This window comes from Oryza sativa, chromosome 3, assembly GCF_034140825.1.
Source record: "Oryza sativa Japonica Group chromosome 3, ASM3414082v1".
Taxonomy (NCBI): Eukaryota; Viridiplantae; Streptophyta; class Magnoliopsida; order Poales; family Poaceae; genus Oryza; species Oryza sativa.
Window position 1 is genome coordinate 23,431,463 of NC_089037.1, and position 121,118 is coordinate 23,552,580.

General features: G+C 41.8%; 10 protein-coding genes, 2 long non-coding RNA genes and 1 other non-coding gene across 13 annotated transcripts in view; 9 read left to right on the plus strand and 4 right to left on the minus strand.

Annotated features, from left to right (window-relative positions):
- The window catches only part of LOC4333404 (cytochrome P450 78A5), a 6,573-nt gene extending 4,711 nt beyond the window's left edge, over positions 1–1,862 (minus strand). Inside the window, exon 1 of the mRNA XM_015773673.3 lies at positions 851–1,862. Within this exon, the coding sequence (XP_015629159.1) occupies positions 851–1,792 (942 nt within the window). The 5' untranslated portion in view covers positions 1,793–1,862. The remainder of the gene's footprint in view (positions 1–850) is intronic.
- Positions 1,863–23,719: 21,857 nt separating this feature from the next.
- LOC4333405 (transcription initiation factor TFIID subunit 8) lies at positions 23,720–31,859 on the minus strand. Its single transcript, XM_015777716.3, has 2 exons — positions 30,247–31,859; positions 23,720–24,402 (listed from the first exon to the last, which is right to left on the minus strand). Exon 1 carries the CDS (start codon positions 31,558–31,560, stop codon positions 30,355–30,357), a length of 1,206 nt encoding a protein of 401 aa, XP_015633202.1. The 5' UTR covers positions 31,561–31,859; the 3' UTR covers positions 23,720–24,402; positions 30,247–30,354.
- Positions 31,860–36,389: 4,530 nt separating this feature from the next.
- TRNAR-ACG (transfer RNA arginine (anticodon ACG)) lies at positions 36,390–36,462 on the plus strand. Its single transcript has one exon. It is a non-coding gene; the product is annotated as a tRNA-Arg (tRNA).
- A 3,747-nt stretch (positions 36,463–40,209) lies between these two features.
- LOC112938312 (mitochondrial import receptor subunit TOM5 homolog) lies at positions 40,210–42,097 on the plus strand. The gene is made up of 2 exons (XM_026024328.2): positions 40,210–40,412; positions 41,757–42,097. Exons 1-2 carry the CDS (start codon positions 40,332–40,334, stop codon positions 41,832–41,834), a joined length of 159 nt encoding a protein of 52 aa, XP_025880113.1. The 5' UTR covers positions 40,210–40,331; the 3' UTR covers positions 41,835–42,097.
- A 1,632-nt stretch (positions 42,098–43,729) lies between these two features.
- LOC4333407 (glycerophosphodiester phosphodiesterase GDPD6) lies at positions 43,730–47,229 on the plus strand. The gene is made up of 8 exons (XM_015772504.3): positions 43,730–43,844; positions 44,309–44,490; positions 44,816–44,999; positions 45,092–45,166; positions 45,332–45,441; positions 46,262–46,480; positions 46,564–46,719; positions 46,847–47,229. The coding sequence occupies exons 1-8, from the start codon at positions 43,832–43,834 to the stop codon at positions 47,081–47,083; spliced, it is 1,176 nt and encodes a 391-aa protein (XP_015627990.1). The 5' UTR covers positions 43,730–43,831; the 3' UTR covers positions 47,084–47,229.
- A 4,365-nt stretch (positions 47,230–51,594) lies between these two features.
- On the plus strand, positions 51,595–56,308 carry LOC107280481 (pentatricopeptide repeat-containing protein At5g55840). The gene is made up of 2 exons (XM_015777416.3): positions 51,595–52,048; positions 52,893–56,308. The coding sequence occupies exons 1-2, from the start codon at positions 51,889–51,891 to the stop codon at positions 56,180–56,182; spliced, it is 3,450 nt and encodes a 1,149-aa protein (XP_015632902.1). The 5' UTR covers positions 51,595–51,888; the 3' UTR covers positions 56,183–56,308.
- A 218-nt stretch (positions 56,309–56,526) lies between these two features.
- On the plus strand, positions 56,527–58,136 carry LOC9272037 (presenilin-like protein At2g29900). The gene has a single exon (XM_015777419.3). The coding sequence runs from the start codon at positions 56,584–56,586 to the stop codon at positions 57,961–57,963; it is 1,380 nt and encodes a 459-aa protein (XP_015632905.1). The 5' UTR covers positions 56,527–56,583; the 3' UTR covers positions 57,964–58,136.
- Positions 58,137–61,684: 3,548 nt separating this feature from the next.
- Positions 61,685–64,380, plus strand: LOC107280366 (zinc finger protein ZAT9-like). Its single transcript, XM_015774499.3, has 2 exons — positions 61,685–61,923; positions 62,873–64,380. Exons 1-2 carry the CDS (start codon positions 61,878–61,880, stop codon positions 63,934–63,936), a joined length of 1,110 nt encoding a protein of 369 aa, XP_015629985.1. The 5' UTR covers positions 61,685–61,877; the 3' UTR covers positions 63,937–64,380.
- Positions 64,381–69,186: 4,806 nt separating this feature from the next.
- Positions 69,187–84,984, minus strand: LOC4333410 (UDP-glucose 6-dehydrogenase 2-like). Its single transcript, NM_001418362.1, has 2 exons — positions 84,731–84,984; positions 69,187–70,900 (listed from the first exon to the last, which is right to left on the minus strand). The coding sequence occupies exon 2, from the start codon at positions 70,824–70,826 to the stop codon at positions 69,378–69,380; it is 1,449 nt and encodes a 482-aa protein (NP_001405291.1). The 5' UTR covers positions 70,827–70,900; positions 84,731–84,984; the 3' UTR covers positions 69,187–69,377.
- Positions 80,867–84,005, plus strand: LOC136355855 (uncharacterized). Its single transcript, XR_010740379.1, has 3 exons — positions 80,867–81,996; positions 82,566–82,639; positions 83,736–84,005. It is a non-coding gene; the product is annotated as an uncharacterized lncRNA (long non-coding RNA).
- A 10,523-nt stretch (positions 84,985–95,507) lies between the features above and the next one.
- On the plus strand, positions 95,508–96,975 carry LOC9270259 (uncharacterized). Its single transcript, XM_015777052.3, has 3 exons — positions 95,508–95,688; positions 95,975–96,135; positions 96,266–96,975. The coding sequence occupies exons 2-3, from the start codon at positions 96,043–96,045 to the stop codon at positions 96,767–96,769; spliced, it is 597 nt and encodes a 198-aa protein (XP_015632538.1). The 5' UTR covers positions 95,508–95,688; positions 95,975–96,042; the 3' UTR covers positions 96,770–96,975.
- A 1,201-nt stretch (positions 96,976–98,176) lies between these two features.
- LOC4333411 (intracellular protein transport protein USO1) lies at positions 98,177–103,523 on the minus strand. Its single transcript, XM_015777048.3, has 5 exons — positions 103,270–103,523; positions 101,613–101,774; positions 101,218–101,390; positions 98,951–101,120; positions 98,177–98,842 (listed from the first exon to the last, which is right to left on the minus strand). The coding sequence occupies exons 1-5, from the start codon at positions 103,408–103,410 to the stop codon at positions 98,783–98,785; spliced, it is 2,706 nt and encodes a 901-aa protein (XP_015632534.1). The 5' UTR covers positions 103,411–103,523; the 3' UTR covers positions 98,177–98,782.
- Positions 103,524–108,644: 5,121 nt separating this feature from the next.
- LOC107280378 (uncharacterized) lies at positions 108,645–110,668 on the plus strand. Its single transcript, XR_001544399.3, has 3 exons — positions 108,645–109,695; positions 110,062–110,219; positions 110,342–110,668. It is a non-coding gene; the product is annotated as an uncharacterized lncRNA (long non-coding RNA).
- The last annotated feature ends 10,450 nt before the right edge of the window (positions 110,669–121,118 follow it).

The following is a 121,118-nucleotide window of genomic DNA, read 5'->3' on the forward strand; positions in this document are numbered from 1 at the left end:
CAGTGACTCAGGCGCACAAAAAATATTAATAATAAAAAGGATTAATATTCCCGCAAAAAAAAAGGGTTAATATGTGGCCCATCACATCAAGTTCAGAAAAAAAAAAACTATATGGTCTTGCCGATGTGTAGACTACAAGAAGAAAGGTACTATATATGCACGACTATAAGTTGACTACTTGACCAGGCATATTGTTTTATTACTTATATTAAAACGTACGTATGCAGCTTATTTGTGGCTAGCTCATATGCATGTCCTGTGTATATGTGGGTAGCTAGCTCCTAGTCAACTAGGAGTAAAAAAAAGTGATGTTTTGGACATTGGCCCCCTGCGGATTTATTGTAAATTTTTATAACCAACTTGCAGGGTAAAGTATTAACATAACTTAGAAATTATTAATTGATTTCTCTTTTAAATTGGAGATGGATTTTCATCACTTTACAGACGATATCCTTGTTTCTTGTATGTCACCTAAAACTAGTATACATATATTATTTTATTATTTTGTTATAACTTATAGTAGTCGAATTTAAACTTGTATATTTGTGGAATGATATATCTCATATTAATGTATTTTGTAAATTTTTTAATTTTTTTATAACTATTTAGGTGATATCTAGAAATGATGGATGTTTCCTCGAGAGATGAAAACATTTTTTCCATATTATTTTTCCTTACAACATGTCTACATGACAGTAAGAGCTTTTTTTACAAGAAACAAGAAAATCCTAGCAAGAAATTTCTTTGTTTAAATCTAAAATCTTACTAACTGAATCTTATTGGAGTACTAAGCTTTGCTAAAGTACGTGCCATGCATACAAACACATGGTAATTAAATCAGTGTACTTACCCATAGGACGGCGACCATGTCTTCCTCCTCCAGCCTCTCCTCTCCTTCCAGCCCCAACAAGACGTCCACGAAATCGCCGTCGCCGTCGCAGCCGCCGTACTTGGCATCTCTCCTCGTCTTGTGCTCCTCTATGATCTTGGAGACGAACACCTTAACCCTAGACGCCAGCGCCCTGCTCTTCCTCCTGACGCCATGGACGTCGAGGAGGCGCAGCAGAGGCAGGTGGTCGCCCCAGTTGAAGGTGCCGAGCAGCTCGTACCCTTGCCCCACCATCTCCTCCAGCTCCGACACGGCGCCCGCGCCGAGCTCGCCGAGGCCGACCCCGAACACGCTCGCCATGACATTGTCCAGGCTCGCCAGGTGCAGCAGCCGCCTCACGCCGACGGCGCCGTCGCGCGCCATGGCGGCCGCCACGCGCCGCACCGTCTCCTCGCCGATCGCCCTGCGGCGGGCCGCGAGCCTCCCCGGGGCGAGCGCGTGCGCGGACGCCAGGCGGCGCAGCCGGCGCCAGTACCCGCCGTGCGGGGCGAACCCCATGGCGCGGTGGAACATGAGCTCCGCGGCGGCCTCCTTCACGGGGCGGTCGGCGAACGCGGCGCCGGCGAGGATCTCCCGCGCCGTGTCCGGGTGGCTCGCCACCACGAACTGGGTGAGCCCGACGGAGAACGCCATGAGGCGCGTGGCCCCGCGCGTCGACGCGGCGAGGCTGGCCAGCGCGCGGTGCGGGTTCGGGCCGGCGAACGCGAGCAGGACTCCCCGCGGGCCAGGGATGGCGGCGGCGCCGTGGCCGCCGGACGACGACAGCGCCCACGCGACGCCGCCGGGGTGGAAGAAGGCGAGCGCGAGGAAGAGGAGGGCGAGGAGGAGGCAGGCGTGGAGTGGGCTGGCCATGGTGGTGGCGAGGAGAGGCAGGAAGGTGGAGTCGAGGTAGAAGGACACCATTTTTTTTTTACTTCAAAGCAAGTTACTACAAGTGTGTAGGGTTTAGGAATCAGGAGAAGGTGATGACCCGATGAGTACTTTCAAGGAGGGGAGACCTGTTATTTATAGATGTGCTGGAGATAAGAAAAGAACTACCTTTGTTTTTTAATATACTACTCCCTCCATTTCATAATGTAAGTCATGCTAGAATGACTTACATTCTCTCTATATATATATACATATATATATATATATACATATATATATATATATATATATATATATATACATATATACATATATATATAGATTCATTAATATTAATATGAATGTGTGAAATGTTAAAATGATTTACATTATAAAATTATAAAACGGAGGAAGTAGTTATAGGCTCATGCGTTACAAGGAGAGATATAGATCGGACGTCCGATGGTGTAAAAACATCGGACGGTCAAATGTTTCAGTTGACCGTTGGTGCAACATTAAGTTATACATGGTGAAACAGAAATATTAGCCTCTGAAACATTTAGAAATTTTGTGAAACACAATGAGAACACATGGTGAAACATATTGCTATCGCGTATGAAACAATAAATTTGTATTGTTTGAAACATATGTTTTTCTTTTATCAGAATATAATCATTATTGACGGTCGTTATCGATCAGTTTCGACCGTCAATATTACTAAAACAGGAGAGAACTAGTGATGCTTTCAATGCATATATTTGTTAGAATAATAATATTCCACTAGTGTTAGGTTTACTAACCTTTTGCAGAGAATGATCATAAAGTGGAGGAGAATCGACATCAACACCAACGATAAATCAATAAGAGATGTCGAGAACCAGGCTTATGCATGAATGGGCCAAGAACTCAGAATTGACACGACAAACTGGGCCAAAATTCACAAGTCTGCAAAGAGAAGCAACAGAGGAGGCCGCCAGCCGAAATTGGATTGGATCGGGCCGGCCCCAGGTTCGGCCGAACCCTCCTTAGCGCCATCTGATCCAGGGCTTTGCCTAGACGGTGTGGATTAGCCCCCAATGACGGTTGGAGGGCATTTTCGACCATTCCAACCGCCACAACCGTCATTGGGAGGCTATAAAAGGAGTTGCCATTCTCACTTCACTCACACACCTCAAACAATAGCTCTCTCATTTCTCTCAAGTTTAGTTTAGTAGTATCTAGCTGGTGGAATAGAATTAGAATAGGAGTCAGGAGTCCGGAAGCCTTCGGAAGAGTTCGGGTATGGCTCTAGCAGCTTTTCTTTCCTCTTTTGTAAGCTTTGTACTTTTATTAGAATACTCTTCTACATGCATTTATGGTATTGAAATACTCTCCGAGTATATGAGTACCTACTTTACATTATGTTCTTGTTATACTGAATATACGGCTAGCTTATCTGGGTGAAGCTTTGGTGCGGGTATAATGTTTGCTTATGCAATTATTCTATGTCATGACGATGATATTAGAGTTGTATCTGGTAGTTTAGACGTGGTGTCTAGATTACGGGATATCATTATTTGGGGTTATATATTGCGGATGAGAGGTGGGCCGCTGATGGTGACAGCTCAGTACGGGTATTCCTCCGCGCCTATATATAATCCTAAGTTAATTTCCTAGGGAGGGTACTCCTCCGTATTTAGCCCCGATTGTATGGGTCATGACGGGCTGTCGTAAAGAACTCGGTAGTCAGGGGTGGCTTCTCGAAGTACCAGGAGGGCATCGGATAGGGGGTATTAGCTAGTATGTCAGTTAGCTAGAATGTATGTATACTATGTATATTATAAGTATAGGAATAGATTCTCTTTCTCTTTTCTTTCCACTTAGCTTAGATAATATATTATGAGGATGAGTAGTTAAATGCTTGTGTGTCATTCTACTCTTGGATTATCTTAACCCCTTCTTAGAATATGATTATCACAAGTAATATATAAATTATTAGTTGAGTTTTCCCTACATGATCTTCCTACGGGATAAGATAAATACGATACCTTTGGAATACTCTCAGGTGAAATGCTACAATAGTATATCCGTGCGCTTGCGGATGAATTCTGTAACCATAATATACCAGAAGTATTTCTGCGCCATTGCTGGGAATTATATTTCTAGTAATGTCATTAAGAAATACCAATAATCATGTGATATCTTGTTGTAAAAATTTAATTATAAGGAATTCAACGGTGTGATCGAATCATTCATTGGATAAGTAGTTTACAAGAAAAAATATTTTTAAGGTTACTAACACATGCATGCATGGTGAGAGAGCTAATAGAATGGCAGGAGAGAGAGAGTAGGGACATGAGCGTCCCACACTTTTTCGGTCATTAGCGAAACATTGAGTTATACGTGGTGAAACACAAAATTCAGTTATTGAAACATTTAAATTTTTTTATGAAACATAATGAAGACACATGTTGAAATATATTGCTATCACGTCTGAAACATTAAATTTAACGGATTGAAACATATATTTTTTCCTTTATCGGAATTTAACGATGTGATATCTTGTTGTAAAGATTTAATTATAACAAATATAATAGTGTGATCATATCATAGATTGGATACGTAGTTCAGAAGAAAAAATATTTTGAAAATCATATAGTGTGTACCGATGTGTGGTAGACAGGGATGTAAGTAGTAGTTTTCTCATCCAATTTTTCATCTTACGGCAGACGTCCGACACTAAGTATTTTCGCGATTTTATATTTATCAGGAAAAAATAGAAGTTCGTATGCCATCGTGGCCACACAATAAATTAAGGGCTAACCGTTATTATCAGATCCTCCGTCCTCCTGTCATTATTTATAGATGTGCTGGAGATAAGAAAGGAAGCTAAGCTTGATGATTACTACCTTTATTTTTTAATATACTAGTTAATTATAAGCCATTATTTTTATTAAATTTCGTGGAAGGATTTGGATAGGGTGAGCTGTTCGGTTTATTATACCATGGTCTTTTTTTAAGAAATCGGTTTTTCAGGATAGATATTTTTATGGGAAGAGAGAAGTTTTTAGGATAAAGTGTTGGAGGGAGGAAGAAGGGCGACTCCCTCTTTAAGTATTAGATGACATAATTACTAAAGAGTAAAGTGTACGGACAATCCTTAAACTTGTAGCAGTGTGTCATCTATATCTCCAAACTCTCAAAATGCATATGTAGGACCTAGAACTTATCAAAGCGTATCATCTAGGTCCCAAATCGACACATCCCCTCTTGAATCCTATGTGGCGCTGATGTAACCTGCCACATGGACATGACGTGTCCTTTTTTTTTTCTTCTTTTCCTTTTCTTTTCCGTTTTCTTCTCATTCTTCTTTTTTTTTTCCTTTCTTCTGCTCGGGTCACAGAGAAAGGAGAAGAAAGGAAAATACAAGAGAAGAAAAAAAGGAAAAAGAAAATTTTTAAAACGGTCCCATTTGTCAGTCAAAATTATGCCACGTCATATCCGTGGGACATGCCATATCAGCGCCACATAGGATCCTGAAGGGGCTGTGGTGATTTCGGACCTAGATGACACACTATGACAAGTTCTGGGACTTGGATATGCATTTTGAGAGTTTAAGGATCTAGATGATACACCGCTATAAGTTTAAGGACCGCCCGTGCACCTTAATCATTACTAAAAGTGCGTAGCTAGGGTTCAGGAAGAGAAGGTGATGGGTAATTTAAACCTTGAAGAAGAGACCTGGTATTTTTAGAGAGGTGTTGGAGTTAAGAAGAGAATCTATAATTGAGGTTTGATGATTCATATATAATGGTTGGCCCAATTGGCATGGAATTGAGGAAATGGAATAAGATCATATGGATGTTGTGTTCTCGGCTAACATTAGAGCCGGAATAATAAAACTCTAAACTCAATTCAGGTGTCTTATATATCGTAGCCATATCACCTACACAATTCTTCTTAAAAAAAACTTATTTCAATATTCCATCCACATTGTGTGTGTGATGAGGAACTAGGTCCCGATCTTCCGATAGGTACTGATAACTCTCGATTTGGTGGAATCTTGACACACACGATCCGACTTCCGATCAACACGATTTGAACCTTGCAATCGCAGCACCACATCTCCTTTGGTTATCAACCATGCGCTGCCCAATTGACCTTGCCGAGAAGGCTAATCCCTATGTATGCAAATCGAAGAACACAAGCAAGAACAAGGTAGATTGCAACTCAATTTCATATAAATGATTCAGTACTCGAATTTGGAGTTTCACAAACCGAACTAGCGGCGAAACTGCAATAATGGTAGAAATAATCTAAGCAAAAGCCGACTCGAAATTATGACAGATACTGAATAAATTTGATAAGGGATATCCTATGGTTGCCCTAGAACGTACACCCCAATGGGCTTAGCAACGACACAACTAAAAGAACCATGGCACAAATCAGACTCGAATTGGATGAGGTACAAGGCTTGTTTTGAAGATTCCAGACAGCTCGGTAGGAATTTTGACATAGTAATGTTGGAGTAGACTTGGGGAAGGTCTTGGTTTTATCCCCAATCAACTTCTTTCATCATCCATATATTTCTTGCGCTTGGTCTCTTTTCCTTCACCCAAGCAAGTATCTCTGTAAACGAAAACACACAAAACTCATGGTGCAATATCGTTTATTTAAATATAGAACATGTAAATCGTATATAGATGTTAACGACCAAATTTGGTAAATCGTGCATCAGATTTGGAGTTAAGGCCGAAGCGGATTTGGAAGGAAATCAATAATAGAAACAGAGTATAAATCGGCTTCGGGACTGCATCGGCAGATACCGAATCGGACAAGGTAAGCCGATGTAGCCGATTCTGGCAAGGTGAGATTGGAACCATTGTCAGATTGAGTTGACGTGCTTCATGAGGATTGCCACGTGCGGATTGAGTCCGAAGAAGGCAATTGTATCTATTAATTAGAAATAGTTTGTTAATTTCCTTTATCTTTAGGAAAGTGTGTTTAGTGTCCAATAAAGACTTTTTTCTTTTATCTGTAGGAAAGTTTTGTCCTACAAGGACTAGTATCTTCCCATGGGTATAAATATGTACACCCGGGGTCATTGTAAATATCTCTGGATCAATACAACTACTCTTGGCGCATCGCTACCCTCTTTACCGAGGTTTTTACTTATCATCCGGCGGAATTTGGCACCTGACGCGGGGCTGCATCGGTTCAGTTTGATCTCCAGCGAAGGGGTAAGTCCTATGTTCCGCTGGCCCTGGTGAATCTATCGGCTACGTTGGTGTTGTTTAAGGTTGCATTGCTTCGATCTCTTGGATCGCTCTAGTTTGGTTGATCTATTTGCCTACCTGATATCTCAATTCTATCTCTAATTGCATTGTGTTTAGAGACGCATCGGTTTACTTGGGACTATCTCGGTTAGGTCCGATCTTCTGTCTTAGCCGATATATCTCTACATTCACAATATTGTTGTAAATAGATTTGTTATATCCATCACATTAGACAGATCTATCGGCTCATCGAGTATTAGATTATCATATACAATCTCGTGCTGCATTGGTTAGGTTCGACTTATTAGATTGTTGTTGATAATATAAATCTTTATAAGCCGATAGGTTCATGCTAGTGTTTTATCGGGGTGCTAGCCGATAAGTTATCTGGATGTTGCATCGGCTTATAAGGATTGCATATACATATAAGTTGGATTTAGCCGATAACAACAAAGGTTTCATCGATCTATCTAATCTTGTGGATTTTATGATATCGGACCTCCAGCTGATGTATGCTTTAACCTTCGGATCAATCTTGTTGTATTATATTATATTGTTAGCTTATTGGTTTCTACTGGATTATATTGCTATATTATTGTTATTTATCATCATCAGCCGATCGCCTTTATATCATTATCTACATTGGATATATAGCCGATAGCTCAAGACCCTATCGCTATCGACTGGTATCGGCCTCGGCTGAGATTGCTCCATCGGCTTGTCAGCCGATCGGCTCATTGATCTGCTATTTGCATATCTTGTCAGTTATAGGATCAAACTGACTGGCACGCCTGCATCTCATAAAGCTTTGGACCTGCACTGGAGCTAAGCAGATCTCCCAGGCCAGTGTGTGTTTTTCGTGTCAACAATAGAAAGTATGCACCTTTGGTTGTTGATTACATAAGGTATCCATGGTTATATCCGAGTTAGTGATGCCCTCATCAGTGTGGCTCTGGTTGTCTCTTGTTGCTTCGCACCATCATGTCTACTTCATATGTCCTAAAAAAACTATGATACATCGTAGTAATACAAATCTAGTAAGAAAGCTGTACAGATTCTTAGTAGTGGAATGTGTAACGTTCTGGATTAGATTTATTTTTTATGGGACATAGTAGCTCCATAGCATTATTGAAGCGTGTGCTCTCGAAGTCTCTGATTAACCTGTGATCTCTTGCAATACTAGGTATAGGGGAAAATTTTAGGACTTCCCATGGATGGTTTATTAATGGGTGTTTTCCTCTCCTCAATACTGCCTCTGGTTCTTTTCAACTAGACGTCGTTCAGGAAATCAACTGAATCTCTAGTGACATTCTCCCTCTGTTTTTTTAATAGATGACGCTGTTAACTTTCGAACAAATATTTGACCATTTGTCTTATTCAAAAAAAAATTATGTAAATGTATATGATATAAATCATGCTTAAAATACTTTGAGTAATAAAACAACTCACAACAAAATAAATTATAGTTACATAATTTTTTTTAATAAGACGAATGGTCAAAAGCGTGACAAAAAGTCAGCGGCGTCATCTTAGTTTTTTATAAATGCATTTTCTAGTCATACACTTTAAAAAATTATTGAAAATATACTGCATGAAAGTATTGTTGTGGCAAATAAACTAATATCATTTTTTACATGTCAAATCATAATATTTTTCTTATACTACTGTAGTAGTAATTAATATTTTTAAGGTTCGACTGCTGCATCTAAAATGACATCTCAAATGGAGAGAGTATATTCCACTACCACCGAAAAAGGCATCACTGCCGATTTATGAACCGATATATATATATACATCATTGACAGCGGAGTGGTGTCTCGGTTTTTGAAATTTTTAGGAACAAAAGAAGTTCAAGAAAAAATATTTCTAATTTACTATGCATACCAGTCTACCACTACCACTAGCAAATTTCACTAGCCATACAATTTTTGCCCAAGATTCACACATACATGGATGTGAGATTTAAACCCAAGACCTCACATGCACTTCACACACAACCACCTTACCATCCCTACAATATAGATCTTCTTGTTTGAAATTCGCATGCTATTATTTTAAGTTTTGACTATTCGTGTCCACAACTTATAATTCGTAGTTGGCACTAAAAATGAATTCAAATGAGAACAACATTAACAAAGTTGTAGATTTCACGTTGAGATCAACACAAAAATTTCTTATAAAGCTTGTCTTCATCCAGAGTCATTTGCAAATTTTTAAAATTTAGGCATGTAATACAAACAAATATTTGGGCATATAAAAAATTCCAAATGAAACGATATTTTACTAAGATGTTGTAGATCTCATCGAGGTCTATAATTTTTATATAGAACTTCGTTTGAAAAAACAATAAAAGAAATCATTCAAATAGCTGAGAACTTATATATAATGCACATTTAGACATGTAAATGGTTCCAAATAAAACAGTAGTCAACCTTGATGATGTATGATCTCATCAAGATTTACAATTAACATTTGGGCAGAAAACCAACTGTAATGATGAGGCAACAGTTATGACCATTAATTTCTGTGGTAGTGAGTGGATTGCTACTACAAACTGTTAAAATTGTTTGCTTAAGTGCTGCTAAATTCTTTCTATTTTGATATAAGTGAAAGTTCTATAATTGTGTTAGGGAACATATATACCTTAATTAGTATAATAAGTTTTTTCACGAGTTAATGATCTAGACATTTTGATAATTAATAAGAGTAGTTTAAAATGGTTGGACTCTCATGTGTTTGCATGCAGCAGGATTGAGCGCATGTAACCTTTCGATGTTTCTAGAATTCAGTCATCTGAATTCTGAAAGAAGAGAAGTAACATCCAATCTTGTTCGCCCATGAGATAAAGGTGGTTGGAAGCATAATAAGATACCAAAGTGTCTAGTTCTTTGTCCGGTCGTCTGCTACGCATGTGTAGTTGTGTACTACGTACCTATACATCCGTCCATCGATGTATGTTCTCACCGAAAGACCCCCCAAGATATTTTTTGAATGTGGACAGATATCATTTCCTTTTTGTATTCTGTGTACATATCTCGACAGTACGTGATGGATTAGTTGAACCCTTCTACCTTCACGAATATATTATACTCTTCCTCCGTTTTATATTATAAGTCATTTGATTTTTTTTAATATGTTTAAGAAACATCTAAATTAAAAAATTAATTTCATTAAATCTAACATTGAATATATTTATTTTATGTTAAAAATGCTATATTTTTCTAGAAACTTAATCAAACTAATAAAAATTTGACTAGCTAGAAAAAAATCAAACGATTTATAATATAATATGAAATGAAGGGATTACTAACTGATCGATCGAAGTATCACCTTCATTTTCTATTATCTAAAAGAAAATCACCATCATTTTTTTCTGGCTAACTTGCGGGATATAGGTGCTTAAAAGGTGCAACCCAGTTTATCATAAATCTAGCAATAAAGATTTGATGTTACATAAAATACATATTCTAAAACAAGTTACTTTTGGTCAATGTCAACCAAATTTAGACATTGAAATTTCTTCGGGGTAAACACATTTAAGGATTGAGGGAATAAAGTGCATTAATTCATCGTAAGGATCTCACATAGACAATGATAACTCGTGATGGAGTGATTAAGGACATGCACAGACGGTTTAGAGCATTCACAATCTGATGTATATATAGTCAATTGACAATTAATATTCTATTCAGCCACCTAATATCATTATGCAACAAGTCCATATAAAACAATGATAAAAGACACCCATTCGAATGGACTACCATATGAAGTGCACCAAAACATTTTTCTTTATTATCCTTCTTTCTTTCTCCTCACCCTCATATAGCAAAATTAGACTCGGTGTTCTCACCAACAATGTTTTTCTCTTCTCTCCTCTCTCTCTTCTATGTCAAGAAACTCTCTAAGGCTGCGTTCGGATCTGGAGATGAGAACTCATTCCCTCCGCAGGGAAAACGGAGCGGTCCATTAGCGCGTGATTAATTAATTATTAACTTTTTTTCAAAAATGGATCAATATGATTTTTTAAGCAACTTTTGTATAGAAACATTTTACAAAAAACACACCGTTTAGCAGTTTGAAAAGCGTGCGCGCGAAACAATGAGCGAGAGGGGTTGGGAATCCTTTGCAACAAACACAGCCTAAAGGTTTATTCTTCTCTCCACTTTTCTAACTTCTACTCCATCATTTTTCACGTATATATTTCTCAAACTGTTAAAATGTGTGTTTTTAATAAAATTTCTATGATAATGTTTTTTTAAAAAAAATATATTAACTGATTTTAATTTTTTTAATTAGATAATATTTAATTAATCATATATTAATCCGCGTCACTCTTTTTCTCATGTCAGGAGAAAAGGTTCTTAACACTCACCTTAAGCACAGCCCGAGAGTTTGCTTTTTAGTTGCGTTCCACGTACGTCTATAATAGTAAAGTTGACATAACGAGCATCCCTAAATACCGGTGATTTGATCATAACCTACTGCCTGGCGATTGGCAGCCGATAAACATCGACTATTATTTTTCCCTCTAGCCACTGTAGAGTTACTCACTCGTCCCAAAATATAAAATATAGTAATCTAATATCAAATAATAGGACTCATCATAGTACTACGAATCTAAACTCATCCTAAAATATAGTAATCTATTATCAAATAATAAGACTCATCACAGTAATATGAATCTAAACACCTATCCAAATTCATAATAGTAGGATAATTCTATATTGTTATATTATGGGACGAATGAGTATCAACATGCACGTTGGCTAAGCTACTCTACGGGCCACTGGAAAAGTAAACAAGGTGAGTACTACCTCTGTTCTAAATTAGATACCGTTTTAACTTTTTCTTGCAATATTATTTGTCTTATTTAAAAAATTAGTGCAAATATAAAAAAGATAAGTTATACTTAAAGTACTTTTGATAATAAAACAAGTCATAAATAAAATAAATAATAATTTCATAATATTTTGAAGATGAATGATCAAACATTACAGATAAAAACTTAAAACGATGAGTATTTTGGAACGGAGGAAGTATTAATTACTGGTAATGCTAGCTAGTCAAACAAGTTGGTCTCGTCCCTACCAACGGCCGGCGGTCAGGTGATCTGCAGAGTGGTGTCGTGCGTCGACGGCGGGGAGGAGACGAACTGAAAATGCTGCATGTGCATGCACGTCGCCGGTGTTCCGAGTTCAGGGCCCTTTGAATGAAAGCAATTATAAAGAAATTTCATAGGATTAAAATCCTACAGGAAATTTTCCTATATAGCTCTTTGATTTAAATGATTCAAGTTTTCCAAACCCTATAAAATTCCTATGGAATGGCTTGTTGTATATAGGTTTTGGAGAAATCTTAGCAAGAGGTCCAACCTCTTGGTAAAAATCATTTGAGTCTATCTCTCTTATCCGATTCCTGTGTTTTTCCTGTGGTCCAATCAAACGATCATTCCTGTGTTTTACAATTCTCTATTTTACACTTACATTCCTGTCAGAATTCTATGTTTTTTATATTCCTCCGTTTTTTCATTCATATGATTCAAAGGGGCCCTCAGAGTTCAGATCCAGGGGTTTTGATCATTCAGAGGAGGTGACATGTGTAGAGCCACATGAAGAGACCATCACTCCATCAGTCTATCAGTCACTGGCCGGTAGCCTGGTACTGCGAACGATATATTTGATAGATTCGACCGAATAATCGGTCGCATACACACATTCACCGTTAGTGTCATCTCCCCTTTGTATTCTTTTTCTCAAAGGACGATCTAATCATTGGACTTCTTTCTAAGGTAAATTAAGCAGATAGATCTGCAGGCATTATGAAACTATGACCTATTTTGCAGGATGGTGACTGATACTTGTTCATACTCCCTCCGTCAAAAAAAGATAACCTATAGGAAGGGATGTGACCCGTCCTAATACAATAAATCTGGACGGAGTGTTGTCCAGAATTGTTGTACTAGGTTCTAGGTTGTCTTTTTTAGACGGAGGGAGTATATTTTTGCATGTGCCAGAGTTGGTTAGACGTTGTGTTACTCTTTGTTTGCTGCCATCTCTTGCAACGTTCTAACATTTAGAGCCTCTTTATATTATTTATATTATGTGTTGGTATAGGTGCTACGTATATCTTTTCTTGTATCAGTAGAATTGTAATCACATTTTTATTTAATAGACTCAATCCTACTTTGCAAACGAAAAGGAGATGTAACCTGTTTTTCTTGTTCTAATAGTTTCATATAACCCATACAATTGATCCTCACTTAAAGTAGTTATTAGTATTTCTCTCTCACGTAGTGCTTCCATCACCTTAATTATTTTGCGTTGGTCCTTATGGTTATGCAAAAATGATGTGGTTTTTTTTACAACAAAAATATATACTCTCCTTTGCAGGTTATTTCTCCCTTATTGTTCACTGGCTTCATACTTGGGATATTATGCAGAAGTCAAGATTACATGATTTTATTACGATGGTATGTCAGCAATTGGAGCGAGTGATTAGGGAGTGTATTACCCATGAGCACGGGTGGCGGTGTAGTCTTCGGATTGATGGTCCTTAACATTTCTTGTATTCTCTTTTGTTTTGAGAAAAATCTAGTGTGTGGGTGTGCGTTTTGGCTGTGTTTATATTAGTAATGCAGACGCTGGAAGTGTTCTCAGATGGTTGTATTACCTTGATGTAATTGTTTGAATTTAATAAAGCTTTCATCATCTTAACAAAAGATTGGAACTCAACATCCCAAATCACCCTAAAGTCACTTTTTACCATTGGATTCATTTTAGTTGGCTTAGATTTCTTTGAGTGATACACATTTTCATCTATTGCATTTACTCCTCCCATCATGCATATCCATGCATAAATGCATATTTACTCTCAATTGAAACGACATCATAAAACACAATCAATCTTTTAAATATTCCCTTAATTAATTAGGCAAATTAACAATAGTAGGCCACCAATACCATGCATGGATCATATATATATATATATGTGCGCGCGCGCGTGCGCTTAATAAACATATTATATATCCCGTAAATTTGTGGTTGTGTCTCTAAATTATGTTTAAGAAAAATGAAGTATATGTACTGTTATGTTTTCACCATTAGACATTACAATATCTGTATGTCATGTTTTTCTTATAAACTATAATGTTACATATTTCTATATTTTTTCTTAAGCTATAGCTAGCATTTTATATATACTTAATTCCTTTGAAATTTCTTATCATCAAATTTGCATAAGTTTTATACCAATTTGCAAATATATATACGATATCATCTTGTTTTTCGAGAATATGCTCCAGAAGGGAGAATTTAAGAAGACTGATTCTGACATTGATGTTGGTTTTCTGACTATGAAAATTAACTGTTTATATTTCCTCTGTCCCAGAATAAATCCAATCCTAGTGTGTCCATATTTATTTTTAATTAGTAATATTGGATTTATTTTCTCTATGATTGAATTTATTTTGGAACAGAAGGAGTATATAGCTAGCTAGGTAAACGACACTTCGGTCTTCCATCGTCAAGCAGAGGCAAGATATATCAGCCAAGGATCGTGATGAGTAGTGGTCTATGAGAGTTTTGTCACCTCACCACATCTCATCTCATCTTGATTGATCTCATCTCGATCTGGTTCATCGATCATCGCACATCATCCCGGCCTGCGCTACAAGCCGCGGGCTGCATGCATGTATGTGCTGATGCGCTGTGCATGCTTCCACTGTTGCTGCATATAGTTATATGCATGGGTGTCAACAAACTGGAGTAGCTAACAAGGGATAAGATATCTAAGCGTAGCCTACAGTAGAGAATGGCTAGATCAAGAAACCCTGTGCTTGCCGTGACTTCACTTGACTAGCCACGTGCATGAAAGCATGCACCTGTCATTAATATATACTTCCTCTCTTTCACATTGTTAAGTCATTCTAGCATTTTCCATATTTATATTGATAATATGGAAAATACTAGAATGACTTACATTGTGAAAGAGAGGAAGTATAACTTTGGGCCTGTTCACTTTGATACCAAAAAAAACCTTACCAAATTTTGGCATTGCTAAAATTTTGGCATAGTTACCAAAATTTTGATAACTTGCCAAAATTTTGGCAGGATTTCTTATATAGTTACCAAAATTTGGCAGCAAACTAAATGTAGCCACTTTTTTAGCAACTTTACCAAAATTTGGTAAGGTTGAAAATGGCATCAAAGTGAACAGGCCCTTTGTTACAAAATCGTAACAATGTCGGCCGGCACTCGGTAGCCAAAGAAAAACCAACATATATTCATGACACTTTTATTACAGTGCTTCGTTCCAACTTGCATAATTACCGGTTAACCATGTAGTAGGGTATAATATCTACTCAATACTACTGAGTTCGTCACAATTTAAAAATATACCACTGACTTTGTCGACACCCATAATATACCATCGCCTTTCCCTTAATCTCTACACTTTACTATCACCGTCCACGGTCTGTCAGCTATACGCCGTTTATACTGTTATTTTTCCGTAATGACCAAAATACCCTTTGAGTCATCTAACCTTAGCATGAAGTCAGCACGCCCCAATTTCTCCTCTTTGAGCACCACATTCCCAGTGCCGCCACGTCGTATATCCGTCCGCCACCATGCCGCATCTCCGCACGCCATCGCATGCGTGCCCTCGCCGGAGGAGCCTTTGATATGTCTCCCGGACCCCTCCCACTTCCCCCCGGCTGCCCCACTAACCCCCGTGCCGCTGTAACCAATGGCCGCCCCTACTCCATCCGGAGAGCCGTCTCCCTCGCCATTGTCGACGTGACCGCCATCCCCAACGCAGCCCCGACCACCGTCCCCAGTGCCTCCATTCCTTGCACCGGCCCGATGATGAGGAAAATAGGTCCCGATCTTCCAAAAGGTATTGATAACTCTCGATTTGGTGGAAATTTCACACACACGATCCGAACCCTACAATTGCAGCACCACGTCTCCTCTGGTTATCAAACGTGCACTGCCCAGTTGACCTCGCCAAGGAGGCTAATCCCTGCATGCGAATCGACAAATACAAGCAAGAACAAGATAGATTGCAACACAATTGCATATAAATGATTAAGCACTCGAATTTGGGGTTCCACAAACCGATCTAGCGGCAAAACTGCAATGGCAGAAATAATCTAAGCAAAACCCGACTCTAAACAATAACAACTACTGAATATACATGATTAGGGACGTCCTAGGGTTGCCCTAGGGCGCACACCCCCTTGGGCTTAGCCCACAATACAATTACAAAGCCTAAGACCCAAATCAGATTCGGATAGGATAAAGTACGTGGCTTGTTTTACAGATTCCCGACAGCTTGGTGGAAATTTTAACGTGGGACCAAAACCATCTGAAAGTAGACAACATAAGCTTTCCAGCAAGTACTCATGGGCCCCGAGATTCCTTCTAGATTAGCGGCTAGGTCTGTTTGAAGTCAATGCTATTAGGAGGTCCGAATCCGAATCCAAAATGTATAGAAGTTTATCTATTGCCTTCTATGGACCAAAAGTGACATGGTGAGGTAGGAGTAGACTTGGAGAAGGTCTTGGTTTGGTACCCAATCAACTTTTTTGATCATCCATGCGTTCCTTACAGTCGATCTCTTTTCCTTCACCCAAACAAGTACCTCTACAAATGAAAACACACGATATTCATTGTGTAGCAACGTTTGTTCATATAACAAGTCTTTACCTATTATAAAATTGAAGATGATTCCATACTCACCTTAATTTTCATCCGTCATCCGAGTTAAACACGTATAAAACACGGATCGGACCGGGAAAAAAAATCTACTGGCGACCCGGATTCTCAATCGGATGAAAAATTAAAGGAAAAAACAAACGGACATGATACTTTTTGGAAACGTGATATAGAAATAAATATCCATGCATGGTCATAGTGTAGGAAACAGATAATAGTTCTCAGCAACGAAACCATGTGAAACACCTAAGCAGTGTAAAGATATAACAAACCAATCATAATTAGATTCATGCATGGACTTAGCATCCATGTCGGTATTTGTTTATACGTTTCCAAATTGTACATGATTCATCCCATAGCAATAAATAGATACTCCCAGCAACGAAATCAAAACACAAATAACCAACCATAAATTTTCTCGCCATAAATCTATTGATCTAGAGTTTAAAAAAATAGAAATCTTTATATATTATAAAAGTTGAAGATGATTTCATACTCATCTAAATTTGTGTCCGTCATCCGAGTTAAACACTTATAAAATCCGAACTATATATTATGCAAAATTCAGGGATACATGCATGTCTTTGTGGGATTCAGACTCTCGTCTCCTAGGGTACATGCTGCATGCTGTGCTCATCTAGCCACTAGAGCAATGTAGTAGTTGTCGTTTTGTTAGGACAGCTTTCTCTATTTGGCTGGTTTATAACTCGTTCACAGGTTCACATTTCATCGGTCATGTGTCATCTTAGCTTCCTGTGTGTCATTATGAATTATCGCATGCTCATCAAGAGTCTAATTGGGGAAATTTTGTACGTCTTTTTGGAACGCAGTGGAAGGATTCCATGCCCGCATCAGGGTAGAATATGGCTCGGGCAGAGAGGGCTGTAGCAAGTGCTTTATTGGCATATAAAGGCAAAGCATCGTCTAAGTCTGACTCGATAAAGCGACGTGTCGTGTGTGCATGATAATGTGGCCGTTCGAGTCCGACTCGATAAAGTGTCGTGTGTGCACGAGAACGTAGCTGGGTGCGCTTAGGACACCTTTTTTCTCATCCGCATCGCTTACTCACGCAGAAGCACCATATTCAGTCAATCTATACCATTATAATTTGAGCCTGCTATGATGTATCAATCTAACAGTAGAAGTCACTATAATTGGAATAGGTAAATTATTTTTACCCGTTGCAACGCACGGGCATTTTTGCTATAAATCTAATATAGAACATTTACACATTTGGTTGATTAACACATAAGGTAGTCATGGTCATATCTGAGTTAGTTGTGTCCTCATCACCCAACCATCGTCCCCAGCGGCGGCCTGACCACCATCCTCAACGTCGTCGCAACCGATGGGAGACGACACCCCTGTTAAAGAGTCGTTGTCACAACCGATGGGAGATGACGCCCCTTCTGGAGAGCTGCTGCTGATGTTGCCGTTGTCATCAGCGCTGCCGTCGCAACCAAGGGGACATGGCTCCCCTGCAAGAGAGTTGATGCTGTCGTCATCGTCAACGCCATCGTCGCAACCAAGGGGGCACGACTCCCTTGCTAGAGAGCTGCTGTTGTTCCTAGTGCAACCTACGGATGCTTCTCAACAGTCACCAAATCATGCTCTACTCCATGTTGTAGCCTCAAAGGAGGTCGTGCCAATTGCCGTTGTTGCACCCTCCATTGACATCCAAGATGAGTAATTTCTCCTCTCCTAAGCTTGTTTGTTTGTGCATTTCCAGTTGGTTGTTATGTTTGTTTACAATGTGTGGATCCACAAGATGGATCCATATTCCACTTTTATTTTCATAGTGAGAATTATTCGCGCGGGCAATAGATTTGGCTGTGCATGGGTGTTTGACTGGCCAATTGATTCTAACACAACTAATTTTAATGACTTTGTTGGTGACATTTGTGAAAAGTATACATGGGGCATAGATGAAACTGTAATAATGCGGTACCTTGATAGTGCTTTGAATCTGTTTCGCACAATTTCTTTTGATAAAGATTTGATGACAATGTTTAAATGTAATAATACAAGAAAGATTAAATGGCTTGGTTATGTGCTGCATTGAGAAGAATGTCTTGGATAATATTGATCTCGATACCGCATTAATGATTTTGCATCAAGAAATGCCTAAAGGAGTATTTTTTTTATGAGAAGCAAATGGATGTCTGTCATCTTTTGTTTTATCAAGTATTATTAATGAAGTCCCTGAAGCTTGATCCTTAGTCAAGAATTCAAGGTAACCATAGTAATTCCATTTTACTGCTCTTTTGGTATTTTTAGCAACATATATAGAGGATATTATCAATATTTATTTTCAGCATGATTAGCGGATGAATGCTTTAAAAGTATACTTTTAAAAATCCAAAGTGCATATGTGTATATATATAGAGAGAGAGTGTGTGTGTGTATGCCTAAGGGCCCATGTCATGGAGTTGGCCTAGGGCCCTAAAAAATGTAGAGCCGGCCTTGACATCAGTGAGGGGTTTGCATATAGACTTGTTTGTAGATGAATGCTATAGTGTAGCCAAGTTTGTAACTGCATATGCTCCATGTATTCCTGGTCTTACTAACATGCCACAACAGCCAGAGAGTACACATGGCTTCTTTCTTTATCCACCAATTTTAAAGAGGAGTGCAGGGAGACATAGGAATAGAAGGTGTAAGAGTGGAGCTGAAGGGAAAGACACTAGTAAAGGTAGGCCAGGTAGCCAAAAATGCCCTATTTGCCACAACTTTGGTCACAAATGGCAGGCATGTAAGGAGCTGATCTAGATGCTAAGGAAGCATATGCTCTTTTAGCAAAAACAAGGTATTTTTCTTCCTCTATTTGATTTTTCGCATTCATTACATTGCTATAAGAGACTTTTGTTATAATTGTTGCCAAATAAATCGATCTAGGCAAAAGAGGAAGAAAACAACACCATCAAATTCAAGTACATGTGCTGTTAATACATTACTCATTGGCACTTCAACTCCAACTCCAACTTTGGTTGGCCCACCAAGGTAACTACTATAACTTAAATCTGATCACATGGTACTCCTTTGCACTTCAATTTCCTAAATCTGATAACTAGTTTTTCATTTTGGTGCAGCAAAAAGAAGAGGACAGATGCACCAGATAGTTCTAGTTGTAATTTAATTACTTCTGCAAATGCAAATGCTACATCAGTGAGGTATACGTACTTCAAATGTTTTTTATCCATATTCCTTCTTGTGATTGTGTTGTGCCTATTCTAATATATGCATGAACTTCTTTCCTTGTAATTCAAGTGGCCCAAATAAAACACAAAGCCAATGTGCCCTTCTTTGTGTAACAGAAGCGAGCACACCACCACCAAAAGCAAAGGCCAAGGGGAAAAAGAATACTAACCCCATAACAGTACTACCAGATAGCCCATCTATGTCAACTAGAAGCAAGAAGAAATTGCCATCAACTAACCCATCCATGTCAAGTAGAAGCAAGAGGAAATTAATAGATTGATGTTACATGTTGTGGTTTCTATCTTGGGATATGTGCTTGTAACATCTGTGCCACTTAACTTATTTATTTAGCTCTTGTAAGATCGAACTTGGTTATGCCAAACTTGGACATTGGATTTTATGCACCTTTTTGTCAAATTGTGCTATGCACCTTTCATGGATGATTTTTGTTGCAAACCCCTCACTGATACTCTATTTTGTCCTATAATCTTGCTAATATGATGTGAGATCTCATATGATTTAGTTGTACACATTTTATATTGCACACGTGTTGTACATTATTCATACCTAAAATATGTGCTCATTATTATTCTTAATCATGGTGTATAAATAAAGATATTTTTCACATGTGTAGTCATATTGTACATTCTCTCTCAATTGTTATTGCTCTTAGTGCCCTACATGGCATGGTCTCAGTGCTACTGGTCTTCACATATCCTAAGGGCATATTTGTCCTTTCTTCAATGCAATTTTTTTTTTTGAAAGAAGTACTACCAGGCATTGGCCCAGTAGTGTATTTTATAGAAGCCAAAAAGGTATTTACAAGGAAAAAGAAAAATTACAAAAGGCTACAGCCCCCTATGGAAACTATAAAGTTTGTAACCAATCAGAAACCAATTGTCTAAGATCATCATTCATTCTACACATATGTAGAAGAATCTCATGCTTAAAACAATTCCACCAGCTGTCAAAAGAAGGATCTATATTCTGGAAAATCTTTCCATTCCTTTGCTTCCAAATGTGCCAACATGCAATGAAACAAATCTCCAAGAATCCTTTTCTCTGAAATCTCAATCTTGCTAGCACCAGCATCTGAAAGAATTCTAGAGAAGTGTTCCAAGTTATTCCTAGCTTCTGCCAACATTTTCTGCTAAAAGGGCATTGAAAGAATAGGTGAGACAAAGTTTCTCTATGATGCATAGGGCATAAGACACAAGTAAGATCAGCATTTAGGGGGGCGCATTTTCTCCTGTCCAACATGTCTCCCGTGTTCAGCCTATCAGAGAAAAGAAGCCATATGAAAACTTTTATCTTCATCACACATTTGGTCTTCCAGATCCATCGGAAAGGTATGGGGGGTTGCATGGCTGCAAAATTCAACTTGTACAAAGCTTTGGAGGTGTAATTGTTCCTGACCCATATAAAGCTCCAATTATCCCCTTGCTGACTTGCTAAGGACAGAGCATCCAGCTCTCCCTTTAGCTGCAGAAATTCTGTGTAAGCTTCCTGGGTTAGTGGCAACTTAAAGCAGTCCTCAAAAGGTTTAGCACAGGTGACAGCCAAAGATTCATTTCTGACAATTGCATGGCCACAGAGATGTGGGTAAGTGATGCTCCTAATTTGGTCATTCCACATGTCATCCCAAAACAAAACTGTGTTACCTGAGATAACCTCACACTTTGCAATTCCTCTGAAGTAATCTGAAAGATTGATAATGTCCCTCCACCAAAAAGAACCCTTGTTAAAAACTCTGTGAGGAACCTTGGTCTGATAATATGAATTCCAGATTAACTTTACCCAAGGGAGATCAGCCCCTTGATAAAATTTTGCCAAATGCTTGAGAAGGAGAGCGATGTTCTGCAAGGCTAGATTAATGACACCCATGCCTCCTTTTTCCTTCGGTCTACAGACTTTATGCTAGCCCGCTAAGGACTTTCTTTTCGAGCTAGGATCATTCCCTCTCCATAAGCAGTTTTTCATAGCCTTGTCAATTGCTTCAATTACAGTGACTGGTAGTTGAAGGGAGCACATGTAATATGTAAGGATAGCAAATAACACAGAGTTTACAAGGGTTAGTCTCCCTCCATAGGGCAGGAACATAGAGCTGGAGGTGAGCCTTCTCTCAATTCTGTCAACTAGAGGGGCAAAATCAATCACTCTAGGTCTTCAATGCAAATTAACGGTCTGTGGTCATGATGGTAAATTTAGAGGTTAAGGGAAAGGCGATGGTATATTATGGATGTCGACAAAGTCAGATTCATATTGTTGAATTGTGACGAACTCTGTGATACTGAGTAGATTCACTCTATTATCAAGGTAGGAGCAAATTCAGTGTTAAAAGAAAAAAATATCATAATATCACATATTTTCTATTAGGAGAAAATCCAAGAAATGTCATCGACGAGTGCAAGTTCCATAAAATACCATCATACAAGCAATTCAATCCCAGAAATACCATCATCATTAGGGTTTCGCCCATCTTGTGCCGATAAATGCATTGTTCATTCTATAGCACTCAATGAAGGACTGCTAATGGAACCCTAACAATAATGGCATTTTTGGAACAAAGTGGCATGTACGATGGCATTTCATGAAACTCTTACTTGTCAATTGTATTTTTTGGAATTGAGCGCTTGTCAAAGGCATACAATGTGTCGACGAGTGATACTCGTGGACCAGATGAGTTGAGTACTGGGGTACGTTAGAACGAGGGTCTACATAGCACGACATCAAGCAGACAAAAGACGAGGATTATACTGGTTCAGGCCCCTTGTCAGGTAATAGTCCTAGTCTAGTTCATATGAGATTGATGATGGGGAATCACAGATTACAAAGGAAGTAAACGAAACAAACGATATCGACGAGATCGTAGTCGATGAATTCGACGAGATCTCCCAACGACTTGGCTCCACGTACTCCGGCTTCGTGAACTATGGTGGGTGTGTAGGCGGTGAAATTCGATGCCCTGCACCCCTCCCTAGGGGTCCCTTTTATACCGTGGATCATCTTGACTCCTAAGTAAGGCTTGGAGATATTTGATCTGGTACGGTATAACAAAAACTCTATCCCTTCCGAGTAGGACTTTGGAAATCGTTCGACTCATAGAGATATTTTCTGTAATTTAGAAAGAATTCCAAATGGTGAATATGGAAATGATCCGTGTGCGTGAAGGTATACCTTATCGATGTATTCCATAAGTCGTAGGATATAAGGTATGTTTTATCCGTAACCCAGACACAATGATATTTCTTGAAATTTGGGCACTTGTCAATGTTATTTCTTAAATTTATGTTATATTACTCATCCAATTTCAAATGCAAGTAGTTGAAATTCTCAACTCTTTCTTAAATGCAAGTCATTTCTAAAGAATTTCTAATCACTTTTTCAACTATTTTTGTTTGTTTGCCATTGTTAAGTAATCCCTCTGTCCATATTATAAGGGATTTGGGTGGATGTTGACGGTCGTTACCGACAAATTTCGACCGTCAATATAACTAAAATAATAGAGAACTAGCTATGCTTACAATGCCTGCTTATTTCCAAATAATATATTTCCACTTGTACTTGGAGAATAACATGTTGCAGGAATTTATCAAATAAAATAAAGAGAGAGTGGAGAAAACCTCACTCCTAAGCAAGCAAATGGATAAGATGGACACACATGTCAGGTGCAACCATGAACCCACCTATCACAAAGCACACAGAAAGCGTTTACCCAGCTTGCCAACATCCACAAGAAGTCCACACAACTTGGCAGGATCAGGATGCCTGTACCAGGTCGCATCCAGGCAAAACAAATGCACAGCCGAAAGTGCGAGGATAACTGTTCTTCACAACTGTCACTGTTTGCTTTTTACAGTTTACAGAAAAGGTATGATTTGCAATTCAGAAGGGCCGGGATAATCTACAGGGTCACCCAGTACCAAATGAATCATCAATCATATGGTACAAATCTACTACAATGTTGTTGCAACCAAGCAACTAACGCAGCAATTTAACAACAATTAATATATAACTGATGGCCAATAAAGTGGCCATGTAGCTGGAGACTGCCAACCACCACAGAGCATCAGGAGATCTGTCAAACCGCTGACATATATCCACAAAGCAAACTAATGAGACACAATAGTTAACCAATGACCAGAGTACAGCAAAGGCTTGTTACTGCAAGGTTCTTCCGGTATATTTGTGAGCTTTTAGTTAGTAGAGTCAGCCTGGTTGAAGTATGAACATCGCTGCTTGCTAGGAGAAATAGAGTTACAGATGGAGCTGACCAGCACCAGTTCCTTTTGATATGCCATTTCTGTGATCAAGTAAAGCACCGGAGAACAAGAATGGGAATTTTAACTTGTATAAGAAGGTTTGACAAGCAAGATGGTGCCACAGTTTGGACTGGTGTTCATCACAAATCAATCCATCAACACGCCACTCAGAGCAGGTCACTCCAACTGAGAGAAGGTTGCATCATGGATTCATCAGTATAGCAATAGCATATCTGCACAAAGCAACAAATCATCTTTAAATGTCACGTATATTTAGCAAGTGGATATATCAGAATAGTATTAGCAGCATGAATTGACTACTTCAGATTTAAATCCAATAAGCATTACTGCTAAAATCTAGAATATCCCAATGGACAGTTGCCACACAGCCATTTCAAAACTAATAGCTATATGACCATCCAGATGAGGCACACATGAACAAAAGACAAAAAAGCTATCTGGACAAGCTTATCATATTCAAAAATAGGAGTTCACGAATGATGAAGAAACATTTCAGACACGCATGTTCGGTCACACAGTCCTTTTCAACTATTTCATTTGCACTTTTCCTAACTTTATTCACTAGATATTTAGAAGCTATACTCAACTTGAAGCCACCAACCAATCGATTTTTTTGAACAAATTTTCTCAATATATTTTTAACAAATTGTCGCCAATTATATGTCTCTCCATTTATGTAAGAACTTATTGATTAAATAAATCTAAGTTGACTAATTTAATGGCTCAGCAAGAATACAATAAGCCCTACCTTTTGAAACAGGGGAACAAAAGCCTGCTCCACAAAATTTGTTTCACTCAATCATCTTGCACACACTATATACCTCAAACATTATTAGTTCTCATTATTGCACCACACTCTGAATTTAAACACTGGATAGGTAAGATGTAGAGGATCCTTATACAGCACTGAGATGTTCATACCAAGATTTACACTTTAATAAAGTGAACAGTGAACATTGTAGCACAAAAGTCTATGCTCAGTAACCCCAAGGTACCAAGGTACAAAAGGATGTCCAGATTCAGTTTTCTGTTATCGGTATGGTTCGCTTGCAAACCCTTTCAAATAAAAAGGATGTTAAGCCATAGATTATGTCTCATATTAGAGTTCATTAAACATTAAAACCCAATGTCGCATGTCTTGCTTACCACATGGATTGGTTACTAGAACTACAAAATAAAAAGGTTCAGTTACCAGTATTAGTTTTATATAGGCATTTTTCATTGTGCATTTGTGCACTGTACATGGCTAGCAACACACAAGGAAAACCATAAATTCATAACATATGCCATATTATAGTTTGTGTTGACCTTCAATCCAAATCAAAAGGAAGCTCATTGCTAGCAATAGACGAGGAATTATCACAAATTGATACAATTTAGGATTCAACAATATCCATGACACAAAAGGAAAATCAAGTTCAATTTTAGAAAACAGGCTGTACGAGAATGTGACAGGTGGGGGAAAACGGCCTGGTGCATCTCCAATGTACAGGCAGGCAGATTTGGTTTTCCCCACCATACACACACACACACAAAAGTAGATGCTGGTGGTAGGAAGTAAAATATCATACATACACAACTTGAGTGTTGCACAAATTGATTACAATTATAGATGTGCCAGCTTATTGCTGAGAAGTTGAAAATGCAACAAGTACATGCATTACCTTTCAGAAGGAAATGATTAAATGCTATTTATATCAAGCAGGCTTTTACTAGCCATAGGGTTCTCTACAAAAAGAATTAGTAACTCAACAATTATTGTTCTCAGTTGCCATAGAATTTAACTGCAATCAAAATTTTCAGAAACATAACTGTAAAAATCAATCAGAACAGAATCTCAAAAGTCAAAAAGTTCACCTTTTTCAAAGGTGATAAACTATGCCAGAGGATACTAGTAGATTTTATTATAACTATGCCAGAGGATACTAGTAGATTTTATTATGTGTTGCCCAAGATATATAAACAGGAACTTGCAAAATCCATCCCTGGAATCTGCAGCAACATGGTGGGACAGAAAATTTGACCAACCACAGATGGCACTATCAATCCAATGCTTTGATTCATTTGCCAACACGCTGACCCTTATCCCTATAGAGGATATTCCACCCTTTTGCTGTCTATTATTATCCAGTTTATTCCAATCACCACAGTATGATAGATACATATAGTGCTACTCTACAGAAAGAGTTATCTAGTGGTTCATGTACGCAAGGATACTCTTCGTAAGTATTTTGTTGGCAAAGTTGGTAGCAATAAGGAAGATGTGAGCAATGATAGTAACATAATCTAAAGGATCCATTGCATTCTTATTAGAGTCCTACCATATTCATCAAAGGAATACCCGCTTGTTTGTGTATTGAAGAAGTGAACTTGTTTGAGAAATTACTTGGAATTTGTCCTTTTATTGAAGATTAATTAATAAGTGAAAAAAATAAAGTGAGATGCCTTGAAGTACGTAAAACTGTATTGTATGGACCGTGGTCATTCTAACCTTAGGAATATGTTGCATAAAAAAGATATGTGGATATTTCATCTACTACAGTTTATAGAAGCTAACTAACTTCTCAATTTGCATTCCACAAGTAAATATAATGAGCACCATTTCTCTATACATTTAAATACCCGCTTATTAGAAATAAAATATAGTATCATTGTGGGTAAAAATAAAACCGAAGACCGGACCCAACTGCCAGTTTTTTGGGTTTTCAGTTTTGCATTTGGTTCTCATTTAAGTTAACTAAGGTTTTCGGCAATGAGTGTTTTGCAACAGGAAGCGCAAGTGAAACATTTCTACCTTGGGAAACCAAACCTACCAAAAAAACAAAGCACAACTATTAACCCAATAGCCCAGTAATCTGTGAACTCCACCCAAGGCCTAAGGCCCACATTTTCCTCATCTTCCTATCCCTAACCCTATCCCCATTGTCACTCCAACACACATTGCTCTGAGCAAGTCGTGAGGCAAAACAACATGGCACAAAAGGCAATGTAGCAGCCCAACATAGCCATCGGTGGAGCATAGTCACACACTTGTGTTGGAGGCCATCAGTCAAAAGATGTATGAGGCTGCAGGTTAAGCGATGTGGAGTAGGAGACCGGCCGACCTAGCTGTGTGAGCAATGTGGCTGGCTGGAAGCACAGAGAGCAGGAGGCCTACAAAGAAGCGAGCAGGACCAAGTGCCATTGGTGGGGCAGCAGAGCAGAGGCATGACGGAGGAGCGAATAGAGTGAGCGAGTGGCAGGTCGGTAGTGGCAAAGGTCGCCCCGGTGAGTCAGAGTTATCAAGGAGCTATTTGTAAAAACAAAAAAGAAAAAGAAACCCAAAAAATCAAAAGGTACAAACAAAAATAAATTGAATGCCCATCCCCATCAAAGATCCAATATTTTTCAAGGGAAATTTGGCATGTACTCCCTCCATCCAAAAGTCTAAGACCTATTTCTTTTGTCACCAAGACCAAGGAGTAATTAACTGATCCACCATGTGACAAAACAATAAACCATACACATGCATGCAACCAATAAGTACTAAGATAGCTTCTTGGGTTCCCGTCAACAATTTAATTTAGCACATAGAGACTACAAATAGGCCTTAAACTTTTGGAAAAATCAACAAATGAAATAGGTCTGACTTTTGGATGGAGGGAGTAACACAAACATGGCAAAATAAATGCAGCCAAGGAAGGTCTGAAGTAAGGGTGGGTATAGAACATACCATCACATGAATAAACAGTACACAATAAACACGTGCAATCTCACTTGTGCTTGATACATAGAGGGTACAAGAAACGTGTTACGTATTGGGGTATACGTATATTGTGCTGTGATTGTTCGCAGGAAGAAATCCCAAACCTCTTCTGGTTGAAACAGCATGTGAGGAAATAGACAAAGATAAAGAAGTTCCTCTTTTTAAAAGAGTAATATGTTCCCCTTTTTCCTAAATCTCAAGTCTCAACGGATGCTATATCTCCTACCCAATAGGTGAGGCATACATAATAAATTAAAAACAAATTAACTGAAGAGAGAATGAAATCTATATTTAAGAATAACTCGATGGCCAATTTATTAGTTTGATGTTGTAGTGCAGTTAATGCTGCCTAGTACATGGGACCATTATGGGTGCCATAGCATTTTTGGATTTGTTACAGATAGCACAAAAATCAACAAAAAGAACAACTGAAATGTGCAACTACCAAAATAATGAAATTATGAGATAGAGAGAATCTATGCAGAATAAATACAAGAGAAACTGCAAGGGTTTACTTACACAACTAGGAAGGTAGCCGCGCCTATGCGCGGGCATTTATATTGTTGAAGGGTAACATTATAGTTTGTTCAACAATTGTCTCGTATATAGTCGGAGAATGTCCTTTTAAAATATATCGAGGGTTCTTTTGTTTTAGCATATCTCAAAAACCATTCATTGACTTTTCAATAGAAGATAGTAAGCTCATACAACTTTTGTATCAAGTAAATATTAAACTACCACTAGCTAATTATCAAGCATACAATTTGTACATGGGCTGTGTAAAATATGGCTAGAAGCAAAAATTATGAGATCAAGGAACTCAAAGTTTTTGTGATTGAATCGCCCCGTGAAGGCACATAACAAACAAATCAAGGGTAGATTAAAAGTTAGATTTTTTTTTTCTCTATATAAGTTCAACAATATTTTCTCTATAGTTTTAAAGAACATTGAAGGGTTTTGGTGCACACAAACACCTACATAATTGCTTGGCTTGGTAGTGCAAAATGTAACATTGTTTGAAGCTAATTTCTTTCTTCTTTTGCATGTTCGATTGTTTTCTTTGAAACAATATTTGTTTGAAATAAGACCATAATTATATAGATTTAAGTAGTATGTATAGTTTACTTATAAATTTTGAAGTTTTTTAAGTAAAGTTTATTTCTATTATATAATACGGTTAACAATATAGTTTTGTCATGTAAATTATAATCAATAAGTTCGCTATAATTTATATCACAAAAATTAATGAAACTTTGTAAAACCAACCATGACTACTTAACAAAAGAAATGGACAAATATTTTCATTAATAAAATAATCTAAAATAATGGGTACATAATATAATATAATGGTGTAAACTTTATTTTCAAGTATTGTAGAGCTAATTCATTTATGTATACTTGTAAAAGAGTTATATGCTGATATATTATTCTATGTTTGTAAAGTAACTTTTATTTAAAATTTATTATCACTAATAATAGTAATAATAATTGTCTCAACTATATACATTGAAAAGAAAAAAAGTTACGTACTAACGTACGTACATATATATACCATGGAAGGAGAGGTGGAACAGTATAGTCACTTTTCGTGTTTGGATTTATTTAAAGATCCACTGATTTAAGTGAAAATCAAGGGATAGATGTTTTGCTTTTTTTTTCTCAGATTTTCTACGATTTTCTTTACTTCCTCCGTTTCACAATGTAAGACTTTCTAGCATTGCCCACATTCATATAGATGTTAATAAATCTATACACATATGTGGCTAGATTCATTAACATCTATATGAATATGAGTAATGCTAGAAAGTCTTACATTGTGAAACGGAGGAAGTAGTTTATTAGAGCACCATATGGCGGCTTGAGAGCGTTTTGAGGAAGTTTAATGACCTTTTAGTATATAATAGATAGATAGATTGCATGTGCGTATCAGCAATCCTTCTAATTTAGGATATTAGTGCGGTGGTGGTAGCCTACAAGGAATCCAGTTAATCAGAACTAGCAGTGGAAGGTAGATTCGCAATTTTTGAACTGTATACAGTGGATGCTATTTTTCTAACCAAAGCTTTAAGGAAAAGCATAACAGAATGTGACTACCACATATATTCAACACATAAACCATCCATGTAGCATTCTCTGTTATCTCGTGATGTGATAACTTTGTACTTTTAAATACAAAATGTGCATATTACAAAAAAAAGGATATTCTTGTGTAGTTATGTGGTTTTCAGTTATACACTCAAATTAATAGAGATGCACGTAATGGCTATGAAGTAAATCTGCCAGGAACAGTTAAGTGAAAAAACAAACAAACCTCAAGATCTTGGCAAATGCTGCTCCAACATGAATTTGAAAAGTCCCTAGTTTAGCCAGTCCAAAATTCACCATGCAGCTCTGTGGGTACTGCAAACATACAGGAACGTTAAAGCTGAGTAAGTTCATGTGGATTATCCATTGCTTCCCTTAGTATCAACTCTGCCCTCTGCTCCTTATCCTCCTTGAAGAACCAGGGATCCTTCAGTTCAACCAGAGCTCTCGAATTCAGTGCCATCACCATTGACTTCTTATCAATCCCAATTCTAAAATACACCGGTGGCCTCTCTTTTGGAACAACCCTCTTCTGAGTCTGACTATCATTTTGGCCCTGATCCATACCCTCATCAAATTCTCCACCTTTTGATTCTTCAAATGCGGGTGCGAAGGCCTCAACAACAGAGAATGTCTTCCCCACACCAGGCATGGTAACCTCGGACACCGCCTTCTCCCCATAAGGCAAAGCTCGCTCATGAAACGGATTCGCCTTGCTCTCAACCACATCTAGTCCGTTCGCTTTGACTGCATCATCGACCAGCATTCCTGGTCGGAACCCGTCGGCACCTGCAAGAGCAAGACGCCGTTGCAGGCTGAGCAGCGACTTCTCAGCTTTCCTCCGCTGCCGCGCCCGCTCCACCTCATCCGCCCCAGCCTTAGCCACCTCCTCACTCCACAACTCGCTCCTCACATACGTGTGAGGTTCCGGAAAGGCCGGGAGCCATTCCGGGACATGGCTCATCCCGCTCTCCCTACCCAAGACCGCAAAGCTCGTCGTCGAGTGCAGCGGCACACGCTGTACCGGAAACCTCGGCAATGGCCGGCCCGCGAACGGGGATTCCTTGGACGCGCCAACAAACACGGCCATATCCTTGACGACGGCGGAGTTGGCGAGGCAACGGGCAGAAACCGAGGCGGCCCCCGCGAAGCCATAGTAGGCCGCGCCGCACTCCTCGAGGAACTGTATGACGTCGCACTCGTTTGCGGCGGCGCGGCCGGCGAGGTTGGCGTGGAACGTGGCGGCACGGCCGAGCTGGCAGATGTACCGCAGGAGGACGTCGACGAGCGCGTCCACCGCCGAGCGGTGCGCGCAGACGAAGCCAGCCGCCTCCAGCATCCGCGCCACCGCCGCCCTCGCCACCGCCCTCCCGAAGTCCCCTCCTCCACCCGCTGCTGCCGCCGCTGCTCCTCCCCCTCCTCCTCCTCCTCCTCCTCCTGCTCCTCCGCCACCACCGCCGCCTACCCTGCCGGCCCGGCCACCACCCCCGCCGCCTCTGCTGCTCATGCTCGCCTTCGCGCTCGGCCGCGCCCCAATCATACCGGCGGCACCTCTATCCCACCGCCGCGAACCCAGGCCGCGCCGCCATCGAGGGGGGGAGTGGCAGCGCCAAAATTGCGGGGGAATTCGAGCACCGGTGGTCGAAATCGGGATGGAAATCTAGGGTTTAGGGGTTGACCGTTGGGGAATCGGGCACGCGGAGGCGGCGGAGCTCGGAATTCGGAGAGAAATCCAAACCCCAAGCTGGCGAAATGGGGAGAGGGAGACGACTTGAGTTGACTACACTAGCGAGAGAGCGAGGAGGACACAAGCAGCAGCGGAGAGAGAGAGAGAGGCGTGTCGGCTGAATGCGGAATGCCTCAACACAGGAAGATTTCGGCCATCTTCCGACGGCGGGGAATGAACGGCCAGGATTTTCCATTCTCGATTCAGGAGCTTTGTCACTCGATGGGTGGATTATCGGGTGCTTCTATGGTCTATACAAAACAAAGTCAACATGGAAGGCATCCACAATGGTTATTTATAGGCTCTCTACAAGAGATCCATGTCAGCATATTTTTCTACTTGGAAGGTATTAAATGAAGAGAGAGAGCAAAGCTATCTACTAACTTATAGATAGTCTATAGAGAAAAACGAGGCAATGCATGAGAGAGCTATAGATACCAATGTAGACATACTATTGAAGTGGTTTACTATTAATCGAGTCTATTGCTGAGATGTACATGTTTTATAGAGAGCACCTTAGAGCACCCGAACCATTCGTCTATTGCTGAGATGTACATGTTTTATAGAGAGCACCTTAGAGCACCTGAACCATTGCGGATGGTTCGGGTGCTCTAAGGTGCTCTCTATAAAACATGTACATCTCAGCAATAGACTCGATTAATAGTAAACCACCTCAATAGTATGTCTACATTGGTATCTATAGCTCTCTCATGCATTGCCTCGTTTTTCTCTATAGACTATCTATAAGTTAGTAGATAGCTTTGCTCTCTCTCTTCATTTAATACCTTCCAAGTAGGAAAATATGCTGACATAGATCTCTTGTAGAGAGCCTATAGATAACCATTGTGGGTGCCCTAAGGGCAGCCCCAACCCTCCATCTAGGATGGTGTCTATAGCATTAACTACATTGCCATGTAGGACTTTTAGCTTATATGGCACTATATTAATTCAGAGAGTAAGTGAAGAGAGGAAGAAACTGGGTCTCATGCAAGACACAGCCTCAACACGAGAACCTATGCACTAGACACTATCAAATTTTGTATTGGGAGAGAATAGTATCTTCATAATAGATGAAGAATAAATATGATTGGTAGAGAAGAGAGATGATGTATTTATTAGTGGCCTAGTTTAAGAAACCATGGGTTGTAGAGTGTAGTTTCTATTGTGATGTCTTATTGACATGATATCATAGACACTGCTTATGGACACTATGGGTTGGGACTGCCCTAATAGGGTAGGCGGACACTCAAAGGTTAAATTGGTTTTATTTAGAGAAGAGTAAAGTGTGTTGGCGGTCCTTAAACTTGTAGGGTTGTGTCGTATATGTCTCTAAACTCTCAAAATGGATATCCAGGTCTCAGAACTTGTCAAAGTGTATCATCTTGGCCCCAAATTGATACATCCCCTCTAGGATCCTACGTGGCGCTGATGTGGCAATGCCACATGGACGTGACGTGTCCTTTTCTTTTTTTTCTTTTTTTCCTTTTCTTTTCCGTTTTCTTCTCATTCTTCTTTTTTTTCCTTTCTTCAGAGAAAGGAGAAGAAATGGGAAAAAGGAGAAGAAAAAAGGAAAAAAGGAAAAAAATTAAATGGGTCCTATTTGTCAGTCAAAATAATGTCACGTCATGTCCGTGTGGCATGCCACATCAGCGCTACGTAAGATCCTGTAGGGGTTGTGGCGATTTGGGACCTAGATGACACACTATGACAAGTTCTAGGATTTGGATATGTATTTTGAGAGTTTAGGGACCTAAATGACACACCCTTACAAGTTTAAGGACCGCCAGTACACTTTACTCTTTAGAGAAACAATACAAATGTATGCGCTCATAATATACACGGATACATCCCTATGCACACTCTACTCTTATAAGTATATCCGAAAAGCTCACACGCATGCACATTTATAAGTATATTCGAAAAGCTCAGCCAGTATATTTGGAGATTAATAAAAGCATCTTAAACGTCTCAATGTTAACATTAACTTTCATGAACTGCCGGTTGTAGTTTCGTGAAAACTGATGGTTTTTAACTAGTTTTTACTAAGTTGGCTTCTCGGTTTGTATCCTTGGTGGATAAACCGATGGGTTTTCAATTTCAAAATGAGAAGGGAAACCCGCTTTCAATTTCCACGTGTCGTCCAATCCATAATGATCCGGTGTTTTTATAGTTATTTTTGGAATGTTCCTTTGGCCAATTTTGTTTTACTGTCGTGAGGACACATTTACAATTTAAAGAACATAATCATAATTATTATGGATAATTTATTACACCCTCCGTCCCAAAATAAGTTCATTTATATGTTTATGTGTGCAATGTTTGACCGTATGTCTTATTTGCTCTTTTTATGAATTACTAGTATTTTTGTTGTTATTAGATGATAAGATATAAATAGTACTTTATGCATGACTTGTTTTTTAAAAATTTTCAGATAAGACGAACGGTCAAAAGTTAGATATAGAAACCTACCAATAAACTTATTTTTGGGATGGTGGTTGTACTTCTGAAGGTGTACTTTACGCTTAGGTTTTGTTCGCCTTTGTTCAGCACCATGTTTAAGCTGAGATGTTTTGCAGCGAAGGGGAAAAGTCACATGATTAGGAAAAAATATGAATTACCCCTCTGAACTATCGAGGTTGATTGTATTCCCCACTCCCCCAACTTAAATATCAGATATTTTACACCCTCAACTATGCAAACCGGATAAATAACCCCTCTGATTCATACCGGAGTGGTTTTGGCCCTACGTGGCAATTCAATCAGCAGTTTTTTAAAAGTTGCCCATATGTCATACTCCCCCTCTCTCTCTTTCCTTAATCCCCATCCTCTATCTTCTTCCTTTCCTCACCTCCCTCTCCACCTCTCTTTCACCAAACCGAGCAGGGAGGACCGAGCTGACGACAATGCACAGCAACCGGCGGCAGGAGGGGCTCGAGCCCGTGTGGGCTTAGGCGCAAGCAGCGATAGAGGTAGCAAGTGACTCGCGTCTCACAGCCGACAAAAGGCACACGCGAGGGACGACAGACAACAGCTAGCAAAAGTTGGGGCGGCGGCGTTTCCGGCGAGGGGTCGGTGATGGGTGGTGCTTTGTAGTGCGACAAGCGACGATGGCGCGTGGCTCGAGCGACATCGATGCCCGGGAGGCCAGCAGCAGGGCAAGCTCAGCTTGCCTCATTTGAGGAGGCATTGCCACCGTAGGTGTTACCCCTCTCCACGTCGCCTTGCTCCAGCCTTGCGTTCGGGGCGCCACCTTCACATCGAGCCCCGCCTTCCCCAGCCGGTCGCCGTCCCTATTCCCACCCTCAAGTCCGGCCGCCTCCCTCATGCCCCACCCACCTCCTTTAGCCGGCTGCTGCCACCATTCACATCCGCTAGAGAGCAACAGAGAGGGTGGGGGGAGGGGAGAGGATACTGGCGAGAGGGAGAGAGAAGAAAGGAAATGACAGGTGGGCCCTATAATTTATTATTATTATTATTATTATTATTATTATTATTATTATTATTATTATTATTATTATTGCTGACTATGGCAATTGACACCACGTGTGCAAGCTCTTGGTCAAAATCGCCCAAAACAGTCCTAGAAGGGTAATTCGTCCGCTTTAGAAAGTTCAGAGGAGGGGGTAATTCGTACTTTTTCCTTATGATTAATTAATTACTACATTACTATTAAAAGTTGAAATTAGTTTTATTTGATATTTAAAGATACATTTATGTAATTTTAAAAAAGTATCGTTTAGCAGTCCAGGAAGCGTTCTCACTAGAAATAAGAAAATAGCTAACCCTGTCAACTTAAATACAGTAGAACACAACGTTTGACGAAGTATTTATAGTCACGGGTGGTATAACCATACAAGTGTTTTTAGGTAGAGTGTGGTCAGCATTCCGAGGTTTATTATCATTGTATGAGCAAATACTATAAGACCTTTAATTACTTGTCCTACATTGTCATATATGCTTATATGTATGATGAGGTAGATGAGAGAAGAGAAGAGAGATAAAGAGAGAGGAGAAGATACCTCTCATGCAAGAAACAAACTTATCCCTCCCGCACGGAAAACGGAGCGGTCCATTAGCGTATGATTAATTAAGTATTAGCTAATTTTTTTAAAAAAAATAGATTAATTTGATTTTTTTAATCAACTTTCGTATATAAACTTTTTGCAAAAAAACGTATCGTTTAATAGTTTGAAAAGCGTGCGCGCGGAAAACGAGGGAGATGGGTTGGGAACACGAGGATGCAAACACAGCCTTAACACAAACTTGAAGAGAAATAAGAGAAAAGGAAAGAGTTGATTGATCAAACAAATAAAATAAAATCATTAGAATCAATGCAAGTGTATCCATTGAAAAGGGAAGAGTAAATTTGAGCAAACAAATAAAATGAAACAAGAATTTTAAAACTGTTTTTTTCCCTGTTAACTGCCTCCATTAAAATTATTGTAATGCTAGTGTTGGACGTCTTATGAGTCTTCCTGATTTCTCATTTTCTATGTGGTGAAGTTGTTGAAAACATGTTAAATGACGCTACTTGACAAACATATTCTGGTGGGGGTGGTAGATCGCCAGGCACATTCCTTTGTTGTATCAATATTTGTTAAATACATTTAAGTAAGCAATTCGCTTTACCAAAAGCAGAACATGACTCCATGGCCCAATGGATAAGGCGCTGGTCTACGGAACCAGAGATTCTGGGTTCGATCCCCAGTGGAGTCGCCCATGTAAGTTTCGATATTTACTTTTTACCTTTCTTTTTTTTTATAAAATTGGAAATTTTTGATAAACCAAAAGTTGATTATTCTCCCATTATAAATATAGATTATCTTTTACCATTTTGTGTTTTAATTTTTACCTTTCTTTTTTTTTGTATAAAATTGGAAATTTTTGGATAAATCAAAAGTTGATTATTCTCCCATTATAAACATAGATTATCTTTTACTTTTTTGTGTAAAATAGGAAAATCAAAAGCTGATTATTCTCCAATTATAAACCTAGATTATATTTTACTTTTTTGTGTAAAATTGGAAACTTTTGGATAAATCAAAAGTTGATTATTCTCCAATTATAAACCTAGATTTATATTTTACTCTTTTTTTTTGTAAAATTGGAAACTTTTGGATAAATCAAAAGTTGATTATTCTCCAATTATAAACCTAGATTATTTGGTCATATTCTGCGCGCGGTGCGGTGGGGTGCTATACCGGCTGATGTAAGATGTCTACCGGTAAAAAGATAATTCCGTGCACACATATCTCTGAACAATTTTCTCCATCCTCTAAATTTTGCCTCATTTTCTATGTGTCTTTGCGTTTTGCTTCGAGCTCCTCTATGCCCATTCTAGTTCACCGTTAGATTTTTCTAAAAAGATTACATTGCCCTTTCTCATAGTTACGATCTACCAACTTCATAAATCTCAATGTGCAAAATTTTAATCTACGATAAAATCAAGTTGTGGAAAATTATTTGATGCAAAATTTTTAAAACAAAATTTAATTTTTGAACAATTTTTTTTATTAAATCCATACCTCGTTTCATTTGGAATTGAGAATCAAAATATTTATTTGATTTAAATTTTAGTGAAATTGTTGTATGAATTTCATCAAATTTGATTTGAAATTTATTTTTTAAAAAATCAAACTTCATCTTTCAAATGTGTGGTCAAATAATTTTATCCCCTTTGTTTTTAGAATGATTCTTTTTTTCACATGAGAATTGTGTTTTTATCACCAAGCTAACACAAAAGTATGAAGCGGCGTATCTAGGATTTTTATACGGGTAGTCCAACCTATATATATTTTTTAAAATACCCTAAATATAATGAAGTTAGAAGTACAATTTTATCGAATGTGCATCATAAAATATGAATAAGGATTTTTTTCCTTTTTCCAAAATTTTTTTTTCACATATGTATATATGCATGGGGCTACGATTTTTTGGTGGCTACGAAACAACCCCTGGATTTGACTAGTATGAGAAAGGGGCAATTAGTCCCTTTTGAAATATAATTCCATCATTCTGCATGCATACTTCCGCATGCTGCCTTAGGCCCCTTTCTTTAATGTTTTAAAACATAGGAAATTCAAAGTATTGCAATTCCGATAGGAAAATTTTCTAGAAAAGCTTTGTTTCAATTGAATTATATATTTTCCTTTGAAATTTCAATGAAGATTTCGGAGAAAAGTTAGTAAGAGCTCTAACCTCTTATAATTTTTCCTTTGAGTCTATTTCTCCTATCTCAATCCTGTGTTTTTTATGTGGTCTATTCAAATCATCATTCCCATATTCTCCATGTTTTACAATCCTATGTTTTATATTTATATTTTTATATAAAAGTTCTATTTTTTTTATTTGTCTTTTTTTTCAGTACAGATCCCTTAGAATATGCATCCATCACTTTTTTTTTTCTCAAACCGGACGCCTGAGTCTAGGCATTTTCCAAAGGAAAAATGTTCACTTTTCGTACCTCGAATATAGGTTGAGTTTCAATCGCGAAACTCAACCTACATAACCAGGTACAACACATTAGTTATCTTCTAAAAACAGTGCAAATAGTCCCAAAATATTAAGTATGGTTTTGGCTAACATGACGTTCACGTGACAGCCCGGTCACAATAAATTAAAAATAGACATGGGCCCACATGTAAGTGATAAGGGGGAAAATAAAAAAAAATATAAGACCCACATGTCAGCTCCGACTTCTCCTCTCTCTCTTTCTTTTCTCTTCTTTCCCATCCACAACTAAAGTTCATGTGAGGGAGGCAGAGGTGGGCGAGGGTGAGGGAAGAGGAGGCGGCCGATGAGACGAAGGGTTACCTCATCGACGGCCGGTGGTGGCGAGGAGGGGAAAGGTAGTGGCACGGGTAGCTAGGGTGGAAGCCGCGGGCTGTGAGGGCTAGATCTACGCGATGAGAATGCAGTGGAGAGAGGAAGAAAAGTCCGCAGTGGCGTAGAAGGAGACGGGAGCATGCAAGGAGGCAGGATCTCAAAACAGTAATGACGATAACACTCTAGCTGTGTCCGCGTCCTCCCCTCTCCCTATCCTCAGTCCTCTCCTCCCCCGGACAGTGAGCAATGACGGACATCGAGCTCCTCCTCCGACACATGCTCTAGTCGCTCACGGTAACAGTAGCGGCGGGAGGACCTCCACATTGCCCCCCAAGGACGTCCGCATCGACCGAACTCCTCCCTCTTTGTCCACATCTTCCTCCCCACCGCATCGTCGCACTCGCACAATCTCATCCTCGGCCCCATGGCACGGTAGCAAGCCCCTGCCAGCCACTAGCGCCCTCCTAAGAGGCTCCTTCATGCCATCTCGAAGCGCGCCGTGGTCTCCATGTGGCGAAAGCTACCCATTACCATCCAGTTCCTGAGTTCCATGGTAGGGGTTCGTTTCTGGGAGCCCTGTTTAGCCGGGAGTTCCTGTTCCGCGCGTACGCGCTAGGAACGGAGGCGGCGCGCACTTTCCTGGCGTCCCTAATAGTGTCGTTCTTTTTTTTTAATGAAAATTCGCCACCGTATGTTTCTTTCTTTTGTTTAGTTGACTGAAACAAACTTTCAACTCAGATTTATCCAGGATGTGGAAACTTTTCAACTAAGATTTGAACACTCTCAAGTCTAGATTTGAACACAGATCTAAAATTTTTCAAGTCAAGATTTGAATACTTTCAACTTAAAATTAAAAATTTTCAACTCAGATTTTGAAACTTTCAAATCTTGATTTAAAAATTTTCATGTCAGATTTGAAAACTTTCAACTCATATTTAAAAACATTCAACTCAAATTTGAAAATTTTCATCCAAAACTTAAAAACTTTCATCGCAAATCTTAAAAACTTTCAACTATTTAAGTCCAGATTTGAAAACTTTCAACTAAAATTTAAAAACTTTCATCTCAGATTAAAAAACGTTCAACTCAAATTTGAAAACTTTCATCTCAAAACTGAAAAACTTTCAACTCGAATTTAAAACTAGCAGAAATTAAAGATGAAAGATTCAATTTCCAAAATAAAAAAAACACGGAAAAAAATCGGCAAAAAATATTTCAGGGCCTCCCCGGCTCCCCACGGTGGAAAAAAGAAGAGAGAAAAAGGGAAAAAAAAAGGAAGAGAAGAGCTACTTGAGGGCGTGGGCCGTGTGGGCTAGAAACACGCGCCAGATACGCTAATAGCGCGTACGCCTAATTAGCCATTAACAGCCACATCAGCTAAAACATGGCAAAATACTGCCTTAAAACCTCGATTACGTAGATGCTTTTTTTTTTCGGTTTAAGGACGCGATTGAAATTCAACTCCAATACGAGAGACCTAAAGCGAACCTTTTCCTTTTCCAAATCCTATATATTTCTTTTGTCAGCCCATCAAGGAGCTTCTATCCGAATCCAAATTTAAGTTAAACGGAGCCCAACCCAAGGCAGCTAGTTGGGCGGCCCAGGAGGAGATAAAACGTATTGCCGCATCGTCTCTCCGCAAAGCCGAGAGAACTCGCGGCGGAACAGAGGAGGAGAGAGAGCGAAAGTGCGAAACCCTAAAGGCCTAAACCCTATACTTGGAGGTCTCTCGGCGCGAGCGATCTGCTCTCCGATCTGAGATGGCGTCGGCGGTGTTGGAGATGCTCAAGAACCTGTGGGAGTCGCAGGTCACCGACGAGGAGAACCGCGCGTTCAACTATGTCCGTCCACCCTCTCCCCTCTCCCCTCTCCCTGTCATAAACTTTTTTTTTTACCTCTTCCTCGTTGTCGTCCAAGGCGTAATTGTTTGTGTGGGTAGCTGCTGCGTGGTAGTATTTGTTATTCGAGGCTGCGATTTTCTTTTAAAAAAGAAGGGAAGTAATTTTGCTGTTCTTGGAATTTGGTCGTGCGCGCGGGGGAGATCATCACGGGGTCAAAGCACTTGGAATTTACTACTTGTTTAGCCTTTAGATTGGGTAAATTATTAATTTTCTTGGATCGCTGGTGGTCAATGTGCGATTGATTAGGTGTAAAAGAGCAGTGGTTTCAATGATCCAATCTAGGCTCGATTTGCTCAATCCTTCTAATTGTACGACTAAGATTTCAGGGGATTTAGTTATTTCCACTAGTTTAGGGTTGGCACCTATTTAGAGGTGGCAGGTTCCGAAATGATCAACATACTTTTATCTGTCTTCGGCTCCACATCTACTGGGAGTCTGGAAGTTCAGTGCTAAATCGATAAGAAGCAAGTTGAAAGCAAATCTAATCTATTTTGAAACATTCAGCAAACACTATATAACTCTCTTTGTCACTATGAAATTTTCAGTTATTTTTGTAGCATCTACTAATGTAAAAAAAAAATGTTGTGCTTAAAACGGGTGCAATGTACGTAATCCTAGTTACCAAATCACCTGGGGGGGTAATCCACCCTGCGTGGTATCAAGATCCTTCTGTTGGCTGTTGTACGCTACCTTCCAATGCAGTTTTTGAGCCGGGCCAGTTGCCTGCAAGGTTACTATTTTTCTTATACATATATTTTGTCCTGTGGTTCACTTTGACGAATGATGGACATATGTTTTGAGTTTATTTTTTACCGCAATATAAAATTTTGCCATTTTTAAGCTGGGCTGCTTGCCTGTAAGATAGTTTTTTTTTTTCTTTTGATATTTTATCTCTGTGGTTCACTATTGACAAATGATGACCATGTGTTGCTCTACATGCCTTGCATTTTATTTTTCATTGCAGTATAAAATTTTGACAGAAACTGTCTTCTGTCTATGTATTTCTGAATGTTGGTTGTCAGTTGTAAAGTTTTTAAAAAGATACAATTATTTGGTGATTTCTCTTGTATCCGTCTAACTAATTTAAATTGGAGCTAGAATAGACCAAACATGCGTGAGTGATGAGTCTGGATTCTGGAAGCAAAATCATCCAACTAAACAGGAGATTTTAGGGGGGGATCAAACATGAATATTTTTTTGTTACGTCAATCATGGTCCTTTTTTTTCCTGGTATTATTCGCAAGTGTTTTGTGGTGATTAATGCTTGCTGCTTTTGATTTCCAGAGGATACTAAAGGCTGTAGGTCTTTTTGCTGGATCCATCGCCGTGATGCATAACTTTGGTGAACTGATGAACATATAAGGCTGTTCTGGGTGGTTGAGCAGGGTTCCATCTTCCATGGCATCATTATAAGATGTCCGCCTTATCATCAGGCTTGTCGAATTTTTTGTTTACTTAGATTGTTTTTAGCTTTTTATGGTTCAAGCACTTATTGACATTCACAACAGGAGTATTTTTCTGTTGGATAGTCAGTGTCAAATTTAGCTGCAATACCACTGAAATATAGTACTATCATGGAACTTTGGTAGACCTGTCCTATCAGAATTCATTCATCTACTTCTGAATATTGCTGTTCTGTTATTCTGAGTAATGATGCCTACTGAAATTAGGCCACGTTTATTGGTGATTGACAGCAGATCTGACGATTTTCAGATAAAGGGAGCTGGCCTCGTTTAAATCATGCATTTTTGCCCTTTCCTATGCAAGTCCAGCTGTTGGATGAGAACATAAGTAAGATCTGTTGGTTGTGTATAGATAATTGCATATTGGCCAGCATTCCTTTGACGTCACTGTTCCAATGGATCCCATCGGAATATGCTACAGTTTTCCGTATTGCATCGATTGAATCATGCGGCAAGAAAATGGCGAATGACTTTTTTTTTTTCATTGTCTCTTTCAATGAGTAGTTGGCATATGACTTAAGATACTTCCTCCGTTTCACAATGTAAGACTTTCTAACAGTACTTCCATTCATTTAGATGTTAATGAATCTAGACATATGTACTGTGTTTAGATTCATTAACATCTATATGTATGTGGGTAATGCTAGAAAGTCTTACATTTTAAAACGGATGGAGTAACAGATAGCAGATTGAAGCAGGCAAGGCGCAAGGGAGCTCCAATTATGATCCCTTCTATGACACTAGTTATTTGTGGCGTAATTTCGGCACTTGATAATCGATTACGCGTCATGTTCATACTTCATCCCTGCTATACAAAAATCCAGTCCAGCAAACTTACACGCAAAAGCAAACTTATACAAACACAGTACTAAGGAATATACTGCATCATCTTTCAGAACAATGTTCCTACAAAATTTCATATATATTGTTTTGTCATAATGATGAATTGCAAAGCTAATCCGATGACTTAGACCACACAAAAGTTTTTCCCTGGATATTGTACATTAGCTTAGGATTATCTTCCATTCTTTCTAGTGCACTGTCTCAGTCAGGCATTATTGCTGGTCCAGCCTCATCACTCTTAAACACTTCAACTACAGGGAGGGGGTCCCTCAAGAAGACTTGACCCAATGCAAGTGGAATTCTAGGACTCGAATCACACGGCCGGGATTTAAATTTCGGCGTTGATCATTGACCGCTGGAAAACTTGACAAAAATGAAAACCGCGTCTCAACTTTCTTCAGAAGCTGACATAAGTTTGGGGACACATAGTCCTCGGTGAAATGGATGGTGATGGCCCAGCTTTGGTCAAGAACTATGCCAATTGTAACAGCATTTCATTACTTACCCCGTTCTATACTTCAACTTTCTCGTTTTCCGTCAGCACGCTTTCCAAACTACTAAACGGTGTATTTTTTGAAAAAAGTTTCTATATAAAAATTGTTTTAAAAAATCAAATAAATCCATTTTTAAAGTTTAGAGCAGTTAATCTTTAATTAATCATGTGCTAATAAGCTTTCTAGTTTTGCTGGAAATATTTGCAAGTTGCAAATTTACCATCTTCCATCAGCTTCGTTCCTCATCAGTAAAATATGAGAGAAGCTCATGCTATGTGCAGCTGACTGAATAGGATATACATATACTCTCCTTTCTTTTATTTTCTAGACTCTTAACTGGTGCAGAGTGTGCACAGAGGAAGAATAGAACTGCAACTTACAAAAGAACATGTCAACTCCAAGGAATATTCGCAGGCAGGGTGCTTCTGCTTAAAAGCTCATCAGCCATAAGCTCTTCAAGAGAGCTAGGGAGGAGAGAGAAAGAAGGAAAGGCTCCTCTTTTGAGAAGACGAGGTTTTAGCTCAGACTATTGCAGGAGGAAGAGGAAGGAGAGAGAAGCATGGCTGCCTTCTGTAAGACCAAAATCCTTCTCTTCTCCTCAGCTACAGTTGCATTTCTTTCCTCTTCATATTGACAATAGTTTACCTCTGTTTATTCAAAAAGGAAAAAAATGCACCTCCTGTGTGCTTCACATCTTCCTTTCCTGTCCCATGCTGTGGTTCCAATGCTCCTCTTGGCAGCATCTTTTTACATGAACCTCGATGTATGTTTATGAAATACTAGGTATCTGAATCTGTAGCTCTCATGGAGTAATTCATATATTTTCTTCAAGTTAGCACTGAAGCATTTCTACCTTATATATGTTCTTCAGTTCATATGATACTGATGGTAATGCATCTTTCTCGTGGAATGATAACTATCAAAGGAATTGGCTTCTTCACTTCTCTATTTCCTTGATCAAGAATGAAACTTCCAACTTTTCAGCGTACTTGAACAATTCAAGTCTAGTACTGTTAATTGAGTGTTGTCTTGACAGGGCTCATCTCTATCATTGTCCTTGTACTACTTTCTGGAGAATCCAATGCCAATCCAGCTGCCTCTCAGCAGAGTCAGCTGGATGTAAACCACAGGAAGCCACTTCAAACTTTCAGACCTTACAACATTGCCCACAGGGGTTCCAATGGTGAAATACCCGAAGAGACCACGGCTGCCTACCTGGTAAATAAGAATCTATTTCTCAGTACCTACTTTGTATCCAAATTTGAGTGACCACTTCCAAAATAAAATTACAATAAATTTGTATCCGCAAAAACAAAAGGTTAACGAAATGACAAGTGACAAGAAGTACAGGCATGGGCATATTTTAGTGACATGTGAAACTTGATTGCATTAACGTTGTTAACTAACAATATCCAAGACAAGCCATGATATAAATTTATTTAAAAATTCTATCTTGGAGATCATGTGCATAATATTATTTTGCTGAGAGATTCTCTGAAGATTGTTAATGCAAACTCAAAGATATGCATTGGTTGTATTGCAGAGGGCTATTGAAGAAGGTGCAGACTTCATAGAGTCTGACATACTTGCAACAAAGGACGGACATCTGATATGTTTCCACGATGTTATATTGGACGCAACAACTGATATCGCCAATCGTACAGAATTTGCCAACAGGAAGAGAACCTATGAAGTTGAGAGACAAAATGTGACCGGCTGGTTTGTTGGTATGAGGACACAGTTTTTCTTTGTTGCTATTTGCAGCATTTGTTTCTGTTATTTAATTTTGCGGGTAACTTTTGAACTTGTTTGCTCCCAGTGGATTTTACTCTTGAAGAACTCAAGTCACTGAGGGTGAAACAACGCTACAATTTCAGGGACCAACAGTACAATGGTATGAATTGATTTATCTTCCTGTCTTCAATTTATTGCATTCTTCTGCCTTAGGTAGTTGTGTATTCTGTAGCATGTAATGCTCAGTCTAATCTTTGTTAATTGTTCTATGTTTCATCTGTGCTTAAAATATGGTTGCCAATAATGCTTTCACACTTGATCACAGGGAAGTACCAGATTATTACATTTGATGAGTACATCTTGATTGCGCTTTATGCCGATAGGGTTGTTGGGATATACCCAGAGCTCAAGAATCCCATTTTCATCAACGAGCACGTAAGTGACTTAATAGAAACTTGTACATTTTGTTGGTCCACTCAAAGAAGAGGTGCAAAATTGGAAATAAGAAGAACATGCTTCTTGTTTGCTTGGAGACTTTGTCAGATTTAGGTACTTTGATATTTTTTCTGTGGCTACTGTTTGTTTTATTATCATAGATTTCTAGTATGTCATGTTTTGTTTGGCTTGCTGTTACAGTTGTGTGTACCATGCTCCGGTAGTAACTTGTCCCACATATCATATTCTTATATATTATAAAGGAAAACAATCTCTCCATCAACGAAATATGCCCAAAAACTACTTCTGGCACTCTATATCATGAAAAGAACCGGCTCGAGTCACTCTAGGAGCCTGGTCCATTTGGAAAGAGCGCAATGACCGAGTGTGCAACCAACGACAGCAGAACTGGGTCGACGTTGCAAAGACAATGGCGGAAGAAGCAGCTCTTTGGCAGTTTGCGAAGGCTGTGGTTCCGCAGCTACTTATGTAGCCGGCGGCAGTCCTAGATCGCCCCATTTGTTGCAAGAATAGAACTAGCGCAACCAGTCCCTTCACTTCCCTTCCTTGCTTCTGTTTTCTATTTTCCATTCAGCTGTAAATGGTAAATTTTACTTCTCTTACTACAAAGATACACAAGTCTTTTACGTATTCCCCCCCAAAAAAAAAACGGCTCGACATGTTATTTTCTGGAATTTGCACCTCCATGGTTCCTTCTTGTTTCGCAAACCCCTTGCTGCAATGACGATTGAGGCCTTGAGGGATGCTTTGAAGATTGACCTGTAAATATTTACGCATTCTTGAATAATCTCATTTGCAGGTCAAATGGTCAGACGGGAAGAAGTTTGAGGACAAGTTTGTCCAGACACTGCTGAAATATGGTTACAAAGGCGAATACATGTCTGAAGATTGGCTTAAACAGCCATTGTTCATTCAATCCTTCGCACCATCGTCACTCATTTACATGTCAAATATGACAAACTCTCCAAAAATATTCCTAATCGACGATACCACAGTTAGAACTCAAGACACTAATCAGGTATTCTCAGTACATTTTCCTCTTTCCTCTCATGTAAAGTTTAATTATCGATGCCCCTCTAAAAATCAATTTTCATTATGCAGTCATACTACGAGATAACTTCGGACGCTTACCTTGCGTTCATAAGGAAGTACATAGTTGGCATTGGACCATGGAAAGATACAATTGTTCCTCCCATAAATAATTACCTAGGTCCCCCAACCGATCTTGTCGCGCGAGCACACGCTCTGAATCTTCAGGTTAGTGATCTTTCATGAGAACACTACACTTTTTTTTCTCTGATTGCACAATTACTGAAACATTTCATCAGATGATCTTAGATGACAGTACAATCATAAACCATGACTCATTTGATATGATTTGCAGGTGCATCCATACACTTTCAGAAACGAGAACATGTTCTTGCACTTCGACTTCCACCAAGACCCTTATCTTGAGTACGAGTATTGGCTCGGTGAGATTGGCGTCGACGGGCTTTTCACTGATTTCACTGGTACCTTGCACAGGTTCCAGGAATGCACAACTCCGTATCCAAAGAATGAAAAGAATGCAGAGGCACTCTTGCAGAAAATTAACTACATGCTGAAGGATAGCGGATACTAAGCTTGCATGACAACTCACTGTACTGTTACTTTTCAGATTTGTTTCATTATTGTCACCACTGAAAAAGGCACCACCCTTGCAGTTTCTACAATTGTTAAAATAAAGCAGCTTGTAGAATAAAAGTAAATTGAAATGTGTTTTCACAATATCATGTCTGTAAACCTTATTCCTAACTCCAGAAAGGGGCAAGATAGCTAAAACCGAAAATACTTGAACTCGGTCGCCCGGCGCGGGGGGAGCAGGATCGGGCGGAGCCCCCGCGCGTCCCTCTCCCCATGTGCGCACCTGTGGGCCCACCCACTTCTCTCTCTATTTTTTCACAAAAGATGTTTCACCTAGTGTATTTACAATGTTTCACTATTTATAGATCTAATGTTGCAGTGAATTAAAATACTCTTTTGCAACAAAAAAACCCATATATTTTGGAAACTCTCTATTAAGGGAATTTGGTTTATTTTTTGTTCCACCAAAAATGTTTCACCTAGTGTACTCATAATGTTTCACTATGTATAGATCTAATGTTGCAGCGAACGAAACATTCCATTGCAACAAAAAAACCCACATATTTTGGGAACACCCTATTAAGGGAATTTGGTTTATTTTTTGTTCCACCGAAAAATGTTTCACCTAGTGTACTCACAATGTTTCACTATGTATAGATCTAATGTTGCAGTGGACTGAAACATTCTTTCGCTATTTGCTGAAACATTTTTTATATAAGGTGAAACAACACCCGATTTAAACGAGTGAAACATTTTCGATCTACTCAGTGAAACAATCCCGATATACCTGGTGGAACATCGTGCAACATTTAATAAATAATTCAATAATAAGCTAAATTTTTTTCATCGGAATATATCCATGTGTGGTCTTGTTTTGAAGATTTAATTGCAACGAATTTAATGGTGCAATCAGATCATGATTTGGATAAGTAATTTAAGAGAAAAATCAGTTTAAAGTAATTTTGCACGTAAATCGGGTGTTGACGTCATGCTGACGTCAGCGCCCAATTTTACCCCCTCCCGATCGGGCGCCCAACCGGGAGTCGTCTCCATCTAAAACATACGAAAGGACCGGGGAAATTGTGGCATTTTAAGAGGAAGGAAGGATCACTAGAAGTGTATATTTTGCACAAGAAATGAATTCATTGATTTGATCGGCATAAGCAATGATTTTATTCATGGGAGTGGCTAATACACACATGCACACATGGGGCTAAGTTGCATGCGCAACACATTAAATGCCGGTTTTCCTGTCATCAAGACCATTAATGACTTTCTATAATAAAATAATAAAAATAATTGGTTTGAAAGTTTTAAATGTTCAGTTGAAAGATTCAAAACATGTGTTGAAAATTTAGAAATTTGAGTTGAAAGCTTCAAAATTTGGGTAGAACTTTTCAATTTTCAGTACAAAGTTTTAAATTTTGAGTTGAAAAGTTTTAAAGTTCTAGTTGAGAATTTCAATTTTTGAGATGAAAGTCAAATTTGCAGTAGATTTTTAAAAATTTGAGTTGAACTTTCTGAGTCTCTATTACAAAATTTTACTCAAGTATTCAGAAACTTTTCATAAAACTACCAACTTTCTTTTGAAGAACATCAAATCTATTAAAGATAATGAAAAGGCAAATTCATAACTTAATTGATTAGTCTATCCACTCTAAGCAGAATTACTATTTAGCACAACTGCGTTCCCAACGCATACATTTTCTTATAAAATTCCCATATAGAAGTTCTCACGTGAAAGTTTTTCGATGAAAGTTCTCAAATAAAAATTTTCCAAATAAAAGTTTTTCAGATGAAAATTTTTAGAAAAAAAAATGCAGTGCAAATGTAGCTGTGGAAATAGCAATCCCCAACTCTTAGTAGCCATGATAGCCCAGACTCATGGACGTGCTCTAGGTATATGATTGCCTAGTGCATATGGGACTGCTTGTGGCTGATGAGGCAATTTACACTACACTGGCGTGGCGAGTTCCTTGTCTCACCACGTCGGTGCAGCAGTGATACCTTAGCTAAGGGTGTGCCCCCATGAGGCTCCTCAGCTCCTATGCAAGGCACGAAGCCTTGTTAGGATGTGTTAGAGATTAGTCCACCGAGACAAGCTACGGTTGCTCGTGCATTGGGAGGTTGTGCCCCCTGCTGCCCTGCATGTGACCAGAAATTAAAGCGTGAGGGAAGGGAGAAGAACAGTGGTCTATGTGAGGAGAGGTTCTGAGGACTATGCCACCGCCACCACCGGTGACGACCACCACCACAACAGGAAAGATAGACTAGACTTAGAGGTGGAAGAGATGGGCTTGTCGCCGCTAGACCACCTAAGGTGGTCGACGAGCTCGCGGATATGCTTGGACTACATGGAGACAAGTCGCTTCTTGCCACCAACCTTAGCCGTTCTTCTGCTTGAAATTGAAGATGATGGCCGACAACACCAGATCAACAGCTAGCATCGCTAGATCAAGACGCCGTTGGCGAATCGAGAGCTGGCATCACCATGTTGCCGTCAATCCCGCCAGCCAGATTTGCAATGCCCATCGTCCTCTCTCTCCCTACCAACATCGCCACTCTGAGTGAGGAGGATGCCACGACTCCTGCGGTTCCACCTGTGTCTTTAGGCAATGAGGGGGACAGGGTGGTGGCTACAAAGGAGGAAGCGACGGTCGCGGCGATGAGCTCTTTAGTTTGTGGAAATGATACCTATACTAAATTTTCTTGAGTAAATTTCAGAAAACCCAATGTATTATGATCAAAGTTATAAAAAACCATAGGTATTATTATGACTTGTGACACATAACCCCAAGTATTATGGTTTTAAAGTTTTGTAAAACCTCCATTCTTGTGCATGTTGAGCACGATTTTACTTAAAATTTTTAATTATTAAGTTCTTAACTAAGGTTGATAGTTCAACTTTTTGATACTTTGAAAAAAAATGTTTCAAATATGCTGAAGTTAATCAATATTTCAATAAAGGTAGGGTTTTATGAAACATATAGGCTACAAAGCCTGTGGTCATGTGCCACATGTCATAATGCGTGTGGTTTTATGCAACTTTGACTATAAACACATTAAGGTTCTCTGAAATTTACTCATTTTTTTACAAACACTTTACAAACAATTATGTGTCACATTATTATTAAATCTTGATCTTTATAACTTCAATTGACTCGATCAACGTTGAGATTTTTGTAAGTAAGAAGTTTATATGGAATTTTAGTACGTGTTCCTCATCTTGACATTGAGTTTGAATCGTGTCTTTAAACCGCAATACCAGATATAATGTGTCTCTCAACTTGTAATACCCAAGTACCAGAGGTCCCAAGGTAGTATTGTGCTTAGTTTTCGGTTGACGTGGCGTGTTTACTATGGTCAACCCGAATGAATTAGTGTGGGACCCATGTGGGCCCCACATGATAGGTCCCTCTTTTCCCCATATCTCTCCAGATCTCCGGGGAGGTGGCTGATAGGGAGGAGCGGTGAGCGAGGTGTTGCCTTGCACGTGTGCTTTGGCGTTGGCGGTGTTGAGCAACCCCCCTGTCGCCACTCCCCTTGTCTCCCTCGCTGCCGTCGTTGAGCCACTGCAGCATCGGGGGTGCGAAGTCGTTGGGAAGGCTGACATACATGGGCAGGAGGCATATGTACTCGAGGAAAAGGCGGTGGCGCGGTGGGCGCGAGGAGCAGCTTTCGGATGCGTGGGATGGACACGTGCAACTAGGAGGCAATGACATCAGCCTCAAGGCGTAGTGCTGACGTGGCGTGCAGGGTGAGGAGGGCATGGAGGACGTAGTGAACGGGGTGGAGGAATAGGTGATACGTATGTAGGTGGTGTAGAAGGAAGTAGCCGACATCGAGGGACGCGAGGTGGGAGAACAGCATGGACACAACCTCGCCTCCACTGCTGGCGAGTGCGGTGAGGGTGGCCTTGTAGAAGAGGAGGGAGTGGAGGGTGATAAAGCGGCACACCCACTTATGCACCTCCCTGATGCCATTGAAGGCGTGGTCCCGCACACGCTGCTACTTTTCTATGGGAGGGAGGTGGACTTGGATGCATATATCGCTGTTGTGGCCGCTGCTTGCTAAGGTGGGAGCGGCGGTCGGAGCAATGATGCAGTAGAGCATCTGTGGTTTGGGGGAGGTTTTTGGGGGTGGTGGTGTTGATCGGTGGTAGAGAGAGGGTGTGATGGAGGAAGATAGGGCCCTGATAGGTGATCTTTATATGGGTCCCACACTTACTCGGTCGGGTTGATCACAGTTAGCTCGCCACGTCAGCCGAAGCCAAGTACAATACTACCTTGGGATATCGGATACTCCATTATTAGGGACACGTTATATCTTAACGTAATTCAAACTCGATGTCAAGAGAAGGAACCTAAACAAAACTTGTTCCAAGAAATTTTTAGCAACCCTGTACTAGCCTTCCTCAAAACGGGACTGGGCCAACAATCGTGGCATTCCACATCGGTTTTGGCCCGTCCTGAATTCCTTGATCATCGCAAACAAACGGGCTCACGGTCCACGGCTCAGTTGGGAGCCCTCGCAGCCACGCGTGGCGCTCAGCTCAGGTCCCTCCAATTCTCCAAATCCATCGGCCTCGGCGCTCTCCGCTCTCGCCGTCGGCCCTCGGCCGTCGCCAACCCCCACGCCGCCCTTCCCGATTGTCCTCCGCCTCTCTCCTCCTCCTCCTCGCATCGCCGCCTGTTGAGGAAGGCGAAGCTATCGGCGTGGGGGGTGGGATTTGGATGAGCGAGCCAGGAACTTCGACCACCTGGTGGCTCTCTCTCTGCGGGCGGCGGCGAGACGCCTACTGCCATGTCGGCGTCGTCGCTGGCGTCTTCCTCCTACCGCCGCAGGATCGTCCAGTCCAGGGACGCGGTTTCCAGCCCGGCGTACTGGTCCCGCCTCCCCGCCCGCGCGAGGCCGCCCGCGCACACCAGGATCGGCGCCGGCGTGCTGCCCGCCGCCACCTCAGGTACATATATATGTATCCGCGGAGAAGGCTTTCGTTTCCATCGAAAACAAATCCGTGTTTGAACGACGCATTTTGCGTCTGTGGCGACTAATTTGGTTGTTCTGCTTATGGCTGTGTCTAGTTCGTTTGCTGCACTCAAGCTGTTTGCTGAAATGCTTGCTTGGAGTCATGCTCATGACTTATGTTTCTGTGTCATGCCATCGTGATACTTTCTTGACGCACATTCCTTTTGTACCAAACCTGGCAAACTCATGCCGTTAGTTTTTATAAAGCATGCTAAAGTCGCTGTTGATGCTCACGAAACATTTAGTTTCAGTCTTGTGCTAATGCATAAATCCTTTTCACTGGAAAACCTTTGAGGTGTAGCTAAATGCAGCTTTCCATTTTTGTCAACAGAACAATTGGTAATTGGCACCACTTCCTTAACATAACGTTGTCTGATCAGTGTAGCTTTTGCATTTTCTTTCTGTGGAACATGTGAATATGAAGTAGTAAAGGGGAAAAGATGGCATAAAAAGAAGTGAGAATTTGTTGCTGGTAGAAAATTTTGCTAGTAGCCAAATTTAAACTTCTAATGGTAATGCGTATGTGGAGCTGTATTGTATAAGTGATGACACTTTCCAGTGTCTCATTTTACTGATCTCCTGTTGGAAAAGCAAGGTATATTGCATAAATGACTGATTTGACTTGTTCTGTTTTATTCCACATCTTCTATGCAGATTTACTTTACTTGACTTCTGTTCTCATGCCGCAATTACTAGCTTAATTGGAATAGCCTACTGTAGTTTTGCCTCTTAGGGTGGCATCAATTTCTGGTTCCCTTGATTTGGTTTTTCCTTTTCAGTTCATGGAGTTGAGAGCAGCATCATCACTGTCCTAGCTATGCAGCGATGGGAAACCTTGAGTCAAATGGCATACAAATCTGGGAAGCTTGACAAGGCACATGGAAAGCTGGCCTTGAGGATGCTGGACTCTATCGTTCAACAATCAGGTTTGGACCGAATTACCCATATTTATTGCATGGCTGTCCACATCCTTGTCCAAGCTCAAATGCCATCACAAGCGATGTCAGTGTTGAGGCACCTTGCCCTGACAGGCTTTTCCTGTAGTGCCATATTTAGCTCCCTTTTGCGGACCATTTCACGTTGTGATCCCACCAACCTCTTTTCTGTTGATCTTCTTGTCAATGCTTATGTGAAGGAAGGAAAAGTACTTGATGCGGCTGCAGCAATTTTCTTTATGGATGAATGTGGATTTAAGGCTTCATTATTTTCGTGCAATAACATCCTTAATGCTCTCGTGGGAATAAACAAGTCAGAATATGTTTGGTTGTTTTTGAAAGAAAGTCTGGACCGGAAGTTCCCTCTAGATGTTACCACTTGCAACATTGTGCTGAATTCTTTGTGCACTCAGGGAAAACTTAGTAAGGCTGAAAGTATGCTACAAAAGATGAAGAATTGTCGCTTACCTAATGCTGTTACTTATAATACTATACTTAACTGGTATGTTAAGAAGGGAAGGTGTAAGTCTGCCCTGCGTATTCTAGATGATATGGAGAAGAATGGCATAGAGGCAGATCTGTATACTTATAACATCATGATAGATAAATTATGTAAACTAAAGAGGAGTGCACGTGCATACCTTTTGCTAAAAAGAATGAGGGAAGTTAACTTAACACCTGATGAATGTTCTTATAATACTTTGATCCATGGATTTTTTGGTGAAGGTAAGATAAATCTTGCTATCTATATCTTCAATCAAATGCTGAGACAAAGTTTGAAACCAAGTGTAGCTACTTACACAGCATTGATTGATGGGTACTGCCGAAATGGGAGAACAGATGAAGCCCGCAGAGTTCTTTATGAAATGCAGATCACTGGTGTGAGACCAAGTGAGCTTACTTATAGTGCGTTGTTGAATGGTTACTGCAAACATTCCAAGCTGGGACCTGCATTAGATCTTATCAAATATCTGAGATCGAGAAGCATATCCATCAATAGAACTATGTATACTATTCTCATTGATGGTTTCTGTCAACTAGGGGAGGTTTCTAAGGCTAAACAAATTTTAAAGTGCATGCTTGCGGATGGAATTGATCCAGATGTTATTACTTATTCAGCATTGATCAATGGTATGTGCAAGATGGGTATGATACATGAGACAAAAGAGATTTTATCAAGGATGCAAAAAAGTGGAGTTCTGCCTAATAATGTACTATATACAACTCTAGTTTTTTATTTTTGCAAGGCTGGGCATGCCAAAGAAGCACTAAAGTATTTTGTGGATATTTATCGAAGTGGTCTAGTTGCCAACTCAGTCATTCATAATGCATTACTATGTTCTTTTTATAGAGAGGGAATGATTGCAGAGGCTGAGCAATTCAAACAATACATGTCTAGGATGAAGATATCATTTGATGTTGCTTCCTTTAACTGCATAATAGACAGTTACTGCCAGAGAGGTAATGTACTTGAGGCATTTTCAGTTTATGATAATATGGTTAGACATGGATGGCCTCCAGATATTTGCACTTATGGGAGTTTGCTCAGAGGATTATGTCAGGGAGGCCACTTGGTACAAGCAAAAGAGTTTATGGTCTATCTTCTTGAGAAAGCTTGTGCAATTGATGAGAAAACCTTGAATACACTACTTGTAGGGATCTGCAAACATGGAACCCTAGATGAAGCTCTGGATTTATGTGAGAAAATGGTCACAAGGAACATTTTACCTGATACTTATACCTACACCATTCTTCTGGATGGGTTTTGCAAAAGAGGTAAGGTTGTGCCTGCACTCATCTTGTTGCAGATGATGTTAGAGAAAGGACTGGTTCCTGATACCATTGCATATACCTGTTTGTTGAATGGCCTAGTAAATGAAGGTCAAGTGAAGGCTGCTTCTTACATGTTCCAGGAGATTATATGCAAGGAAGGCTTGTATGCAGATTGTATTGCGTACAATTCAATGATGAATGGATATCTAAAGGGAGGACAGATAAATGAAATAGAAAGACTGATGCGTAACATGCATGAGAATGAGGTATATCCAAGCTCTGCTAGCTATAACATCCTAATGCATGGGTACATCAAGAAGGGACAATTGTCAAGAACTTTATATCTATACAGGGATATGGTGAAAGAAGGGATCAAACCAGATAATGTGACATACCGCTTACTCATCTTTGGACTTTGTGAGTACGGATTGATTGAGATTGCAGTTAAATTCTTGGAGAAGATGGTCTTAGAAGGAGTTTTTCCTGATAATTTAGCTTTTGATATACTCATAAAGGCTTTCAGTGAGAAATCTAAGATGTCTAATGCTTTACAACTTTTCAGCTATATGAAGTGGTTACATATGTCACCCAGTAGTAAAACATATGTTGCCATGGTAAATGGATTAATCAGAAAAAATTGGTTGCAACAGAGTTATGAAATTTTACATGACATGGTAGAAAGCGGGCTTCAACCAAAGCATACACATTATATTGCATTGATCAATGCAAAATGCAGGGTTGGAGACATTGATGGAGCATTTGAGCTAAAAGAGGACATGAAAGCTCTTGGTGTTGTGCCATCTGAAGTTGCTGAAAGTTCAATTGTTAGAGGCCTTTGTAAATGTGGAAAGGTTGAAGAGGCCATCATAGTTTTCAGTAGCATAATGCGTGCAGGCATGGTGCCAACTATTGCTACATTTACTACCCTAATGCATGGTCTTTGTAAAGAATTCAAGATTGATGATGCTTTCCACTTAAAGCAGTTGATGGAGTCATGTGGGCTGAAGGTTGATGTTGTCACTTATAATGTATTAATTACTGGTTTATGCAACAAGAAGTGTATTTGTGATGCATTAGATCTTTATGAAGAGATGAAATCGAAGGGACTTCTGCCGAACATTACAACGTACATCACACTGACTGGAGCTATGTATGCAACAGGGACAATGCAGGATGGGGAGAAACTTCTGAAGGATATAGAAGATAGGGGCATTGTTCCTTCATATAAGCATCCTGAAAGTCTTGAATGGAGGATGGAAAATGCAATAAAAAGGTTAAACACAATAAGGAATTGCAGAAAAGGAATATCTTTCAAGAATGAAGTTGAGCTATTGCCGGTAGATCATGAAGCTGCTAATTGAATATATTTTCATAATAAATTTGTCTTTGATTGAAACTGTTACGTAGTATTATTTTTTTTCTATAAACTTAGTCAAACTTAAAGAAGTTTAACTTTGATCAAATTCAAAACATCTTATAATCTGAAACGGAGGTAGTAGTTTATTTTCTGAATTCTGTAACTAAACTTTTTAGAATCAATGGTTGAGATGAAAAACTGAACTTTTTTTTTGAGGGAAAAAAAACTGAACTTGGAGGTAGAGGTGATCCAAACCATAAGACAGAATCAACGGCTGAGATGAATGGCTCAAGTTTCCCTTGGTAAATTCAGAGACGGTAAACCAAGTCAAGTGAGACTGACAAGAGCAAAGTAGCCCCAAACCGATCCCCATCTCCTCCCCTCGCATCCACCAACAAAACACACATGGCCGACGCCGCCGCGGCCACCGTCCCCGGCGAGGCCTCCTCCTCCTCCTCCGCCGCCGCCACCACCACCGTGCTCGATTCCCTCGGGGAGGACATCACCCGCATCGTCACCCCCGTCTCCACCTGCATGCTCCTCGTCGTCCTCCTCGTCTCCCTCCTCTCCTCCCCCTCCTCCCCTTCCCCCTTCACCGCCGCCTTCTCCGCCGCCGCCGGCCCAGGCGGAGGAGGAGACGACATCACCACCGCCCTCATCACCGCCGTGACCTTCGTCGTGGCCGTCACGGCCGCCACCTTCCTCCTCGCGTTCCTCTTCTACCTCCGCTGCACGCCCTGCCTCCGCGCCTACCTCGGCTTCTCCTCGCTCTCCGTCCTCCTCCTCCTCGGCGGCCACGTCGCCCTCCTCCTCCTCTCCCGCCTCCGCCTCCCGCTCGACGCCGCCTCCTTCGCGCTGCTCCTCCCCAACGCCGCCGCCGCGCTGGCGCTCGCCGCGCTCTCCCCGGCCTCCGTCCCCATCGCGCTCCACCAGGCCGCGCTCGTCGCCATCGCCGTCCTCACCGCCTTCTGGTTCACGCTGCTCCCGGAGTGGACCACCTGGGCGCTGCTCGTCGCCATGGCGGTCTACGACCTCGCCGCCGTGCTGCTGCCCGGTGGCCCTCTCAGACTGCTCCTTGAGTTGGCCATAGAGAGGAACGAGGAGATCCCGGCGTTGGTCTACGAGGCAAGGCCGGTGGATCCCCGCCATGGCCACAATTGGCGGCTGTGGAGGGAGAGGACGCAATCTGGTGCAGAGTTGGATGCCAATTCCACAGTTGAGGTGCTTGGTGAGGTGTTGGGGACAAATCTTGGTGCCAGTTCAGCTGGCAATTTGGGGGTTTCCGCAATCCGATCCGATGAACGGGTTGGCTTGGCTGGTGATGCAAGAAACTTGAGGCTTGGAACATCGATGCCGAATTTGAGCTCTGATTCTGCTAGTGCACAAGTTGAGGTGTTGCCAGCATCGCCGGAGATTAGTGTGTCTGTTCCTGAAATGAGAGTACCATTGATCCAGCCGCGACCAGAGAGAACCAGGGATGAGGAGGATGACGAAGATGGCATAGGGTTGAGTTCATCTGGGGCTATCAAGCTTGGATTGGGGGACTTCATATTCTACAGCGTTCTCGTCGGGAGGGCAGCAATGTATGACTACATGACAGTGTATGCATGTTATCTTGCCATAATTGCTGGGCTCGGTATCACCCTGCTGCTACTAGCATTCTACCGTAAGGCATTGCCGGCCCTCCCGGTCTCGATCGCCCTTGGTGTTGTGTTTTATGTGCTCACAAGAACATTGCTCGAGACTTTTGTCATGCAGTGCTCTACTAATCTTGTGATGTTTTAGCATTTATTGAAAATCAGATATTCAAATATTGCTGTAACCCAAAAATCCAGACGTTTTCAGCTTGGTTTCAGTCTTTGATATTACTGCAATTTTTACCTGGTTGTCCACTGAAACGTAAGCTATGAGTATCAAACTGTTTACCTGTCAATATTAAATACAAATATTGTTGCTTATGTAATGTGTTATTGTAGTCTGCCATCCTGATAAGATCGTGTAAATACTCCATAACGCAAAAGATCCTGCATGATTTAGATTCTTGATCAGGAACATGGTAATCTGTAATTCATCTGCAATTGAGCCATTTTTTCAGAAGTACACGCCAACACTACCATGATTTGCCCTCCCTCAGTTTTCTCAATTGCTACCCAGTTCAGCATTACATTGGATAACCCCAGACAATGCCTAGCATACACTGAATATTTTTCTTTCACCTTGATCACTATACTTTCATGGGTAATTTATCTCATTTTATTCTCTTTATTTTTCCATCTTTCGTTCTTTCAGTTTTGATGTTCAGTTAAAAATTTGGATTAAGTTTCATTTTCTAGTTTTCTTTAGTGAGAGTGTCTATATTGTTTGGTTATTTTGTAATTGTCTCCGGTCTTTGATGTTGGTAGGAATGGAGGAAAGCTTCATGGTCTTCCATACTTAACTGTAGCACAAGAAGATAGTTCACAATTTCTTTTATGAAGTATGTCAATGAAAATCTGGACATTGTCCTTTTTCACAGTATTCTGTGGATGATAGAGAGTAGGGGAGAGGATTCTAATAGCTCGAGTGGACGTCCACCCGTCTATTGCATGTCAACTAGATAGTTACGAAAAAATTTCATATATCCTATTTGGAATTAATGAGCTGTGCATTCTTCTTTGATTACAATTTTTGATAGGAAGGGAACTGTTGTCATGGCATAGATAGATCTTTAATCACTTCATATGTCATATCTTCTCGATGCCTCAGATAATACCAAGAGCTTATTGGCAGGTGCATCCTCATAAAGCCTAGCCAGGAGCATGGCCCATTTCTTTCTTTCTTTTTCTCAGATGGGATGAGATAAATTTTACAGCAAAATTTGCTACAGTACACTTAAAAGTTGTGTAAATTGCTGGTAGGCATCATAAAAATGTGTCACGGCTGAAAGACACTTTAAAAACTGGTAATTTGCTAAAAAACACTTTCGACTTAATTGGAGAGAGAAATTCTTCAAAAAGACAAAAATGCCTCTAGGATTAAAAGCTTTTGAGCTTAGACGGAAGTGAAGATGTAATATGATGTATGCTATTGATGTATTTGGGGTGATAGTAAATTTAGAGTTACATAATTTTTAAATTTTTACTCTAATGTCATGTTTGAAGCATGTGGCCCTAAGGGCATTAAAGCGTATGAGGTCGATGGCCCGAGGTAGAGCACTCAATGGGTACATTCTCGTCTTTCTTAAAAATTTATCTTTTCAACTGAGTCCAAAGTGTCCTATAGCAAATTACCAGTTTTTTAGGATGTATTTCAGCTATAACACGTTTTTTATGTCTATTAGCAAATTACACAAAATTTGATTGTCTTGTGGCAATATTGACAATTTTACCAATAAATATATTTGGTAATTGGTACTCAAATACACAAGTAAATTTGTTACTCCCAGTATTGGGCGCTATACAGGAACACTGGGTGTGTTATTTTATAGTTGTTGACGAAAAAAATCGAACACATCGGCCTGGAAGATCTGCTTAGCTCTAGTGCAGGTCCAAAGGTTGGAAAGATGCGGGCGTGCCAGTCAGTTTGATCATGCAACTGACAAGATATGCAAATAATAGACAAAACAGCCGATCGGCTGACAAGCCGATGGAGTAGTTCCAGCCGATAGCCGATAATAGCCGATGTTGATACCAGCCGATAGCGATAGGGCTTAAGCAATCGGCTATATGTCCAATGTAGATAATGATATAAAGGCAATCGGCTGATGATGATGTAATAAAATAACAATATAATCCAGTATAAACCAATCGGTAAATAATGATATGATAAATAAGCATCGATCCGAAGGTTAAAAGCATACATCGGCTGGAGGTCCGATGTCATGAAATCCACAAGATTAGATTAAACAGTGAAACTTTTGTTGTCATCGGCTAAATCGAACTTATATGTATATGTAATCCTTATGAGCCGATGCAACGTCCAGATAACTCACCGGCTGAAACCCCGATGAAACCCTTATTGGCAATCAAGAAGCAGGCTAGAGATTGTGGTTCTAAGCACGACTTAGTAGATCAAACTTAACTGATGCAGCACTAAGTATGAAAAGAAATATAATATCTAGACAATCAAGCCGTTGACTGAGTTTTCAGTGTGGTAGATGTCTAAGCTAATCTAATCTAGCAACGCGATTTAGCCAATACCGGCAGAAACCCTAAAACGAGAAGCAGCCGATAGAGCTAAATTGATATGCTAAGACTAGATTAACAAAGACATATGATAAATAGGTAGGCAAATATATCATCCAAACCAGAGCAATCCAAGAGGTCGAATGTACTGATGCAGCCTTGAACGACGCCGACGTAAACGATACAATTGCCCGGGCCGGCGGAACATTGGACTTACCCCTTAGCCGGAGATCGAACACCGATGCAGCCCCGCGTCAGGTGCCAAGTCCCGCCGGATGATGAAATAAAGTAGAAAAGGTAAAAGGTGGTGATGCGCCGAATTATATTGATCGTGAAGATAGATTACATAGACCTCGGGCGTACATATTTATACCCATGGGTTGATACAAGTCCTTGTCGGACAAGAAAGAAACTTTCCTAAAGATAAAAGGAAACTAATAAACTATTCTTAATTAATAGATAACTTGCCATGCCGCATTCTCTTTGAACTCGGTCTCTGCTGGATAAGCTTCCTTTAGGTGATCGATTTCCTTAACCGAATATAGCAAGAATCCGACTTGACAACTCTCATTGGCTAATCTCAGGACTTCGAAGTCGATGCTGACTGCCGATGACTACTCCGGGTTTACCAAATTTCACTGTTAACAATAGTTATACTAAAATGCAAAATTGGCTAAAACGGTGGTTGAAAGATACTCCCTCCATCCTTAAATATTTGACGTTGTCGATTTTTTTAAACATGTTTCACCATTTGTCTTATTAAAAAAATTAAGTAATTATTAATTCTTTTCCTATCGTTGGATTCATTGTTAAATATACTTTTATGTATACATATAGTTTTATATATTTCACAAAAAGTTTTTGAATAAGACGAACGGTCAAACATGTTTAAAACAGTCAACGGCGTCAAATATTTAGGAACGGTGAGTGTCCATATTTCACTGCCGCAGATTATCTAATTGATAAAGAAAAAGTAAATTTTTGAGAAATAAATCGAATACATAACTTGAAAAAGCGATCTAAACAACATAACATAACAAAGTTTTTTATTAAAAAAAGATATTTTTAAAGACATATGGACCAAATAATCCACGGCGATAATTCGGCGATGAAAACGAGAAGAGTGGGCCTAGAGCCCTAGACAAAAAATCTCCCAACAATAAAAAGCATTTGCAGCAAAAGTTCCCATCAAAAAACATCCTTCCAAAAAGCGCAAGACGCGACGGTCCGTTCGTTCATGCCTGTGCACTTGCAGGCAGCAGTTGGCCCGATCTGGGCCGTCCGATTATACGCCCTCCAAAGCCTCCAAATATCCTCCTCCAATCGCAACGGGCGCGCAGCCGCGCACTAGAAAATTTTCCCCCATATCCCCCCAGTTTTTGCCTCCAACCCAAGCCTCCTCCTCCTCCTCTCTCTCCACTCTCCTCACTCCCTCTCCGGCTCTCCCTCACCTGCTCACCGCAGTGCACACCACACCATCCAGCGAACGGAGCCACTCCTCCAAGACTCACTCACTCTCTCTCTCTCTCTCTCTTCATGGCTCCCCGTCGAGGCATCCCACTCGAGGAGATTGGAGTTGGAGGTGGGTTTTCTAGTTTTAGTTTCTTTGCCTAGCCTCTCTCTATCTTTTTCTTTTCTTTTTTTTCTTTTTTGCAGTTGTGCACTGATTTGGGGGGTTCTTGATTTGCTCGCTTCGTGGCAAAGATGAAAGCTTTTTTTTGCTAACAATCGAGTTGAACCCTAGCCCTGTTCTTGGATGACGTGTGGGTTTTTGTTAGTGGGTTTCTTGAGTGATTCGGTTGTGTGTCCAATGATTTGAGCTCCGCTCCCTCCATTCCTTGGTTTTATTGCCGTTCTTGAGCATTTTGATCGAACAATCTCGGCAATGGGGGCAACAAGTTTGAAGCTTTTTTAGCAAAATTTCAACAAATGCAGACTAAGATCGAATCGAGTTTCAAAAGGACAAGTTTTATACATTTTCCACTACTAAAAAAGGTGTTTTTTCGGCTCTAAGAGACTGCTCAGATGCGTCCTGTTTTATCGGAAAATACTGCAAAGAAGCACTATTTAGCTATCCTTGTGTACCATTTCAATCGTTTCGTGCTCCGATCATCTTTTTGTGGCCGCTCTTACTTTCTCTCTGATTTTAGCTCTGCTCCCTCCATTCCTTGATTTTTTTTCCGTACTTGAGCATTTTGATGTAACAATCTCGACAACGGGGAGATAAAAATACATATTTTTTATGCAATTCAATAAATTTCGCAGAGTAAGGTGGAATAGAGTTTTTTTTTTTGGGAAAGGGAATCGAGTTTCAAAACGAAAGGGTTTTCCCAAATTAATTTTCCGCCACTAAAAAATAAGATCTTTTTTTGGCACTAAAAACTGCTCAGATGCATCTTAGTTTCTCCGAAAATGCTGTAAAGGAGCAGGATTTAGCTGTCCATGTGTAACAACACTTCAATCGTGTCTTGCATGCGTGCTCTGATCATCTTGTTGTGCCCGTTCTTACCTCAATTCTTGTCACCGTTCAGGCATGGCACAAGCAGAAAAGCAGCGCTGGTGCAAGCTCTGCAACAAGAGCTTCCCTTCATATTGTTCACTTGGAGGCCACATGAACCTCCACAGCACCAGGCGCAGGAAGAAGAAGCCGCCGCCGAGCCCGAGAAAGGCTCCACCGATCACTGGTGCCTCCGGCAGCAGGTACGATTTCCGGGAGCGGTGCCGCCAGAGGCCGGTGGCGCCGCAGAGCCAGCCGGATCACGCCTCCAGCGACGACGAGCCATGGACGCTGGCCCCCAAGGCCGAATGCCAGCTGTGCTTCAAGGCTTTCCACTCCTGCGACGCGCTGTCGATGCACATGAAGGCGCATGGCCACCATGGGAGGAAGATGGTGATGGTGGAGCAGAGGGCATCGAGAAAGACTTCTTCTGCTAATTTCTGCGGTGTTGATGATGGTGACCATGGTTTTGCTGCTGTATCTTATGCTCACTGTAAGAGAGCGAGGTCGAAGAGGATCCGCATGGACGTTTTCCCTGCCCCGGTAGTGGTGGTGACACATGGGACACAGGTGGAGGATGCTGCCTGCATTCTTGTGATGCTTTCAAAAGATGCTTACAAGGGCTCAGATTCTCTGGATGAAGATCCTCAGATGGATGGAAGCTTGGAATGCGGTCCGCAGAAGACTGAGATGGAGCCGAGTTCTTATCGTCTTGGTGTAACTGGTGATACTGAGCTGATAAAGCCAGAAAATTCAAGTTCTTATGAGGAGATCAAGTTTGGCAGTCTTTCAAATGTGTTGAAGGCAACAGCTATCCATGAGTGCAGGCTCTGCGGCAAGGTCTTGGCATCTGGATCTGCATTGGGAGGCCACATGAAGTCCCACAGTGTTCCTGCTCATAAAAAGGTTGCAACATTTCCCAAAACTTCTGTGACTCCATCAAGAAAACAGCTGCTTGAAGTGCAAAATGAGTTGCATGAACTCAACCTTCCAGCTCTCAGTAACAGGGACTGCAGCAGTACAAGGACAGAGTCTGAACTGAACCCATGGTGGGTTGCAAGCAGCATTCAGAGTGAGCGAATGATGGGTGTTGTCTGAAATGTGTACAGTTTCTGCACCAGTCAAGGGGCAGCAACAACATTTTGGTTACTAATAGATAGTTGAAGAATCAAGAATATGATACCACCAATGCTCTCTTTACATTGACTTTGCAAAACTAGTTTTTAGAATCTGATGCCCTGTTTCGGTATACTGACGTGCTTCTGTTTGCAGTGTGGGATGTGATTCAAGTTTTAGTTGTTCCCAATGGGAGAGCTGTCCTATTCAGGTTGTTGTAGTTAACTTTTATTTTTTGCCACATGCTTCTGTAGCAGTTGCTATTGTTCCCAAACTGGTTCAGCCCATTGCTTATTTTTAGCTATATTTTGGTTCACCTTGTATGGATTCCACTCTAGTTCAGCTCATGCCTGTATTTATCTTTGTTAAGTACGCAGTATATTCTGCAGTTTTTTTTTGACGCAATATATTCTGCAGTTTTACTTCTTCAATACTTAAATGTCATGGTATATGGAATATGTTTCAGTATGTTTGCATGAATTGTTTGCATTTCAAACCAATATTTTCTCAGGGGCTCAAGCCAAACAACATAATTTTTATGCATGTATTGAGGTTGATAAAACCTTACGCAACAAATGACTTCATTTTGTGTGTCATGCGGATGCCTTGATCTGACTCAGAGCATTTTATTGAGTTCAAAAGTTATATCGGTTTAAGAAAAGCATCGACAAGTATTTGTTTGATTTTTATATTTTTCCAGGTAACTGAGTACAAAGTTTTGTGATCTTATCTTCACTTCATGGCTTAGAAGTTTATTTGGGTTACAATTTTGACAATCTCACGATTTGAATTCCTTGGTTACTTCAAGTGGACAGCATTATTTGAGTGATTAATTTTATTTCATTTTACTCTCATTGTGATATTTTCTGACGTGCTTCAAAAGTTCAAGCTGGGGCATAAATCACAATAGCATTTGTGTTTGAAGGAGCTTGGCTCGCTTTGGCTTAACTTGTCGGTTGATTTCAGAAGTGAATGTACCTAGATGTAGTTGAGCCCTGGAACTTGACTTCATATTTGTCCCTCATACTGAGGATGTTGAGAAATTTTAGGCACAGTTATACTTTTTCTCACTCTTTAAAATGACCTGATTTTTAGGAGTTCTGTCTGTAGCTTCTAAGGCATAGGAACTGGATGTCTGGACTCTGGAGCAAAACCCTTTTTAACTTAATTTGTTCTTCATTACTTATCTTCAGAGAAGTATTAAAATGAAACATGACAAGTTATGGGATCTTACAAATTTTCCGGTTAAGCTACCAAAAGGTAATGCATGAAGTCTTTCTTGTTGGTACAGCCATCTTTTGATCTGCAAATACCCATCAATATCTTAACTTACCTGTTATGCTGATTGCTGTGTTTTAGATCACAGGGTATGTCGTATTTTCCTTGTGCTTACTAATGCTCTTCAGGAATACCGGATGCCATGAAACTATGAAAGAATGTGCTATTCTTATTATGGATGAAGTTGACCAAATAGCCTATATAAGCTGCATTCTCTGATTGAAAACCAAAACTAGAAGCAAAATATGAAGCTGCACTCACTGTGGTTCCAAAATTATTGTTTTATTATGCTTGCCCGCAAAATTCAATACTAGATGAATAATGGGCTATATACAGATTTGCAGGTGACTCCATAATAGGCAAGTCATACTAAAGTGCAATTACATTTCCAGGGACATGGTCAGTCAATACATTTCATTAGCACAATACAATGAGCACTTTAGTGTGCAATTCAATTTGAGTAGGCTATGTTCTGTTCTAGGAACAGATTACAACTAAAAAAGATCCTAAATATCAAATTTGTTCTTCAGGAAACACCTCCATCCAGCATGGTATGGAAAAGAAGATTCTACATATGGTTCAGTGTCAAATCCATAATCTTTCGGGCATAAGTTACCCAAGTCTTGAACCTTGAAGCTGTTCAAATTATAGGCTAGTTCTCTCTCCAAGCTATAATGTAGGAAAACCACCTCTTTGAAAGGATGGAATGCAAGGAAGCCAAAACCTCTATGACACCCTTGAACACTATTATCTTGAATATCGATAGACTTAGCACCATTGTCAAAGTCCCAATCATAATATGCTGCTTGTACTGTTTGACTTTGTGCATCGTCGTCTTCATTAGGATCCTCGCAATAATCAATATCTTGTAAGGTCATGGTCCATCATCACTTAATTTTGCCATCTTTGAAATGTGGCTAAATGGGCTTAAGGTTGTTGTCAAGCTTTAATACCCAACCTATCTGGCCACACGATTCTTCAAAAGTTGATTTGAACTCAAAAGTGCAAAATACACACCCTTCTCTGATCGTCCTAAATGAAATTCTTTGTATCTGCACACATCAAAACTTAACGGCGGTCCGATGACTTGGTACTTCACTTGACAATGATATTCTGGGAGAAAAAAATAACATATACCAAGAACAAAAATTAGTAATTAATTACTAGATCATAAGAGTAAACAACCAACATCAATTACCATAAATATAATGAATAAAAGAGGTGAAAATAATGCTTAAGGAGTAAAGGATTAGAGATGCACTTGATAGTACAGTGGTAAGGGGTGTTTGGTTTCTCACGTTCAATACTCAACACGCTCAAAATTTCTTCTTAAAAATAGTTTGAAAGGGCATCTGTCCCTCCAAATCTTTCTTCTTAAAAAAAAATGTTTGGAGGACGACTCTTCTCCAAAATCTTTCTTCTTAAAAAAAAAAATCTCCAAATCTCGTTTTTAGGTGTGAAGGATTTAGAAATTAATTACCTCATGACAAAATTAGTTTGGCAGTGAATACCTGTGCCTACTTCGCTTGCGTGATGCAGCCTCATGGCAGCGACGGTGCCCGCTGGCGGCCCGTCCCGCACGAAGCGCCTCCCCTCCCACTGCCTCGTCTCCGACGAGAAGACGGACAAGAAAAACGGCGACGGTGGCCATTCCGATCCATCGCTCGTGGGGTAAAACTCATCGTCCCTGCGCCTGCGCCTGCGCTCGCGCTCGCGAGGGGCAACGTGAGGGATCAGGAACACCTCGTAGCTAGCCGCGCGGTGACACGGCGGGGTCGAACACGAGGTGCTCGCGGACGGCGGCGAACCTGGCGGAGGCCGTGCTCGCGACGTGGCGCGGGTGGCGGCGTGGCAACTGGCAGTCTGGCAGCCGCTCCCACCGCCGTGTCGCCGGGTAGGTCACGCAGTTGTTGACCAGCACGAGGCCGTTGCAGTGGTCGGTGATGTTGATCGAGGGCATGTGGCAGTCGGGCAAGGTGGACCTGCGCCTCGTGTAGTCGACGTTGCCGGAGACGGCGCCGCCGCCGCCGCCGGGTGGCGTGGTGGTGGGGCAGGAGAAGAACTGCGTGGGGTAGAAGAGGTCGTGGAGGTTGAGGAAGATGCCGGCGAGGGAGAGCGGGAGGAGGTCCTCGCGGAGGCGGTCGTCGATGGCCGCGCGCCACGACGTGCAGATGCGGCGGCATGCGGCGAGGCTGCCCAGTGGGACCGTGGGAGTCGCCGGAGGACCTCCGCGATCATGTCGTCGGGTAATAGGGATATGGATTTTCATCCATAGAGAGGGATGTCCCCTCTTTACTTACATCTCATCTAAATAGTTATCAATTTTTTTAAATAAAATAACAACATATATTAATATAAAATATATATCACTCCATAAATATGCAGAGCAAATTTAACTTCTACAAGTTACAACGAAAAGAACAAAATAAACTGAAAATAGTTATCTATCGTACATTCGCAGCTATATTTGTTATTTTTGTTACAACTTGTAGAATTTAAATTTTAACATGTTTGTGGAGTGATATATTTCATATTAATATATCTTACCAAAATTTTCTAAATTTTTTTATGACTATTTAGTTGGCATGCAAGAAACAAGGGATATCCATTCGAGAGATGAAATCACTTTCGCAGGTAATAGATCCATCTTGCTTCTCTTCTCGATCGAGGTGCTCTCGTTCGGTCCTTGTTCGATCGGGGCCGGCTGCTAGCTGAGATCGTAAGAATTAAGATCTTGAGTTCGATCGTAAGCTAATTAAGCAAGGAGGAAGCTAGGTTGGCGTGGCGGGTTTATAAAACGTTGAGTTCCGGCCAGCTAGTTCACTTCAGATTCGGATTCGTATTGGATTGGTCAAAGAAAAAGATACGTACTTCACAAAACTGAATAGTGAGTAGGTTAATGAGCATATCCGTATGTGTTTGTTTCGAAAATGCTTTCGAAAATCCCCATTTCCTCTTCCTCTACCTCATCTCCTTTCTCTAATTTTATGATTCACGTTGTGTCGGAGAGGATCCAATCTCGTGGAAGCCCAAACTCGTCATCGCCGCCGTCGCGAGGAGGAGACAGGTGGAGACACGAGAAGGAGGCTTACGGGTGGGAACCGCAGGCAGAGGCGGCGCCGGAGAGGGCCTCAAGCTCCCTGGTAGCGGCTGCAGCGCCATGAAGATGCTCTTTGCGGAGTGGAGCAGAAGGCACCATCGCTGGAGAGGGCTCCGAGATCGCCGGCAGTGGCAGAGCCACACGAGGGGTAGGCTTTGTGGATGCTGTGCCGTGAGCAGGCTTCGTGCGAGGTTGAGCGGAATGCGTCGTGGCCGGAGAGAGCTCCAAGCTAGCCGGCAGTGGCAGCACCGCCGTGGGGAGGCTGGACATGAGACGGGGTGAGACGTCACTGGCGTATATTGGTGCAGACGGGTAGGCTTTGTTGCAGTACATTGTTTCTTTTTGTTGCATTTGGTTTGTCTTAGAGTGTTTCACTCTATTTTATTGGGACGATTCACATGATGGCTATGTCTTATTTGATGTTGCCATTAGCTTTTTTCAATGTTATATTTGGTTAAAACATTCTTCATCAAGCAATAAAATATTTTTCTTAGTAATGAAACATGTGAAATACTTTTTTTGTTGAAAAAAAATTTACTGAGTAGGAAAACATCTAATAGAACTTTTTCATATACGGTGAAACACTATCGATCGAACGTCCGATCCCTAGTCTCCTCCTATTTGTTTAGAGTAATAACTTACACAAAAAATTTGCTACCTCTGGTCATCAATAAATTTTAATATAAAGACATAATATATTAGTAACAAGAGGGAGTACTATGTTTATTTTAGGATGTAGTAAGTAGTAATTAATGCGAAAAAACCATTCACGGGTATAGAAAAATATTTTTTTGCACGTGTTTGTCGAACCACCGACAACTAAGCACCTGTAGAAATAGAGGTTTTGCGCGATGTTTTAGAAAACGGATAGAGTAAACTAGAGCAAAAACTTATTACAAATTACGGAAGACGCTAGAAGGTTGAATGTGCAATGGATATCACATATAAATCTAACGTAAAAAAAAACCGAAAATCTGTAACGGTGCTACTTCTATGCATGTCCCTGAGAAATCTGAACTGAAGAAAAGAAAAGAAAAAAAAAAGATCAGGCGACGGCGGGCATGTCCCTGAGCCAGTGGTCGAGCGGCTTGCCGATGGAGTAGACGACGAAGCCGATGCGGCGGAGCTTGTCCGGGTCGACGACGTTGCGGCCGTCGAAGAGGAAGGCCGGCTTGTGCATGGCGTCGTACATCCGCTGGTAGTCGAGCCGGCGGAACTCGTCCCACTCGGTGAGGATGCAGACGGCGTGCGCGCCGCGCGCCGCCTCGTAGGCGTCCCACGACACGGCGACGTGCTTCGCCGACGACGGGCTCATCGGCTGCAGGTGGCGCGGGTGGTCCCAGTCGAACTTGTTCATCACTAGGTCGCGCTGCACCTGCTCCTCCGTCACCTGCGGGTCGTAGATGCTGACCACCGCCTTGTCGCCGACGAGCCCCTTGCAGACGTCGATCGCCGGCGTCTCCCTCGTGTCGCCGGTGTCCTTCTTGAACGCGAAGCCCAGCACGGCCACCTTCTTGCCGGCCACCGTGTTGAACATGGAGGACACCACCCGGTTCACGAAGCGGCTCTTCTGGTAGTCGTTGATCCGGATCACCTGGTGCCAGTAGTTGGCCACCTCCGGCAAGCCGTAGCACTCGCAGATGTACACCAGGTTGAGGATGTCCTTCTGGAAGCAGGAGCCGCCGAAGCCGACGCTCGCGGAGAGGAACCTCGGCCCGATCCGCGAGTCTTTGCCGATGGAGTTGGCCACCTCCGTGACGTCGGCGCCGGTGGCCTCGCACAGCGCGGAGATGGCGTTGACGGAGGAGATGCGCTGCGCCAGGAAGGCGTTGGCGGCGAGCTTGGACAGCTCGGCGGACCAGAGGTTGGTGGTGATGATGCGGTCGTCGGGGACCCAGCGGGCGTAGATGGACTTGAGGGCGGCGACGGCGGCGCGGCCCTCGGGCGTCTCGCGGCCGCCGATGAGGACGCGGTCCGGGGAGAAGAGGTCCTGGATGGCGGTGCCCTCGGCGAGGAACTCCGGGTTGGAGAGGATCTGGTACCTGATGTTGCCGCCCTTGCTGTTGTGGGCGAGGATCTTCTCGATGGCCTCGGCGGTCTTGACGGGGACGGTGGACTTCTCGACGACGATCTTGTCGGAGCGGGAGACGTCGGCGATGATGCGGGCGGCGCTCTCCCAGTAGGTGAGGTCGGCGGCCTTCCCGGCGCCGAGGCCGCGGGTCTTGGTGGGGGTGTTGACGGAGACGAAGACGATGCCGGCGTCGGCGACGTGGCGCTCGACGTCGGTGCTGAAGAAGAGGTTGCGGCCGCGGCACTGCCTGACGACATCGTCCAGGCCGGGCTCGTAGATGGGGAGGCGCTCGCTGTTCCACCCCTCGATCCGCGGCGCCGAGATGTCCACCACCACCACCTCCACGTCGGGGCACTTGAGCGCGATCACCGCCATCGTCGGGCCGCCCACGTACCCCGCCCCGATGCAGCAGATCTTCACCATTCTTCTTCACCTACCTACCTAGCTTATTAGCTCCTCCTCTGATCCCGCACGGACAGATCGATGCAGAGCTAGGCCTAGGAGGAGGTGGATTAATTAATGGTGAGGATCGGAAGAAGTATAAATCGTACGTGGAAATGAAATGGGTTTCGGTGGGCTGAGAGTGAATGTAGCTAGTGAGCGATCAACCGCCACTTTTACCGCGCAAGCACTGTGACCACTCCACCACAGCTCCAGAGTCGGCCACTTGCTGTCTTTCGCGCGCGCGGCATTTGTAACCATCCTCGCGGAGGTTGATGACGGCCGGGTCCACCGCCAGCGGCAGGTTCGTCACCTCGAGGGGGAGCACGCGGCGGCTGGGTGGTGGCCCCGACGCCGGCCCGGTCTCATGGTGGAGCAACGGTGCAGTCTCGAGGGGAGCAGCGACGGCCCCCCTACGGGGGCGCGGGGGGGGGGGGGAGTGCAAATTTCACCCCGCGGGTCCATCGGGGCGGGGCCCCGGAATGCCATGAAGTCTACTTCTACTCCTTCAACAGTTGAGGTCCAGTTGAAGCGCACCGCAAGGCAGCCCAAGCCCAAAACGAGATATATGGGTGGAGTGTGGGTCCAGTAGCTATCGGCTGGGCCTAGAGTCAGTGAGAGAGACCTAATAGTGTTGTGCTATAAAGGTCGGCAGTGGAGAGAGAGAGATGGCTTGTAATAGAAAAATATCTCAACTCAATTCAAATCTTCTCTCTTCCTGCTATTAAATTCTTCCCTGAACTCGTCTTCTTCCTTTGTTCCTACTTCCAATCTCTGTCTGAATCATGAATCTCGCTGACTAATCGTGACATTCTGGTATCAGAGCCTCAAATCCTGGAGAAGCCACGCTACACATCTCGGCTGCAGCTGCAGGTGGAGGCGATGGAAAGCAAACCATCGATTTCGGCAAGGTGCTTGTCCGGATCCAGGAGTCGCTCGTAGTGTTGAATCGGGCTCAGGTTGAGACACAAGCTGCCATCGTCAAGCTGGATCTAGGCATGAACAACTGGAGGCCACAAGTGGAGGAGGCCGTGCAGGAGCTGCGAGAGGAGGTCGGCGAACTTCGTCAGCAAGTTGATCTCCTCGGCAAGGCGGTGCAAACTTCTACGGCGGCATCTTCCCCTCGAGTTCCGTTGACGGATGAGGAAAGGAAGGCGTCGCTGCTTCCCACGCCCGCTTCGCCGACGAAGGAGACGACTGCAGCGGGAGGAGCAGAGAAGTGGGCCAATGGCCACCGCGCACCACAAAATTTCCGGGGAAGGGCATCGGGGGTGGTCACATCCCTGGTCCTGACTCCGATCAAGAGTACGTACGATGCCACCCCCTCTCATCTTAATTTTGCTGGGAATTGGGAGAGTGGTGAGGGAAATTTTGGGACGCAATTTTGGGAAAAGTCCTTCAATCATCGAATGCCTAAGTTGGATTTTCCGATTTTTGATGGTTCGGACCCACAGGATTGGCGTATGAAATGCGAGCATTATTTTGATGTTTGCGATACATCTCCAAATCCGTGGGTACGAATTGCCACCATTTATTTTCGAGGTAGAGCAGCTTCCTGGTTACATTCGTCTCGTGCTCATGTTTGTTATCTAGGGTGGGCAGAGTTTTGTGGTGCAGTAGCGTGTAAATTTGACATAAACTTGCATGATTGGGTTTTGGGGCAATTGGACACCATAAAGCAGTTAGGCACAGTTCAGGAGTATTATGAGAAATTTGATGAATTAGCCAATCAGCTCTTGGTTTATGACCTAGCGGCTAATGATAGATATTTCACTCATAAGTTCACCAATGGGTTAAGAAAAGAGATTCGGGGTGCAGTTATACTTCATCGGCCTCGCGACCTCGAGACTGCTTTTGTTCTTGCTTCATTACAAGAAGAGGAGATGGCTAAGAGTCCGACTGATTTCAAGCGTTATGATGGTGGTGCACCTACTCGAGCTCAGGTCAAAAGAGCTTATCCTTTGCCGTTGCCACCACCCCGACCATCTGGTAGTATTGAAGCTAAATCTGATGGAGTCAAGGCTGTACCATCCCCTGACAAAATGGCTACTCTTCGTGCTTACCGCAAGGCTCAAGGATTGTGTTATATCTGTGCAAAGAAATGGTCTCACAATCATAAATGTGCTAATTCTGTGCAACTGCATGCGGTTCAGGAGGTGTTTGCCCATTTGCAGGATCCCCAGGACAGTGTTTCAGCTGATATCTTAGATGTCGAGAGCCCTGCACGGTCAGAATTAATGGTTGTCTCTTTACTTGCATTACAAGGGGTGGAATCTGTGGGAACTATGCGAATTCTGGGCTATGTTCAAGGTTTTGAGGTGCTGATTTTGGTCGATTCGGGTAGTTCGGTCAGCTTCATTAGTAGCAAATTGGCTACTGGATTATCAGGACTGCATTCTCTTCCAACTCCACTGAAAGTGCAGGTGGCTAGTGGTGGTGTCTTACACTGTGATTCGATTGTGACTCAATGTGAATGGTTCACGCAGGGATACACTTTTCGCACTGACTTGCGTGTGCTTCCCTTGACCAGTTTTGATATGATCTTAGGCATTGATTGGTTAGCTACCCATAGTCCAATGACAGTTGATTGGTGTAACAGAGTTCTAACTATCAGTGCTCACAGGCAGTCCATCACTCTGTGTGGAATCAAACCAGCAGTAAATACTTGTGCTTTAGCCACTCCTAGACAGATGCAAGCATTTGGAGATCGTCATGCAGTGGCCCATCTAGTGCAACTGTGTGAATTGTCAACACCAGTTACAGTCGAGCAAATTCCTGAAGTGGTCCAGAAGGTATTGCAAGATTATGCAACTGTCTTCGATAAGCCTACTGGTTTGCCTCCTTCGCGACCATATGATCACACCATTCCCTTGATTCATGGTGCTCAACCAGTGAATGTGCGACCATATAGGTACACACCTGCTCAGAAGGATGAGATTGAATCTCAAGTTCAGGATATTCTCACTAAGGGAATAATTCGGCCTAGTGCCAGTCCATTCTCTTCTCCAGTGCTTTTAGTCAAGAAGAAGGATGGGTCGTAGCGTTTTTGTGTTGACTATCGTCACTTGAATGCTATTACTATTAAGAATAAGTATCCACTACCAATCATCGATGAACTATTGGATGAACTAGCAGGTGCTCAATGGTTTACCAAATTGGACCTTCGTGCCGGCTATCACCAGATTCGTATGCATCCTGATGATGAACATAAAACAGCATTCAAGACTCATAGTGGCCATTTTGAGTTCAGAGTCATTCCTTTTGGCCTCACCAGTGCCCCGGCTACTTTTTAGGGAGTTATGAACAGTATTCTATCTTCCTTGCTGAGACGTTGTGTGTTGGTTTTCGTCGATGACATTCTCATTTATAGCAGAACTCTTCAGGAACATGTTCAGCATTTGCAACAGGTCTTTCAGATATTGGATCGTCATCAACTTAAAGTCAAGAAGAGCAAGTGTTCTTTCGCTCAGCAACGACTCGCATATCTGGGACACATCATTAGCCCTAATGGTGTTTCTACTGATTAGGATAAGATTCATGCCGTTCGCAATTGGCCTTCTCCAACTTCTGTCAAGGATTTATGTAGTTTCTTGGGCTTAGCGGGCTACTACCGCAAATTTGTTCGACATTTTGGCATCCTCAGCAAACCACTCACTAATCTGTTGCGAAAAGGGCAAGTTTTCGTTTGGACTTCCGATAAAGAAGCTATGTTTCAGGCTTTGAAACATGCTCTTGTCTCTACACCAGTTTTGGCAATGTTAGATTTTACATAAGTTTTTGTGGTGGAAACAGATGCTTCTGACAAAGGTATTGGCGCAATACTTATGCAGAATGGACATCCCATTGCGTTTCTCAGTCGTGCATTGGGTCCGCGCCATCAGGGTCTTTCGACATATGAGAAAGAAAGTCTTGCTATTATGTTGGCAGTGGAAAAATGGCGACCTTACTTACAGCATGATGAGTTTTTGATTAAAACTGATCATCGCAGTTTGGCTTTTCTCCGTGATCAACGTTTATCCACACCTTGGCAACATAAGGCCCTGACTAAGTTGTTGGGTTTGAGTTACAAGATCATATACAAAAAAAGGGACAAATAACAGAGTGGTTGATGCTCTGTCTCGCTATCCTGAGAATGCGATTGTTGAACTATCAGCCTTGTCTACTTGTGTTCTAGATTGGATTCAGGAGGTGGTGGCAGGATATCAGCACGATCCAGATGCTGCTAGTAAAGTTCAGACGCTGTGTATTGCTGGTGCTTCTGTGCCTCGTTATACATTGAAAAATGGAGTGTTGTGTTATGATTAGCGAATGTGGATTGGGAACAATGTCAGCCTTCAACAGAAGATTTTGGCCAACCTTCATACTGCTGCTATTGGGGGCCATTCAGGCACTGCTATCACTTGTCAACGGATTAAGCAAATGTTTGCTTGGCCAGGCTTACGTCATTCTGTGGTTGAATTTGTGCAAGCCTGTGAAATTTGTCAGAAGGCCAAATCGGAACACGTTAAGTACCCTGGTATGTTACAACCATTGCCAGTTCCTAATCACGCTTGGCAAATAGTTTCATTGGATTTCATCAAAGGCTTGTCCCGCTATGTTTCTTTCAATTGCATTCTTGTGGTGGTGGATAAATTCTCCAAATATGCCCATTTTGTCCCTTTATCTCATCCCTTCACAGCTTTGGAAGTGGCAGAATAGTATATGCAACACATTCATCGTCTGCACGGCATGCCTCAGTCCTTGATTTCTGATCGGGATCGCATTTTTACTAGTACCTTGTGGACTTCTTTGTTCCAATTGGCCGGAACACAATTGCGTATGATCTCTTCTTATCATCCTCAGACCAACGGCCAAATGGAACGCGTGAATCAGTGCTTGGAAACTTTTCTTCGCTGTTTTGTCCACGCTTGCCCCCGTCAATGGAGTCGTTGGTTGGCATTAGCAGAATATTGGTACAATACATTGTTTCATTCTTCTTTGGGCACTTCACCATTCGAGGTTCTATATGGACACAAGCTACGGTATTTTGGACTATCTATTGACGCTGCTTGCACATCGTCCGAATTATCGGATTGGCTACAGGATCGTATGAAGATGCAAACTCTTATCAAAGAACATCTGTTGCGGTCACAGATTCGCATGAAAGCTCAGGCTGATCTGAAACGTTCGGAGCGGTCTTTTGAGATTGGTGATTGGGCATATCTCAAATTGCAACCTTATGTGCAGCAATCAGTTGTTACTCGTGCCAACCGAAAGCTATCTTTTAGATTCTATGGCCCTTTTCAGATCTTGGCCAAAGATGGCACTGTGGCTTATCACTTAGCTCTTGCATCAAGCAGTTTGATCCATCCAGTAGTACACGTTTCTTAGCTCAAGCATGCTTTAGCGCCAACTGAGTCTGTGCAACCTACTTTGCCCGTCTTGGATTCCAGTGCAGAGCATGCATCTGTTCCTCTTCAGGTTTTGGATCACCGTCTCATTCGCAAGGGCTCCAAGATGGTGGTTCAAGTTCAAATTCTGTGGTCCGGAGAGGAACCTCGCGCCATTACTTGGGAGAACCTCCAAGAAATGCGTCGACGCTTTCCAACTTCAGAAGCTTGGGGACAAGCTTCATCTCAACGGGGGGAGAATGTCACGGAGTCTATTTCTACTCCTTCAACAGTTGAGGTCCATGAAGCGCACCGTAAGGCAACCCAAGCCCAACACGAGATATATGGGTGGAGTGTGGGTCCAGTAGCTATCGGCTGGGGCCAGAGTCAGTGATAGAGACCTAATAGTGTTGTGCTATAAAGGTCGGCAGTGGAGAGAGAGATGGCTTGTAATAGAAAAATATCTCAACTCAATTCAAATCTTCTCTCTTCCTGCTATCAAATTCTTCCCTGAACTCGTCTTCTTCCTCTATTCCTGCTTCCAATATCTGTCTGAATCTCGAATCTCGCTGACTGATCGTGACACGGAATTATGCGGGGGCGGGGGCAGGTGGCTATTCCCACCCGCGGGTACCTGCGGGGCCCCAGGGTATGTAGCCCAGTCGTTAAAATTTGTGCGAAATAGGCCCACAAAGGTCAGCCCAATAGCCCAACATCCCAACAGCCCAGCATAGTATAAAAGAAAGGAATAAGTTCACTTTGGGTCCCTCTATTTCATCCCTTGACCACAAAACCGGGTGCGACCCGTCCCCCAACTTCCGAAAACCGGGCAAACGAGGTCCTTCAGCGGTTTTGAAGGTGGTTTTGGCTGACGTGGCGTCTATGTGTCTTGTTTGACTAGTTCTCCGTCCCACGTGGCATTGATGTGGCGTTGACGTGGCAATTATATATTGGAAAAATAATAAAAATCGTGGACCCACATGTCAGCCATAGAAAAAAAATAATTTAAAAATGGTGGGTCCCACATGTCAGCTAAAAATAAATATGGTGGGGCCCACGTGGGCCCCACATGTCATTCTCAAATGACCAAATCCAATCCTCTTCTTCCTCCTCTCTCCGGCTCTCCCCATCTTCCTCCCTCCTCTCGCCAGACGGCGTCCAACACGGCAGGCGGCGGCGGACCGCGGCAGCGGCGGGCGGCGCGGAGATGGACAGCGCATGGCCGGCGGCGGGCGACGGCGCACGAGGCGTGTGGGGTGGCGGCAGCCATCTCTCTCTTGCGCGCCGCTCACCTAGCCATCCGCCGCCCTTCTCCAAGGTGGTGAGGCCTACGCCGTTCGCCGCGCTCTTGGCCTCCACGTGCCCGGTGGCGATGGCCTGCTTCGCCGCCTCCACCGCCGTGTCCCCGCCCTCGCCGTTTGGAGATGAAAAGGCCCATGATCTTGATACCGACCTACTACTACATCCGCGGCAGCAAGCTACTCTAGCCAGCAACACTAGCAGGCTACAGCAGCCATTGACTTCGAGTTGCTACGGACAAACGAGCGAGCCAGACATCACCCCGGCACCAAACAATAATGCACCCCATTGGATAGCAACGGATACGATTCGATGACGTGCAATAATGGCAGCAGCGACGTCCCGCCGTGTCGTCAGGTCGCCACCGGCGACCAGACGATGTCCTTGAGCTCCGGCCGGAGCTCTTCGCTGCAGAACGACCAGTACTCCATAGTGTCACCGCCATCCTTCTTGACGTCCACCAGGACCACCACGAGCAACGACGGTGCCACGCTGAAGACGTCGATCGGCCGCCATGGCGAGCCGCACCCCGCGCGCGCCGCTCCTCGCCACGCGCGTGGGCGTGGCGCCGCCCGTCGCGAGCGCCTCTAGCTGCGTGACCACGCCGCTTGCCGCCTCCCGTGTCGCGAACCGCGTGCTGCCCGCGCGCGCCGTGGCTCGCCCTGGCGACACGGCGGGGTCATGCTCGAACAGCGACGACAGGTCGAAGCCCTCAGACAGGGAGATTAGGTGGAACCGCGTGCAGACCTCGGGCGGCATTGCCATGCGTGTACCGGCGTCGGCACGGGGTCGGCGATGATGGGGCGCGGGACGGGCGCTGTCTTTCGGAACCACGGCGTCTCGAGAAGGCCAGGGACGGTGATGCGGGTGCCCGGGTTGGGGTCGAGTAGCATCTAGATGAGCTTCTGCCGTAGCGCTGGCTGCCGGACCTCCCCAGATCTGCCTTCACGCGGACCGGTGGTGCTCCGGTCAGGGGGCGGTGCCGACCACGCCCTCCGCCACCGCCGGAGCTCGCCTGCTCCGCCTCCCACCCACGCCGTCCGCTGCCCGGGAAGGGGAGAGAGAGAGGGAAAAGGGAAGAAGAGAGAGAAGGGAGAGGGAAGAAGAGAGGAGTGTGGCTGACATGTGGGGCCCACATGGACCCCACTATTTTAAAATTATTTTTTTACAGATGACATGTGGGGCCACATTTTTTATTATTTTTCCGAGATATAATTGCCACGTAAGCGCCACGTCAATGCCACTTGGGATGAAGACCTAGTCAAACAAGCCACGTAGGCGCCACGTCAGCCAAAACCGCCTTCAAAACCGCCGAGGGACCACGTTTAACCGGTTTTCGTAAGTTGGGGATGGGTCATACCCGGTTTTACGGTCAAGGGACGAAAATCGGACTGGACGACAAATAGAGGGACCTAAAGTGAACTTATTCCTAAAAGAAAATCTGAAGAATCGATAACCCTAAATCAGTTTGGTAGCTCCCAGGCGCCCATTGCGTGCGGCGGCGACGGCGGCGTGGCGGTGAAGCGGAGCGCGATGCTGGCGACCAGAGCGCCGGAGCCCGCAACATCGAGCCGGAGTGGAGCGCCATCGCCGCGCGTTGCAGGTCTGCCATCCGACTGTCCAAGTGCTTGACTCCTGTGGCCAGCTCCTCAACCTCGAGCTAAGCTTGACTCCTGCGACCAGCTCCTCAACCTCGAGCAAAGCTACTAGTATACTGCTAATTGGCTGGCTGCTGCTTTGCTTGTGAGTTGGTAGTTGTGTATTTATCATACATACCACTTAACTACATTAGTACTTGTGTTTATGTGTATTTGGGCATCCGGCTACCTAGAAGGGAATTGCTACTGGGCGAGCGATCGCCCAGGGCGATTGGATCCGAATCCCACTTCCTCCACCTGGTTTCCTTTTTTGGTACCGTAATACTTTCCTATTTTAGTAAATTTATGCATCTAAAGTTTATACACCTCAAATTTACATATCTAAAGTTTAGAGATCCAAAGTTTATAAGTCAAAAGTTTATATATCCGATTCAAATTTAAATTTGAATTCAAATATTTTTTATATATAATATTTCTATACATCTAAAGTTTATACACCTAAAGTTTATAGACCCAAAGTTTATAAGTCAAAAGTTTACATACCCGTTTCAAATTTGAATTTGAATTCAAATATTAGTTTATAGACCCAAAGTTTATAAGTCAAAAGTTTACATACCCATTCAAATTTGAATTTGAATTCAAATATTAGTTTATAGACCCAAAGTTTATAAGTCAAAAGTTTACACCCGTTCAAATTTGAATTTGAATTCAAATATTAGTTTATAGATCTAAAGTTTATAAATCAAAAGTTTACATACCCATTTTAAATTTGAATTTGAATTCAATTTTTTTATGTATAGTATTTGTATTTCTATACATAAATTTTTCCAACTTTGTTTTATTATTTTTTAAAATTATATGGTGTACTGTAGTAAGAAGAGAAGAAGGGGAGGAGAAAGGGAGAGAGAAGGTAGCATATAGGGGGAGGGGTGGGCCGGTGATCGCTAGGCGTCCATTAGCCGTCCCCTACCTAGAATGCATATTACTACTAATTGTGAATTTGTGATCCATTGATTACTGATTACTGACTGGACTAGTAACACCTCATGCCATCTTTTCATTCTTTCTGAGTTGCCGTTCAACATTGGCAGCCTTGTGCACCCCGGGTGATACGGGGGCCCGCTCACCCGCCGGGTCCCCTACGAGGCTAGGGCCGGCGAACGATTTTCACCCGGATGTCCCTGCGGGGCCGAGGGCAGGGGGCAAATGCAGGGAGTGGCGGCGGGGGAGTTCTTATCCAACCCGTCCCCGCCCCGCCCTGTTGCCATCCCTAGGGACGGAGCGGTGGCAGCCCGCCTCAAGGCGGAGCGACGGCGCGCCGGCTGGGTGACTGTAACGCCCCGATTTTCGTTCGGGTTTAAAAATCATTAAATAATGCATTTTCTAGAAATTAAATAAAAGATAAATCAATTTAATCAAGTGAAATAATGGGAGAATTTGAAATTTTCCTTTAAAAATCATTGGCCGGGAATATTTTGTAATATTCTTTGTGCCCTAATGTACTCTCCGGAATTTTCCGTGAATTTTCGGAGCTCGAGAAATAGTTTTAATAGCACAAAGATCATTGCATCAATTAGAATAAAAAGAAAACAAATAAAATTTCCCCTCTTTGTCTTTGGGCCGCTTTCGGCCCAAGATCTTCTCCCCCTCCATCCTCTTGGGCCCGGCCGCCCTCCTTTTCCCCTCCTCCCTTCTCTTTGGGCCATCGGCCCGGCTTGCCCCCTCCTTCGCGCAAGTCTACTTGGCCTCCCCCAACCGTCTCCTCCTCTCTCCTTCCCCCCGAGCCACCGACAGGTGGGTCCCACCTGTCAGGGCCATCCCTAACCTCCGGCTCCCTCAGCCGAAACCGCCGCCACGGCCTCCCCACGTCGCCGCCGATTCCGCCTCCTCCTCCACCCGCGCGCTCGCCCCGACCGCGGGACCGCGTCGCCCCACCTCCTCCACTCTCCTCCCCCACTTTCCCCCTCCAAAACCGGCGCCGAACCACCCCACTTCGCCCACGTCGCCGGAGCCCACTCCGAAGACCGTTGCCGGTCGATTCCGCCCTCCGCGGCCATGATCCCACCGCCCCGAGCCAATAAAAACGATCCCCGTGGTCTCCTTTCCCATTTCCCCAATTTTCCCGAACCCGCTGCACTCCCTACCGCTCTCCCCACGTTGCTCCCGCGCTCCGCCGCTTTCCGGCAAGCTCCGGCTGCACGCCGCCGTCGCTGTAGCCGCCGCCGCGCCGCGCCGCTTGCACCGACAGCTCCGCCGCGTCGTGCCGCACCCCGGCATCCACTCCATCTCCCTCCTCCACCGCCGGAACCACCTTCCCATCGCGAGGCCGAGCCACTACCGCCACACACCGCCTTCAGCCGGCCGCTGCCGCCGCGTTAGTCGTCGCCGCACCTCGCCGCTTGCGCCGTCGGCAACGCCCTGCCAAGCTCTACCCCGTCCTCCACTCCTTTTTCCCCCAAACCACCACCGAAATACCACCCCACCGTGAAAACCGAGCCGCCGCTCTTCCCTCCGTCTCCAGCCGCTCCCCGCCGGCGATACCGACCTCGCCCGGTCGTGCGGCTGCCTCCCACAGCGCCGCCGCTCCGTGCCGCATCCCGGCCACCGGCCCACTCCTCAAATCCACCCCCGAAGCACCATTCCCGCCGCAAACCCGAGCCCCACCACTAACTGCCGCCAACCGGCCGCCTCTTGCCGCCATCCCCATCTACTTCACGCCGCGCCACCGCCTCCACCGCATTCGCTGCATCCCACCGCCCCTCGGCCGTGGCTCCGCCGTGGTCGGGCGTCATCGGAACGCCGTTCTTGTCGCCTCCCGTGCCGACCGCCGCCATCCTTTCCGCCGCCGGTCGCCTCTCCGTGGTCGTCTCGCCGTCGCCGCCCTCGGTGAGCACTCCTCTCCCCTCCCTCTTATTCCCCTTGGCCGGCCGCCTCCCGTGCTTGCGCACGCCGTGCCGCCGCCGCCGGTGGCCGCCCGGCCCGTGTACCGCCGTCGCTTCGGTCCCGGCCGCCGCCGCCGCCAGCTTTGTGTGAGCGCTGGCCAGGCCGCGCCGCCCGGCTGTCCCCAGCCGTCCGATCGGCCTTGGCCGATCTGGGCCGTCCACGTGGTGGACGCGCACCCGAGGCACGTCTGGACCATGTCCACCGTGCGCCCTCCCCCTTTGACTCGCTGATGTGTGGGGCCCGCGTGTCGGCGCCGGCCGCCCCTTGCTGACGTCAGCGAGGACCATTTCCTTTGTAAAAATAAATAATAATTGCGTCATAATTCGATGATAATTCTAGAAATTCATTTAAATGGCTCAAAACTTCTAAAATTCATATCTAATTCATTCGAACTCCGAATTGAGCCATTCAACTTGCAAAATTCATCTAAAATTGAGCTCTACATGTTTGTTTAGTTTTTATGTACTGTTTCCTTGGTTTTTATTAGAGTTTTTCCTCGTTTTGCGTGCCAGCGTGTAGTTTCCGTCGTTTCGGAAGACCGCGGTCGCGAGGAAAAGAGTTCGGAAGATCAAAGTGAAGAAGCAAGGCAAGTCACACATTCCCCTTGAGCATGTTGATCCCAATTTACAAATGTTTTACTGTTTGCAAATAAATATGCATATTTTGCTAATTACATGGGGTCAGGGTATTACCTATCTGCTCGCTTGTGCCATGTTTACTTGATATCTGTTCTTTGTCAACTTTGGGTAATGAATCGACTAGCTCATGTTACTTATGTGACTTAGCTAGAACTATATGCTTAGCCATGCTTAATTACCACTAGCTCAGTTGATGGGATAATTACAGTATTAGACCCTTTTAGTATCAGATTGAGCCGCGTGCTCGAGACATCTGGCCATGCTTCATGGTCGTAATTATCCAACTAAAATGCGACTGAATGGTGGGCTGTGGGTGCATGGTTTTGCTGGTCGCACCCATGGCAGTTAAGGACCGGTTTGCGGGATGCCCTGGAAGAACTTATCGTACTTACCACAAGCCAGCGTGGGCAACGGCTGGGCTTGTAGTGTAGCTTTCCTCTAGCCAACGCATCCAGGCAAGGGTGGGCGTGATGGAGTTTGGATGGGCCCTGCGACGGCCTATGCGGCTTCCGGATTCACCTAGGCACGAGAGGGGACTGCCCGCTGCCTTGCGAGGAGTGGGGGTGAAACCTGAGGTGTGGTGTGCTTGGTTAGAGGGGGTTATGCGAAGGGTCCTGTCACGGCCTCTTTCCGGTATGTCGTGGTGGCATGTCGGCGCACGGAAACGTGTCGTGGGGCTGTGTCTTGTGGGTACAGTTGTACACCTCTGATCAGAGTAAAACTATTCGAATAGCCGTGCCCGCGGTTATGGGCGGTCGACCAGATTCACCGTGATTAGTCCCATCTTAATAAATCGACCCAATACACTGTAGTTCAGGTGGGTTGGTTGGGCCTGTTCAACGTGGGGTAGCGTTGATCAGTGGAGATTCAATATTACTTTAATTACTCAACAGTTTTACTGTTTTGCTCAATAAAGTGTTTTACAACTGCCTTCATGCAAATAGCCACAAACCCTCCTTGTATCCCCTTGCACGTCTGCATCGTTGGTGTGGCTTGCTGAGTACGGTGGTTGTACTCAGTCTTGCTATTATTCCCCCTTTTCAGAAGTGTAGTGCTTCTGAGCTGAAGATGGAGTTAGAGGACCAAGGCTCAGACCCCAGTTGAGTTTTGCCTGTGGAGTGGAGCTGAAGCCCCGCTAGGATTGCCTTTTTCGCTGCTGCTGCTTTTGTTTCGGTGTGAGGACTAAGTGCCTTTTCTGTAAGTATTTTACGCTTTATTTACGTTTGGAACTGTATATTACTTGTCGTTTTGTGTACCCTGGCTGGTCCTGGACAGAGATTTAATACACAAAATAGTCTGAAAATTTGGGCTAAATTTCTGGGCGTGACCCCAACATGTGCGGCGGTCTAGCCTCGTGGCAGAGTGACGGCGCGGCCTCGAACGGAGCGTTGACTCGGTGGCCCCGACACGTAGCGGCGGATAGCCCCAGGGTTTGCATTTTCAATTTCGGTAGGACCAAAATTTACAAAATTTCGTGATTTTCGGCACTTTTCGGATTGAACTTTCTACATATTTTGACTGGATTTAAATAAACTTTGACCAAATTCAACAAACATTTGATAAAATCCGAAAATTTCGGTCGATATATTGATTTGCCGGTGCGGTCCGAAATATAGAACCGAACTTGCAATCACTGGATAGCCCTCGAGGCAGAGCAGGCCCTAGAGACCGGCGGCGGACGGTGAGGAGGATGGCACGTCCTCCTCACCACATCGTTTACCTACCCCTCCCTCGCCAACCTCCTCGGTGTCCTTCCGCATTCCCGACGTCGTCGTTGGTTGCGAACTTTGCAACGACGAGGTCGGCATCCGCAAGGAGCTCACCTTCGATTCTCCTGCCGCGCCACCATCCACTACGACCACCATTTCTTGGGATAAGCCCACAGAGGCGCCGACTGTGGAGGGTGTGGATCTGGACACATTCGAGAAGGAGATGATGGGGCTCACCAACATATTCCCTGCCGGCGAGGTCAGCCTCAACGATTTCATTGCCAAGAACACCCCCCCTCTCCCCAAACCAGCCTAGAAGAATGGGCTTACCAGCGGCAGAATCGTGACGTTGGAGAGGCCGAGGACACCGGAGCTACTGCTGTTCCTCCCTGGGATGGTGGTGAACCCCAACAACACCTACCACATGTACTACGGGATCGTGCAGCGCATCACCAAGATGCCGTCGCCGCTCGTCGTTCGTGTCGTCCTCCCCATCGGCTGCCAACCTGCCGCTCCTCACCGTCTACCGCCGGCTGTTGCTCCTTAGTCCACCACCGGCCGCTGCCCTGGTGAGATGGGAACATAGGGGAAGGGAGAGAGATAGGTGAAGAGATAAGGGTCACTAACAAATGAGCCCCGACATATGCCACGCCAGCAAAAACCGGGAAAATATGATCTATACTGTCAAGAGATTTATTTTGCACGGTTTTAAACACTTGAGGGGTCGATATTTCTGGTATTGGGGATTAGGGGCGTCATACAAACTCGACATAAAGTTGAGGGATGTCAAGTGGACTTATTCAAGGAGAAATGAAAGGGAACCAATATTTTGGCTGCAATCCAGTTGGGCCAGATCAGTGGGATGGGCTTCCGCATACATCAAGAAAACGTGGAGAAGTTGAGAAGCTGCTGTGCTTGGACCGGAATAAGTTTATTTTTCTTCCCTCACCTCTTTTCCTCAGTAGAATTGCATCTCTCAACTGTAAAATAAGGTATAACTCTTCCCCCAACTTTGACTAAATCTTAGTCATTTTTGAACGGCTATTGCTCCAAGTATTATAAACCTAATCACTATCTATCTTCCTCCCATCCTTCCTGATGCACCCACACACGCGCCGTCGATGTTAGGAATCTCTCCTGCTCCTTGGTGTTTATCACAAACACTCTAGTTTTTTTTTTTGCTGTCTAAAAATCATTCGACAGATTTTTCGTAGAAAATCAGTCGGATTTTCAAGCCACCACCAAGTGCGGTTCAAATGAAAACATATCAACGCACGTTAGTCACCGGACGTTAATCACGTCAATGATGCTAGAAGAAAAAGAAAACCAAGCAATTTACATCTACATACATTAATTAACTTACATATGTAATTTTGGTACTTACATATATAACTAGTTGGGTGGCCCGCGCAATTGCGCGGCTAGCACCCAAACAAAATCATATATTTTTCAGTATAATTTTACTTAAAATTTCTTAAATAGCTATCTCGTTGTCTTAAGACTTTGAAAGACCAAATCTTACCATCCCGTATTTCTAATTATATAGTTTTTAAAAGTCACACCAGCTACTACCCCTTACTTCTGTCATATCCTTCTTTATTTGCTTGCTTGATCTACCACTATTTCTATTCATTTCCTTGAAACCTTTAAAAATCAGATCTTATAGTTTTTATAATTTCTAGAAGTCCCATCAAATGTTGTCATTATACTCCTCTACGGGCCGTCAACTTTTTTTTCTCTATATTATCATTGGGATTTTAAAAATCGAACATAATTATTGTTCGGGTTTATTTTTTAATTTCTAAAGTCCCGCTAAACCGTCAGCGGCTTTGCCATTGTTTTCCTTTATGGCACGCCCGCTACCTCCCTTCTTTATCGTTATTAAGATTTTAAAATCGAACATGATTATCATTGTGTTTTTTTTAACTTTTTAGAAGTTCCAAACCTATAAAAATTGGACCTCGTAGTTTTTAGACTTTATAGTCTTTGTTGGTTTCATTTTTTTTATAATTTTTTAGAAGTCCCGTTAAACGATGTCACTATACTCCTCTATGGCCCATCCGCCGCCTACTCTTTATTGTCATTGGGATTCTAAAAATCGAACATAACTATCGTTGGAATTCATTTTTTATTTTCTAGAAGTCTCGCCAACCGTCGGCGGTTCTCCTATACACCCCGCCCACTACTTCTCCTTTTTATTCTCATTGAGATTTTAAAAATGAATATGATTAGCATTGGTTTTTTTTTTTACTTTCTAGAAGTCCCGGCAACCGCCTTGATCGATTGCTTCACGGCCTACCCGTCGTCCTTCATTTCAATCGTTATTAGGATTCTATTTGGTGTTTTATTAACAGTTTTTATATGTCATATCAACCGCCACCACTCTACTCCTTTATAGGCATGTTATTTAATTAATCTCGCCATGTGTTTTAGATGATATTTTCTTTCAATAGTCTTGATTTTTTACCACCAATTTTACTTATTTATAAATGGTATTCCTAGTATTTTTCTTTTTCTAATTTCAGAATTTATTTTATTTTTTCGTATTGTGTTCTTTTGATATTTTTATTTCTTATTTTCAATTTCAGTTGTTTGAAAATTGTATTCCTACTTTAACTCTCTTTTTAATTTGCCTAATTTCGGATTTTATTTTATTTCTTATTTCGAATTTTAATTAATATACTATTAGGTTGTTATATGTACTCTTATTTTCAATACTGCTTATATTTAATTTCGAATTTAAGTTAATTTTAAATTGTATTCCTCCTTGAACTATTATTTTCTTTTTTTATAATTTTGATTTTTTTTTAAATTTTCATTCTGAATTTTAATTAATCTTGTATTGGATTCTTATATGGACTCTTATTTCTTTTTAATTTTGAATTTTAGTTATTTTTAAATTGTATTCCTACTCGAACTCCTCTTTTTTTTTCTTTTTCTAATTTCGAAATTTATTTTATTTTTATTCCGAATTTTAATTAATCATGTATTGGGTTCCTATATGGACTTCTCTTTCAATATTGCATATTTTTAATTCCGAATTTCAGCTATTTTTGATTGTATTTCTATTTAGACTCTTCTTTTCTTTTTCTCCGATTAATGTGGGAATTTCTAGCCTCCACAACGAACGTGGTTATGTATTTTTGGCTTGCTAATTTTTGGCTTGGTTATGTATTTATTGGCATGACAATACTAATACAATTCGGAAACGGCAGAGTTTGATTAGGATTGTTTTGTATTTCAATGTTTCTAAAAGTGATGTAAACACGCGTATTCCTAAAATATTTTCCGTTTCCAGTGTATAGTATGATTAGGTTTTTCTTTTCTTTTTTTTTGTTTTTGACCAATTGTACATTCCGTTTCCAGTAGATTAAGTTTTCCTTTTTTTTTGTTTTAGACCGATTGTCCGATTCCGTTTCGGGTAGTATGATTAGGTTGTTTTTGTTTTTACCGATTATCCGATTCGAGTTTCTTAATATGCCTTTTTTTTCTTCAGTTTTTAACTAATTCTAATCTAGTTCTATTTTTCTTTTTTCTTATTTTTAGGATTAATGTGAGAATTTCTAGGCCATGAGAGCGAACGTGGAGGCTCCTTTTTCTATTACTTTAAAGATATAATAGATAGATTTTGAAACTTATAGTGTAAATACATTAAAATTAAAATTACATATGTAACTTTGGTTACTTACAATGTTTTTTTTAAAAAAATAAAGGTATACATAGTGTAAATGCAGTGCAAGTTTTAAAAAAGTTAAGTACAGAAAGAAAGCTATTGTCTGCTGCGCATGTTGTGGCATCCCGACATCATGGGTTTGATTCCCTATTCTAGCGACATTTTTTTCACTCAATGGCACATGCACGAATCTCAAAGTAAAAATCATGCGGTCAACTAATCAACTGATTTTTTTTTAAAAAAAGAAAATCTGGTGGCGACAGATATGTAGCAATTCCTTTTTTTTCCGTGTGTGGTGGCACACACGAAAGAACACAATAACACAAATATTATTTGTTGACACAAGCCACACACTGGTTCTAGAAGGTTTTCATTTATATAGAGATCGATAAGATACATGCAAGGAATTACACCTAGCCAATCACTCAAGTTAATTACCATGCAAGTAAACTAGTCACATGCCTAACTACCAGCCATGGCAAGCTAGTCTTACGCCACAACGTGTATATGCCATGCAAGGTTCCACTTCTCAGGACATTTGAGTTTTTGCTACAGTGTGGGTAGCAAGCTTGTTGATCAGCAAGCCTTTCCTATCGCCCATGATGATGTGATGACAATAACGTTACGTATCTGCCTATGCGAGGAGCCTTGCTTGATCTTTTAGCTTGCAACTTTCTTTTGCAAGGCTTGTGGTGAATAGCATTTGTTGAACATGGCTTTTCAGTTTTCATAGCCTTGTAGTTTAGGTTTATCATGTTCTGTTTGATGCTGTAGTTGTGGTTTTCGTATAGTTTCTCTTAATTAACTATGTACCGTAAGATTTGGTATCGTTTTCTCCTTAAAATGAGAAAACTTATTCTTTATATAAAAAATTAAGAAAACTTATTCTTTATATAAAACGTCGGCAATAGTCTGACTGTTCTTGAAAAAAAAAAGAACTCCTCAGGACCTATCCTCTCGGCAGGAAACACTTCTTGCAGTTTGCCATGTACTGACCGACTGGCCTCGCCACCGTGACTCAGCTGCATATGCAAGCTAACAGAAAATAAAAATGCTGAGCACAAGACTGATTAATCCAACAGTCGACACTCCCCTACGCGTCCACCTTGCCGATGCTAGCGCAGCACTGAAAATGCCCACTAAACTCCCTATCCTCTTCCTCCGCGCTGCCGATGGTTTTCACCGCGAATGCCCCCGCGAGAGATCGATGTGTGGCCACGAGAGGGAGGCCGGCCGGCAAGTTGATGTGCGCGCGGACGGGGCATGTTATTGGCGTTGCGCCATGCATCTGTACGTGTTGGACCGAAAGTGGGAGCCCAGAAAGGAGAGGGAAACGGCCGGTGTTCCCATGCGATCGATGCGAGCGTGGCGCGGGCCAACGTACCCCACCACCCCCTCGTACGGCTGGGCTGCGCCTCCCGTCGCCGGCAGCGCGTGCGCCACTGTCCCTTGTTCCCCTCTCAATCGATCATTCGTCTACCCGGCCATGCTACTCCCGGCCCGTTCCCATCCAAAAACCAAACCCGCGCTTTTCTCTTTTCATTTCCTTGGCATGATGTGTTATGTTCGAGCTCACATGCATCGCCCACTGTACATCTCTTTCCGTTGCTCTCCTCGCTGTTGCATCCATCACTCGAACAAAGAATATATACAAGCACTCTCCAAGAGTTAAACATGAGCCTGGCTAGCTGCATGTGGCGATGCCATCATCACATCAGGGTCAGGGGTAGAATATGATGGTTTGATGGGAGCAATGATCTTTGGAATATGCAAGGGCCAACAAGGGGAACACATACAGATGCTTGCTTGCTCTCAAAGGGATATGCACATCATTTGCTACTAGCTCAGCTCATGCTCTTTGATTGCTTGGTTTTCCTCCAAACAATAGAGTTTTCTCTGCCCTAAAAAGCCTCGCCCCTGGTGGCCTGTCAGCAATACTCATCACCACGCTCGTTGGATCATGCTACTACTTGCTGACTATATATGCATGCATCCACACACACGCCCCAACGTGTGTGTACGCCTTTGCTTGTTTTCAGTGGAAACTGACAAACGCATTTTGTTCCTCTCATCTCGTGCATCTTTTTCTCACTCAATCTATTCGTTTTTTCTCTTGTCATTGACGACAGTTGACACTATAGGCCCCGTAGGACAACATGGCGACCGAAGATTAAGGCCTGGTTTAGTTGCTAAATTTTTTTCCTTAAAAACATCACATCGAATCTTTAGACATATGCATAGAACATCTATCTATCTATTTCTATTATATACTAAAAGTCCATTAAACTTCCTACAAACACTCTCAAGCCGTCACATGGGATTTCTAAAAACGCTCCTAGATTGCCACGTGGCGTTTTAATATATGAGAAATATCTAGCCCTTGATTTTCACTTAAAAAGGTGGGTCCATTATTTCAGACCATTAGATTTGATTAGATTAAAAAACAAGTTTTTATCTAGATAAACGTACGCCTCCCTCATCCTGACCGATTGCACGCGGGTAATATATGTGCCCCACCTTTTTTTACTCCCCCACCCTTCAGACTTTTTTATTTAATTTTATCTAGAATACCCTACAATATTTTTATATCACCTCATTCTTAATTATGCCATTGACATTTGAGCGTATATTTGATCATTTATTTTAGTATAAAAATTGTATAGTTATAATAGGAAATTCTGAGAATAAAATAAAATATTTGATCCTCGATTTTCACTTAAATCAGATGGACAAGTTATTTTATACATTACATTATATCTATAAAAAAAATATCTTCCAAATCAAAAAGAATATCCTATGTATGTATAAATATATAGTACTATTCACCTGAAGAAAGCCAAAAAGTACTCCATTATTCACCGAATAATTTTTTTTACTACGTGAGATGTAAATTGGCGGGTCCATATTTTAGAACATTAGATTAGGTTAAAACAAGAGTTAGTCCCTCCCTCTCATCTCACCTGCGTGCATGTATGTACAACTGCTTCATCCCATTTGTACACAGGAAAGGTACGTGCCCATCTTTCTTTTACTCCCCCATTTAACCCATTTTTACCCAACAACCTCTACTTTTTGATGCTATTGACACTATTTGGGTGTATATTAGATCATTCGTCTTCGTATAAAAATTATGTAATTATAATAGGAAATTTTATAAATTCCAATCTTCGATTTTCAGTTATTTTATAGCATTAGATCACATCTATTATAAAATAATTCCTCCCAAAAAAAAATCCCACGTACATATAAATACATAAGTACTAAAAAAAGCCAAAAAGAATATCCGGTGTACATATGTTACCCTCCTTTAAAAAACTGCATGGATTTTAAAGAAAATGAATGGCCTAGATTAGAAGGCCACTAACATCTAAGCTTCCTATAGATGCTCTCAAGTCGTCACGTGAGACTCCTAACGGCATGTATAATGTAAATGCTCTAAAAACGCTCCAAATTAAGTTGTCACATGGCTTTATAATAAATTAGAAAAAATCTATAATTTTCTATTAAATTGGTTAATCCATTAATTTTAACCATTAGATTTTTTTTGCGGGGATAACCATTAGATCTCTCTGACACTCAAAAATCCGGTAGCCTCACCCTCCACTATACATCCGCGAGTACGTACTCTCTCCCTCTGGCCACCCTCCAACTCTTCATTTTAAGCTAACTTCTTCTATTATTTAGTTAACATAGATCTATCTTAAGATTTTGAAATTACGTTCATCTGGAAAAAGAATCTATCTCTTCATGGATGTGCACGTACATATGTACGTACCCTCTTTGTTATTTCCTCTTTTTTTCCCTTTTTGGCTAGATGAGATAGAAAATCAATATTCATATTAACTATATTTTAAGTTGTAAAAATACACTCTAATAAATTAGAAAACAAATTCTAGAAAATGTGAGAAAAAAACTAAAATATCTAGCCATCAATTTTTATTTAAATTGATGGATCCGTTATCTCGGACCATTAGATTAAATCCTATTAATAATCTATCTCAGAATCTCCCTTAGCGCACCGACGAGAGAAAGGTATGTACGTATGACTTGTAAAAAAACCGAAAATACATATACAACTGTAACATACATTTAAAAAGATAAAGTGGCAAAAGTCATAAAAATATAAATTACTTATATCATTAAAAACGTACATTTGTTTCCTTCTTCTTCCTTCTCTTCTCCATGTATAGACAAAATTGCAATTATTATTAGTGAAAATAAATTTTAAGAAATTATAACTTTATAAACATAGATTATATATATCATCATATATATGTCTAAATTAGCTCCACAATGTTTGAAAATAAATTTTATATAACTATATAATTTTACCCTTTATATTAACAATATAATATTCTTTACTTAAACCGATGTACTCCCTTCGTCCCAAAATATAACAACTTTTAGCCCTCAAGATTTATCTCAAAATATAACTACTTCTCCACCAACATTCTTTCCCAACCAATCACAACCTTTCACTAATAACCGTGTCCAACTCTAAAAATGCTTATATTCTGGGATGAAGGTAGTACCTATTATATCAAACAATTATTTTATATCAAATTTTTAAAAACACATTGTTTAATATAGATGTTACGTAATTATATTATGTACCAGTAAATTACCAATTTACGGTCTATATTAACTATTTCTTTACATTAATTAATGAACCTAATATTTTATACTATTTTTAATAAAAATATTTTGATGTCGGTTTTCACTTAAACTAATGGACCTATTAACTAGACCTATTAAGGACCTATTAACAAGACTGTCATATCTATCTTTTGTAAAAATAAAAAAAAACTTCTAAAGACCTCGCACGTGTGCACATTTATCTTCTGCATGTATGATGGAGCATCGTACCTGAGATAGCTTAGGTGTTTCGAAGAAAACTATCAAACATGCGAAAAAGAAAAAACAATAGCTTCAAACAATTGCTGATATTTTGCACTACCCAACCAAGCAATTTTGCAATTTGTGTCCTAACAAAAATTCTTTAAAACTTTGGAAAAGAATATGAAAAATTTCAACTTCTACGAAGAGAAAAACAATCCAACCGTTAATCTATCTTAATTTGGTTGTCACTAAATCATGCATCTTCATGAGACGATTCGATCATAATAACTTTGAGTTCCTTGCTATCGCATTTTTTACTTGTAGCAATATTGTACGGTATGTGTTCAAATGGTATACATGATATTTACTCACTCGGTCCAAAAGTCAATTCAAAAGTCACATGACCTTGATCTATCTTCTAAGTCAATCAATGGTTTTCAGATATGCCCGATATATAGTTTGTCCTTATAAGATATAATTTCTAAAGAAACTATAATATTACGTTACAATAGTACGGATGCCCGCGCATCGCGTGGGCCACCTTCCTAGTTAAAAATAAAAACTAATTGCACAGTTTGCATGAAAATCGTGAGACAGATTTTTTGAGTCTAATTAGTTCATAATTAGCCATAAGTGCTACAGTAACCCACATGTGCTAATGACGGCTTAATTAGGCTCAAAAGATTCGTCTCGTAGCTTCCAGGCGAGTTATGAAATTATTTTTTTCATTCATATTCGAAAACCCCTTCCGACATCTGATCAAACATCAAATGTGATACCTATTTTTTTTTTCGCGAACTAAACAAGGCCTACGGACAGGCACCTAAAACGAGAAACCATTAAATTAAAAGACGATTGATTGATTTTACTTATTTCAAACTTTCAAAATGGATTTATTTGGTATTTTAAAACAACCTCTATATAGAAAAATTCTACACAAAATACATAATGTTTAACATTGTAAACAGCATGCTAACAAAAACAGAGGTAAAATACGTCCTATTTATTTAATTATATATACAATAAGGCGTTTTCATGACAGATTTATCTACCGATATCATTTTCACGTATCAAATCCTTGCAATCTTTTGCACATATATAACCAAACGACTCCAGATTTTTGAAATTGGACCACGCGCAATACAAATTGGCATCTGTTTGATAAGGGAGAAAACTCGGAAGGGGATGGTACACTGACGAGCTTCTGAATTCTGACCAACTCATACCGTAAATCTGACCATCAAGCAGCAGCTGTGTGCCACTGTACTGTGTGTACGTGACAATGATTTAGTCGGTGGATTTCTCAGTGCTGACACTGCCTACTGTTTACGTGTGGGGGTGCATACATGCATATTGATCAGTTTGACGCATGCATGGTCCAAACTTAACGGTCCAGCCTCGCTATATATGATACATGTCATATATAAAAACGGTCAAAGCATGTGATCATTGTAGATCTCGTCATAGTAGAGAGAGAAGAAAAAGAGCAATCTAGAAGTTATATCAGCACTCAGTACTTCTAATTAAGTATACTTAAGTATATGGAGTATATATGCACTGTAGGTGATCCTGAGGACTTGAGGAAGAAATTAATTTCTCTGGTGAATTTGATCAGAACTTGCGCCAATGAATTCGTTTGGAAATCAATAATATGCACGGGTGGTGTGTTCTTTTCTCTCCCTTCCTTATTTTTATACACACACGTTTTCTGAATTGCTAAATGATGCATTTTTTTCAATTTTTTTTAGAAAATTCTTGTATAAATCATATTGTTTCATTTTTCAATTTTTTAGCTACTACTTAATTACTCCATCCGTTCCAAAATATAAGTATTTTTAGTTATGGATCTGGACAACTGTGTGTCTAAATTCATAGTTAAAAGTTGCTATATTTTAGGATGGAGTGAGTAATTATGTGCTAATCTATTGTTTTGTTTTGCAAGGAGAAGAAAGGATTCCCAACCCGTTTGAAAGAATACAGCTGCGCGCTCTGAGTGGTCAAGTTTTAGGCCCTCAATAATTAGAGTAATGATCAGGTTTGAGAAAGAGGATTAATTAGTAAACCAATCAGATCCATATTTATATGATCTTCTCTTTTTACAGGAATATTGCCTCTCGCGGAAATCCCCCAAAATTTCATGGTTGAAAAGGAGTCTCGTCAAATCATGCAGCAAGACGATCATGGGACCTGGAAGAGTGCACATGTACACGTACATGGTACTGTCAGTGAGGTACACTGCAGCTACTAGGGAGAACTAGCATGGCCACACAGAAGAGAGGAAACTGTACGGGCCATACCCTGTGGGTGTGGGTCAGGGCCTAAACCTAGGCTCCCTGCCAACTTGTCTGCTCTGGGAGGAGCATCTCATGCAAAGGATGCACCCCCAAAAGGTCCCCCAAATTGCCATTGGCTATAGGCCATCCCCTTTGTTTGGCATGCAGAAAAGGTGCCAAGTGAGATGTTCTCTTGAGCCATCATTGCACTCCATTGCATTGCAACACATCTCTTGCATTTTTTTTTCTTTGCATTCTCATTACCACACTTCTCTAGAGGCAATGTTTATAAACCCCCATACCCCCAACCAAAGCCCTTCTCAAGTTCTCAGTTTCAGCAGTGGCAACATCTTTGCTTTGCTCTCTCTCCCCTTTTGTTTCTTTGTCTCATTGCCAGTGTAAATCCCCTGAGGAATCTAGTAGGTTAAAGAGACGAAGACAAGAGGAGAAACAAGGGAAGGGACAAGAGCATATATTTGGATGCTTTCTTGCTGAATAGGGCGGTAGGTTCAGGGGGGCACAGCTCTTTCTGTTGTGTGTTGTGATCTTTGTGGTTGCTTCAGTGTGTGTTCTGAAAACTGCACAACTTCACCTTTTTATGCATTGAGATATACACACCAGCATCAGAGCATCTTGCAACTGATTAATTTGCACTTGTTATTATGATCTATCTATTGATTCTTCTCAGAGTTCGAGTACATGTGTTTCAGCAACTGAAAAGCTAGCTAGCTCCTTTCTAAGCCTGCATTTTGCATCTGTTTTTTTATTCTTTTTTTATTTTTTTTGCAGGGTAGTACCATCAGCTTGCTGATCTCAGTCAAGGACAAGAACATAACAAGAACAAAGTGAAGCTCAAGATGATGGTGCAGATGGAGAAGCTTGTGAGGCAGTGCGACATGGAGGTCATGAAGATGGCCATGCTCAAGCATGAAGAGACTTTCAAGCAGCAGGTTAGATATATATCGATCAAACGCAAACCAAAGATCACAATCATCATCACTGCAAAGAACAAAAAGAAAAAACTCTAAAATTCTACCAAACAAAACCAACAAAATTCTTTTCGTCTCGATGCCTCTGAAGGTGTATGAGCTGCACCGGCTGTACCGCGTCCAGAAGCAGCTGATGAGCGACCTCAACAGGTCGCCGCCGGAGCTAACCTGCCGGCGGCGGCAGCGGCGCAAGCAGCACACCCGCCGCCGGGCGCTCAACCTGCAGCTCCCCGCCGACGAGTACATCGTCGTGGCCGACGCCGGCGGCCAAGCGACGCCGCTGCCGCCGCCGCCGCCGTCGTCCAGGGAAGACGAGCTAGCGCTGACACTGGCCGTCGGCGGCGGAGGCGCCGCCGGCAGGAGGAACAACAAGCGGCGGGAGAGTAGCCCCTTCACGTCCAACTGCTCGGGCGGGAGCCTCACGACGGCGACATCGACGTCGACGTCGTCGTCGACCGACTCCGACGGCTCGCTCCGGCAGCCGCCGCCGTGCCCGAGAGCAATGGCATTCGATGTGCTACATGACGGGTCGACGGCGGCGGCGGCGGCGGCAGCGCCATGGCTGCAGCAGCGGCTCAGCCTTAGGATGGCATGATGAGATGATTAGATATGATGATATTATGATCGATCCTTGTAGAGGTTAATTTGCAAGGTTGTAAGATGTAACCTCTTCTGCCTTAGGATGGCATGAGATGATTCAGTACTTGGCAGTAGGTAGCGTGCTAGCTTTGCTAAATTGCTAATCAATGAGTGTTTGATGGTTAATCAGATCAACAATGGTTAATTTCTCACTTGATCACACATGCTTGATATCATGATTTTCATCATTCGAGGAGACATTTTCCTCGTTTCTTTCATGCACCTAAATAATCATCATTTTTTTAAAAAAAAGATTGATAAGATAGATTAATATAAGATATATTACTCCACAACATGCAAGTTTAAATTTGAATCCTACAAATTATAACAAAAATAACAAATACTAGTGTAAATGTATGTATACTAGTTTCACTTTAAATTGTTCCTTGATTCTATATCCGCTTATGGATATAGAGATCATATTTCTATCCATTATAAAAAAAGTTTAGATTACTCCTTTTGTTATAATTTGTAAAAGTCGAATTTAACATTGGATGTTTGTAAAATGATATATCTCATATTATTCCATTTTATTATTTTATTATGACTATTTATGTGAGGAATGAATGGATGTCTACTCAAAGGATGAAATCCCTCCCCCTCATGATTTACCAAATGCGTGTGCATGGGAAAGCAGGAGCACCAGCGGAAAAGTGAGTTGCCGTAGAAAGTAAACACAGGGTTCAGCATGAATCAGTGCATCAGTGGTAGTGGCAAACAGTGGCAAAGTATGCTCCAGGGTTTTGCATACCTGCATTTGCGAGGCAAAAACTCCATTAACAATGACACTTAGCTCTAGGTCCTGGTAGACTTGTCCACTTACCAGTACTACTTAACTGAAGATCATTCAAAGCCCCATAGATTAATCCTTATTATGTGGTCCAAACTCTGTAAAAGACTCGCTTCCATGATTCAACTTTTCACCAAACTTTCAGAGCAGAGAACAGAACTGCAGAAGGGAAGGCATGCAGGCATGCATGCACAAAAGGTGTCTGGAGGAAAAGTAATGGCTTCAGTGAAAAGCTTTAAACAGGCAACTAGATGCCTGACCATTGGGTTTTGCAGTGATGCAAAACACTGCTAAAAAAAAGATATTACTGTCTAACAAGGGATAAGTGCAAAGGCAACCGATGTCAGTTAGTTGAATCAAAAGGATGAAAACAGTTGTCAACGCGAAGAATCTCAAAGAGAGAATGGAAATGGAGATAACACACATAAATAAATGGAGGTTCATTTGGCAGCTGATTCGTCCCTATCTCTGATGAAGCATACGAATACGCAAGAAATAAGTATCGGTTTACTTATGCTCAACTAAAGGAACCAGACATTCAATAATAAACAGAATCTATACGACAGTGATCGATAAACAAATATCTATATCACCCACAATAGTGACTGTAGCTTTTATATATCACCTTAGCATCCTTATCTCAAACATAGTCAATTTCATGTGAAATTGTCCCTTGTCCATGCATTGCAGCAAGAAAAACAGAGCATGAAAAATAGCAGTAATTGTGGACTACAAGACAGCAAGCAGAGATAAAGAGATAGAATAGGCTAGATCATATCTAACAGGGACAGGGTACCCATCTATTAACCTGATGATCAGATGATGACAACGTCAAACTTTGCGGCGTTGGGAGAGAAAGCCTGTAATCCCTGGATGTTGATCCCTCGCATATGCTTCCGCGGATAAGCACGCAAGATATGCCAAGCTAGTGCACGACATAGTGGGTGTATAGAAGCTAAGGAGAGAAATATCAAAGATACAAATGTTTGGCAGAAAGTTGCTGATCTTCTTGTTTTCTGATATGAAGATCCCAGAATTAACGTTCACTTTACCAGTAGTAGAATATACAGGCATAGAGAATATGACGACGGCATGCTCTCTCCTCCGAGCTGGAAGTGTATATGTGAAACAACAAACAGTACATACAGTAAAATCCAGTAGAAATATTGTGAGCTATGGTTATAGCTCATTTGCAGCACACATCTGCTTCTGTTCCTCCTCAGCTTTTCTCCACGCAACCTGAGAAATCCAGTGGAGACATTGTGAGCCATGGTTCTTTTGACATGTTTATACTTTATAGATGATAGGTTAGTAACTTCATATAATGCATGAGTAATACAGAATTACCTTGTCCTTCTCAATTTTCGAGAGATGAGGCTTCATGGAGTTCCCTAGACCCACTCCTCCCCATGCATCCATAAGTTCCTTCTCACGTGCCCTTCTGCGCTCTTGGACTGGATTAAAGCTGCCTGTCAGTGTTTCTTCAGCAGCAGAAGAAGCCAGCTTGGCTTGCTCAAGCTTCATGGAACGCTTGACAAGGATGTCAGACAGATCTGCTTCTTCATTTGTGCATTTTGAGTCATTCTTCTTTAGAAAGATCATATCACCGCTCTTTCCATGCTCCATCTTCTCCTTTTCAAGTCTGGAGACATGCTTAACTAAGATCTGATCTAAACTATCAGATGCTATGTTAGTGTTACTGTGCCTTTCCTGATGGTTCTGTTCACTGGTTCTTTCTCCCAATGTATTCCTCTTTGCATATTCAACTTTCTCCCTTTCCAAACGACTGACATGCTTAACTAGGACTTGATCCAAACTCTCCGATGCTGTAGCATTGTTATCATGCTTTCGCTGATCATGTGCCACATTGGTCAGTACTTCCTCCAGTGCATTCCTCTTTTCATAATCAATTTTCTCCCTTTCTAGCCTTGACACATGCTTCACTAAGACTTGATCCAAACTCTCAGATGCTGTAGCATTGTTACCATGCTTTCGCTGATCATGTGGCACATTGGTCAGTCCTTCCCCCAGTGCATTCCTCCTTTCATAATCGATTTTCTCCCTTTCTAGCCTTGACACATGCTTCACTAAGATCTCATCTAAACTCCCTGTCACAATTGTGCGGTCAACATTCTTCTGTGGATCTTTCTGCACATTGGTTTGTCCATGTTCGAGTGCTTTCTTCTTTTCCCTCTCCAATCTATGGATTGGCCTGATTAAGATCTTATCAAGGCCAACATCAAATGCATTGCCATCTTTAGTACAGAAAGAATTAAGTGCTTCCAGCTTTGCAGCTTCAATCCTAGTTAATCTTTTTCCTCCCTGTTTACCTTTTGCACCAGACGGTGGTAATTGATGTGAAAATAAAATTTTATTCTCTTTGTCTTGTGAACAATCTCGGCCGTGCTTGCTTTTTTCATATGATTCCCTGGAATTACAACTCCCCACGGAACCACTGTTACAGAAGGATTCTGACTGAGCATTGTAAAATTCAGATTCTTTGCTGGCATCTTTCTCCACATGCGCTTCTACTTTCTTGCAGCTTTCTTCCAAGAGTTGAATGCGTGTGTTATTATTCTTCTTCGCTTCTAGAATCTCCTTCTCAAGCTTCGACACGTGCTTCACAAGAATGCTGCTCAGATCTGAAGCAGAATCTGTTGCCTTTGGATTCCTGCCTGTAATCTGTCTTTGAGCACCTTGTGCACAAGAATTTACTGAAGAGGCTTTTCTACCTGCTTCTCTTGCTTCGTGAACTTCTTTTTCAAGCTTTGAAAGATGCTTGACCAAGAACTTGTCCAGACTTGGTAACTCAGATGTGACTTCTTTCTTTGGTTGTAGGACATCAACAAAGCTAGCTGCAGTGGAATATCTTCTTGAGTGTGCCCTTTGTGATGTAAAGCTGTTCACAGACTCAGTTTCCTGATATTTGCCCCTGTCACTTTGAAGTACAGCATTTAAGCCAGAAGTGGCAACAATAACTGCCAGAGAAGCAAGTTCATCTTCATGAAGAGCTTTTAGCCTTTCCAGCATAATGTTCACAAGATCATTGGATTGCTGAACGTTAGTATTGTCAAAGTCAGATGGAAAGATGCCTGTTCCCAAGGTTTCTTTATTGAATTTCAAATTCCTTTTGTCTTCACTGTTACAGTCCCCCTGATGCTGCTCATCTTCAGAATTTGCATCAATCTCAGTTACATCAGGATTTTGGCTAATTTTCCATAAAAGCTCCTTAAACTCTTCTTTGTTTGATGAAATAGAAGAATTCGCAAGTTGAATAAATGCCTTCTTAACTGCAGCGGCAACCTCCATATCAACCTCAAAACCAGTCTGAAAGGAAGCAGTGACCTTATGAGTTGATCGTCCCCCAGTCTGTGACGATGATTCCACCTCATACTGCTGACTTGAACAATCTGGTCTGTCGTACATCATTACGCCTATTACTCTAGCTTCTTCAAATGCTTCAGTTGCCCGAAACTTGGCCTTTTCCATAACTTCTTCAGCGTCCTTCTTTTGGATCCTGTTGAAAAGTAGAATAAAAATCAGAACAAATGAGTGTATCAAGGAAAATACACACAAGGCTGGACATGATGGAATAAGATAACCATGATTTTCACCTTGCTGCATGAAGAATTCTGCACCACGATGCTTCAACCATGGCAGCTTTGCGAGCTTCCATTGCCTTTCTGGCTGCTTCTCTAGCTGCAATTTTCTCCCTTGCCATTCGCGTGTAGTGAGGATTGGCACTTCCCAAAGTCTCATCAAGAGATGCAGTCATGCCATTGCTCTCCTAAAATACACAAAAAGAAACAACTTCAATTCTGATGCTACAATAATTTTCAATGGTAATTTCCCTCTTCTTATCAAGAGAACAAAATCGAGGCAGCAATAAATTTGATACTGAAAGTTCAAATCTATTCAATGCTCAGAGGGCATGATCATTATTTAAAAATTCCATGCTGAAATAGTTCTTGGAAGAGTGTTGGCACATTTGTTACAATTCATGAAGTACCTGAAGACGCTTTATCTTTCTCTTCAAGTATGGTTCAGTCTTCTTCCGAGGGAACCAATCTATAGGGGAACCACTTTTACGATTAATTGACTTCTTGAATTGGGATGCTGATTTATTTACAGAATTCAAAATTGAACTTCCAAATTCTCTTGAGCTTGAACTCTGCAGAAAACAAATGAGAAGATTGATGTAGCTAAATCCACATAAAAAGAATGCTTACAAGCAGGAAACAGAGCATATGAAAGGATGCTTTTTAACAGAACATAGATGTTATGTCACCCAAAAAATACGGAATGATGATTCCTTAAGAAAAGGAATGGTAAGAGGGTATATGGCAGCCCATGCTATGTGTGCTAGGCTGCTCTCACCAGCAGCACACATGGTGACCTCCTACTTATTGTGCTCATTTGAATTAGATTGATTCTCGTAGGTAAGCTTTCCAACTGAACCATGTTGTAATCCTTGCTATATACTCCCTCTGTTGTTCATTGTATCGTTGTCTCGTTGGTTAGTTCAAACGTCAAATAAACAAAAATGGAGGAGTATTACTGTACCAAATCATTGGAATGATTATTGCGTGCCATTCTAAGAGCATTTGGTCTATCAGAGATACCTCTGTTAACTTATGGAAGCTTAACCCAACACTTCAATGGTCACATATACTGAAACTATAATCAATTGTGTAATAGTAGCTATACTTTGGATAATACTAATCGACAAAAAAAAAAACAGTTGCCACACTGAATTGTCTGAAAGGAGCATACTGGTGTTTGATTTCTTCCGTTGACAATAATTTTGATGTCTACTTAGCTGTCAAGCTCCATCCAACCCGTCTATAGAAATATCTATATTATGGAGTACAGAGTAAACCTGGATCATATTACAGAGTATAGATCGGACTAAGGAGCAGAACAAGAATAATATAACCACATAAATAAATTGAATGAAAGAGGCAAGTACAAATGCACGAACCACCAACAGAGCTCACATCAGGGTATGGTGCGCATCAACTTGAACTGACGAAAACAATTAAACAAAGAGTTGCCCATGTCCATTCACGCAAACCCGTAAATGGAACCAACCTTTAATTAGTGTTTTTAGCAACTCCAAGTCCAGGTTGAGAAATCACTTTAACAAACTAATGCTACTGCACATCAACGAAATCACATTAGGGACAGCGATCAAGTGCTACTGCACGCACTTTCGCTAAACTAAGGTCCAACAGGATCGAAGTTATAGCATCCATATATAATAATAGGACAAATCATGCATAGTAAAACTGCTATATACCGGAGTTTATGTGGTTGGATACACCAGAAATGATGAGAAATTTCGATTCACAGATAACAGATTGCAGAGCACCAACCAAATACAGGGAAATCAAGGTCCCCAAACACTAGGTTCTAAGAAATTAAACGGAACACGCATGACACCCAAACTCCGCCCAAAACTCCCCGTGGAGATCCGAAATCCAAAACCAAAATCGCTACGCAGTACCCCCCACCCAACCAACAGACCTACAGATCCGCTCGAGTTCTACTCCTGCAGTTCGCGCGGAGTCCCAGCCGAAACCCAACGACCTAAAATTCGAGCCCGCGCGGGCTCGCGGCAGCGTCGGACGCGGAGGTAAGGGGGGGCGGGGATCTGGAGGGCGAACCTTGCGGGCGCTTCCGCCGCTGCGGTTGGGGGAGCCCTTCCTGCGGAGGGAGGGCGTCGGCGAGGCGCAGCTTCGGGCCTCCACGCCGTCGCCGACCTGCTCCGGCGGAGTAGGATGAGGAGGAGGAGGCGAGGCCACCATGGCGAGCCGCGTGGAGAGGGGCGAGGTGGTGGCGAGGAGGAGGAGGAGGAGGAGGACGGCGTGTGGATTCGAACGGAATTGGAGGGGGGAGAGAAGAAGTAGCCGTTTCTGCCGATGTGATCGAAATGGTAAGGTAGGCTTATAGGCAGTGGGGGTGTGACTAGGACAGGGAGCGCTGAGAAGGGTTGTCGCCTTGTCTTGTAGGGCCTACAGTACTATGTCAAATGGGCCCTGGAATATGGCGGCGGCGCGCGCATCTGGCCTATTGGGCTTTTGTCAACTGGGCCCTGAGCCCATCTGGGCTGGTTGTGTAGGCCTCTTGACATACTGGGCTTCTCCTCTGTCCACTGTCAAATTTCGTTAAGCATCCAAAAAGTCAGATGGAACGACAACATGCACAGGAGATTAGGGAAAGAAAATGCATTTTTATATTAGGAAAAGAAAATGATGTATTTTTTTGCTGATCACACGGAGTTACTCGCACGCACATCACACATGCATACGCCCACGAGAATGAAAGTGCGCCCCATGAGCCATGACTAGCCAGGCAATTGGCATAGGTTTATATTTGTTTTCTTTCATTTCATAAATTATTTGTTGAAAATTACGGCAATATCAAAGAACTTAGTTTATTACGACGACATCAACACGTGTGCTAGATATTAAAGATTATATTTTTCTGCTTAGTAAGAAAAATTGGAGCACTACAATTACGCCGATTTTTTATATCTAGGCAGAGGGACACCATCATTAACACAACTGGGTGGCCCGCGCAATTGCGTGGCTAGCACCCATATAAATTTATATATTTTTAATATGATTTTATTTAAAATTTATTAAATAGTTATCTCGTTGTCTTAAGATTAAATAGTTACCAAACCTTATCATCCATGTGTTTTTAATTTTATAGTTTTTAAAAGTCACACCAGTTGCTACCCCTTACTTTTATCATATTATTCTTTATTTGCTTGCTCGATCTACCACTGTTTCTATTCATTCTCCTTGGAACCTTTAAAAATTGGATCTATAAACTTATAGGTTTTAGAGTTTATTGGCCTATTGGGCTTCTTTTTTTATAATTTCTAGAAGTCCTGTCAAACGCTACCATTATACTCCTCTATGACCGTCCATTGCATCTTCTCTTTATTTTCATTGCTATTTTAAAAATCGAACATACTTATCGTTTAGGTTCAATTTTTTACTTTCCAGAAGTTCCGCCAAAACATCAGCGACTTTGTCACTGTACTCCTCTACGGCTCGCTCGCTGCCGCCCTTCTTTATTGTCATTGATATTTTAAAATCAAACATAATTATCATTGGGGTTTATCTTTTTACTTTTTAGAAGCCCGAATCTTTAAAAATTGGACCTTATAGTTTTTAGAGTTTATTGTCTCGTTGAGTTTCATTTTTTTATAATTTTTAGAAATCCCGTCAAACGCTGCCACTATACTCCTGTACGACCTGTCCGCCGCATACTCTTTATTGTCATTAGGATTGTAAAAATCAAATATAACTATCGTTGGAATTCATTTTTTACTTTCTTGAAGACCCACCAACCATTGGCGGCTCTGCCATTGTACTCCTATGCGACCCGCCTGTGGCCTCTCATTTTTATTGTAATCGAGATTTTAAAAATCAAATGTGATTATCATTGAAGTTTATTTTCTTACTTTCTAGAAGTCCCGCCAACCGCCTTGACTGATTGCTTCACGACCTGTACGTTGCCCTTCCTTTCAATTGTCATTTTGATTCTATTTGATGTTTTATTAATAGTTTTTAGATGTCCCATCAACCGCCACCACTCTACTCCTATATAGACCTATTACTTAATTAATCTCGTCATGTGTTTCAGATGGTCTTTTCTTTCAGTAGCCTTTATTTTTTTTCACCAATTTTAGTTATTTATAAATTGTATTCCTAGTTAATATCTTATTTTTATTTTTCTAATTACAGAATTTATTTTATTTTTTGTATTATGTTCTTTTGATATTTTTTTTTTTAATTTTAGTTGTTTCAAAATTATATTCCTACCTTAACTCTCTTATTAATTTGCCTAATTTCGGATTTTATTTTATTTTTATTCTGAATTTTAATTAATCTACTATGCTCTTATATGTACTCTTATTTCAATATTGTTTATATTTAATTCTGAATTTTAGTTAATTTTAAATTGTATTTCTACTTGAACTCCTCTCTTCTTTTTTTTCTTTTTCCTACTTTCGATTTTTTTCATTTTTATTCCAAATTTTAATCTCATATTGGATTCTTGTATGGACTCTTCTTTCAATTTTTCTTATTTTTAATTCCGAATTTCAGTTATTTTAAAATTGTATTCCTACTACTTGGACTCTTCTCCTTTTTTTTTGCTAATTTTGGATTCTATTTTATTTTTATTTCAAATTTTAATTAATCTCGTATTGGGTTTCTATATGGACTCTTCATTCAATATTGCTCACTTTTAATTCCGAATTTCAGCTATTTTTAAATTGTTTTTCTACTTTAACTCTTCTTTTCTTTTTCTTCGATTAATGTGAAAATTTCTAGCCCCACCGCGAACGTGGTGCCTTCTTTCAAAGCTGTTTTAATAATATAATAGATAGATTTATTCTTCCATTTGTTGATATTTTATACTCCCTCAGTTTCATATTACAAGACATTCTAGCATTGTCCACATTCATATAGATATCAATGAATATAGATATACACATATATATGTCAAGATTCATTTATATATATATATATATATATATGAATGTGGACAATGTTAGAAAATCTTATAATATGAAACGGAGGAAGTAAATATAAAGATTCCTTGTTTTTACACCAGGATCTCTTTAATACTTTCTGTCAACATCTTACTCCATCCGTCCCAAAATATAAGAACCTAGAACTGGATGGGATATTTTCTAGTACAATAAATCTAGACAATGTCCCATCTGATTCTAGATTCTTATATTTTGAAATGGAAGGAGTACTTGAATTCGACTGAGTAAGTTTACCATAAGAAATGTAACCAATTAAGAATGGAAAATTTTGCTATATGACACTGACTTCGCAGTTTTAGCTGTAGGACGCCGCACGAAGTGACTTTTGGGGGGAAAACACTCCCGACAGTTGGATATTTGCTGATGGACATCGCACGCAGTAAAGTAATAATTTCCGGTTGAAGATGATAGAGAAACACGTGTGAAATGTCAGAAACGCATTTAGACCCACATGTCAGCTCTCCTATCTCTCTTCTCTTTCTATCCCCACCTTCACTTCTCTCTATCCCACATGTCAATAATGACGGCGCGCAGGCGAGGTCCGGCGGTTGGCGGCGGCGGGAGGGCAAGGATGGAGCGGCTGCGGCGACGGGAGGGCGACGGCTCTGGCCGCCGACGGCGCCTCTCCTTCCTCACTCCGTGCGCTGCAGCCGTTGCTGTCCGGCGGCGCCGCCGCTCCTCCACACGCAGTTGCCACTGCCGAACCTCGCCTGCTATCCGGTCGGCACCCTCCCATCACTGCAACCGCTCCACACTTGCCCACCTGCCGCCGGACCTCGCCTGCCCGCCGTCGTCGCTATAGAGAGAAGTGAAGGAGGGGATAGAGAGAGAAGAGAGATAGAAGATCTGACATGTGTGTGGTGTCCATCAGCAAATATTCAATTTTTGGAAGTGTTTTTTCCCCAAAAGTCACTTCATGTGGTGTCCTACAGCTAAAACCGCGAAGTTACGGTGTCCTTTAGCAAAATAACCCATTAAGATACGTTTAGTTCGCGCTACGTACATAATATTGATGGTATTGAGAAAGATATCGAATTAATCTTGCAAATGACGCATCATCCGTTTTGTCCGCGTTGAAATAAAGTGTCACCAAATAACACGTAACAGAAACACATTTCTTGATCAAAGGAGAAAACCACAAAAAGTGATTGATTGATTGATCATTGCGGCCCATCAGCTGACCATAAACACATGGAGCTTGCCCATCATCAGGCCATGACATGATCGGTCATCGATCGATCGGTCCATCAATACCAGCGTGTATAATAGCAGTACGGAGTACTTGCAAACGTACGCTAACTATAATTAGTCGTCTAATTAATTTCTTAACCGAATGGAATCAATGGAATCATGGGTGTGGCTGCATATATGCCCCACAGGTCGACGGTTTAGCCGGCCGGTCTACCTTGCATGTACTACACGTGCTGCTTATATATTCGTTGGTGGTGGTGGATACTCCAAAACAGATCGGTTGGTGCTCCGAGCGGCTGATTAATTAACAGGAACCAAATATTACTCCTATCTTCATATTAGAAGATTTTCTAGACAATGATATTAATGAATCTAGACATATATATATAAATATGGATAATGCTAAAAAATTTCATAATACGAAACGAAGTACTATCCATATTTTAATGTATGATACCGTTGACCTTTTGATCAATGTTTGACCTTTGTTTTATTCAAAATTTTTGTGTAAATATAAAAATATTTATGTCATACTTAAAGAACATTTGATGATGAATCAAATCACATTAAAATAAATGATAATTACATAAATTTTTTGAATAAGACGAATGATCAAACATTAAAAAAAATCAATAGCGTCATATATTAAAATATGGAGGTAGTAACAGGGAGCCGGGGCTACTCAACAAGCGATGAACAATGTGCTAGCCAGCTGCTAGCGTACGTGCGTTTTGTTGGTGCGTGACTGAGACTGCGTACGTGTTTGCTGCTGCGAAATATCCACACATGCACTTGGCTAATAATAGCAACGCGCGTCGCGGCGTTGTTTTTGGTGATAGATCGATCGAGTAGCTGCCGGTACTTAGTGACTCAGGGTTGTTAATGTTTGGTTAATTTGTAGTACTAGCGTACATTGACATAATTTGTCGCACTACAGATTAGGAAGGTTACTTTGACTAATTAAGTTATTGTCACCTTGTATCCAAGGTTCCAATGTTTTGTTGACTGACCATATAGGAGAGGATCTGAATTGCTCCACGGACGCCCGATAGGAGAGGAGAGCATGTTTCGGCGTTAGATTTGCGGAGAAGAGGCGGAGGCGGTCGGGCTCATCGCGTCTCGTCGCTTCGGGCAGAGGGGCGGGGTGTTGGTTGGCCACGGTGTCATGTATCTGGTGGGCTGCATGGGCTGCTGGAGGAATGGGCTTGGCCCAGCTCACATACTGAAGGTGCAAGCAACCAAGCAGTACAAATACCAACAGTGGTAGTGAGAGAAGGCATCGATAAATTAGAATCTGATGGCTGTGGCCTCTTCTTCCTCCTCTTGATTTCTCCTCTAATCCCCTACTCTGTGTTTCTCTGATTCCCTTTACCCCCTGCTTCTCTTCCCAATCTCTGCTGCTAGTTCTTCCAATTTGTATCCCTGAACTTAATATACAGAGTTGGAGAGGATATATTGCTCCTGTGCTTGTGTTCACCAGTGGGATTCATGTGGGATCGTGACACACGGCGAACGGCGAGATCAACGGCGACCACGACAGGCCTCGGGTAGGGCGGCGTCGGCTTCACAGGCGCGGATCAGTGGCTTTTGCAGCATTGGGCGCAGACACGGCTTTTTGCCACGGCTTGTTGTGCTCATCGGCTCAGCCTGCACGCCAAGTGCTTGTTGAAATGCCTGCAAGGAGGGAGGGAGAGAGAAAGGATTTCAAAGGAAGGAGAGGGAGAGATGGGGCACTGGTGCGGTTGGCATGTGGGGTCCAGAGCTCCTGGGCTCACCGGTCAGAGAGAGATAGGGAGAGGACAGGGAGATGCATTCTAATTGCTCGAGTGGACGTCCATCCGTTTATTGCATGTTAACTAGATGGTTATGAAAAATTTTCAAAAAAAATTGATAAGATAGATCAATATGTAATATATCACTCCACAAATATACAAGTTCAAATTCAACTTCTATAAGTTGTAACAAAAATAACAAATTTAATTGTAAATATACATATAGTAATTTAAGTTTTGTTTATTATTTTTGTTACAACATGTAGAAATTGAATTTTAACTTGCATGTTTGTGGATTGATATACTACATATTATCTATCTTGTTCATATTTTTTCAATTTTTTTCATAACCATTTAGATGACATGCAATAAACGGGTGGACGTCCATTCGAGCTATTAAAACAGTTTCCCGAGAGGACATGAGGAGAGGTGAGGATGAATTTTCTGGAAATTTTGGAGAAGGCTGAGAGTTTGATTATTGTTTTTCGGATATGCTACACCGCTCAAAGGCTTGTGCAAATATTACTGGAAGTTTGTGTGGTCATGAACTTCATTTGGTGAGTGTTTGAGATTCTTCTCAAGGTTGTTTATTTTTGAAGATTCAAAGAAACCTTGCTTTTTTATATTTTTAATTAATTGTGAATGTTTTTCACATTTGTAACTGACGCGCAACACTGAATTATAAATTTAAACCTTTCCTGTACATTATTCAAGGTGCCTAATGTTTATCAAACAAATTCTTTTTTTGTCAATCCTCTCCACCTATTTGTTTATATCTATGCAAATACATCATGAGATGCATGGACAATCTAACAACACCAAAATGAATTCAAAAGACAGAGACAAAATCAAAATAAAAAATTTACTAATTATTTCTTTATTTTCTTTTCTTTGTTTCTTTTTTTTTTACTTCAAAATTCCAGGTATGTTACATTTGATGCCTCAGTTTTGGCCACTCATCAACCCCATTCGAGTACTTCTGTCTTCTTGAGAGACAGGCCAATAATCATCAATGGCGGCCACTTACTGAATGAAGAACATCGTGTGGCATATGCATAGTATTTCACTGTGTTAATATTCTGTAAGTGGTACCACCAATGCAAATACAGTTTGTTGCATTATTGTATATATATAATTGATTGATCGGTGCCCGCTTATATCCCTTGAGGACAGATTAACTATTCCTCACCTATGCCATTGCAGGTGCCAGGGGCCGATGGCTAAGATTGATTTTTCTCGTCAGGAAAAGTCGATTGTCTGGTAATGACACTTAATTTTTTTCTCCCTGAGGACGAGTCGACGGACGACAGTGCTGATATGGTACGTCTAGCTGGTAGCCTGGTACCAAGCGACCGTATATGTAGCTGGTGTGTTTAGTGTGCATGTCCTATAAACTAGAAACTGGGATATCTCGTTAATAATTGATAGTTTGATACTGCATCAAGAGAGGAGTCGTTGATTGCATCGACAGATGTCGGCCCAGGTGTTCCTATGATCGTGTATCTATTATTGCATACTGGTCTCTCGATCCATCCACGAAGTCAAGGAGGAAAGAGGACCACACATCAGTCAATTGAAACTAAAAGGTAATTTATCTATCTATCTATCTTCTATTATATACTAAAAGTCCATTAAACTCTCTACAAACGCTCTTAAATTGCCATGTGACTCTCTCAAAACGTTCTTGTATTGCCACGTGGCGTAACAGAGAGAAGTTGAGAACCTCCTAGGGCCGACGCGTGCAATACATGGATTTATCGTGAAACTTAAACCAACGAAGATTATAGTTTCATAATTGACTAACAAAGATTAGTCCCATAAATATATGTACGTAAGGCAAGATTTAAAATCAATCTCAAAGCAAATTTTAGGCACGTGCAGCCCATATATTTGTCGTGAACCAAGAGATTCTATAATTGTGTACGTGAGGCAAGATTTCAAATGTCTCAAAGCAAAATTTAAATTACATATCCAGTCAAAATAAATTAAATTACATATGGCAAGATTAGTTTCACGAGGCAAGATTGTTAATTACACCAAAAATTAGTTCTATACACGTGAGGCAATATTCCTAAGGCTTACATACATATATATATATATATATATATATATATATATACATACACCCCGCCAGCAACACGATCTTGGGACATTAGTCAATTCCGGCGGACGGAGCAGAATAGGTCTGCGGCACCTTGCGACATTAGTCAATTCCAGCGACTCATCTTTGGCATAAGAACACAATCATGCCATCTTCTATTAATTAGGGCTACATGATCTTGCAACTAGGAAATAACATAAGCATTTATACAGTTTTGTCATAATATTTTCAGCAGAAGAAACTAAAATTGCACCTACGAAAGAACACAATTACGATATCCTGTATTAGTTACATCTACATTATGTTGCATCTATGTATACTGTTTTGTCACATTCTTTTTCAGCACAAAAAAGTAACCTTGCACCTACCAAAGAACACAATTATGATGTTTTGTATTAATTAGTTCTATAAAATAACATAAACACGTATGCAATTCTCTGTCAAATTTGTTTAGTAACTATATGCAATACTAATCATCTGCATATAACATGGCACCGGGCAATTTGAATACTGCATTAACACCAAAGAACGATAGGTGGAGAATCAAAGTAGAAGCTATTAGGCTATGCGAGGCGGTTAATCCTACAATGGCTGATGATTTCTATGGTATACATATGATTGTACTAGATGCAGAGGTATGATTGTTGTATAAACATGTGGTTTAATATATTGTTCTATTATGTAAATACAATCTTTTTGGTGCAGGGCAACTCAATACATGCCTGTATCTCAAAGCAATTGGCGAACCACTTCAGGCCAAAAATTAAGATTAACTCAATATATATTTTCAAAAATTTCAAAGTTATGGAACATGATAAGTACCGTGTCCTAAAAAAAGTGTTGCAACGTATAAAAACATTTTTGGATCGCACACATTATACGCTTTGTTTTAGGCCAAAAGCTCATTTATTCCTTCCTTTTCAGTCCCAGCCTAGCCCGCTATCTCTCTGCTTAGCCTACCTCTCTTTGAAATATCAAAATCTGAGTGAATCTATAAAACTCGGAATAAAAACGGTGAATTTTAAATGGTAATTAGATCCGGTAAATTAAAGCATAATTAAAAGGAAAAATCATAAGGAAAATAATGAGGGGTAGTGGGAATCGATTTTTGCAATCAATTAGAGGAGGAACGCATGGGAGGAAGATCGACGTGGCGGCCGCGCTAGGGTTTGGCCAGGCTAGGCTTGCTAGATTGGTTTCAGTTTTATATATTTCATCTATGCTGGTATCTTGGTATAAGGTGGTATCGAAGTATTAGACGATACGCGTTAGGTTTACCCCATCGGCTATGCTAGCATCATACATAATCCCTACTTTAGGACGCATTTAGATATTGTGTAATTTATACTATCTCAACGCGGTGACCGATCTATCCCAATCACCCTATCTAAATATGTCCCATTTGATGGATTACGCATCGCTAACATCTACAGCCGATCAAGTATACCGAACAATCTCCAAGTTTTTATTTGCCTCTGCCGATCTGACGCAAGTTACGTCGGCATGGCCTCATACGATACGTCATCGGCAATCCTACCGATCAGCTATCGTTGATGGATTTAACTCTTTGTCCTTTTTTCTATCTTGTTGGTTGCAGGATCAAACCAGCTGGCACGCTCAGAATCCGAAGGCAATTCTTTTGGACGTGCATTAAAGTTAAGCAGATCTCTCAGACCAGTGCATGTTTTCCGCGTCAACACTAGGACAATGAATCTGGATAAAGGGTAGTCTAGATTCGTTGTCCTAGGAGGGATCACATCCTCTCCTAGATTGATTTTTTTTTCGGAGGGAGTACTTCGTAGCAGCTAACATAGTTTCAAGAAAGGATGACAGTTGTAGCAGGTTAGTGGGTGGGTCCAATCATGATTTGACCGGGTCGAAACCATCGAAGCTACGTCTGGGGGCAGTAATGGACAACCTGGGAGTACTCTGTACTCCCTCCGTCCAAAAAAAGACAAACCCTGGTTTTTGTGTCCAATGTTTGACCGTCTGTCTTATTTGAAAAAATTATGAAAAAAATTAAAAAGACAAGTCACGCATAAAATATTAATCATGTTTTATCATCTAACAACAATGAAAATACGAATTATAAAAAAATTTCATATAAAACGGACAGTCAAAGTTGGACACGGAAACCCATGGCCTTTTTTTTTGGGACAGAGGGAGTAGCAGCTAACATAGTTTCAAGAAAGGATGACAGTTGTGGCAGGTTAGTGGGTGGGTCCAATCATGATTTGATCGGGTCGAAACCATCGAAGCTATGTCTGGGGGCAGTAATGGACCATCAAGGTTGTGTTTAGATTCAAAATTTTTTCTTCAAACTTTCAACTTTTTCCGTCACATCAAATATTTGGACATATGCATAGAGCATTTAATGTGGACAAAAAAGAGCCAATTGCACAGTTTGCATGTAAATCGCGAGACGAATCTTTTGAGCCTAATTATGCCATGATTTAACAATATGGTGCTACAGTAAATATTTGCTAATGACGAATTAATTAGGCTTAATAGATTCGTATCACAGTTTATAGGCGGAATTTGTAATTTGTTTTGTTATTAGTCTACGTTTAATACTTCGGATGTGTGTCCGTATACTTCAAAAAATTTTGGCACACAAACTAAACACAGCCTAAGCTTATAGTGTACTCCCACCATCCCATAAACATCTCATATCAAAAGTTCATTTGACCTAATAGCATCATCAAGAAAATGAGAATAATCCATTCCCACAATTTTGTTATTGGGTTTTCTAGAATGAAAATAGGAATTGAAAAAACTCATCGTTCCAAGAGAAACCCTAAATTTAATTCCCAAAAATTAAAAGTGAGCCTTTCCATTAAACTACCAACAGAAATATCCCGTTTTCTATCATCCCCGCAAGAAAAAAGATCGCGCGGCCCATCCCACGCGCTCCTCCCTGCCCTGACGCCGCGCCTTTTGTAGCAAGCCACAACTTACCTTAATTGTGATTTGGCAATGTTAGCCACTAACCAAACAACCCCCTAGACTTGGTATAGTTGAATTCGATGAGACCAAACTCATTGATCAAGGTACATAAAAGAGAGTAGAGGAGGCAAATAATTACACTTTTTTTAAACTTTTTTCCACTCTTTATCAGATCGGTCTAATCTCTTTCACAACAACACTCTTTCTCATAAAGTGGAAAAAGTTAAATATTTCCTACATAAATGATGAACTAACATAGCTGAAGGCAAGATTTTCACTGGGAGTGCTCATGTATCCTTTTACCAAGCCGAACATGCACATCAATCGCCGTTATTGAAGACGTTGTAACTAACTATTCCCTCCGTTCCAAAATAAAGCAACTTTTAGAGTTTGAAATTTGCCTCAAAATAAACCAACTTCTACCTTCTTACCTAACACCAATCCATAAAACGAGAAATTTCATTACTTTAATACCCCTGACCTACCTATCAAACAATAAAACTTTCACATTAATTAAAGGCATTATGGTTTCTGTTCTTAAAATCTTCTTTAAGGCCTTGTTTAATTTCAAGGGGATTGAGGGGGAATAATTGCACATCACAATAGGTGTAGAATAAATTCCCTCTAATCCATTTCTCATGGGGATTAATCGATCTCGCATTAAGGGTTTGAGATAGAGCGAGGGAGTAAATCCTACGAGTAGTACTCCCTCCAGGTTGATAATACTTATCGTTTTGAACAAGGGCATGGTCTCCAATTAAAAAAACAACTTTAACCATTATTTTTTATTATAATATGTATAAAAGGGTTAACAATATATGATCTTATTAAAGTACTTTTTAAGACCAATATATATATATAAATATATATATATAGTCATCATATTTGAAAGAGAAATATTTTGAAAATGATTGATAATCAAAGATTCTAAAGTTTGACCTCACCCTTGTTCAAAACGATGAGTATTATCAGCCCGGAGGGACTATCTAGTAGTAGTTGTTGCCTTTTTCTAACAGATCCAAACGGTTTCTCACAGCGGTTATTATTCATTGGCCTTTCTGGCACGTCTATATATACACCGGTTGACCGTTGACACTGAAAAGCGACCGGGGATGGGCGCTGCGTGATACGGTGATAGCCGATCAAGATGGATGCAGTGCAGCTAGCACTCGATTGGTAGCACGAAACAAACACTGCAACAAGCCAACAATGCAAGTAAGTCGACGTCGGTCGACGCAGATTAATTCGAGCGATCGATGAATGTACCCATGCCAATTTTATTTGCACTGATTGGATGTCAGCGCAGACAACTAAGGGCCTCTTTGATTCGGAGAAAAAACATACAAATTTTAGAGAATTTTAGTCTTATAGGAAAATTTCCTAAGAAATCCTTTAAAACAAAGGATTGAATCCTATCTAATCCTTTGAAATTCTTGTAGAATGGATAATTCTATAGAGATTTTGGAGGAAATTTAGTAAGAGCTTCAACCTCTTGATAACTTTCCTTTGAGTCCATCTCTCCCATCCAATTCCTGCGTTTTTCTTAAGGTTCAATCAAACGGTTATTCCTATGATTTTCCTGTATTTTTACAATTATTTGTTTTACACTTAGATTTCTATCAAAATCCTATGTTTTTCCTATTCCTACGTTTTTCTAATCCTGCGATTAAAGGGACGCTTGTCTACGAAACGCTCAAAAAAAAAAAAACTCTCCGAGAATCAAGCTCAATCGATCGCTAGCTCGCGCACATGGACTCGCATATCGATCGGCCGGCCAGCTAGCTGAACAGCACGCACACTGGAAGCTAGCAGCAACCAAGCAGGCAAGAAACACGCATGGTTAGTTGTATTCCATGGTTATTGGTTGGAGCAGAGTCGTCAGAGAGGTAAGCAGTAAGCTCGATATCCAGTGAGACGAGGAGCCCACACTTTGGCGCGAGTTGCATGCTTTGGAGGTATTAGCTGCCCCGTTTGGAGGTTTGCGTGCACGAGGCCGGCAGCCGGGCACCACTCGCAGAAGCAATCCAAGCAACAGGCCGTGACTGACGTGTGGACTCCAACACACATACAGGCAATCACATTCTATGGCCCTGCTATGAGATGAACACACGCGCACACCAGCACACTCTACCCTTTACAAGCAATTCCGAAAGACTGACACTACTACAAAACATCAAATAGGTGTCGACACTAAAGATACCGGAAGTGCTAAAACCAACACCTATAGACCTTTTCCCACCTCCGTAGTCTAAAAACACAAAAAACCGGCACCTTTAAGTGATTATAGGTGTCGCTCTATAAAAAACCGACACCTTTAATTCATTATAGGTGTCGATTTTTTTAAAAAACCGACACTTTTAATAAATTAAAGGTGGGGCCCACCGGTCAACCGAGCCGAGCCTAAACTGGAGGTGTCAACTTTTAAAAACCAGCCGAGCCGGTCAACTGAGCAGGTGGGACCCACCGGCGCTCTTTTATCTCTACCTCTCTCTCGTTATTATCTCTTCCTCTCGAACTCTCTCGGTTCTTCTCTCTTTCTCTTCCTCCTCATTCCTCTCCACTTCTTCCTTCCCTCCCGGCGCGACCCGACAGCAGCAGTGGCGTGTGGAGGTGGGAGGCGGCGTGCAGCGGCGGGAGGGCGGCGGCCTCAGGTGAAGGCGGCAGCGGCGGGAGGGTGGCGGCGGGATGGGAGGCCGGGCAGCCTCCGGTGAAGGCGGCAGCGGCGGCTGCACCCTCCCCTCCGCCAGATCCAGTGGGAGGGAAGGCGGTGACCCGACAACGGTGCCCGCTGGTGGCGGTGGTGGCGGTGTCGACAGTGGTGGTGGAGACTGGCGCGGGCGAGGTGGCGGCCGGCGGCAACCGCCGGATCCGGCGATGGCGGTGGCGTTGCTGGTGGAAGAGGCTGGCACGGGCGAGGTGGCGACCGGCCGACATGAATTTTTCTCTTTTTGAGTTCTTGAGTTCTTCCTCTCTTTTCTTCTCCTCCATGTCCAATTTGTTGAGTTCTTGAGACTTTGTACATGTAGTGGTTTGCTGTTCAATTTTGGATAGGGTTGATGTGATCTGGGATGGTGGTGATGGAGAAGGTGGAATACGTTTGGGGTGGTGATCTGGGATGGGGATGATGTGATAGATGTGTTCTTGGATTTGGGGTGTTGATGGATGTGTTCTTGGGTGATTGGGAGCTGAATCGAGCCGATTTGTTTTGCTCGTCGAAACATCTTAGGTGCCGGTTGCAAACCCCACAACTGGCACCTATATTTGTTATAGGTGTCGGTTTACAACCGACACCGATAACGGAACTCATATGTGCTATCCTCATGGTAGTAGTGTGAGTCGACATATCTTGAGATTGACGAAGTCACCACAGACACCGGGCTGTCAATGGGTATGTCGCCTATCACTGAAAGAATAATTAGCCGTAAATGTGAGCACCCGTGTCAAATCTAGGATTTGAATCTGAGTGGGATAGATTCACACTTCCACCACAAGGAACGGTTGAGCTACGCTCACTTCGCATGAGACAACCTTTTAAATTTCATCAAATTATTGACACAGATTGTATATTTGATTAACATTATAAACTAATATTTTAAAAATTAAATTTTGCAAATAGCTTAGAATATGTGGTCTAATCAATCAGTAAAAAGAATGTTCTTCTAAGAATCCTATCTTTGGAACTATGGACGAAATAATCCGTGTTAAAAATTTACGATTTTGTTATATATTTGTCAACAATTTTTTTCTAAAAAGTTAACAAACGTAAATATAGTACAATCACAATGTAATTACATTGTAACTTGCATGTAACTACAATGCAATTTTGAGCCGTTCAGTTTGCTTTAAAATCCATGCAGGGAGGTAGAAAATGATGACAACCTTGGTACCATTATACCTTCATTTTATGAAAAATAGCATGTTACCTAGCGATTTTTAAAAGTTACATATAAGTTATACTACAATTACTTACAACATACAATGTATTACATCATGATTCTACTATATTTATATCTTTCAAATAATTTAGTTAAAATTTGACTATAAATGTATAGCTAGTCTAAGATATTTTTCACAAATAACCCTTGTGAAAATATATATTACAAATACACCCCTAGTGAGAAAAATATTCCCTTAAGAATAGAAATGGAGCTTTCTAATAGGTAGAAGGTCTATTTTCAGAAGAAGAAAAAAAATCAGAGGTTCATTGTTTGCTAAAAATGGTTTTAAAAATAGGAAATTTGTGAATAAAACTACACGTTACCATTGATCATTTTTTTTTCGAACGGTCAGGCCGTTGCCGACATTTTATATAAAGAAGAAGGTGTCTCATTTTAAGGAGAAAACGAGACCAAACCTTACAATGCGTAGTTAATTAGGGAAAACTGGGCGAAAACCACAACACTCAAACCTAAGCTACCAACACCGCGAAAAAAGAAAAAATGGCGGAGCCCAAAACAACCATCGATAAAGAACTTGTTGAAAGCGACACAAAGGCTTCGACTTCTCGGGGCAAGTGTTATCGTTGCTGAGCTTGTTGCCTAGCGATACAACAGCTTCGACTCCACAGCTATCACATCATCGTTGCCAAAGGCATCACAGAAAACGAGCAAGACACCGAATGACCACTTTGAACATCAGCCCAAGCCACTTGAGCACTACTACTTGTACACAGCTAACACCAACCTCCCTCGAAAACTACAACGTGTTATCGTTGCCAAGCTTCATCGCATCCCAATAAAGCAGCTCCGACTTCACCTAGAAGAAAACGAAGAAAGTTGGACGCTTGCCACATCCAAGAGCAGCACCCAGGAGACGAAGGCCTCGCCAAATAGCTAGGCTTATAGAGCTTCGACATGGGGGATCCACGAATGACCATCCTTGCATGGAAAAGGTTCTTGGTAGCGAGAGAGACGCCATAACGACGCCTCCAAGGAGGGGAACGACGCTTAATGGCGTCGCCGTCGTCAAGCCAACCAAAGGCTAGCCAAGGCTTTCGCCAGCGTCATCCAAAACCACACAACCCACCCGCATAACGTACATCGCTGGACCGCCACATCATCCCTCTAGCCACCAAGCCTAGCCCACCACCCACAACATAGGTAGGCTCGCGAGTCCGCCGTGGCACCAACCTGTCAGCATCCTCTACTGCACTGACAAGATCTGGCCAAGGCGGCCATGGATCCGGCCGTCGAAGCTCGGCAGGCCAACGTCACTGCGAGCGCCCACACTCCACTGCACCGTCGCCACCGCAACCGCCGGTGGGCGCAGCCGGTGGCTGCCACTGTCTCCGCGCCGACAAGGGCCTGCCGCAACCACCCCCTCCGTCACACGCGCCAGACTCCCTCCGTGGCCAGCCTCCCGTAGCTGTCCCCGCGCCAGCGAGGCCACGCCGGCCCCCACCTCACCCTTGGCAGCTCGTTGTCATCACAGGCGGCGGATCTGGCAAAGGGGCGCCAGAACCGGCCGTCCATCACCGGGCCGAGGGCCACCGTCGCCACGGCCTTCCCGGCCGGATCCCGGCGCTTGGGGCGGATCCACGGCCGCCCTCGCAGGGGTGCGCCGCTTCTGCCCTCGCCGAGCCAACACGCCGCCCCATGCCTCCTCCGGTCGCCGTCGCCACAAGCTCCACTGCCATCGGGGAGGCCAGATCGGCCGCCAGAGGGGGCGGATCCGACTCCGCCGTGCCCGGAGCCGCCAAGCCGTCCGCCGTCTTGCCGCCGCTGAGCAGCCCCTCGGTGTCCCGCCGCTGGGCTTCTCGTGGGGAGAGCGCCCCGCCGCCGCCGTCCTTGCAGCCGTCCGGCTTTGCTGACGAGCCACTCAGGCGGCGGCAAGGCGAAGGGGGGGAGGGTGGGGAGGGGCGGCGGCGAGGTTGCTGTCGCCGTCCGTGTCGCCCCTGGGACGGGAGCGACGCGGACGAGGACACAGTCTCACCTTCTGAAATTACTGTTGATCAATTTTTAGAGCAAAAATATCTGCTTGGTCCACTCCTCTTCTTGGTCCACTCCTCTTCACAGTTCACAGTACACACCCCATGTACCTTATCGCTGATCGTCAGCGTCCCGTGACGAAAATTAGAGGACCACATTTTAGAAGCACATACGCATCATATTCATGTCACCTTTCCTTTTCCTCTGGTGATGCTGGACTGCTGCGGTCTCTGCAGCTGCAACTAGCAAGTGCTACGTCCCAATCATCTCTTTGTGACCATGCTACTACGCCCGTACATTTAACCAGAAGAAGAAACCAATTGTAAGACAAATCTTGAGGATCAATCTATCATCTTATACTAATTACAGTACATTAGTTATAATTTTTTTCGCTAGGAGCCTAGGATTATTGGGAATTAGTGAAATTAAACAGCTAGGATAGGTGGGATGTTTGTGAGAAAGAAGGTGAAAAAAATTAAAGAGATCATTGGTTGAGATGATTTTTTTTTTTTGATAAAGAAGGAAAACGGATGAATGAGTAGTTGGTGTATTCTCAGATAAATTTTAAACGATAGAAGTTGTTTTTTTTAAGACGGAAGAAGTACAAGTATCATTGGACCATTTGGACGGTAGAAAAGGAGAATTAGGTTCCTTTCGCAGTTGCTTTTTTTAAATTCACAGTTGCTTTTTGACGGGTTAGGAATTTCGCCACATTGATCACGAGTTCACGACAACAAGGAAAACGGATCACAAATGTAATCGTGTTGTGAACAATAGTACTCCACATGTTTGTGAGCCACGCCCTTGTTTGGATAAGAAGACTTACCTGCAATCCATTTAGAATGCGATGAAAATTAAATAATGGATCAAACGGACTGATCTGAAGGTTTTTTTTTTGTCCTTTTGCCAAACAACCCCTAAATAAACGGATGATCCCGACCATTGCACCTCCGTATCAGAAAGTAATACTCCGTAAAACAGATGAAGAAATTTACACCTCTTCTCT

Excerpts from the sequence above, each read along its gene's own strand:
- LOC4333405 (XM_015777716.3), bottom strand. The coding sequence starts at position 31,560 with ATGATTGGGGCGCGGCCGAGCGCGAAGGCGAGCATGAGCAGCAGAGGC.
- LOC112938312 (XM_026024328.2), top strand. The coding sequence starts at position 40,332 with ATGGCGTCGGCGGTGTTGGAGATGCTCAAGAACCTGTGGGAGTCGCAG. Across the intron at positions 40,413-41,756 it reads AGAACCGCGCGTTCAACTAT|AGGATACTAAAGGCTGTAGG; the intron begins GTCCGTCCACCC and ends TTTGATTTCCAG.
- LOC4333407 (XM_015772504.3), top strand. Across the intron at positions 45,000-45,091 it reads TGTGACCGGCTGGTTTGTTG|TGGATTTTACTCTTGAAGAA; the intron begins GTATGAGGACAC and ends GTTTGCTCCCAG. Across the intron at positions 46,720-46,846 it reads CACACGCTCTGAATCTTCAG|GTGCATCCATACACTTTCAG; the intron begins GTTAGTGATCTT and ends TATGATTTGCAG.
- LOC107280481 (XM_015777416.3), top strand. The coding sequence starts at position 51,889 with ATGTCGGCGTCGTCGCTGGCGTCTTCCTCCTACCGCCGCAGGATCGTC. Across the intron at positions 52,049-52,892 it reads GCTGCCCGCCGCCACCTCAG|TTCATGGAGTTGAGAGCAGC; the intron begins GTACATATATAT and ends TTTCCTTTTCAG.
- LOC9272037 (XM_015777419.3), top strand. The coding sequence starts at position 56,584 with ATGGCCGACGCCGCCGCGGCCACCGTCCCCGGCGAGGCCTCCTCCTCC.
- LOC107280366 (XM_015774499.3), top strand. The coding sequence starts at position 61,878 with ATGGCTCCCCGTCGAGGCATCCCACTCGAGGAGATTGGAGTTGGAG. Across the intron at positions 61,924-62,872 it reads CGAGGAGATTGGAGTTGGAG|GCATGGCACAAGCAGAAAAG; the intron begins GTGGGTTTTCTA and ends GTCACCGTTCAG.
- LOC4333410 (NM_001418362.1), bottom strand. The coding sequence starts at position 70,826 with ATGGTGAAGATCTGCTGCATCGGGGCGGGGTACGTGGGCGGCCCGACG.
- LOC9270259 (XM_015777052.3), top strand. The coding sequence starts at position 96,043 with ATGATGGTGCAGATGGAGAAGCTTGTGAGGCAGTGCGACATGGAGGTC. Across the intron at positions 96,136-96,265 it reads AAGAGACTTTCAAGCAGCAG|GTGTATGAGCTGCACCGGCT; the intron begins GTTAGATATATA and ends ATGCCTCTGAAG.
- LOC4333411 (XM_015777048.3), bottom strand. The coding sequence starts at position 103,410 with ATGGTGGCCTCGCCTCCTCCTCCTCATCCTACTCCGCCGGAGCAGGTC. Across the intron at positions 101,121-101,217 it reads AGAATTCTTCATGCAGCAAG|GATCCAAAAGAAGGACGCTG; the intron begins GTGAAAATCATG and ends ACTTTTCAACAG. Across the intron at positions 98,843-98,950 it reads CGAAAATTGAGAAGGACAAG|GTTGCGTGGAGAAAAGCTGA; the intron begins GTAATTCTGTAT and ends TGGATTTCTCAG.